The sequence below is a fragment of the Varanus komodoensis genome, unplaced genomic scaffold, assembly GCF_004798865.1.
Source record: "Varanus komodoensis strain SLA01 unplaced genomic scaffold, ASM479886v1 scaffold2, whole genome shotgun sequence".
Taxonomy (NCBI): Eukaryota; Metazoa; Chordata; class Lepidosauria; order Squamata; family Varanidae; genus Varanus; species Varanus komodoensis.
The window spans coordinates 32,626,118-32,770,296 of record NW_025335568.1 but is presented as its reverse complement, the minus strand read 5'-3'; the positions used below and the strand labels follow the sequence as shown (position 1 = coordinate 32,770,296).

General features: G+C 40.8%; 1 protein-coding gene across 2 annotated transcripts; it reads right to left on the bottom strand.

The window, feature by feature from the left end:
- Positions 1–27,364: 27,364 nt before the first annotated feature.
- On the bottom strand, positions 27,365–108,410 carry NCK2 (NCK adaptor protein 2). 2 transcript variants are annotated; one of them, XM_044428658.1, is made up of 6 exons: positions 108,029–108,410; positions 94,687–94,787; positions 76,195–76,264; positions 56,909–57,150; positions 43,063–43,784; positions 27,365–30,810 (listed from the first exon to the last, which is right to left on the bottom strand). In XM_044428658.1, the coding sequence occupies exons 4-6, from the start codon at positions 57,132–57,134 to the stop codon at positions 30,616–30,618; spliced, it is 1,143 nt and encodes a 380-aa protein (XP_044284593.1). In that variant the 5' UTR covers positions 57,135–57,150; positions 76,195–76,264; positions 94,687–94,787; positions 108,029–108,410; the 3' UTR covers positions 27,365–30,615. The 2 variants fall into 2 exon arrangements, with proteins under 2 accessions (XP_044284593.1, XP_044284592.1); XM_044428657.1 differs by lacking the exon at positions 94,687–94,787.
- Positions 108,411–144,179: the final 35,769 nt, after the last annotated feature.

Genomic DNA, 144,179 nt, shown 5'->3' with positions numbered 1-144,179 from the left:
TTGTGTCGCATAGTGAGCGACACTGGCTTGTGCTCGTGGCCCCTGGACACCTTCTGGCCCAGGAGAAGTCTACTTCTGCACATGTGGCTCTGCAGGCCTTTGCAAATCAAATGGGCTTTGTGTCCACTGTGGGTGGCAGTGGGGACTGCGCATGCCCACCTATGGGTGCTGCCTGTGGGCTGTGCATGTTCTGCTTGGCATGTGGGGACGGCGTGCTTAGCAGGAGAATAACTCGATGCAAAGAAGGGGCTTACTAATTTCCTCAGCACTTGCAGATCTGATATCAGCTTGGCTCATGTCCTAGGCCAGGGCTGAGCATGGGAAAGAACTCCAGCAAGAGCAAAATTCCAGGTGGATCTTTGCATCACAAGTTTAGGGTGGGTTTTGAGCTTTTCCTGAGTAGGGCTGGGGGGGAAGAAAGAGCCATATATAGTAAAAATGTATGAAGTGAGTTCCATGAGGAAGACCTGAACTACAGGGGGGTCCTCGAACAGAAATAGTTGGACATAAAAAGGTATGTATACTTTAGGGCCTATGGAACAAGTCCTATGATTTTTTTTAAACCCTCTTTCTATTAGTATACCCCCAAAATCCTGGTTCTTGTCCTGGAGATCACAATGTTCTATCACTTACATTCCCTCATTCCACCTCTACTTCAGGCCTCGTGTCCCAAAACAGGCACCTTGTCCTGTGCACTGGGGAGCTTTTGTCAACAACTGTCAATTCTTCTTAACCTGCTCACCACCAGAATAGAGGTCCCATTCCAGTGGTGGACAGGACCAAAAGCGAATGGGAAGGGCTAAAACTTCAAGCAACTTAAAGAACCACCGTATTTCCCCTCACTCCGTACTGCTCCGATGACTCTAGAAGCTCCAGTCACCTGAAGGTAACTTCCTTGCTCAGCCTTATTTCTTCCATGCTGATAACTTCAAACACAGCATAACCTGTACATTTCCTGTCCATCATTTGCCTATCTAATCCATTGTCCCACAGGAAGTGGGAAAAGCCAAGGATGATGCTTCAATGGCAAAATACTCATCACATTCTCAGTGATGTATAATTTGGCTACATCAGAGGTGTTGATCTTCTTTTGGCACATGGGCCAAACTCAGATTTGGAGGTCACATTCCAATGGTAGACAGAGCCAAAGACAAACCCTGAAGCCCCAGTCACTCCCTCAAAACGAATTCCAAAGTCCCAGCATATTTTAAGAGCGTAAGGCTCTTGTGGTCAGTACCTAAGCTTTAGGAGAACCTTTTAGAATCGAAGAGGAAGGAAGCTGCGCAAAAGCCAAAAAACCACCAAAGGACTGGCAGTTGCAGGAAAGGGGCGCTCCGGGGAAGAGGGCATGGCTGCACCAATATGCGACAACTCCTGGATTTGGTGTGGACAGGATGTGATTCCTAGGAGTAACCATGAGATCCTTGCGAGCAGCATCCACTACTTCTGGCCTGAGGAGAGACACACAGAGCGAGAGCACAGCCTGAGGGAGCTCAGTGAAGACTTTAAAGAAAATGTGCTAGTCTCTTTAGAAGGCAAAGTCTGTGGAGTGCAATATACCAGCTTTGATGGCTGCAGTGACTGAATCACAGAGAGAAGAATAACGAAGTGTGTGTGGGGGGGGGGAGAGAGAGAGAGAGAGAGAGAAAGAGAGAAGCAAGTCCATTAAACCTGTAACCTCAGAACTTTCCCCAGCATGGAATACTTGGCAAGAAGAGTTTAAGCTCTGTGTGGACGCCGAAATGTCAGAAAAAGAGGAGTCTGCAACTGTTTCTATATTATGTGGAGAAAAAGGGTGGGAAATAAGTGAGGTATTCTCCAAGCACCATGTACTTGTGGTACAAGAATAGATTGTTTTGATGCCCACTGAAACCCCAGAAAGAATGAAATAGTAGAAAGCTCAACCAAGGAATAGGAGAAGCCGTGGAGGAGCATTGCACTCGTTCAAATCGGTGAGCAGCCAGATGCAATTTGGGAGGTATCAAAGGCTCCTTAATAAAGGACTGAATAGTGAGCAGAATACAGGACACACAGGTATGAGAGAGATCGTTGAGGGAAGCAGGCATAACCTTAAAAAACAGCTGGAAGATTTTCTGGACAGCTCAATTGTCCAAAGACAGCATTGAAGCTTTGGAAGGACAGACAGCAGAATCTGCCCATACAGTGTGAAAGAAAGAGAGGGGGAATTTGGATGAAAGGACACTAGTGAACACTGCAGCGCAATGCTAGTACTGAGCATACGAACACGCAAGGCAAAAAGAAAGTTTCCAACTTGGTGGGAAGAAATGCCACACCACGACAAATGTAACCAGTGTGCCCCCAACTGTTTGTCAAAGTAAAAAAGCCTGAAGTTAGATTGTGCATTGTGATTATGGAAAGCATCCGTAAATCTGAAGATATTCTATGGGTAACAGAGCAATCTGTAAGTGTGCTGCAGAAAAAGTAAAAAAATCAAATAGAGTTATATTGCAACCATGTGGTTCGGAAATCAAGTGGTCAGCCCAGCATTTCACAAATTGGCACACTCCAGATGTTTTGAACTACAGCTCCCAGGACCCCTGACTATCATCCAGTCTGGCTAAGAATGCTGGGGGTGGAAGCCTAAAGGAGACCACACTGGGGATGGCTGCATTAGTGTGCGGCTGCAACATCATCCCCATTTACCGGGTGAACCCCAATGTTCCATTGCAAGAGACCAGTTTTAAGGATGTACCATCAGCCCATATCAAGACCAGTGTGAAAATGCAAGCTTAAAATTTCTAGCCCGCGAGAATATGAAATACAGGCAAGGGTCTATGGCTGTAGATGAGCACAGAGCAGCACCATCCAGGGGCTGAAGCTGATAAAGGTAAATTCCAGAACGAACAAAAGAGGGTGGGAAAGTGCCAAAGCGGAAAAAGGGGGTTCAAATGGTTTTGAGCGATCTGGACAGCTAGATGTCATTTATTGACTAGCGAGTCATACCAACGTGAAGCCAGTTAGGTTACCCAAGGTGAAAATGCTAGTAACTTTCCTACAGCCTCTGAAAGAAGAGCTGTGAAGCCTATAATAGCAGCAAACCATTCAACCAGTAGAGAAAAGTACAGACTGGACAAGCAATCTGGTGGTGATCTGAAAATTGCCAGGCAAACTCAAAATAGGCATTGATACAAAGTCCTTAAAGGAATTAGTCTCCATTGCACACTCTTGAAAATACTTGGCTAGATCTGTCAAAAGCTAGACTCTTCTCTTTCTGTGATGCCAAAAATTAATGCAGGCACATTGAGCTAGATTTTTATTTATTATTTTATTTATTAAGACATTTTTATGCCGCCCCATTTACCGAAGCCATTAAGTTAAAATACAAATACATAGATGAATAGATGAAGAACCCAGGTATTTGACAGCATGCACCTTACCCTTTGAGAGTTATTGCTAGGGAAGAATGCCATTGGGCACCAGCCCCGCCCTGGAAGTATTTCGAAACAGGTTGACACAAGCTTTGTAGGGTCTGGAAGGAATTCAGGCAACAGCTGCTGATAGTGGGAGATGATCTTCAGCAAAAACAGCAAGGCTATCATCAGAAACTTGTGGTTTTTCTGAAAATGATGCAGAGACCAGAACGTCATATTGAACAGGGATAAACTCAAAGAAAGGGTCTCACACACACACACACACTATATATATATTGGTATTTACTAATATCAAGGGTCCTGGTGGTAGATACATAAAAAGTAAGAGCTATTTTGGACATGCTACAAAACAAAGTATCAAGGGAGTCCAGAGATTTCTGGGAATGATTATTTACTAAGTTTTTCAAATTTCTCTAAGAAAATGGAGAGATCCTGAGGCAGTTAGTACACCAATAGGCACACCGGGAGTGGGCAGAGCAACACAAAGATGCTTCCCAAGCAATAAAGCTGCCACCTTGAAGTAATAAGAGAGAACACCATAGGACATACAATGACTTTTGTGTACAGAATGGCATCATCTTCCAGGAGAAAAGAGCAGTTGAAGCTGAATCCCTTCAAATAGAAATGACATGCATCTGGGAATTTAGCAATGCCTCTGATGGGCCAGCAAAGCAGCCCGCTGGCCAGGAATGAATGAGCAACTAGGGAGCACCTACGTGGAGGAAAGTGAAGTCTGTAGATCTGGGGAAAACTGCCAACCAGAAGGAACACTATTATAGCATGACGTTTCCAAAAGACTTGGACAAAAGTAGGTATGGATCTATTTAACTTGACAGATGAGAAATATATAATAATAGTAGATTATTTTTCCAATATGAGGGACGGAGAGTACTTATTTCTGCCAGAACATATGACAAAAGCAAACTTTGCGTGGTGCCAGGCCCTCTGTGTTCAGATAATGAGACACAGTTTGTTGCAACAGAATTCCAGAAATTCAGCGTGGATTTTGACCGTTTCACTCCCTCACTTTGGTATTTCCAAAATAACGGCAAGGTAGAACTTGTAGTAAGAACAGCTAAGTATATTTTGAGAAAAGCAAACATGGCAGAACAAGTTTCCTATCTAATGCTTCAAGATATTGTATTACAAGTCCTAAAAGCAAGTCCAGCACAAAGGTTAATGAGCTGAGGAAGAAGGACATATTTTCCAACAAGTGGGAGGATACTGAGCCAGAAGTCACGGAGGAGAGAACATCCCGAGATATGGGCCTTGTATTATGAACAATCAAAAAGATATCTTCCAGGCCTAGAGACAGAGAACCCAGTGAAAGCCCAGTGAAAACTCAAATGCTAATAGAACAGGATAGAGTCCAGCATAATTCAACATGGTAGCTCATGATCATATAAGGAACAGATGGGTAGAAAAGAAATACTGAGCTAAAACTGAAGACATCTAAGGAAAATAATAGGCTGTGCATTTGAATGAGGGATGAGCATGCAACCAAGCAGTGGGGACTTTAGGATGACACAAGGAAAGAACCTGCTCATGCCCTGAGCAGACTGAAGACACACAAGCATATAAGCCAAGAAGATGAATGCACCAGCTAGAGGGCTTCTAGCTTTTGAGGACTTCCTCTTGTACTCAGCCAAGTCTTAGCAAGCCAAGTGGAGAAGAAGTGGAGAGGAAGTCTGGCAACTTCACCTGTGTCAGGTGCATGTGATGTGGAAAAGAGGTGTTGCTTGCTCAGTGTGTGGGGCTCAACCCCTGGTGAGCCCCACACAAACGATGGGCACACAAGGAACTGAGAATCAGGGCCTTGACAAAGAGGACCAGAACCTGGGGACCCAAGTCCAGGGAATCCATCAGATTCAAACTCCTCAAAGTGGATTTCTCACACATGCCTTCACCCTCAAGCTTTCAGTGAAGCAGAAGAAAGGGTGGAATCACTGGACTCAAACATACTCAAAGAAGGCAAGTTGTTAATTGGCCTGCACACTTGAAAGACTATGTGTAAAGTTTATTTGTCTAATTTAGCTTTCTTCTTTCAAAACCAAGTGATGTAATGATGTAAAAGTAGTACTAAATTAGGTCTGGATGGGCTGTGCTTTCTGGGAGGACTCAAGAAGTGGTTGAGGGCAGCATCCACAGCTTCTAAATAGTCAGACCTCATCTGGAATACTGTGTCCAATTCTGGGCACCAAGATTTAAGAAAGATGTAGAAAAAATAGAAAAGGCCCAGGGAAAGGCAACGAAAATGATCCAGGGTTGGGAAACTCTGCCCTATGAGGAGAGACTGAGAGAACTGGGCATGTTCAGCCTCGAGAAGAGAAGACTGAGGGGGAACATGCTATCCCTCTATAAGTACCTCAAAGGTTTTCACAAAGAGGAAGGTCAAGATCTCTTCTCACTGATGCCAGAGCATAGGAATGTAGATATCAGGAAAAGTTTCTCATATATTCCTCAGAGCAATATGGCAGTGGAACCAGTTGCCTAGAGAGCTCATGGTCTCTCCTACACTAGAAACACTCGGAAAGAAACTGAAGCATCATCTGGGTGGGATGGTGTGAATTGGTGTCCTGCAACAGCAGGGGGTTGGACCCAATGGCCTTCTTGGCCCCCTCCAACTCTACCATTCTGTGATTCTGGGCCTGCAATAATAAATCATAGGCTGAGAGTGCTGTGGGGTGCAACACACCAACTGAAAAACAATGAACCTTGGAGCAATCCCTGAGAGCTAACCTAGGCCCCCAGGCCTCATGTTTAAAACCCCAGACTGACCTTGTAGGACAGTAGAGGCAATCAGTCGATCAGACAATACGGGCCTGGATTCAAGGAGAGACATCTAAGCACACCAGCCGTGGACATTCATCGTTCCAACGGCAACTCCCCTTTTCTGAACCCCTCTTGAAACAAGAGAAGGTGAGAAACAAAATCCCCCAAACAACAGCTGGTGATACTGCATGAGGGTCTGATACCGAAGGTCTGAGAAGCTACTGGACTTGCTCAGAATCTTGGGCATGGTTTGGATCCTGGCCACAGAGCAGATGATAATTCCCAGGTTGCCTACAGAAACGTGCGCAAGATGCACATTTCCTCAAATGGCAAGAGTATAAAAGGAAGCACGTCAGGAACTTTGCTACGTCCCAGTTGTCTTCAAAGATTAGTACTATATGCAGGACTTTTCGTTTTTTTCCAGTGAGGAGAATCACCTTTTGGTTTAGCTTAAATTCTTGGCAAGCTAAAACTGCAATATATCAGTGCATGCGTTTCTTCTGGCTTATTTTCTTCCTTACAATAGCCCAGGCTGAACTCCTTGTATAATAGATCGCTTTACAGAAAATCTGACATTTACGAGTGTCTCTTCCTGTCTCATCAGCGCACACTCATTATTTTCAGCATCGCTTCCAAGAAAATTTGCAGCCTCTCGCACACCCAATAGAACAAAAGGTCTTACCAGTTATAAAGCAATAGGCAAGTGCTGTTATACAATGCTGTTTTATTCAATGCCTGGTGGTCTTGTGATATCCTGGCCCGTTGGCTGCTATTCATGGAAGAGATGCCATGTCCGTAATGGTGCCAGTGCCTGAAGCAGCTCCTTGGACCCCCCCTTGGCCCCCGAGGTACCTCTCCCCATTTCCTGACACTCCTCTGTCAGCAAAAAACATTTACTGCTGCTCTGGCTGATTTTTCCCTTCCATTTGGCTTGGTGCTCTTGCCAACAAACCGTTTGCATGCAGCAAAGAACACTTTTCCCTGTGTGCTTGGAACTGTAAACCGTCGTTCAAACCCCAGTTTCAAATCTCACTTAAACTATGAACTTAGAGTCAAAGCAGATGATACGTTAAATGTCTGGCTGCATTTCAGTGCCTTCAAATTAAAAAATGGGGGGGGGGAGCTACTGGGGTGTACTGAGAACAGCACTGGGGAAGGGGCTGACACTTCCCCAAAACACCAGGCGACAACCAACCCTCAGCAAAGCTATTTGCTTGCAAGCAGAGCTTTATTTGTTGTTTTATGTTGTTGCCCTGCTCTCCTTGTACTGTGGTTCTGATCTCGATCGGAGGGCTCCACAAGACGCAATAAAAGCCAAATATTAAAGATGGAACTCTGAACCATGGATGAATCTTTCTAATTCAAGGGTGCAGAGATTTGGGACTGGAGGTTCCCTGGACCCAGCCCCTTCACTTCCCACCATTCTCACCAGCTGCTCTTGCTCCTAATTCTTCTTTCTCATCATCGCTCCCACTTGCTTTCTTGACAGGCAGAAAGGCGGGGAGCAAGAAGGCAGCGGCGCCTCCTTGTTAGGGCTACCTCTGACTGGGCCAGAGTGAGATGCAGGGGAACCGGCAGCCTTGTCGTTGGGCCCCCTTGGGGTGGGGTCTTCAGCTAGTGACCAGCCATGATGCAGCCCCTGCATAAGATTTCCAGAAAGAAGTGGGCTTGTGTGTCGCCTCACAAGGCTAGGCTGACGGCCGCATCCTGCACCCCGGCTGTGCCAAGGATCCAACTTTGCAAGACAAATAGGATGATGAAATAGTTTGTTTCAAGGAATGTCACTAGTTAGCGAAATCAAAATTTTATTTCACATTGTTTATTGTAGTTTGCATTGTTTATTTTCATGAAACACTACACATGTCAGCACCAACCCTGTACTATTTAACATCCCTGGCTTTTCCTCAAAAAGACTTTCTAACACGAGCTCTTGGCAGTTTCTCTGACAACTCTTGCAGTCCCACAGTTCCCAAGGAAACATAGAAACAGAGTGAGTCAGAAGGGGTCCTGGGCCATCTAGTCTGACCCCCTGCTCCTGCCAGCTCCATTCATGACATGCCTACTATGTGCATGTCCAGCCTATCCTTAAATACCCTCACTGTTAGTGCTCCCTGAAAGCCCATTCCATACCCTTGGGGTCCTAACCATCAGGACGTACTTCCTGGCATCCACCCAAAATCTTGGCTCCCTGAGCTTTGCTCCATTGGAACACATCCTGCCCTCCACTGAAGGGGAAAAAAGGTCATGATCCCCCTCTGCATGGCACCCCTTCACGTACCTGTATGTCATACCTGTATATCGCTAACAAGTCCTCCTCTCAATATTGAAAAGACTCAGCTCCCTCAGTCTCTCCTCATATGGCTTCCCCTGCAAACCAGCCACCATCCTACTGGAGTAGAAGAAATAGCAGTTACAGTAGATTAAACAAGAGGAGTAGTGATTCTTCTCAAACTGGCTTCCAAAGTAAAAATCTTTAAAACATTCAGTTATAGCAAAAATACTGTCAATAGCTCCAAATACAAAACTCCAAGGGAATAGAATGAGTTAAAATAAAATCAGCAATAGGGGATAATTCTGGCAGCCACCCTCTGGAAAAGACAGGCACCAGATAGGAAGCATGTGCAACACTTACAATTTCAGGGCCTACCCAACTTTTTGTTTATCTCAGCATTTGGCAGCTTCATCTGCTGGTTGTTGTGGTTTTATGTTGCTTTTAGGTGATAAATACTTTGGAGAACGTTATATGCTGTTATTTTTGCACATCGCATTTGAAATGTTTATATTCTTACGCTTGTTTTTGTACACAGCCTGAAAAAGATAACATGACAGGCAGTGGGTATATACTGTGAATAAGTAAATGGTTTAAAAGAGTGCAAACCACAGAGCGGAAGGGAGAGAAAATGCAGCGCCGTCTTCGCCAGCTTTCTAACGTTCGGAAGAGATGGGATTAGTGCAACTTCCCAAGGGATGCAGTTCCATAACTGGGTGCTGCGAATGGAAACATCCCAGCTTGTGGAGGGTGGCGACCCACCCTCAACTGAGACAGACCTGGTTCCAAGCCAGCTGGAGCCTTTTAGGTAATCCCTGGTGCTTTCAAGTGGGCCCAGAGGTCAACTGGAAGCCACTTCAGAAGTTTTAGGTTTCTTCCATGGATAGTAGCGGCTCTCCTCTTCTGACATTTGTCCTTAACAGGGGAAAGACAACAAGAATTTAGATGGTGGTGAAGGCATGGCTTGCATGCTCATTCTTGCATAGGCTTACAAGAGAAAAAGCTATTATCTTGCTCCAGCCCAGTACTTTGGCGCAGAAAGTCTAGCAAATGCTGCTTATGATTCCTGATCTCTTACATTTGCAGGATCCAAAATCACACCATAGCTTTAGTAGAGGGGGTATTCAAATGCAAAACAAAAATTTTAGATTTAGAAGCCATCTCTTGCAAATGCCACTTTTATCCTAGCTTTTGTATAGCCCTGCCCAACCTCTTGCCCTCCAGTTGATGACTGCACCCCCAGCCAGCATGTTGGGAATGGTAGTCCAGCACTCTGGACTACAATTGCTGGGAAACTCTGCTTTAGTATTATATATTTCAGGATATAATTCAGCTGTAGCTCCACAAATGGCTCCAATAGCTCATACTGGAGTTGCTCTAGTCCCAGGAAAATATATTTTGACCTTTGTAAACATATCTAAGCTTCCACTGCCCTACCCCTTCCTGTTCTTTCAAATGACCATGGAGTTCAGTGCAGCCAAATTAGGGCATTGGAACAGTTTCTCTTTGTACAGTAAGTGAGCATGAATTCTAGCAGCCCTCCCAGCTTTGCTCAGTACAGTGGAAATACGCATTCAGGGGGCATTTCACAACAACAACAAACTTGTTCCATGCACCTTTGTAAAAAGATACAGTCATTTGTATAAGGCAGCCTTGGAGGGGGGATGTTTTCAGTAGGAATCAGAAATGCATCTCTGCTTACAGAGTGTAGATCATTTTAGCAGAAAAATATTTTGGGATAGCTGCCTGCAGTTTTTCCTGGATATGACTGTCAAGGAAAAAAACACACAGCTTGATCTCTGATGTTGCATAATGATTCACACCAGCTGATCACAGGCCTGTATTTAATCCAAGTGTGACCAGTGAGAGTTAAGTATTAGGATCCAATTTCAGTAATCAAGAATATGAACCAGCAAAACCACTGGGGGACCTTACAAATATCTATATTGCAGAACAAACTAGACCTTTTCAGTGGCAAGTTATCTTTCTTTAGCGATAGCATTGTGGACAGGAAAAACACTGGTTTTTTAAAGAAAGAAACACACAAGATGACTAGCTAAAAAGACACATTTTTAAGATAGGAGCCAAGGGTTATTTTGATTCTGTTAGATCTCCCTTCTTACATATTAAACTAAATTTCAGTGAAGACTAAAGGATATATGGGCTACCTGTAAAAATGGTGACATTATTTCTATTTTTTCCCACTTTTCCTGCAGTAAGCTCATGTGGTACTCATGATCCTTTCCCCACATCCCTGACTTTCACCTCAGTGAGTTATGCTACTCAGAAAAGAATAACTGGGTTCAGACAACAATGTAGCCCTCATTTGAAGAACATGATTCAACAACAACCCACATACAAGCGTTGACTATTGTGTGAACCCAGCCAGTGACTGGCCCAATGTCTCCAGGTGCGTTTTATGTCTAAGTAGGATGTGAACCCAAGTCCTCCCTCTTCCTGCTCTAAGCACTCTAACAACGGCACCCTGCTAGCTGTAGTACATGAATTGTAGGATTAATTCCTGATCTCAGGACTCTGCATAATAAAGTCTGTTACAAATAGTCTGATAGCATTAGAAATACACCAGCTAGCTCAATTACTGAGTCAAATATATAGAAATGATTATTACATGCATCCAAAACGATGTGGGTACATATAAGACCTAGATCACTTTTGATGATGTGAAATTTTGGATTAGGAAAATGTGAATCACAGGGTTCTCCAATGTCTAGCAAAAGGCAAACAAAAAACAAATGGCCAAACACTATTTCTCAAACTTTGTAAGCATTAACCTGGATGACAAGGCAAGGAATGCTTTCCATCTACTGAAGCTGATCCATCGGCTGCATCCTCACCTGGAAAGACAAAGCCCGGCAATAGTGACCCACACACTAGCCACCTCCTGTTGGACCACTGCAACACACTTTACGCAGGGTTGCCCTTGAGCATGATCTGGATACTTCAACTGGTACAAAATAGAGCAGCCAGGCTATTGCCAGGGACCCGCAGATATGATCCTATCACACCAGTCCGATACCATCTGTACTGGCTACCGACAGAAGTGTGGGTCTTACTTAAGGTGTTGACAATGACCTATAAAGCCCTTAAATGGTTCAGGGCTTGGCTATCTCAAGGGCTGCCTCCTCCATAGCACCTGCCTGGTCCTTAAGATCTTCTATGGAAGCCCTTCTCACAACCCTCCTTGAAGGTAGCAAGGAGGGCCATGACAAGGAGAAGGGCCTTCTCAGTGGTGCCACCTTGGTTTTGGAATATACTCCCCAGAGAGGTTCATCTGGTGCTGACTCTTTATTCTTTTCGGCACCAGACCAAAAGGTTTTTATATAACCAGTGTGCTAATTGTTGATTTTAATATATATCGATTTAATCCTATTTCAGGCAAATTGTTTTTATGTGCTTAAAAGTCTAAACTGTCTTGAGTTTTTCTATGAAAATAATGCATAGTACAGAACATTTTTTTAACTCGATAAATAAATAAATATGGAGTCCCTTTGCGCCATAAAGATTACATAGCTTATTTCAATCTAGGGGCTACTTTTAGTAGATGTATCAACCAACTATTGTATTCTTGAACTGTACCTAAAGCTGGGGCAACCTTTTGTTATAACTCCCATCATCTCTTGCCATTGACCATATTAGCTGGGGCTGATAGGAGCTGGTGGCCAACAACATCTAGCATGCCACAGACCTGGCCCATCTATGATCTGACAAGTTTAAGATGCCTTAATCATTCTCAGCCACCTTTAAATATTGTAGAATATATTAACTAAGAGCCAGGGTGGTGTAGGGGTTGCAGTGCTGGACCAGGCCCACTCAGCCATGAAGCCCTCTGAGTGACTCGGGCCCAGTTGCTAATTTCCAACCTAACTTACCTCATGGGGTTGTTGGGAAGATAAAATGAGAGGAGGGGCACTGCTTCAGCTGCCTTGAGTTCCTTGTAAGGAGAAAAAACTGGCCGTAAGTGTAATAATAATAATAATAATAATAATAATAATAATAATAATAATAAATCCCTGAGCAGATTCAGCTCAATACTAACTACTGTGTTAAATCAATGGTGGTGGTGGTGGTGGTGGTGATGGGATGATGAGGGAAAGCAGCCTGATTCAGCTCCGATGAATTTGGAAGATACATTCATACTTCAGCCTAGATCTGAAATGGAACCTCAATCTGAAAATTCAAATCTTTATGCCTAACATTTGTTATCACTGGAAATCAACAAACAGCCTTAACTTCTCTCTCCCTCTCTCTGACAAAATTGGATTAATTTTGCAGGCACAGCACCTCCTCCAGCCAAATTTCAAACAAGTGGGTTTGCCAAATAGTTGCTTTTGCCCTTGGGATCTTGTCCAGCTCTCTTGCCTGCATTCTTGTGCATCAAGAACTGAAACTCGCCCAGTGCAGCTGGAAGAGATGGTGCTCTGGATACCTCTGTTAATGGAAGTGCACTAATATCGGAGTCCAAGTCATGAGTGATAGGAGCAATTTTAGCTTTAAGCCCAAGAGTCTAACTGCTGCTCCACACGCGCCCTCCTACCTGACCTAGGTTTTCAACATCAGATACAAACATTGGCTCTGAAGCAGGAAGGAAACCTGGAAATGGAATTCTAGCAGACTGCAGCGACTGCCCAACTCCACCATTGGATTTGTCTGATGCAGTACCAAGCGCCCGGGATGTCCAAGGGGATTTCGGCCTCCTCCTTCCAGCCTAGCATGCCAATGACAAGCTGCTTTTGACACAGTCCTCAGCTTCAAAAATGCAGACACTCAACGCCTACTTGTGCACCTTTCACGGGTGCTACATGCATGGATTCTCTAGCTGAAGGTAGACCTTATCATTTCACAAAGTGTTGTCCTTCTACCAACCCTGAGACAGGTAGAGTGGGGATGACGACGAGTTTGCTTCTTGCCTAGAAATCAAACTGTTGTGAGATGACAGAGCTTACCCAGACGTTCAGCTTGTTTACATCAGCTACCTCAATAATTGTAGGCGATTACGTGCTGTAGTCAACTCCTATCAAAACGATATTTTATCCTCTTGAGCAGGGTAGGCAAACATTTTGGGTTCCAAGCACATTCAGTACTTTGAGAAACTGCCCTGGATGCCATCACAAAATGGCTGCCATGGGAGGCATAGCAAAGGACAGATCACTGGCCCAAAAATGAGAGTACAAGCAGAGGTTGTGTCTGAGCTGCAACACACTGAAAACTGCTTTCTTGTTAACTGCCCAGAGAACTCCTGCAACAGGATGGTATAGGCATGAAATGACATTAATAATTGAACCTACAGTTTTTGGCACTGACAGAAACCTATTTCACAATAATTCCAACCTCCAAACAGAAAATATGCTGTTGCTTAAAAAATAAAGTGGAAGAACAAAGGTTCTTGGTGATCTCCATGATGCCAACCCCTTTGCCTTTTAAGAATCTTATTGATGGTTGTGTTTGCTTATCACAGAGTTGTTGATGCTTCTGTTTAATGGTCATGTGACTATGAGCACTGAAGCAAATAAAATCTATCCCGTTGAATGCAAACAAGGCTGTGTAACTCACATATCTCTGCAGAAGTACAAACATGGAACAGTGTGTATTTATGCACACACATCCCTTGGCATTCAAGGGCTTGCATATGTTAGATGCACAGTAATGGAGGTGGTCAAGGGGAAGCCTGCTTCCCTCGCATTAGGCAAGAGAGCAAGAGTGCATGTTGACTAAAGAGGCATCTGCGTTTTCCCCCTCTTTGCATGGAACTCACTACCAAATCGCCTGGGGATCTAAGCTGAATGACATCCAAGGACAGAAATAATCACTGTCAGAGTTAATGGCTGTGAATCTCCCATTAAAAATGAGCTTTCTGCAGTGAACGCCCCTAGAAGGTTACTAAAAAGGTCTGTTGTTCAAAAGTATTTATTTGTGCCTTAGTGATGCCCTGTGTCTAATCCAATTAGTAAATGAAGACAGCATTGTGTCATTAAAGATGAGCTCATAAAAAGGACGCTCATGGGAAGCTTAGTTGCATATAAAGCGGCTGTAAATCTAAGCTCCGGTAGAGCCTCACTTTTGCTGCTGTTTGCTCAGCACATTTCAGGAGGTTTTGATAAAAAGCCAGCGTTCCCAAGGTCCAAATGAATAAAGCAGATGAAGTCATGCATTCCAGATACTGCGTGAAAGTGGCGGTGGTGGTGGTGGTCAGGGGACTCAGAAAGTTTCAGTATTCTAATAAAATTATACAAGTCTCCATCATCAACACTTTAGTACATGAAACATACTATGCATGGGGTACCTTGGAGAATGGTCCATATAGTTCCAGCAGTTCAGCCATGGAAAGTGCCGTTGATTAATTCATAGCCTTTAATTAAGGGCCATGGAAGGTGCAGCCAAATTAATTCATACTCCTTAGAGAAGAGGTGTGGAACCTGGGACCCTTTGCAGAACTGCAGTGCCCATCACTGGACTACAGTCCCCATCATTCCTGTCCATCGACTGTGTTGGCTGGGGCTGTTGGGAGTTGAAGCCCAAGTCCAGGGCCATGGGTTCACCACTCCGCACTGATGCCTTTTAAAGAAGCTGCTTAAAGAGGCTTTTTCCAGATGGTAAGAAAGCAGCTTTTATGTTTAGTGCCTCTAATAACATCACCTAAGGAATAGCTTTGTTGTTTTGTGGAAGAGCAATATGGACTATTCGCTCATTTAAACAAAAGAAGGCAAAATCTGTACTTCAGTGCTGGAGAGGAGAGCTTAAGGAGAAAAGCTGAAAGGGGCTGTACCTTTAGTCCATCAAATGGCAGTGAGTGTGTGCACAGCCTTTTTCTTGAGTGTTCCATAAACCTCCAACTGCGTGATCTCAGCAACTGCTACAGCGGATTTATAAAGTAGGCTAGTACTGTCATAAGAGAAGAGCCCAGGAAGGCTCCGGACAAGACAGTATTCCTATCGGAATGCATTCATACCCCACCCTTCTTCCCCTTGCAAGGAACCGAAGGTGGCAGGTGGGTTAGTGGGCAGGTGAAGAAGGAGGCCTGCGACAGGACTATTTCCCAAACTGTCGGAGCAGGATCTGTGCCAGTCATGTGGTCAGTGTAGCCTTCTTCTTCCTACATCTTAGGTCAATCTGCATATAAGCTATACTACCATATTCCCCCCAAAATCAGACCTAACTGGAAAATAAACCCTACATGATTTCTCAGGATGCTCGTAATATAAGCCCTACCCCAAAGATAAGCCCCTGTTAAGATTGTCAGCCAGACGGACACATTTAGTATGTCTGTTGCAACACATGACAGATGTATTGAATTATAAAATATAATACGGATATGTATACTTAAAATAAATGATAATAAAATTATAATTAAGTATTTGTAAATATCCAAGTGGGCTCCTTTGGATGAGAGGTAAACACCTATGTAAACAGATGAACGCGAGACTTATTCCTGAATGACCAATCGGAGTACAGACACAGCACACAAATAACATGCGCACTTGATAATGAATGGACATGTTTCATAATTCAATACATTGTGTGTTGTAGCGGATGTACTTAATGGACTCATCTGTTGCCACTCCTGTCTCATAAGTCTTCATTTAATGGTAGATTTAAAGGGCATAATATTTTGACCCCCAGACAAGATGAGTGCAAAAAGAAAGAACTATTCCGTCAAGTACAAGAAAGAAATCATGCAGGATTCTCGGGGCAAGAATCTTATGGCTTTCATAAGAAAAAAATAAGATATCATCTGAAAATAAGCCCGAATGCGTCTTTTGGAGCAAAAATTAATATAAGACCAGGTCTGATTTTTGGGGAAGCACGGTACCTTTATTCTTTCCAAGTATCACTTTGGTACAGGTTTAACTGCAGTCAACTGCTACAGCAAAGCTGTAAGTTCTAGCCAAATGTCTCCCACAAATTCCAGGTTTAACCAAAAAGCTAACTTCCCTTTTCCCTTGCACAGGCAGTTAATCCACTGGGCTCCTCACATTTTTGAGTTTTGCCGGAGATGCTCAGATGCCTTGTCACTACAATTCTAGCAATCTGCTTCTGTCCACCTCTCAGCCTTGACTAAGGCAACACCAATGTTTTCAAGCTTTTATTCCCTTCTATAAAAAAAAGCACATTTCTTTTTGCTGTAATTCACATGACTGATGTCTGTCATTCCCATCCAATCATTTCTAAAGCACTTCTTGGATAATGTGTCCTTACTGCTCCCGTTTCTCAGCTGATAAAATTTAACAGCTGCACTTCTATAGCACAGCATCTCCATTGCTGCGCTTGACCCATCTCAGTTGGTTATATACAAGTCAGCTAACATTAAAGCAGGAGTAACTTGCAGCCCTTCAGGTTTTTGACCTAGAACACCCATCCTTCCTGCCTAGCAGATGTAATGGTGAGGGATGATAAGAGCTATAGGCCAAAATATCTGGGAACCAGAAATCACCCACCTATGTATTAATGGGTTGGAGAGATTCTTAGCCATTTTTGGGTGCTACCAGTCAGAGGAAATCAAGCTATTCTGTATTCTAAATAGAAAACATGCAAGAAGTCATGAGAAAAGAGGGGAGAGTTGCAATACAAAAATGCCTGTATCTCCTATAAAATCCATGAGTGACGCAGGATAATTTCATGATGAAACCACCCTTTTATCTGGAAGCACCTTTAGTTTTCTGTTATCCATAACTGCTTTCTTACTATATCTTTAAAGCAAGGGTGCTTAACCTTCAGGTCTGTGGTCCCAATCCAGCCTACCAGAGGATCCCCAGACGGGCAAAACCCTTTTTCTCTGGCTCCACCATTCTCTTATGACCGTGCATTGCTTTGTAGTTTCCCAGCTTTTGCAATTTGTCCCCATTGTGAAGATTAAAATACATCTCCTAAGGCTTAGCAACTGGTAATAAATCTGCTGTGTTCAGTATTTTTGGTTCTGCTTCTTTTGTCTTGGTTCCACCCGCTACTGGAATGCAGTCCTTAAGAGAGTCTCCAAAATAAAATTCAGTCCTTAGGCTGAAAGAAGCTCAACAGCCTATCTTAAAACAATCTAAACAGTTGTAACCCTTGGGAGTTCTTTTAATTCATTTATTTATTATTCTTTATCAGGTTCTTTTTGCCTTTTGGTACTGTACATGGGGTTGGGATTAAGATTGCTGGGAGAAATATCAACAACCTCAGATATGCAGATGATACCACTCTAATGGCAGAAAGTGAAGAGGAACTAAAGAGCCTCTTGATGCAAGTGAAGGAGGAGAGTGCAAAAGTTGGCTTGAAACTCAACATTAAGAAAACGAAGATCATGGCATCCGGTCCTCTCACTTCCTGGCAAATAAAAGAGGGAAGAAATGGAGGTAGTGACAGATTTTATTTTCCTGGGCTCCAAGATCACCACAGATGGGGACTGCAGCCAAGAAATTTAAAGACGCTTGCTCCTGGGGAGGAAAGCTATGGCAAATCTAGACAGCATACTAAAAAGCAGAGACATCACCCTGCCAACAAAAGTGCATATAGTCAAGGTTATGGTTTTCCCAGTTGCAATGTATGGCTGTGAAAGCTGGACCATAAGGAAGGCTGAGCGCCGAAGAACTGAGGCCTTTGAATTGTGGTGCTGGAGGAGTCTCCTGCGAGTCCCTTGGACTACAAGGCGATCAAACCGGTCAGTCCTAGAGGAGATCAACCCTGACTGCTCTTTAGAAGGCCAGATGCTGAAGATGAAACTGAAATACTTTGGCCACCTAATGAAAAGGAAGGAGTCCCTGGAGAAGAGCCTAATGTTGGGAACAATAGATGGCAAAAGAAGAAGGGGACAGCAGAGAATGATGTGGCTGGATGGAGTCACCGAGGCAGTTGGTGTGAGCTTAAGTGGACTCCGGGGGATGGTGGAGGACAGGAAGCCCTGGAGGAATGTTGTCCATGGGGTCGCGATGGGTCAGACACGACTTCGCGACTAACAGCAACAACAACTTCAGGTTCTTTTGTCTGTAGAATAGGCCTCCATATCATGCACAAAATATCATATAAAATTCTGCCAGGGAGGGCAGTAATGGCTAGACCAATTCTATGAGATGGACCAATTCCATCAAGAAAGGCCCAGCCTGGGGTTTACCAGTGCTGAGCAGGACTGTCATGGAGAGGACCATGTGGAAAGCAGTCTTTCATCAAATCGCCATAACTTGGAGATGACTTGATGGCACGTAACAATAACGGCAAACACAATTCCACCCAAATATGTTATTCCAAGTCATGGAAGCAAAGGGACAGATAAAGAGTAGAGTGTCTTGTTTCCAGAACCATCTACTTCTGTATGCAGAGATTACTCTCTGACTAATGTGTTCAAATGAAAATGAATTATCACCAGTTTAACAAAAGTCATTAATCCCCTTTAAGTGCATTCCTGCATGAATCTATTACTTTGCATTTCACAAGCTTCAGAACTAAAAGAAATGTTTGATGTAACGTGTGCTACCTCCTCTGTTTTAATTAAACCACCTCAACTGCCTTAGTTGGAGAGGTATGTCATCAGTCAATAATGCATTCATCTTCAATGAGAAAGCTTTGAGCGCTGCCTGAGAGATGCAGCACTTTTGAAACAGTAGGAGCTATTAGTTAAGCCTTCCAAATACTAAAACCCTTTAATGTAACATAAAATGCTACCCACCCATCCAACCTCACCTTAGCGATGTCCTCTTCCCTTGAATCCAAAAAGGAAATTCTCTCTTGAGGTTCCTACAGGCTTGGGGTGGCGTCTAAATGAACGGTGGCCACTTCAGCGGGTCCTGAATAGCCACTCAGATACGACAGTGGCCTGTGATTCCTGAATCACAGCTAACCGGCAACACATAAGCAACATCTTGACTGCATCAGAAATCAGGAGAATAGCGACCTACACTTTCCAAGCTGGGGTTTCCTGTGAGGAGCCCATGGGTCCTCTCTTGGCACCTCCCTGGTTCTCTGCTCTCCCTAATTTTCATTTTAAATATTTCTTCACAGAATTATTCTCTTTAACTGGAGGGCTGTCATGCTATCAGCTGGTATGCTTCCATCTTTATCTGGAGTCAAGATAGTGGCTTTGTATTTTAAAGTTCAGAACCAGATTTGTCTTGAAGTTCTTGTGCAAAATACTTTCCTTTCAGCTTCCTCAGTTTGCCTTCATTGGAAATGGCTATTTTTTGAGCTGCCATGCCTGCTGTTGCAGCCATTTTATGAGAGTGCCCACAACTCTCAAATTGCCAAACATGATCTCCTGGTCTCAAAATTGTGCAACATGCAGTTTTACAGAGTCACTTGTATTTAACAGAAATGCAAGCAGTTGTACAAGTCCACCATGTACAAAGAATGCAGCTTTTCTCAGCTACAACTTGCTATTCTCCTGACTCCCACCCCCCCCAAAAAAAAATCCCAGCAGCTTCATTTGTCCACATGATGCCAAGATGTTTGTAAATGCTGTTACTAAAGTCTTGATCAGTGAGATTTGAGGAACTAAGCTGAACTGGGGGAATACCCAAAATACGTGGCTGCATTTCAGTTAATTTTGTAAATAGCAGAAGAAGTGGCAAAAGGGGGAAAATTGTGTCACACATGAAGTTGATCTTCCTCCTCTTGCTGGCTAAATTTCAGAATTTAGGACTGGGCAAGATTGCATGCATCTACATTATCATTATTTCGATACCACCCATTGCAGAAGTTCTCTGGGGAGTTTACCGCAAAGAATAAAAGCAATAGCCTATAAACTTTCGTTTAGCAGGGTCATGAATATCAGCATGTTGCTATGTGGATTTTAGGCTCTTCTCTGACTTTGCCCTACTGCTCTTTTTGGTTAGTTTTACATTTCTAACAATCTTGAAACCTTAGCAGCAGAACAGATCAAACCATGTAACAAAATTCAGAATACATGGGGCAATTATTGCAGGTCTGGGGACTAATTACTTCCCTGTGGAACCCGGGGGGTTCTGCACTTTCCTTGCTGCCATTCATTGGTAGGGCATCAGCAAAAAAGGGTGATTTTCTTTTAAAACAAGATCGGGAAGCCTAATTATACTCAGGAGGCTTCCAAGAGTTCAGTTCTGCTTCTCTAAGGGGGTGTGCTGCCTCCATGCTTCATTTTAAAGGAAAATCAGAGAAAGTTTGGGCATGGCTACAGCAAATTCAGCTGCAGTAGTGTGCCTAAAGTCTGAAAATTTAGCTCGACGGGGGATGGAGTGGAGAAATACAGCCTTGGACTACATTTTACCCACAAACTGAAGCTTATTTCAAGGGAATGCTTATTAAGTCATAATTCATTCTTTCCTCGATTCTGGCAAACCCCAAATTCCAGCAATAATCTCCCTTTCAACCTATAGATCTTATTTGTGGAGATAAAATATGAAAAGCTGACAGATAATTCTGTTTCTGAAGTCGAGGAGCTGAATGTAGTTCCTTGCATTGTACAGTCAAAACAGCGCACTCTGTGCAGAAGAAGAATTATGAGCAGACTTGAGGGAAGCTAAACATTTGTGGAAGGAGAAAGAATCTTTGGAAAGACTTCTGTGGGAAAAGGCTCCCTGGAAAACAGTCCAGTGGGAACAGAGCATTTGCATCGACTGTGGAATGCTGACCATTGGAAGAAAAAAAAAAAAAAGGAATGGAATGGAGTAGATAGAGAAGGACCTGGCTGGCTGCAATTCTGTACTGCAGGTCCCACCTCTATGCACCATAACCACACATTTTAAATACGATGAAATGAGAAGAAAATGATCAGGTAGACCTCACACTGTCCAAAACATTCAGGTTTCAATTGAGCACTTCACAAATTAAATGGGCCAAACAGCCAGAAAATGCCAACTTGAGCTCTTTCAACAGGTTCACAATGTAGTACCGTGTCTCTGTAGAATAGCAGCAGCAGAACCTGTGGATTGCAATGGTCATTACCAGGCTTTGTAAAGTGGGCATTCATCAAGGTTGATCTTCAAGTAATTCCTGAAGCTTCCATACCGAGCAGTTCAGCAGTTCCTGCGAAAACTGATGCATATAAAACAAGGGGCCAGCAATGCAGCTTGTCTCCCAAAGTCTTCTACAATATTCTGGAGGGAAGTTTATGGCATCTCTAATCTAACTTTGTAACAATGAAAAAAATGCATATTTGCAAATATTCTGAGAGATCACATCTCCACCTAAGTTTGATTCAGGCTTTGTGTCCACCCCGCTCAGCATTCCAAGTAGTTTCTGATTAAACCCTTTTTCTGTAAGGTACAGAAATAATTGAAACCCTTTCACAGTCACTCAGTGCTTAAGCTTTTTGTACAAAATTACAACGAAATTGCCCATGTTCAGAACAGGTTTACCAAAGCACTGCAATTACAGTAATTTATAGGATTACACGTATGGAATTTTATAGAAATGCTGCTGTTTTGAGCCAGTATAACTAGCAAAATATCCATTTGGGAAAGTGGGGGACCAGGTACACTTTTCACCCATTAGGTAAAATAAAGGCAGGATATTGTTTAGAAATTTGGCACCCTTCATTCATCCGAAGAACCAGTCTACAAATGTCTATACCACAATAATATTGGAGGAGAACTACATTTTTTGGTGAGACCTACAAGTCTGGAGCTTGCCAGTGGCTTTTTATTGCCTGCCCTGAATTTCTTTGAATGTGTTTACATTATGAATTTGTTCACATGATCAAAACCAGCCACAGATGCTTACTGACACTCTGGTGTGGACTGGATATCATTTCACTATTTCCCCACCCAAGTGTGGTAATTGTGACATCTGAGCTTCGGCAGCATGGCTTCTTTGAGGGGAAACAACTCTTAAACCACCCCTGGTTTGTTACTGGGTACATGCCAGTCAAAAAGCAAGCCATGATCACTTCAGCCACTTTGGCTTGTTTGAAGATGCAAACTGGCCTTTTGTCCTATTCTGTCATTTGTGAGCCATTCAGACTTGGGCTATTAGGTGGTACTGAAATTTAGGGTTTAGAAATTTAGTAAATAATGCACATTCTAAAAGTTGCCTCTCTGGTTTTGGCTGGATTTTTGTTCAGAGGAATGTTATATATTAAGATGCACCTACCGGCAACATCTTCGCCTGACAACGGGAGGGGATTCCATGATAGGAATGTAAGGTTTGGGGTTTCAAGGCTGTGGTTGGGAGAAACCCAGGAGGAGACCAGGAGGCAAGGCTCTGCGGATTGCATGCTCTGTTGGGACACAGCCAAGCCTTTGGGTTCCAGGACACTGCTAGGACTTTATCAAGATGCTTAACAAGTAAGGAGGACTTGAAAATTATGATTGATCCAGAGGAAGTAAATAGGCTTTACTTGTAAAGCAGCCTTTCCACTTGATGTCTTTTTCCCACTAGGAATTAACCTCCATTTCGGCAACATTGATTTTTATCAACTTAAAAAGAAAAAAACGCCAAAAAACAAATTAGTTCAGCAACACATCTATGTCTGCCCTCTGCTGATGTTCGAAGACTAGCAGTTGCCTAGCCACAGATTTCTCAATGTATGCAACTCCTGGTTCTTTCCAATTGCTGCATTGTATTGATACTGTTATGAGATGGGAGGATACAATAAAAATAGTGCAATTGCATACATACCCGCTCAGCTGTTCATGTCCGAGTGGCCAAAGGATACTGGGGAGTCTCCCCTCTGAGGTCCGGCATGGCCTTCCAGCCCAGGAGTCAATCATCTGATCCCCTTCCCGATCGAGCTGGTCCAGAAAGACCTACACCAGCTGCCCTCCAGACATGGAGTGTTGTCCTCCAAGAGGGGGCAAAGGGGGCACTCTGGTGGGTCAGGAGGAAAGTGGGGACCTCCCACTCTGAAGTGACACCACTAGACAGGCCAACATCCTGAATTGCAGGCTGTGGGACAGAAAGGTGAAGAGTGCCTGTGCCACTTCTCCTGCCTTCACTGGTTGGTTTGAAGCCTCAGTTCAGGGATTTCCAATCATCCAGGGTGGAATCATCAAGGCCCTCCATCCTGGCATTCAGTGGATTACTCCTAAATAAGCAGAAATAAGATTGGGGCTTGAATCACTATGCTAGGACACACACGGACCTTGCAAGAATATCCGATCAGTTGCCACTAGGAAACAGAACTGCAGTGTCTGATTAAAATTTCCATATTAGAACAGGACCACCCATCAGCTGTCATCTGAAAAGGCAACAATACTTTCGTGTTCCTTAGTAATTCTAAATACTTCCAATAATGTCAAGAACAAAAACCTCCCTTAAAAAAAAAACACCTTTTTTATTCTCCCGTCATTTTAATAGATGGTTTAATTTAAAATTGGTTTTTATTCAGATTATGACTGGTCACAGTAGATCAGTATTTTGTATTGTGTGCTATTTCCTTGTTAATTGTGGTTATTATCTTGGAAATTGTTATGATTACTATGGATGTTATTATTACTGTGTTTTATGCTGTAAACCATTCTGAGAGCATTTGCTGTAAAATGGTCTATAAAAGCTTTAAATAAACAAAATTTCATTTTTTTATTTACAAAATCAGCATAAGAGGGACATTAGGCAAGTAATGTGAAGAGAACATAAGGTATTACACTTCAGAATAAAATCCATAGTTGGGTAATATTTTTACTAGGACCAAGCAGAATGTTGCAAAAGATTGCACAAGTTTTAAATTTGTCCAGAACTTTTCATTAGACTAGCTATAAAAAGCAGGGCACAGGGTATTACCAGAAATATCTAGAAGTATGCTTACCACCAGAGCAGATGAGTTTCTATGAAGGACTTTGTACTCTTGAGAATTTTGTTCACACAAAGCACTAAGCACTTTTGCCTTGATTGAACCTTTTTTAACCTAATATACAACCTAAAATTAATCTCTTTGCTAATGCAAAGGCTGTCATCTCTCCCACTGCTTCTGCAATTTTCTGCCTTGCAAACTGTGTGCTTTGCACTGAGCAAGAGATGGACCGCTGCTTGCAGAAATGAGTCAAATACCGCTCCTCTTCTGTCTGTAATCTCCATTTGATGCTGACTCTAATTGGGCAGTATAGAAATGAAATGAGTATTTGGCCTATCTTTGGACTTTTCTTCCTCTAGTTCAGGGGTGGGGAATATCTGGTGTGCCCTTCCAGATGTTGACCGATGTAATATCTGGTGTGCCCTTCCAGATGTTGACCGATGTAATATCTGGTGTGCCCTTCCAGATGTTGACCGATGTAATTCCCATCAGTTCCAGTTCCCATCAGCATAATGAATGGAGAGGAATGATGGGAGTTGTCACTCAACAAAATCTGGAGGAGTACATGAGCCCAGTCTCTGCCCTATCCCCAGTTTTCTTGCCACCTAGCCTCATGAAGAATTCTGGAGAACTCAAAAGCTTGGAAAACATTTTGGTTCGTCTTAATAAAGGTATTGCCCAAAGGATTTTTTAAAAAAATCCTAAGGATCGAAACCATTGTTATAGCCACTTCAATTGATGGGGGCCAAATCCATACTTACATTTCAAGACATTCCATGGCTTCTATTAAAACAAACAAACAAACAAACAAACCCAAGAGCTTTAAAGTACTCTTGGGGTGACTGTTTGAAATACATCCAAAGTACAGTTCCATCATTATCAAAATGTCACTACAAATTCTAATTTCTCCTTAAACATTCCTTTTTACTGTTTTCCTCAATATTAAGTTCCAAGTCAAATTCCACATGTGTGAATCAATCCCTCCATCCTCCAAAAAGAAACAAAGGCAGGCATAAATGAAGAGTTTGGAAGTAATCCATCTCAGTCTTGTTGCCACAACATGCATAGCAAAAAAACAGAAGTGACTAGAGTTACACCAGCCATGACAATCTAGCAAATATCCTTGGTTAAAAACAGCTTCCATGTTCCTGAAATACTGTGTCAAGCCCAGCTTTCATACAACATTACCACCCTAACACATTAAAGATATTACTCTTTCATTACAGCAGGATACAAAACACAGGCACCAGAATCCATGGATGAGTCCTTAGCCCAAGTTCAACCAAACTCAGATAACTGGAATAGGAACCGGAGTAAAAGTTTTATAATCCAGTAATATAATCCTGTCAAGGCTCCTCAAAGAAGGGAATTCAAGGCCTGGAGATTCAGGGTACAAGAGTCTCAGTAAAACAATTAGTGATGCTCTTATTGCAGCCTTCTTTTGCCTGTGCATGAAGTTTAGGTGGGACGGAAGTGACTGCCAATCTCCACTGGTCAGTTTAGCCCTCTTGGAAAGCAGTGTCTGGAGTAACGACTGGATTTTTCTCTTCTTGCCGGAGAGGGCATAACCTTCCTTCTCAAGTTCACCTGTTGACTGCTTATCAAAGTACATTACAGCTGCTTGGTCACTTTTCCCGGCTAGCTTTGGTTAAATTTGAGAAATACCCGACTCCCTGTGATTGCAGACTTCTTAGAAACCAAGGAGACCAATTTCCAGCACTCTTTGACTAAACCCTAAGTGAGATGCTTTTATCTCTGAATCAGATTCTTCCTCTGAAGGCTGGTAGGCCAGGTCTTCTTGCAGACATGATCTTTATGCCCATTCTGACGGAGAGTCTTAAACCTCCCCACCAAACTAGTCATAGTGCTTTCTATCCTTCTAAAACTGTGGTTCAGGGGGATATCAGAAAAAAGATACAGAGGGGGTGTCCCTCCAGCCCTCCAGGAATCTAGTGCATCAGGTAATAAGTGGCTTGCAGTAGGCACAACACAAACCACAGCCCTAAGGACCCTCTTAATGAACATAGCTCTAAGGGAGCAAACGTATAATGTAAGTTATTTCGCTTCCTAAATTAGAATATTGTAATCACATTTTACCTGTTTCCTGCTTGGAAACATTTTACTTGTTTCCTGCAAATAATGATTCTGAAGTACACCAAAGTGTTAGAAACTATATTTACAAGACATGATCAGAAGGCATCAATGGTAATTTACTATATAATGTACCGGCAGGGGTTCATTGAGAATACTGAAATCATTGAAGTTAAATACATGAGCAAATAGTGGTGGTTCAATGTTAGTGTGGCAAAATGAATAGCTTTCCCTGTTCCAGTGCTCTCCAGTTGTCCTTGGCTACAACTGGTAGCCATGAAAGAGAATACAAGGAAGGAACAGGTCTCCTCACCACCAAAACAGGGGAGGTTCAGGATCGGTCACCAAAACATCACAGAAATCAATCTGCTTCTTCCCACCAGTCTATCTCCAGTGACCGAGATCTATTTCATCAGAAGAGCAGCCATATCTTTGTTACAGCAATCATCACTTCATTACCAAAAAAGGGGGAAGAAACTGAGAGGATAAATGTGTGAACGATGGGGAACCTGCTACTCTCCAGATGTTTCAGAATATAACTCCCATAATCCCAGGCCACTGACCATGCTGTCTGAAGGTGATGAGTATTCTAGTCCACGGCGCTTGGAGGACACAACTTGCTTATTCTGGTATAGGGCAACTGCTGCAGCATCTTTGACCACTTTCTTGTCTTCAAGATCAAGGCAGCTTACAAATTCAGCCTTGCTTCACCAACCAGTTTAGAAACCTTGCAGGAGAGTCCAAATAACCAGTTCTCAAAATAACCACCAGCCAGTGTAATACTATCATCATGGACTACTACTGCATTTCATACTGTGTATGTGCCTGGGGCAACGAAACAAATGGCAAGCTAAGGGAAAACAGCCAAAAGGGGCAAAACAACAACCACCCCAAAACCAAACCCCAGAATTAAAAGAGCCGATTCAAAATTTAGTAGGTGAAGTGGTACAGTCTTCTTCCTCGGAGGATAATCCCCTTCTTCTTGCGCAAAGCTTGTTGATAACCCCATTTGAAAAGTATGTCTCAGTTAAAATATATTGCAGTGAGTCGCACAGAGCTTATCATCTCAGCATCTGACAACTGTGGTAATCCAGGTGAATGAAGACTGTGACTTAACTTTTGAAGAAACACTAGATCATTATCATAGAAAATGATGAAATAAAATAAAAATAAAATATATTTTATTGTAAAATAAAATGTCTTAATAACTTCTAAACAATTTGGAATTTGTTAAATATAGAAAACAAGATCAAAATGTTAAAAATCACCTTACAAACCTATAAAAGGACATGTTTTTGAGACCAAACCCCTAAAAAGTAGCAAAGAGGTTCAAATGGACTGAAATGAAGTTTGGGGACTGTGCAACTCAGTTACCAAATTCACTGTTGACAAAGTCAAGCTGCTACCCACTGGAAGGAATAATCTGAGCTATTTATTTTTGCATTTGAGGTGTAATAAAGTAAGCTATCAGTCAAGAAAAAATGCACATCTCACTGTCAAGAGCTCCATCATCACATTTATAAGTAATGGCAAACATATTTTTGTTGTATTGAAATAGAAAGCGACATGTAGAATATAGATCCATCATACAAAACTTATTGCAACCTTTTTGACCCAAGCTATTTGCTGGATTTGATATTCCAACCTCTAAAGAGCTTTTTGTTTGCTTGCTTAAGTGTGTAGAATTCATCAGGATCTGCACAAGCAAACTGAAATAGATTTCAACAAGATTTGGCCATGAAAAAGTGTAGGTGATTTCAATCCAATCTGTGAACATTCCCAACTAGAATTCCTACTTGAACCATTCAATATAGAGAAGCTTAAAATCACAATTCCAAAAAAAGCATTGGGCTCATCTATTTATGTCCAAGAAAATAAATACAATAAAATGCAAAAAACTTAAAAGCAACACAATTTAAAACTGGGGACAGGATTTTTTGTTTTTATATCCACAGTGAATGATTTTCTGAGGATCTGCCACCATGCTAAGGCCAGCCGTGAACATACTAAGATTCAAAATATATTAGACACATTCATAGATGAAATCATCCACAGTTACATCAGAGGAGTTGAGGTCATTTTAAATAAAGTGTTTATGCACATAGAGCTTAAGCCAGTCTTTAAGTGGTGGAGGTGGAGAAGACACCTTCCTGTGGACATGCAGATCCCTTGCCAACTGATTCGCAAGCGCCTGCTGCCAGCTTCTGTTAGACAAGATGTCAGGATAAAGGGAGAACTTCCTGCTTTGGCTTCAAAATGTCTTTGTTCCTGGCTGATGGCGACTGAATGTATTTACAGCTGTGGCACACAAGCTAAAGAGTGTACCTACTTGGAAGTAAGCCTGTTTAGTACCACTAAAGCCTACCACTGCATGCCACAATCTTTTTACTACAGAATAGTTCTGTTAATATCAATGCAAGTGATTCGGAAGGTATTCTTGTGGCCTATATATGTCTAAATAGACATAAACTGAGGCAGACTCTATGATGATTTTGAGACTGAACTGGAACATATGGAAAATCTGTAATAGTGTAAGAGCAGTCCTGCAGAATCATTCTAACATATTATCTGCCATCGTAGCCAATCTGACACTCCAGGAAACTCACAAGACAAAGGAAACCTCCTCGCTCGCTCCATGCAAGCAACTGGTATTAAGAGACACACCAACTCTGAATATGGGGTTAATTTCATGATCATGGCTAAAATCCACTGATAAACCCATCTTCCATGATTTTTGTTTAATCCCCTTTTAAAGTCTTCCGATACTATATTAAAGCCAGTCCAAAGAATTTTAATAATCTTGAGGAGATATCTCGCCCATTGTCTTGACTCTGTAATACAGACCACTGAGTATAATGGCTATTGCTGACAGGAGTTAAGAACTGTAAAGCCTACTATAATGACAGGCCCTTTAATACAGGCAGCAATGCAACTATAAAGGAGTGCTGAAACCTAGCACGAAATTGCATAAGATTTTAAAAGAATGCAATCAAGCAACCAGTCATACATGTAAAATTCAAGATTACAAAAAATAACGATATCAGCTTTTTGTTTTGCCCAAACTGTTCAAGTTACTTAAATCCTACACAATATATAAATGGGGAATTTTTTTAAAATACATTTCATCATGCTATACCAATCTCAAGGCCATTACCAAAGGATAAAGTAAATACTCCATCTTCACATGATACCTTTTTTATTACAATAGCTAAAAAAATTGGGTATGCAAGTTCTGGGGATAAGGGTTCTTTTCTTTTCTTTTTTCTTCAGTTTTCAGGAATGTGCCATCAAGACTATATTTAAAACCATAAGAAGGTTAAAAGTTGAGAAAAAGAAAATGCACTTTCTTCATATAACATTCTGTGTGTCTTACTACCAATCGCACCACCTTTTGTAAACCCTGATTTTTTTTCTGTAATGCAAATATATATATTATATATTATATGTATGCATGTATGTGTTGGAAGCCCCGCCCACCCATAATTAATTATGCTTATTAAACTTCTGTATTAGTGTCAATCAGCTACAGATACATATTACTTTAAGAATTAAATACATAATTGTTTAATTCAAACAAGCAGAAGGGCAAGAAGAGAAAGCATTATGCGGATGGCACATTTGGCTGTAGATTACCAAAACATTCAACCATTATGATTCAATGATTCTCTACGTAATCAACTTTCAATGAAACATCTCTGTTGCAATTACATGTCAAAGTAAGCTAGATAGTTGTCTTGTACTACAATCTTACCATAGTAGTTTAAGAAATTCTATTACAAAATGCTTAGTTAGTGTACTCTTCACAAAGAGTCAAAGGAGGCAATGGAATAGTTGAGTAGAGAGTGTAAAGAGTGCTTCTAGAAACTAGGAATTTCTGGAATATACTACTTGGTAAGCAAAATAGCTACAGAACTCACAGCCACAACTGTTATGTCTACTATATTTAACTTAGCCAGCTGCAGGTTCAGTGCATTCAAACTGTGCCCAGTCTCTCTAATGATAAGCTTTGCTAGCGCCGTGCCAGCGTGAGCTATTTGAACAATTTAACACTGCTGTAAATTGAGAACACCCCTCATTTATGTGAACTAACTATGTAAACGTACACAGAATGGAGGAGTTTAGAAACCAGGGAAGAAAATGAGTGCTCGCAATGGCCACTTCAGTGAAAATTTTCAACCTGAGGGGAATGTGAAGCAACTGAGTTTTTAAAAGGACAAAGTAGAAAACCAAACAAAAAAAGGAGGAGGTGGGGCAGAGAGAATATAACCCAACAGAGCGAAGAGGAGATTCTCTGACAACTGTCTCAGACTGGTGTAGACTGCTCTGCTTTAGAAAAGCAAATGTAGGACCTAAGGCTTGTAAGTTATAAGGGGCCCCGCAGGCCGAGTCCATCTTCAACGTCACTGAAGTGCTTTGACGAGATATAACTTTTCCCCATGTTCACTTGTGAAGATAGGAGCCTTTTTGTAGTGTTCCACCAATTCATCCATAGTATTAAATCGACGCTGCCCAATGCAATAGACATTGTCCGCAAGCTGCACCTTGAAATGTTTGTTCTTCCCTGATGCCTTTAGAGATACGGAAAAGTCACTGGGCTGTGAAGAGAAAGGAAAGAGACGTATTTAAAGATGGTATACAAGTGTGTGATCTTAACAAAGTGAATTAACTATGCCATTCTAAAGCTGTAGTAATGAATTACTGTCATCAGTATGTGCATTTAACGTTTCAACAGCAGAGTGACCTATAACCATTTTTGGTTCAAACCAAAGTCCAAAAGGAGTCAACAGGAAAACCTATACAAGAATCCAAACAATACTGCATGCTTATATGTAGAAGGAACATAAGTAAGCCAGCATGATGCTGAAATCCATGGCCACAAGAGGGCCTTTCTTACTTTGTGCTGAAAAAAGGACTGCTCTCACCTATTATAAACATGGCAAGGTTTATCAGTTCATAGGATTTAAAATTTAACAACATGGCACAGAGCAAATACATGCAGTATCAAGTGAGCATTATTAACGTCTGCAAAAAGGTCAACTATCTATAATTGTTGAAATCCTTTTCTCTTATTTCAGTATGAACAGAGATACTAAATGCTTCATGAATTAGTGTATCAAACGCTTGATTTATTTTTGGTAGGTGTAACCCTGTAAATTGGAAAAAAATCACTCAGAAAATAGTACTGTGCAGATAGAATTTACCTCCCACTATTTTTTCCATTACTGTAGGATGTGTAATGTTTTGATCAAAACTAATGAATCCTTTCCTTGCCTTTAAAAGGGGTCTATTACATATATCCCTTTTGTGCCCAATTTATTTTGTGCAGCACAATTAAATATTACCCTTGCCTATTCATTAAGATCAATGCATGAGCTCAGGCTGTTTGAGTAAACACTGGAAACAGTTAAATATTATCAAAGTAAATGCTATAGTTAAATTTCTAAGTTGGGTATATGTTGCACACAGTTCTTTTGGCTTTTTTAAAAACCCTGTACAACGAACACCAAAGATGTATTACTCACAGTGCCTGCTGTGGGAAGCACCTCCCACTGCTCATCTCTGTGCTGATAGTTCCAGAACTCTACTGCAGTAGTGTTAATGTACAGTTCCATATGAATTATTTAATTTCTTCATCTCCCCCTTCACAATGAGGCAGAGAGCTATATACAGCTCTTAGCTAAAAAGCAGTGACACCAAATTTACCAGCAATTTAATGGGAAAACACTAGTTTCACAGATGGGGCTTTCCATCACCCTGTCTAGGTAATCTGGTAATCCCAGTGATCTAGATCCTTCTGCTGTAGTTCTCTATCTCAGGCACTTTGTCTACCTTTTCCCAAATTGCCTGGTAGCCTACATGCTTCTGTCTCAATCTCATTTCATGTGCAAACAAGTATTCCTTAGACCAGGGCAGTCCAACTTTTGGCAGCTCAGGGGCCGCACAAGGTTTTGACATGGAACCTGGAGACTGTGCAATGGATTACATTTCCATACCATGAATTCATAATACAGTCATTTAATTTAATATACACAATTAATATATTTAATTAACCATTAAAGGGAGAATTAATTTTAAGATGATTTTAGGACTACTTGAATAAAAAGAACACTTTGTGGGCCTGTGTTCTCTGCAGAGATCCCAGGCAGCTCTTCTCCAACAGCAGCCCAAGCACAATGACTGCTCCTCTGGGGTGCCCCTTTCCTTCCTGTTTCTCCCACCCAGAAGCTCCCCCGCCACCCATGTGTCAAGAAAAATTCTAGGCTCATGTAAATGTTAACATTTATATGCTATTATTTTCTGGGAACAAATACTTTTGTTAGAAAAATCACTAAAATTGCAAATGATTAACTGCGGAACTAAAAAGTGCTATTTGTTAAGTTGGATCTGAGAACCAAATATAATGGCAAAAATCAAATAACCAGGTATTTCCAGAGCTCACTAGATGCATCATCACATCTCTTTCTTATACTGTAGCACTGCCAAATCCTTAGAACAGCGATCCCAAATTTAAGTATGATTCTTTATAGGAAGATAAATTGGCCTTAGAAATCTGAGCAACAAAAAAGCTAGTGGAGGTGACAGTACTCCAGCTGAGCTATTCAAAATCTTAAAAGACAATGCAGTAAAAGTGCTACACTCAATATGCCAGCAAATTTGGAAAACTCAACATTGGCCACAGGATTGGAAAAGGTCAGTTTACATTCCCATCCCAAAGAAGGGCAATGCCAAAGAATGTTCAAACTACCGCACCATTGCACTTATTTCACATGCTAGCCAAGTGATGCTCAAAATCCTACAAGCTAGGCTCCAGCAGTATGTGGACCAAGAACTACCAGAAGTACAGGCAGGGTTTCGAAGAGGGAGAGGAACTAGAGATCAAATTGCCAACATACTCTGGATCATGGAGAAAGCTAGGGAGTTCCAGAAAAACATCTGCTTCATTGACTATGCTAAAGCCTTTGATTGTGCAGATCACAACAAATTGTGGCAAGTTCTTAAAGAGATGGGAGTACCAGATCATCTTATTTGTTTCTTCAGAAACCTATATGCGGGTCAAGAAGCAACAGTGAGAACTGGACATGGAACCACTGATTGGTTCAAAATTGAGAAAGGAGTTTGGCAAGGCTGTATACTGTGTCCCTGCCTATTTACCACTCTAATGGCAGAAAGTGAAGAGGAACTAAAGAGCCTCTTGATGCAGGTGAAGGAGAAAAGCGCAAAAGTTGGCTTGAAACTCAACATTAAGAAAACGAAGATCATGGCATCCGGTCCTCTCACTTCCTGGCAAATAAAAGAGGGAAGAAATGGAGGTAGTGACAGATTTTATTTTCCTGGGCTCCAAGGTCACCACAGACGGGGACTGCAGCCGAGAAATTAAAAGACACTTGCTCCTGGGGAGGAAAGCTATGGCAAATCTAGACAGCATACTTAAAAGCAGAGACATCACCCTGCCAACAAAAGTGCGTACAGTCAAGGCTATGGTTTTCCCAGTTGCAACGTATGGCTGTGAAAGCTGGACCATAAGGAAGGCTGAGCGCTGAAGGATTGAGGCCTTTGAATTGTGATGCTGGAGGAGACTCCTGCGAGTCCCTTGGACAGCAAGGTGATCAAACTGGTCAGTCCTAGAGGAGATCAACCCTAACTGCTCTTTAGAAGGCCAGATACTGAAGATGAATACTTTGGCCACCTAATGAGAAGGAAGGACAAGGCCTGGAGGAGTTTTGTCCATGGGGTCACGATGGGTTGGGCACAACTTCGCTACTAACAACAACAACAAGGAAGACAAGATAAACAAAGCTAGAAATCAATCAAACTGCAAGAGGAGCTGCATGGGTACTGCACTGTGTTTTCACAAAACAGTGTTATGCCAGCCACATCAGCAAAGTGCCACAGGAAACAAAGTACAATGCCATGGCTGCTTTTCTATGCCAGCACCTGCTAGCTGATCGAAGGGGATGAATCAAGGAAGAGCTGGGAAGGGGATATGCAACTGCCCAGATCAATTACTTGCACGGCCGACACAGAAAACGCAAAGAAGTTTTTTCATCACTTGGAATAAGTTCCTAGTAAAAGAGTGAATTTCTGAAAGTAAAACTGTGACTGTTTTTCTAGATCTACAATTTACTTTTTAAATTTATATATAAAATGCAAAGATCTATCACTTTTCCTTCTACTACATTACAAACTGGATGTTCTTTTCTTATACTTTGTGGGTGGAACAAAAAGAAGCCCTTTTTAGTTCTCCTGAGGCATCATCAAATATAAGCTTCAGAAAACATAACCTTCCCAACTTCTGCCCCACCATGCAAACATAAGTAACACAAGATACAGATGAAATGTGCACGTAACTGAGAACCTTAACTGTTGCTCCCTCGAAAAGATACCAGGTTAAAGCCTCCAAACGGTGCCACTCTATACACTATGCAGAGGTTAAATGCAAACCAAAACTATTCCCTGCTGTATTCCTTGAACATGTTCCAAAAGTATTTATTTTTATATTTTGTTTCTGTTTGCCTTTTCTTATTTCAGCTCTTGGCAGATAGTTCTGTTCCTTTTCCCACTGGACATAGCTGCTTCAGTTAGCTGGCTTACATGCACATTTCCCATGCTTAGACCTCTGGAACTGCACACAGTGTTCACAAGCACTTTAAAGCACATTGGAACTAGTTATTTGCTATGGGTCCATGTCCATAAATGGCACCTTGAATCGCTGCAGTGTAATGCAGAGCTGATCTGCAGTGGTACATCTGAGAAAATCTCTGTGAAGGCATTGTACAATTTTGAAAAACTTTAAAAACCCTTCTATTCATTTCTAAATATGTTTTTCTTGCTTTATATAAATAGTGCGCTGATACAATCTTGTTAATAAACCATCTTCATGCACTCCTACTTTATTCAAAGTGTGATGTATCTGGAACTTCCCTCTTTTTCATTATTGTACAATTTCAGCCTTACTATACCAGATAGTAATAAAAGTCAGTATAAGAAAAAGGATGACAACAGCTGCAACAGCATTATGGGAACTCATGAACATTCAGAGATTTCCAGGAAATGGGGGCAGCAGGGTTGATGTCTTTTCTTAATAAAAAGTAAATAATGGGACCAGGACAATCATATAAATTAAACTGGGCATTTCAAAACAGTATACAGGTAGTCCCTGGGTTACGAGCATCTGGGTCACGGACATCCCATACTTACAAACCTGGAAGTCCCACCCTGTCCTCAAGCAGCAAGCGCTGCTTGCCACTGGGTGAGCTGCGAAGCCAGAACTCATGCCAGGGGGTACAGAGAGGAAGGAAGCAGTGAATGGGAAAGCAGGGAGGGAGGGAAGGCAGGAGGAGGAGGGCAGAACTGTGAACTGTGAGGGCAGAACTAGAAAGCAATTCAAGTGGTACCCGCCTGCCCAGCAGCGCACTCAAACTCGGACTCTCCAGCACCAGCTCCATCCTCTCCAGCACCAGTCCCATTCTCCATCATCATCCAGTTAATGTTAGGCTTAATGTTAGCTCAAGAAGTGTTAACCTTTCATCATCTTTTTTTACTGTTTTTTCTATCTTTTTCATATATCAAAACTGTTTTAAGAACTGTACTATACACTACACATATACATAGATCTCTCTCCCGCAACCCCCTCTACCTGCTCCCCTTTTAGTATTTGGAGTTACTGTATTATTATCATTATTAAAATCCTATATTGTGGTTAGAATGTTTTAGTGTATATGGAAGCATACACTTCCATATACTTTATATGCTTTTTATATATGTGATCTGACTTACATATGAATTCAACCTTTCCTCGTTTGCAACCTGGGGACTACCTGTACATTTCTAATAAAGAAGCAGTAGAGGTAGCAAGGATACATATGTCTGCAAGAAGTCAAGCCAATACAAAAAGAGCAGTCAAGTCAATAAAGCAATGCTATAACCCCCTTTCCTACAAACGAGCATGCACTCTTTATAAGGCTGGCTGTTCTACGGCAGGTTCTTTTACTAGCATCTTTATTTTCAGCTTCTTCTCAAGCCTGTGCTCTGCTCAAATTACAACAAATTTTCATCTATCACTGCTTTTTTCATTCAGAGTCTTTGCGTTATGTATGTGAGCTTAAATCAACAGTCAATCCTCCCTCCCATTTAATCAGTTCTGCTAATCTAGCACAGCCCTTCACGTTTCAAACTTGCTTCCACTTACAGTCTTTCAGGAGCCCCTCTGGATCAACAGTCCATGCTGTCTAGCATCATCTTGCCTTCTAAAGTGACAAAGGGGACAGTAACAGCACAAGAGTACTGAAAGAGTAATTCACCTTCCTACTTCCAATATCTAACATTTCCCAAATACCAGTTGCAAAAATCAGACACGCAAAGGCTCATCTCTGAGAGCCAATTTTTGTTCACGTACAAGTCTCCTCAGATCCAAAGTAACCAGCAAAAATCCTAGTAAAAAGCAACGAAGAATAAAAATAGCAAAATATTAACTTAAAAGAAATACATCAGTATAAAAATTAACTGTCACAAAATGAAACTGCAGTCTGAAAGTATTTGGATATTATAGATCAGATGCAACAAAATTTCACTTTCACTCTCATATACATGTGGCTTTATATTTGCACATTTGGTCATGCTTGAGAGCTGTTCCGAGATGCTATGCATAAGGGACGGTATATACATTTTAAATAAATGCTATCCAATCATCTCTCACTATAGGCTATAATGGTCAGAGCAGACAGTTTCTGTAGATCAAAATATCTGCAATACCATTAGTAGGCCATTCTTTCTCTAATCAAGAAAAGCTCCAATTATTTCCTTCTTTTGTGGGCACATGGCGTATGCAAGCACTGCCTTCTGCAACTTGGTTGTGTGTTGACTAGCTTTTGAGGACACCGCTTACTAGGAGTGATGGAAGATACAGCACAACATATATGAAAAGCACCACGTTGGGAAACAAAGCTCTCATCCTTTCTACTAAAGTTATAAAGAAAATGTCTATAAATTGCTCAATTTTCCTCAGCAATGACAACTTGAGATATTCCTCTCAATCCGAGGCTGTACTAAGAAGAGTATGTGCAGGGAACCAGTAAGCCTTTTGCTGTTGCTTGAACTCTAATTCCCATCAACCCTAGTTAGCATGACCAAAAGCAAGGATTATGGATGTTGGAGTACAACATCTGGAGGGTCAGAAATTCTCCACTCCAATGTAAAACCAAGCCTAAGTCTTCCATATTCTTTGATAAAGGAAACAGCTATAGCTTTATGTTCTATTTTGTAGATGTAAGAGATTCTTGGCCACCAAATTATACATCTTGAGTGCCTATAATTAAGCAACTAAATAATATTGCATTTCTTTTGATACAGTAATGCAAACTATGCCCCACATAGCAAGGCACCTTTTAAAAGACATCTCAGTCTTGGACAGTAGTCAATGTTTTCAAAATGATCACACAGCAAAACATACTTTGGTTGCTCCTTCATGGAACATGGAAGGGACATCATGAGTCAGCAAAGAAAACGGAGAATTCAGAGTTACTTTGAATGCAGTTCCCAAAATCCTGAAGTTGCCTGAAAAGCAGATTTGGTGACTTGAAACCACAGCTGGCTGCCTGTCAGCCTTTTGTGTCCAAAATTTCATGGGAAGGCTAAGTTGCCTCATAACTAAGTATCTGCTTCAAATACTGCCAGGGATGGGTGGAAAAGGAGGAAGTAAGGTGCTGAGTTAACAAAAGGCAACATTTTAATTGTGGCAAAGCACCAGGCATGAGCAACAGACAGTGACCCAAATTTCAATCATGAGCTCACCAGATGGCTTTAAGCAAGCTACTGTTTTCCTTCCTACCACCCCATCTGTAAAAGAGATTCTGCTAATTGTCTGCTATACAGGGTTAGTATAACTGAGATGAGGAAGCATTCTGACTTGTTTTTATCTTATCAAGTATCCCCAAAAAGTAGTATTTTAGAATTATTGAGCAGCCCAATCTTACTATTACTTTATTGATAAGCATTACCACTAGGCCGCATAAACTTTGCAGAAAAGAGTTAGGCTAATATTGGCCTTAAAGAATCTACTTGTGTTTTGTTTGTTTTAAACACCAGAAAAGCAAGGTCCACTAACTCAGCAGACAGAATCAATTTCTATGAAAAATACTGGCTCTGTAGGCGGACTCAATTAATTACTGCACCCATTAGTATATAGTTTGTGATAATATGTATATAAATGTCTCGATTTACATCTGATGACACAAAACTCTAAAACTAGCAGGGTGGTAAAATCAAAATCACTCTTATCTGGGAGTGAATGAGCAATAAAATAATGGATTTCACACCCACACTATAAAATCTGAGCTAGTGGCAGCTGACTGGGAAAGGGATCTTGGGATTGTGGTGGAAAAGCAATAAAAATCATGTTGCAAAGTGCAGCAGCACAAAGGAGGGCAAATTCCATGTCAGGGATCATTAGAAAAAGGGCTGAAAATAAAGCAGTCAGTATTGTAGTATCTAGATCATGGTGTCATCATAAGTGGAGTACTGTGTACACCTTTTTCTTTTTTAAAGAATTTAAAGAAGCTTACATTATTCTCTTCTTCCTGCTCTCAATCATATCCCAACCACAATCAGGACTGAGAGCCAGTGTGGAGGGGTGGTTAAGAGACTGGGACTCAGACGATCAGGGTTCCAGTCCCTGCTCAGCCATGGAGCCAACAGGGTGACTTTGGGCCAGGCACAGACTCTCAGCCCAACCTTCCTCACAGGGTTGTTGTTGTGGGGAAAAGATGGAGGAGGAGAATGATGTAAGCTGCCTTGAGCTCTTTGTAGGAAAAAGGCAGGATATAAATTGAAAAATAAATAAATAAAAATAAAAAAATCCTGTGAGGTTGTTAAGGCTGAGAATCTATGACTGGCACAAAGTCACTCAGTTGGCTCCACTAGAAACAGTCTCAGTACCACACTCTTAACCGCTACACCACACCGGCTCTCAGTCCTGATCACTTCACCTCAAAAAGGATTATTGTAGCGCTGGAAAGGGTACAGAAAAGGGCAGCCAAATGATCAGAAGATTGGACCAATTCTGCTACGAAGAAAAATCACAACGTTTTTACTATTTAGATTAGGAAAAGTGAGTAAAGGAAAATATGATAGATACCTTCAAAATGGACTTAAATTCATGGTGAATATATCGGGGGCTCTTTATTGTAAAGGCTATACACTGGGTTCCAGGATTAGAAGGCATCTGCCCCTGAATACCATTTGCTAAAGAAATGTAGTACCAAAAGATTATTACTTGTGGGCTTTCCTTAGACATCAGGTTGGCCGTAGCAGGAAACAGGATGCTGGACTAAATAGGCCTTTGGTCTAATCCATATATTATTCTGTTATATGAAGAAAGCTAAAACAGAGTGAGGAATGGTTAGAGACACTAGTAGCCATGGTAAAGTGTTTTGTTTTGAGTTTGCTTGTAATTTTACTTGTTGCTACTCTAACTTCATAAAAAAGGATTGAAAAATCGGCCTGGAAAACCTTGTTCTACTGCAAATCACCCAGAGATCCCAGTCTTCCTGTGGTCCTCCTTTCTATAACAGCCTGAAACAAGAGAACTTCAGATAGCTCTGCAGAAACTTTATTTACATGATGGAACTCTAAATCCTCACACATGACCATCACCATTTTCTTGAAATTGATCTTGTGAACTATTTCTATCACTCCAGATGGTTTAAAACAAACAAACTACCCTATTTTTCGCTCTATAAGACACACTTTTTCCCCCCTCAAAAGGGGAAATGTCTGTGCGTCTTATAGAGCGAATGTGTGTGTGCCTGAGCCCGGGACGCTGCCGGCCGCCTGCACCACGTGGCACCACCTGGCTGGCATGCGCTCGGCGCGCCCTGCTCTGCCCCCCCCCCCCGTGCAGGTGAGAGCTGTGCCGCTCAGGGGGAGAGGTGCGGAGGAGGAGGAGGAGCCGCGGGCTTTAACCTGCCGGCCGCACGGAGAGACGGACTGCTCACCCCCACCGCCTGGGAAGACCTGCCGCCACGCCACCCGGAAGACCACCGCCGGCACGCTGCCGGCCCGGCTGCACCACGTGGCACCACCTGACTGGCACGTGCTCGGCGAGCCGTGCTCCTCTCCCTCCTCCGGCACAGGTGAGAGCTGTTAATCACAGGTCGGTGTGTGTTTTCAAATGGCAACCTGTCTTTTAATGAAGCCCATGGGGAAGTGATGGGGAATGTGCCTGTGATTATCAGGAAGCTTTCCATGGATCAGTTATCTGTTAGTTGATCAGACACTTTTTTTTAGGATCAGTGGATATTTGAACAGCATTACCCTCGTGTATGAAGTTTATTCTTCAAAGGCTACTTAGTCCGCTGTGTGTTTGATTTACCGTACAATATCTCATTTTTTGTCAGAAGTTCTTTTTCTATTATTTACTAGTAGGGCAGCGTGGACATTACTGGCTTTTTTAGATTTGTTATTGAATTGTCTGCAGCAGCTCTTGTATAACTGGTGGATTGTGGATTCCTTCAATAATTCCACTACTGACTAAGAAAGTGATGTCAGCGATTGTGAGCAACAGAGCTTCATAAATTCTGACTCTAGTGATGATGAGTTCTATGGATTCAATGAACACTAGAAGAGTATTCGAACTTTAAAGTCTCTCTTTTGTTAATGACAGTGATGATGGTTCTTAATGCCACTGTTGACTGCTGTTCACTTTACAAGGTTGAAATACAGTATTACTGTATTCTGTTATAGTTTATTAAATAGTTTAGCAAACCATTTGATTCAGAATATTTTTTTCTTGTTTTCTTCCTCCAAAAACTAGGTGCAACTTATGGTCAGGTGCGTCTTATAGAGCGAAAAATATGGTAAAAAACAAACCAAGTAAAGAATAATTGTTAATCCTGGTGGCAGCTGTTAATCCTTATGGATTGGCAGGGACAGCAAGTTGCATGAAGTGAGAGTATTTTGTCCCACTGTCCAGGATATACAGAGCACAGCAAGTGTTCCCTGCAAGCCAAAAGGGTCAACATGGTATCTTATGCACCACTCTGAGGTGGTGTGAAAGCCTGGCAAATGTTTTCACAAGCCCCTTCTAATTTCAACTGGTTTGAATTTCAAATCCTGTAAACAAACACTGGACCATTCAAACATACTGAGATGCACAGAGCTGACTTAAAGCTGACTTCAAAAAATAAGCAAACCACAAATCACACAAAAAAACCCCAAGAATACACAAATACTAATGGTGGAAAGGCAAGAATTGACTGTTTTAATAAATTTGGTAGAAAAACAAAATAAAAATAAACCATGTGCAGAGAGTAACAATCAGATCATGCTGTTAGGTGCACAACTATAAAAAGAGTATAATTGAAAGTATCATAAGTATGTTTGTGTGATGCATCAAGTACTTCTTGACAGAAACTGTTAGATGATTTGGGTATGTAACAAAAATGTATGTTGCTACAAAAAGACAGTTAAAACCACAAACTATAATAAGCATCAACATGTATACCTTGTCTTCTTTACCACTCTCAGCACACTATTTTACAGATTTATTCAAAAGTTAGTCCTACTATATTTAAGGAGGCATATCCATAGGTAAGTATGCATAGGTTACAAATGTGTGATTCAGTTCTGAGACTGGTGAAAAAGACACCAAACTCTAATAGGCAGATTTTCTTTCTTTGTAAGTTACAGGCTGCTAAACCCAGCATACCAAAGATAAACATTTGATACAGGAAACCCAATGACTCTGTTCTGCACATGGCTGACTATCTTTTGTTTATAACATTCTACCCAAACAGCAGTCTGTAAGAAGGTGTCTAGCATAAATTAGATTCAATATTGAAGCAATTAATGGAATAAGCAGAAATGTTTACAGATTTATATCTGACTAAAAGTATTTTGATTTTTCACACAGTGTTATTTAAGAGCAGTCCATCTTGTAGTGGAAGCTGAGGAGAGCCCTAGCGTGAAACCCACAGGAAGCGGCAAGAGAGAAAGTCCATCAAAGAAAAGCTGAAAATTATTCAGCTGTAACCAATGACAGCTGCAGTTGCAATACATTAGTTAGTCTATAAGGTACCACAGGACTCTGCCTGCAATCCTATGTGCAGTTTTCATGGGGATTATTGCCAAGAATACTTATGACCGGAGTTCTGACTTGCTCACTTGAAGGAACTAACTTGATTGTTCCCTTGGAAGCTATTCAAAATTTCTTATATGACAAAACCTGAAGCACAGGAAGAATTAAATGACATGAAAATAAATGCAAGAAGAAAAGAGAATAAGGGAAATGTAATATTTTGCTTGACAGATCCTGATCACAATTTGAACGTATATCATAAAAATGAAATTTCATCTGTGTCAGACTAATCATAAGCAAATGCAAATAATAAAAATAACCCTAACATTCCAACTAAAAAATCATTTTTTCCTAGAATACTTTGTCCCAAAGAGATACGCTTCAGAATACGTGGAATCTATTTTGTGCAATACTTTACAGACTCCAGGCTTCACTTAAATTTTATTCTAAAACTTAAGATAAATCCCACCCCTCTCAAATAAGATCAGCGATGTAAAATGGAAGTGATCTAAAATTATAGGACAGTTCCTCTTTGAAAAGTACATTACACATTAGGTTCTGTTAGCTGCTCTGTTTCTCTCTAAAGAGAACTGCTTTTTCAGTACTGGATGATGTATGGGATCCCTACTCCTAACATGCCCACTAATATATTACTTTTATTTTCATTCCTGTAAGAGAAATGGTTGCTCTCTGTCATTTCACACCAATGGCATTGTACATTTTTAAAAAGCAAGCACTGTATAACATTTCACATTCCATAATAAGGAGCACTTACCGAAGATTCACTGTCTCTGACAAGGAAGTCCCCTTCCACTCCCCTTTCATTCAGAGCACATTCTGCCTGATGCCGAGTAACATTCCCATAATACCATTCTCTTCCTGCAAACCGTCCTGTAGAAGAGGGTCCTGTGTAGCTTATTGGAGGTGGATGGGAAGTGTTAATATTAGGCCCGTCACTTAAGATTACTACATAGTTTTTGGGAACAAGACCAATTTGCCCTCGAGAATTTTTACATTTCCACCATTCTGGGTCATTTTCAGGTTTCTCTATGACTTCCATGGTTTCTCCTTTCTCAAAGTTGAGCTCTTCTTCTGTGACAGAACTGAATGGATACAAGGTCTGAACAATGTGAAGTACTTTCATGGCCTGACCATTACTCATGGATGCTCCCTTCCTCAAACTTAGAAAACTCGGTGAATCAGCAGTTGCCTCTTCAACTTCCTCCACTACATAGTTTGAAGGAAACCAGCCAATTTGTCCATTGTAGCTCCCTCTCCACCAGCCATCACTGCATTTTTCCATAACAATGACTCGAGATCCTTTTACAAGAGACAGTTCATCTTCCCTCTCTGCCACATAGGCAAATTTAACATATGCTGGGATGTTCAAATCATAAATCCGATCAGCACTGCTACCATTGGATGGGTACTCTGCATCAGTGCTAGGGGTTGGTGAGGCATCTCTGGCACTTGTCTTCCGCTTCGTTTTACCCAAACCTGTAAGATGAAAATAATAATAGGACTTTCAAATAAGCTTTCAATAAATTTAGTTTGCTAAATTAACACAGAACAGAAAAAATTCCCAACTTTTCCTTAGATCTGACAACAGAAAATATCGGATACAGAAGACTGGAGTTATAGCTCTAGAAAAAGTGTCAGAGGGAGAAAAAATGCTAACATTTTAATGTTTTGAAAAGTGTCCTTTTATCTCAAAAGGACAGCTACCAAATGAAGCTCTGATGTGCCCTATCAGTACATTTCTTTCCTTTCAATGTATTTCTTTACTAAGCCACTAGAGACTTAACAGAACTATAGAAAGGATGGAAAAAGGAACACTATTTTTATAACCAGCCATGCCTTAGGCTGCAGTGTGAGAATGACATCTCTTAAAATGTAACCAGCCAGTTTTCCTTTAATTTTAGCTACAACAAATAAGTCAAGAAATAAAACAAGTTAGAGAATGTACAGTTAGTGTTTTACGAATCTGGCTTCCTTTTGCCATTCATTTTGGTTCCATGGCAATATAAAGTAATAAAAATAATTTCCAATAGAAACTGTTGTAAACACAAGCTCTTTTTGTGCATTTTACTAGGATAATTTGACACTAAAGATGTACCCATAAGGACATAGATTCACAGAAACTTAGAGATGTGATAGTTTATAACTAAGCTGCATGCTGTATGCTATAAGTATTACTTAGGGTCATACCTTTGAATAAAAATGACCAAGGTTAAAAGACTGATTTTTTCCAGTAGTGCTGGAAGAATATCCATCCTGAAACCCCAGAGAGTCATAGCCAGTGCTGACAATACTAAGTTAGGGTGAACAGAGACTGGTCCTGGATTGGGAGTAGGGAGAATCAGGTTCTACTGCCTACTTGGCCATGCAGCTTACTGGGTGACTTTGGTCTAATCCCTGACTCTCAACCTAACCTACCCCACAGAGTTGCTGTGACAATGAAAACAAAGGAGACAAATAAGCTGCTTTTTGGTCTTTGGAGAAAAGTGAGATATAAAGGTAACAAACAAAGCTAGGTCAACCAGTGATCCTGCTTGAAATAAGGAAGGAATCCTACATTTGTACAGTTCTGCACAGGGACAGCTGGAACCTTTCATACCTGAGAACCTTTCACTTCGTTCCTGGGAGTGCTGCAATATTCTGTAAAAGTCTACTTTAAAAACCAACAACAGAACCCCAAATGTATACCAAATATCAACCATTTCACAGAACATTATTCATTCCAAATATTACTAAAGATCCAAGATATGAACAATGTGTTAGCTCCCTGTCACAAATATGCTATATTTCTTAGTTCTGTACCACTGAAAGTTGTACCTAATGATACTTCAGTTATATTCCAGGCTCAAACCTGCAGGGCATAAAGCAAAGCCTAAGTGTATTTTGCTGTTTCAAGTGTAGAAAATATGCTCCAAAAAACAAAACAAATCAAAAGCATTCACCCCTTATTTTAAATGGAATAGCAAACAACTGAAGTTTTGCTCAACGTTGTAATAGAGAATTGATGGTATTTTGGCTAACGTAAGAGAAAACCATTCTGATGTGGACAGACAGTAAACAGTAAATAATCATAAAAAACCACTGAACCAAAAATAAAGTAAAATGCAGCAGCATTAAAAAAACACATCCTCTTCTAAACAGTGCTCTCTCACACATACCAATTTAGTATGATTACATCAGGGTTTAATTACACACCAAACAGTTCAACTTAAATGCTTGTCTAGAGCTGCTCCACGTACCTGTTGCATTCTGGCAGAAAATTCACCTAAATGACATAAATACCTATCCGCTAAACAAAACGGAAGTTGAAACAGCAGCAGCAAAAGGGAAGGGGCATATGGTTGTGCTGGTTAAACCAATCCAGGCAGGTCCAAGTGCCTTTATTTGCCTTTTTCTCATATCTGTGTACTTCTCTAAATAATTGGAACTCCAGGTTTTCCTAGCCTAGATGTCACTGGCAGCGCACAATGGCAAAGTGACAGAAAAGAAAGTTACTGTGCACAGAGAAACAGCCCTTATAGTCTATGTAAAACTGAAGGCTCCAGCAGACACTGATGATGGTTGGATCACTGATGCAAAATGCCTGTCCCGCACGGAACAATGTTTGTGGCCAAGCATATTGTGCACCGCCCCAGGAACAGACACGTTAACTGATGCAATATTATTAGCAAAGACTGTATAGAAACTGGACAGGAACAGAGATTGGAGGTTCATGACTTATTACTTCCTCAATCAACTGTGATGACTAAGTCAGTTCCCATTTGGGCAGACACCTCTGTGGAACTTAAGATTTCGAAACAATTAAAGCAAGGCTTTCTTTCTCCTTTCTCCTTACAGGACTCTATTAAAAAGTGTAATCAGTCATCCTAAAGAACAAATGCCATGAACAAGGCTACAAACACCCACACTTGTGCGCGCACACAAAGGATGGGAGAAAGTGATAGGTTAGTCAATGAGTGGGCCAATATTAATTCAAGAATATATTCTTAAAAATTGTTCTGTGGTATTAGAGGGTTACTTAGAAGCAATCATCATGGCAAGTCAAGTGTCAACAACAAGCAGGCATTTGGGCTACAACGACCTCAGTATGATTCTTACCAGCTACGTACTGTCATGGTAAGTGCTGAATACCATACCATGTAGATTTCAAGATTATTTATTTAATCACTGTGGGAATAAGAATATTTAATAAGAATGAACAGAAAGGATGATATCTAAGGAGTGAATCTTCTCAAGATTAAGATTAGACTACAATAAGATAGCAATTCAATTCAAGTATCTGGCAACCATAGCAATGGGATAGCATACAGCCAAATGATGTCTCAAATTGGTCATTAACCAAGGGTTAAGTCCTCCTGCTAAAAAATTATAAACTTCAAACACCCTCCTAGCAGCACATACAGGCTGGCAATATGAATGCAACCCAGGCAAAGCACTGTGGACAAAATCTGTACTTTTTATTTCTTAAATTCTGGCAACAGATAAGCGATAACTGATTCTGTAGACTTATATGCTATTTGCTAATTACAGTCTGCAAAGCTGTGAAAGCATGTTTATACATAGGCAGCCTGACATCACCAATCCTTCATGTTTGTAGGTTCTACTGATAAGTTACCTCAGCATTTTAAACTCTCTGTATTCTCCGGGTGGACCAACAGAAATACTGAGAGTGGTAGTTCTCACGATATTGTGCACATCCCACAAAAAATTAATTGTGCACTCTATTCCACACTATATACCACTACACACATGAGAATAACTAAGTGGAACTTGTGTAACTTAGCCAAAGCAAGCACTTATATAGCCATAATCAGTAGTGCCATTTTTATTTTGAAACCAATTCAAAAGCATATATGGAAGAGCCCAACTTCACTAAATGTAATTTATTACTTTATATTTAAAAAAATGAAACTGATGAAAGGAAGCCATGGAAGTCACAGAAGACACATAGCCATCTAACATAAAAGTTGGATTATGAAGAACCCTAAAGTGCAAACACCTTGCATCAGGATGAATGCAACCCCTTCCAGAATAAGTAGGACATAAGTTCCGAGAATCTGGAGATCATCTGCAGAACTTCCATTTTATTGAAATAGAGAGTTGGTTTACTGGCAATTTATTACCAAGCTCTGGCACTGGTTTTGCACTTCTACTACCTCATCTAATTCAGATGCAAAGGCAACTCTGTGTTAAAATTACTATAGTAGGTTGTATGGGGACTGCTTTGAAAATGGAGTGGAAACTGCAGCTCTTGTTGCAGGACTGAAAGCAGGAGCCAAGACACATGATCATTCCAGTCATTTTTTTTAGCTGCACCAGTTCCCAATCTGTTTCTGAGCGCAAGTCAAAATACTCAACTTTCCTCCCAATCTGGGGCCAGGTGATCCCCCACATATATCAACCTAAAGACTCAGATCCTCTTCAAGCAAATCCCAAATAGCCTCCAGGGAGAGGCAGTTCAGCTTCTGAGTAAACATGCATAAGATTGCACTCACCACACTTTTCCAGTAGTTGAAGTGCAGAAAAGCATTTCTATGCCCTACAGAACAAGAGATGTTCATGATATTTAAAAGAGAGCAGCCAGTGGGGGAGAACAGTTGGAAACCCTGAGTATTTGAGACCAGTGTTACCCTACACTCCTCCCCAGCCTTATCTGCATCAGTGAGACTTATCAGATGTGCCCTGAACTCTTGCAAGCAACACTCCCTCCACCTCCGGATTGTCCCACAGAGCAAACGCTTGTGGGAATTGAATATGTGCCACAGGAGTAGGGCTGGTGCATATTCCCAGTTGCCACCCATCACACTTGCTAGAAAGCAGCACCATGCTTGCTAAAGTGAACAGGTTTTCTGAAGCCTATTTATTAAATTCCATAGGAAAAAAGGTAAAATTGGGCTACAATACAGCAAGCTGGAAGGCGGTTGGGAGAGAGATGCTAAAGAACTGGAATTACCATTTTATTTTTCATACCCTAAATGTTCACACCTCAAAACTTAAGCCTACTGCAAGTGGTAGCAAAACATCAAGATGCAGCACAGATCTCACAAACCAGGGGTGGGGAATTTGAATGGCACTTTGGTTGCTGCAGTCATTACTGCACTTATTAGCTGACAGAATTTCAACAGATACTTTATGCAGAGTTTGGAGGCTTATTGAATATTCACCCACAGGCCAAATATCTTGGTAAGAACAACAAAGCAATGGGTAAAAAACAAATCCAAAGGCTTACAAAAGCATACTTGCTTTAAGGTACAATTTCACTGAAGTTCTTGGGGCTACATTCCACTGGAGAACACAGGCAAAATTAAAATAGAGTCAAAACAACCATTTTCAAAACTACAAGTGTCCTGTTGCTTAAAGCTCTTCTTGACCGTAACTAAGCATTAGCAGACACAGCATTTCCACCTTTTAGAATGGGGGGAAAACTGAACAAAAACCAGGAAAACTACCGAATGATCAAGTGGTAGAATGAAGTTTAGAGAATCCTGAAAGGCCATATTAGGAACCTAATCCTGTGACACACAGGGAAGACATAAGGCCCAACATACCACTGCGTCAAGGGCCCATGGTGTTCCTGCACCCAGCCCCCACAACACCAGTGACTCTTAGACAGTCAGTTTTTCCCTCCACCGTTTCCATACCTTCTCCTTAAACGTAGGGATTTTGCTAGATTTGTTAACAGTTCAGAACCATTGCCTTAGGCCTGCTTGTACTGTTGGGCTGAATTCATTATATTACTTAAAACAAGTTAAGCAAAACAGGATTTAAACTGCTGAATGAGGAACCGTAACTTCCAGAAATGTTTGCACTGTCTGCATTGTCTCTATGTATGATGTGCTTAATCATCATACTCTTTTCTCTGCAGAAGTATCACTCGATCATTCTGTTGCTAGATGGAGAAGGAAGGTGACAAAACAAACAGTCCACTAAACTGAGGAAAAAAAGCGGACACCGCAACTGAATGACATTTTTATAAATCAGGCAGGCTTTTGGTCAGATCACAAAGCAAATATACTTTTATGATTATTTTTATTATTTATTTTTATGAAGGAGATTATCATTTTATGTCGATCTATATTATTTACAGAATGCCTATCAAACTTCATGCTGGCTCTCGCTCAGTGATGTCTGCCAAGGTATCTATAAATAAATACCATTTGAGAGCCATATCAAAAGATTCCAAATATTATAATGTGGCAGGCTTTATTAAATTCCTGCATACCATTTGACAGATTTCTGGGCAAATAAGGTAGTTTTTAATAAATAAATGGCAGTCATAGGTTTGCAAATATTTTATTAGTGAATTTAATGCAACATCACCTGTGTAGGATAGGGACCCCAGCTCCTTGGAACAGATACTAGCAACTTAAGCTTCACTGAAACTTAATATGGATTAGTTCTGTCTAAATACGCACAGAATTTATTTCAAAGATTTATATCCCAGCTTTCCATCAAGATAATGATCCAGAACAAGTAGTAGTAATACATTATATCAAAGCAGAGCCAATAAAACACACAAACAAAACCAGATCTAGCAACCAAAACACCAAGTAAGTGAAACACAGAAACTAGCACCAATCAGACGTTACCAAAGAGCTGGACAAATTAAAGAAGTGTTCCAATAGCACGTAAAATACAAGTGAAGGCAACTGATGAATATTCTAGGGAAACACTCTACAGCGTGGGTACTGTCACAGAAGAGTCCCTATACCCACCACAGTGCTTACTTTCAAAGGCTACCTACATTTCTAATTAGGAAAGGTCATTTCTCCATAGATCAATACATTCTCACCAGAACCAGAACAGTGAACCAAACTGAGGAGGTGAAAAATGGCAGCAGTGCTGGTGGGGTAATACAGGCTCAGATCCTTTTCTAAGTTGCATGAACTGAAGCTTTCAATATACATAAGTAGAAAGGCATAATTAGGACAGGGAATCTCAGAAGCAAAAAAAAAATGCAAGAATATGAATAACAAAATAAAGTGAGACAAGAAAAAAGGATGGCAGCATAAAATGAGAAAGAGCCCAATTATCAGCCTGATGGATAGGCACTGTGGTAGGAGTCCTCTTCAACAAACACGTCAGTCAGGGACATCAAAGATCTCTCTCTCTCTCTGTAGAGTCCTCTTCACCAAACATGTCAGTCAGGGACATCAAAGATCTCTCTCTCTCTCTCTCTCTCTCTCTCTCTCTCTCTCTCTCTCTCTCTCTCTCTCCCCCCCCCCCCCCCCCTCTCTCTCTCTCACGCGCGTGCATGCGCGCGCGAACGAAAGAAACTAGTAGCAAATTTGTGGCACTTCAAACAAGAAATCAAAGAAGACAGAAACCCAGAAAATGAAATCTGATGATTCCTGACTAATTAACACATCACTGGCTACTTGTCCATATGGCTCAAAGCTAATCTTGATGTGAAATTTATCACCCAGGTTGGTCTTTTGTTGCCTTTTTCTAAAGCAACAATCTAAAATGGGGGAAGGGAACATAACCGCGCAGGCACACAGCAGATGTAGGAAAAGCTGGTTGTTGTCAACAGCACAGAGGGGCCAAAGGATGACAGGCCCCGATTTGGCATGCCACTTCTCTATTCTCCACTTCTCAAGAGCCTCTTTTGGCTCTTAGCGGAGCCGCAGAGGCTGGGAGAGAGGGCTGAGTGGCCAGGGGACTGGCGAAGGCAAGGGAGGAGCTGGGCAGGGGAGCAGGGGGGCAGGAGCAGTGGAGAGGAAGGGGGCGGGGCCAGAGAGGCCCAGGAGGAAGCAGAGGGGCGGAGCCAGCGGCCTGTGAGGCTTATAAGGCTGCCCACACTCAGCCTTTGGTGGCGCCAACAGCGACACGACAAGGGCGTCGTTCCTTGTCTGCTTCCCTTAGCTGAGGCCCGGGCTGGCCAGGGACACCCTTCCTTGGGGGCAGTTTTTGATTAATTTTTTTTAAAAATTTTGTACATGTGTGTTTGTGTGCGTTTGTCTGGGAGAACTGGGTGAGTGAAGAGTACTGTAGGACAGACAGGGCGGGGGAAGGAGGTAGGGCCTCTGAGGGGTTCCCAATGTCAAGCCAAGAGATGGCCTTGGTAGGAATCACAGGTGTTGCTGTCCTCTATGACAGCTGTGACATGTTCTCCCTTCTCCCTCAGGAGAGGCAGGGATACACTTGCCCTCCTAGAGGAGGTGGTGAGGTGTCTGAGGGCCGAGAGAGCTCTCCAGACCCCCCAGGAACAGTCCTCCTCAGACAGAGGGTTGAGGGAGGGGCCACGGGAGGAACAGCTGGGGAGACATGGAGGCATGTCACCTGCAGGAGGAGGAGGAGGCCAGCACGGCCTCCTTCTTCTCCTGGCACCAATCTGGAGCTGGGAAACAGGCTGTCTCCGCTTGGGGAGGCTGGGGCTGATGAGGACTTGGGGGACTGACAGTAACCCCAGCCTGGGGCTGCTGCAGGAGAGGCTAGGGCCAGGCCATGGCCGCCAACCACCACCAGAAAGAGACAGCAGCTGGTGATCATCATAGGAGACTCCCTGCTGAGGGGCACAGAGATGGCGGTGTGCTTCCCTGACCTTGAGGCAAGAGAGGTCTGGCATGTGAAGGATAGAGTGCCTTGTTCACTCTGGGGTCACCAGCCACTGGATCTGGTGATCCATGTGAGGACGAATGACAGAACCAGGCAGGGTGTGGGCGGGATCACCAGGGACTTCAAGGCCTTGGGAAAGAAACTCAGAGACCTAAAGGTCCAAGTTGCCTTTTCTTCTATCTTACCAGCTAGTGGGACCGCTTAATAAGAAGGAAGGGGATCCAGTGACTGATGAGAGGGAACAGGCAGATGCTAAATGACTATTTTGCTTCTGTGTTCTTTCCAAAGCAGGATGGGGAAGATACGCATGGGAGATTAGATGAGGCTGGGAACTTAGGGGCACAGATTAGAGTCGTCCCCCCAGAAGTGGAGGAGCTCCTCAGGGCACTGGACATTACAAAGGAGCCAAGCCCTGATGGGTTACACCCGAGAGTACTTGGAAAGTTGGCAGGGGTTCTCTCACGCCCACTGGCCTCCATTTTTGAGGCCTCATGGAGAACGGGTGAAGTTCCAGAGGACTGGAGGGTGGCGTCAGTGGTTCCAATTTTCAAAAAGGGTAGTAGAAGGGACCTGGGGAATTACAGACCTGTTAGCCTTATGTTCATTGTAGGAAAAACAATGGAAAGGCTAATAATAGCAAGACATCTAGTGATGCTAGATAGGGAAGGGAGTCTGAAGGCCACACAACATAGCTTCTGCAAAAACAGGTCCTGCAAGACAATCCTTGTGGAATTTTATGACAAGGTTTCAAGGTGGCTAGATGGAGGGGATGCAGTGGATGTGGTTTACCTGAATTTCAGCAAGGCCTTTGACAAAGGGCCTCATGATATCCCGGTTGAGAAATTAAAGCGTTTTGAGATAGACCAATGCACTGTCTGATGGATTAGGGTATGGCTGACTCACTGAAAGCAGAGGGTAACCATTAGTGGGGAATGATCAGGATGGCAGCCAGTGACAAGCGGAGTCCCCCAGGCGAGATGGAGGGAACTGGGTCTTTTCAGCCTTTTCAGAAGAGGAGTCTCCAAAGGGATCTGTTGGTGACATACAGTCATGTGAGGGGGTGTCACACAGAGTTGGGTAGAGACCTGTTCTCCCCTGCAGAGGAGGGCAGGATGTGCTCCAACAGAGCAAATCTCAGGGAAGCAAGGTTCAATTTGGATGCCAGGAAGTACTTCCTGACAGTTAGGAGCCCGAGGGTATGGAATGGGCTTTCACGGGAGGTAGTTGAGGCCCCATTGGTGAGGGTGTTCAAGGATAGGCTAGGCATGCATGTGGTAGGCATGCTGTGAGAGTTGCTGGCTAGAGCTGGGGGTCAGATGGCCCAGGAGACCTCTTCTGACTCGCTCTGTTTCTATATCAATTATTTTAAAACTATCATTTAAAATCCAGGCATGAAGACCATTTAGAACTAGAAAATCCAGACATGAAGAACCATTTAGAACTATTTAAAATCCAGACATGAAGACCAGTTAGAACTAAGCCTAAAAAGTGCCCAGTGGGTGAACAGTTATGGCAAAACAGAAACCCTTATACAAAAGGTTTATGTGAAGAAACAGAGTAAAGTCCCTCCAGAAAACCCAGCCAGCATTTAAATAAATGCTTCATTTCCTTTGGTGGCAAAATGGGGAGGACTGACATCTAAAGCATCCTGATTGCTAACCAACCATGTAGCTTTGAAAAAGGAAATTGCTGGCAGTTTCTCACAAACTTTCAAAATAAACAGGAAGTTAAGTGAAAAAAAAGCATCAAGCAATAGTGCGCAAACATGCAATGCATTTCACTTCAAACAAATGGAAATCAGAACAAGCAGTCTGAATATTTTTGCTACTAACTCCTGCAAGATTTGGACTAGAAATACTGCATTAGCGCAATGATGCATAAAGAATTGTAGAAAAGCAGGCAAGGCTGCTATGAATGAAGCCCTCAAAGCAACAATCAGAAGCAAATTCTGAATAATATTTGTTTTGAACCTATTTCCTAAGTATTTCAGATCCTGTTAATTCTTGTGTGTCTTACTGCCATGTCATTTGGCAAAACCCACTGTCAGTATGATTGCAGATTGCTGAAGGCATCACTATTCAAGAAAAATGGTTGTGGCCTTTTTCTTTCAAATTCACACCTAACCATAGCTATTCAAGGCTAGAAATGCAGTCTGAGATAGGCTGCCATTGACTGAAGTCTGAAGCTAGTGACCTTCAAACTGGCCTCCCAACAGGGATTTTCTAACTGGGTAGATAGCTGTAGACACATAATACTGGCACTCTAAAGTGTACCCTGGCCTCCTCTAACCTTCCAGGCACAATTTACTTTGCCCAGTAAAACCTTTTGATCTACATGGCAAATGTACGTAAGACAGAAATTTTCTCCTTAATTCCTAAAAGGGAATTCTCTCCTCTGGTAGTGAAAACAATCTTCTGAATGTTCATTTTAAGACTGTTTTTCAGTTGTGGTGGGATTTTAAGTGTGTTAAAAAGGGACCTAGCATTCTTCCCTTTTCTCCAGCAGCCACCATTTTTATTATTATTTTTTTTAAAATCACTAGTCCTAATTATGTATCTCCCAGATCACCTACCATTTGGCCCTAAGTGACACAAACGTTACAGTTTTTGATGTATGATTAAAAGGTAATTTTTTGGGTTAAAAATTCAACTTATAGGAAGAGGCATGTTTGATAATTCGTTTAAAACAACAAAGCTGCTAGACTACCAGGGCTAGATGATGTATATACTCTCCCATTGTTATCCAGCAAAATTAAACCAATTTGCTGAAATTACTACTAGAAGGAAGGGGGAGAGAATGTTACCTGAGCTGGCATAAATCTTGTGCTATGTGCCATGAGTAATGGATATATGCCTCTTTCCATACATTTTTCTTTATCAATAATCTTAGGGCAAAATCAACTGTGACAAGAAACTTGGAATAACATCTTAGTTCTTATTTTGCAGAATCTGAAAAGAAGAACTTATGTCCATATATCATTATCCTGTTTTCTCACTCTGCCAATGACAACCAATTAGATAAAGTGGAAGTGAAGAAAAGACAGCAAGATGAAGCCATATATATATAGGCAGAACCTGATACAACCCCCAAGCTAGCAAGACCTAATACTAGAACACTGGGAAGCCAGCAGTTCCCCAAAGAAATCTGGAAAGGAGTTAACATGTCCCATTCCCGAATGAGTGTTTCTACTCATTTCTAGGATTTCCTAAGGCAGTGCTAATTCTTGATGTGCTGGCATGAATGCAATTGCAGTATTGGATTCTACTACACTAGAAAAATGTTTGAGTGTTGTTTCTGTGTTTCTTGTAACAATTTTTCTGTCCTGATTTTCCACAAGATTATTAATAGCAGGATATGCCTTTGAGGAATGTTGTCCATGGGTTTGCAATGGGTTAGACACAACTTCACGACTAGCAACAACAATAACAAGTGCCTTTTTTTAGGGATGTGGCGGTGCAGTGGGTTAAACCCCTGAGACACTGGGCTGGTTGATCGAAAAGTCAACAGTTTGAATCTACAGATGGGTGAGCTCCTGTGCTTTGTTCCCAGCTCCTGACAACCTTGCAGTTCGAAAGCATACAAATGCAAGTAGATAAAAAGGTACCACTTTGGTGGGAACGTAACAGCATTCCACATACTTGTGTTTAGTCATGCTGGCCACATGACCAAGGAAACTTTCTGTGGACAAACGCTGGCTCCCTCGGCTAGGAAACCGAGATGAGCATCGTCCCCAAGACTCAGACTTGATTGGAGTTTAATGTCATGGGGAAACCTTTATCTTTACACCATTTTTACCTTCAAAAGACTGAGTTGCTTTAAAAAGCTAGTTTAAGAACACAGACCAAATTGCTAATTTTAAAACAGTCGACAGATCACATCATGTATGCGATGATTTGCTCTCACATACAGATTCTGCTGATGTGAACTCCCATAAAATGTTCCCTAACATGCAAGCAAACATGTCAATATACATGCCACTTCTCTTAGGTTCACAGTTTTGTAAATCCACTCACTCATTTAAAGACAAAAAATAGACCTTTGGTAGGTAGTAAAAGTACTGAGCAATAATAAAACAAAGATTAAAATAGAGGTATAAACAGAGAAAGATGGAAACAGGGTGGGACACACAAACAAAAGTGCAAAAACATTTTTAGAAAGTGAAGAGGAGGAAAAAGTCATTACTGAGGCCGCAATTTTCCTCCTCAAAGAATAATGACACAGACAAAATGGCGATGTTGAGGATAATTAAGTAAGCTGTCTCGGGTTCCTTGTCAGGCAAAAGGAGGAACAAGCATCTAATAAATATTACAGTAATAATTCTTCTCCCAGCTGTAGGAATTGCTCAACTTCTTGACTATCAATTAAGCAGATCAGTTACAGTCAAAATAAGGCAAACACCTTAGGATAGGAAGTGCTAATAATAAAAGAATTCCTAGCAAATCAGACAGATAAATGAAATATATTTTATCTCTATCACCATAGTACATCACGTAATAAATCCAGCATGTCAGAAACAATAATTAGAAGCCAAAAGTTTGCAGAACGCACACTTTGGATCATACAGATCACTCTAGAAAAACATAGATGTTATACTGAAAAGGAAAAAAAAACAAGACAAAAGAGAACAAGAAACAACTTTTTAAAATTTTTGGGCCACTTAATGCCCCTGGAAATTATGGAAGTGGAAAGGATTCTTGCAAATCTTTATGAATACAAAACGAGGCACAAGCATTCCTATAGTGAACACAATTCAAAGTGCTGCTACTACCAATATGTATCAGAACTATTTAAAAAGTTTTGTAAGAAAAAATGGGGAGTATGCTCTGAACATCCTTATGAAAAACTGACAAGCAGGATAAAAAACAAAAAAAAACTTTTATTTCTATTTCCTATAAGGGGAAAAACAGTTCTTACAAATTTAAACACTCTTGTACTTAAATTATGCTTACCAAATTAACAGAAACAATGCCCACACTCCTTCCCATAGGCATTTATGACATACTTTATTTACAAAATTTAACACCAGATTCCAAATAAGTACTTACCCAATGTATCTTTCAGATTTTTAACCAAGGACCCCTTCTTCAAGCTGTTCTTTCTCTCAACATAATTCGACGGCACGTATCCTGTTTTGTTGGCTGCATTTCTTACCCTCCACCATGTTTTGGAATCATCCAGCAGCCAGAGGCGTTCATTCTTCTTTATGTCAAGTTCTTGGTCCTGTTGTGCAGTGTAATCCCACTTTGCTATAACAATAACTTCTTCTGTCATCTTTCATGGAGTCCCTCTGTCATAAAACAAATACATTCATTGAAAAACTGCACATGTTCCTTCATCATTCTTTAAACAGTAAGCCAGAAAATATAAAATGAGATTTAAACAGTAAGGACATAATGGCCAAATAGAGCAAATTTCATTTCACTTTTGATTCAGTATTAAACCACACTGGCTCCTAGAATGCATCCAGAGCGGTGTGATCTGCTGCCACTAATTCTGCGGCATAGTCTATGAGAGTCATGATCTTTTAACCTATTGTTCCTCTTCAAGAGGAGCTGTGTGTGTATCCAAAATCTTGTCACACATGAAAGAGGGAGCATTGCCACAAAGGCTCAGGACAAGCATTTTCGCATCTTCTGAACTTTTTTCACAGTTCTATCTCAGCTATTGGAGTTCTTGAATTAGCCCCCAAATACTTAACTGGCACAAGAAACAAAGTACAATGACTATTAGGTTCTATGTGCTTCTATTAATAATCTTTTCTTTTCTTTTAGCACAAGCACAATCCCTGCAATTATACATTCTAAAAACCTGGCTACTTCCTGATCCTTTCTCAAGGTTTATCATTACATCTCATGAAATTTACTGGACAAAGTGCATGGGTGTAGATGCTTAATGCTAAAATCATTTTGGAACGCAAGATGTGGGGGGCGGAAGAGAGACGGCCATTTTTATGAGGATGTGAAGATTTGAACTAAGACAATGAAGCACATAATAAAGGAAATCCAACAAAAACACAAAAATAGTTATAGTAGAGGCTCACGTGTTTTACTGGAATAAGCTTTAATTCAGTACATATACATGAATCAAATATTTTTCTGAAAGTCTGCTTAAATTAACATCTTATGCATGATTTAGTAAATTTGACTTATATCATGTGTATAGCTACTTATATCATGACAAACAAACAAAGCCACAACCCAGAAGTGCTCCAGCACTGTATCCTGACTCAGAATCATGGGGCGTAACTTTTGTTTATGATCATTTTTCATCTGAGAAAAAATGCATGATTGTACCAATGGAGAAGGTGATATTGTGCATCAGGAAATCCCCATACTATTAAAGTTACAACTGTTTTTCCCTCTTTAACACTTAACACATGAACACAAGATAAGAACCCTGCTACAATTTCTTTACTGACAAGCTAGAGTCCACCAGTAGAGGCTGAATTGAAAGACTTCTGCACTTTTCTTTTTGAAAGGGGGAGAAGCACTGAATAGAAAGTTTCCAGAACAGTGGAGCTGCATGCACAGCACTACAACCATTATGGGTTATAGAACCCATGGTGAGGTCGTGACATAAGTCATGGCCACTATGTAATTCCGCTCTCAGCAATGTGGTCCTAACCAAGCAAGAATGGAATGTGCAAAAGATAAATGACAAATAATGTATGAAAAACCACACTGAGATGTCTAAACCTAGTCAGGATTACCAGAAGAGTAGAGGAAGAGGACTCAAAAGTTCACAAAAGTGATAAAATGCTTTAGATTAGTCTGTGGCATACCCTCCTGGGCTCCGAAATGCTATAGCAGAAAGCAAAGAAGCAGACAGCCATGTTAGTTTGTTAGGGGAAAAAATCCCAAAATCCAGTCAAGTATGCCTTTCTTAGAGCTAACCAAATCATTCTTGAAGCGAAGAGAAAGAGTTTAACATCAGAAAATAATGTTCTAATCCCAACGATTGTACTTTGACTATGGGAAAAATTAACATGTTCTCTAACGGCTGGATTTATACTCTACAATGCAGTTTTGACAGACTCCAGCTGCAGCATCACCTAAAATTAATACCCAAGTTCTGTGAAGATTACCATACTGTGATCAACTTAGAAGCTTTGAGTGTAGCAATGAACTTTTGCTTTTGGGTAAGTGCATCGAGTTTGCTCTTCTATATACAACCAACAAAACTGCCTTCTCAATGAAAAACTAAATTGTGCAACCGTTAATAAACAGCTGTACTATGTCTGAATCAACTGTTCCAATATTCAGAACATTCTCTCTGTGAGTTATGGAAGGGCAAAGCACAATTTCTGGACACAGCCGACATACTGTAATTTCAAAATAGACAAAATACAGGTCAATAATACAATCTAGCCATGAGAAAATTACAACTGAGCCTGCTCTTGAGCCTTTTACTGTCAATACACATTTAGATTAATTCAACTTATTTCAAGCAGGGGAAGCTCAAATTCTCCATTATCAATAACTAGGGTGTGTGTATGAAAAGTTACCAGATCATCATTATCATTAGTCAAGTGCGCAGCCATCACAATGACTCTCACTCAACCAAAACATTCTCAGCAACAAAACAAGTTAAACTGCAAGCCATGAATCTAGAAGGAAAAAAATCTTAAAATGTAAATAAATGAGCTACACTCTACCTGGTTAGCAGGGACCTACAAATGTTAACCCAAGTAGCTGGCCACATTACCAGAACAGGAGGTCTTCTTTTCTGTATAAAGCCAACTTTTGGAAGTAATGACAAAATCAGTATGCAGTCTCCCTATGTGTGATGAGACCAGACAAAAGATCTGCAACCATGCTTGGAGCCAAACATACCTGAAGATAAACAAACATCAGATACAATACAGTGTAACAAGGCCCACTCATTTCAATTACTCTGCTTAACTAGGGTTAGCACTGATCCGACCCATTCTCTTCTACCTGTTTTTTAGCGGTCTTGATCCTTGCAAATGAGAGAAGCATAGAAACCAATGAGCTGCTCATGGTAATGTTGCAAGTAACAACACACTAAGTCTACAACAACTGACCAGGGAAGTTACAAGAATCAAGCTGAATGTTTCCAAATATTGCAAGTGGAATGTTCAGTTTTTGAAAAGTTAATCAAGTTATACCCTCTTAATACAAAAACCTCTATTTAAATTAACAGCACAGCTATTAGTTTATCAAACTACACCTTAGTTTCTACCATGGCCTAGTTCAGCAATACCACTAGCCCCTTAATAAAACTAGCCTTAGAAGCAGATGTTTCCATGGCAAAAATATGACCCTGCCTGGAATAAATTTCCCCTCTATTCTTCATCATTTTTATCCAGGTTGTCAGCTCCTCATATTGGCTAGGGTAAAGCTCAAAGGGGTTTCTCTAAAATCACTCTGTGCTAGAAGAGGCTGTAGCATGGAAGTAGCTCAGAGGTCCATTTGCTGACTTGTACAAGGCTAAATCAACATCAATTAAATCCCATGTGGCAAAGATATGTTCCCTCTTTTCAAAGCTACCCCTAAAATTCTCTCCTTTGGTACATGCATCATTGTGAAATATAATCCCTTGATCTCAAAGCATTTAACTTCTCAGTGGAGAGAAGAGAAAGGAAAAACACCTATATACTTTGCATTTGCACAGTGAACCTGAAATACATTGCAAATATTTAGTATATAGTTATTCACTACAGTTAACATGAAATAGCTTTTATATTTGCAATAACTCATGCCAGTTTATTTCTCTAAAGTATTCTCTCTAAAATAAATTACGTATTTCTTGTAAATATGTAAGGAAAGGTCCTTTTTTCTAATTACAACAGATAAAAGTTGATTGGGATTCTGTCTTTCCCCATCTTCATTTACCATAATTTATCACTGCTGGATATCTTTCTGTTTTTCAAAAATATGCTAGGCATTTTACTGCAATGTAATCAGAAGAGTCATTTAATATCCTACCTTGTTGTTTGCACCGTTTCTCAGAAATGCACGTGTTGGGTACTTGTTTTTAACAATGTTCTTAATGAAAACTTTAAGTAACACCTGCTTTTCTATCCAAGTGTGCAATGTATCTGATAAAAGTCAATATCTAGCCACTCCAAAGAACTTATATATCCTTTGTTTAACAGATCCGCTTACAGGAAACCTCAAGTTGGTTTACTCTTGTGGCAAAAATGCAAGCGTTTCCCTCACACAAGCAAAGACTGTTGCATGCACCACTAATGGCACAGAAGCTGTACATACACATTTCCTTTTTTTAAAAAAGGCATTACTAATGTATTCAATATGTCATTCTACAGAACTGGATGCAATAATTATTTCTAGCTTTTTCTGCTACAAAGTGCAACAATAATGACATCTGAAAGCAGTGTTTTGTTAGTGTTTTGTCCTATTTCAATCAGGAAGAAAACCATCCTTGAAATGTTTAACATACCTCACACATGCTTAAATTAGCAGCTCTTTCCTTGGCCCGAAAATGTGGTTTCAGTCCATAAATTACAAAACAGCGGTGAGTAATTCAAACTAATCAGTATACTGAAAAATGTATGTGCTAGAGGCTAAAGAAAAAAATTACATGTATGTCACTGAGATTTCAGAACTAAATATTTTAGAACAGGTGACATCTTCCCTGAAAAAGAAAGAAAGAAAGAAACAAACAAACACACGTAGAGTCCTATTAAGATCCAGAACAGTGATGCACTTTTTAGCATCAAGTTCATCTGCAAAAGCAACTCACTGCCCCAATACATCATTCGATTGCTTGTTCTGAACACTGACTGAATACCAGTCAAGTTTAAACTGCAATCCAAGCTATGAGTTTAGTCTAAAAACTAAATAGTTTTTAAGTTTAATCGCTGTTTGTTTTGTGATTTATTGTTTTGTTCTGTTTTATTTATTGCAATTGTTGTTTTAATTGTCTTTTTAAATATTGTAAGCAGACTTGAGATCTTGTACAATAGGATGGCATACAAAAGTTTTTAATAAATAAATAAGTGCCCCTCGATGATGTAATAATTTTAATACATTATAATAAAATACCCCAACTTTTGAGTACAGTGTTCTCTAAAAGTCCTGTAGAATAATTTATTTTTCTACTGCCTTTGGGGGGAAATTTTAAAAAGTGATTTGTAATTTCCAGTGCCTATTCACTACTTTTTGCATCAGTGCCTACCTTTTGAGCCTTTTCTCCTCTTGCCCTTCAACTCCTTATCTTATGCCACTACTCATCATCTTCTCTATCTCAGGAATTTTCTCCAACACAACATGAAACAGGCTTCCTGAAGCTGATGTCCTCCAGTTGCTTTGGACTGCAGTTCCCAATGTTCCTAACCATTAGCCATGCTGGCTAGAACTGATGGGAAATAAAGTCCAAAATATCTGGAAGGCAACAGGTTGAGAAAGGCTGTGATGAACCATGTTCAAATTTAACAGAATAAAAGCTACACAGCTACACAGAATAAAAGCTGCACAGACCAATTTCCATATTCGTTCAGGTTCTAACACTGAACAATTAGTAGTTACAATAATACAGATTTCATGGTGACAAAGTGTTCCAAAGTTGCACACAGTTGCATTCCCTGCTGCAAAAAAATGTGTCAGTATTTCACAAATGGAGATACTGCACTAAAACTGCTTGCAAGTGACTAGTGAAGTTCTAAACCAGCCTGTTTCCCTGAAAAGAAGACCTAACCAGAAAATAAGCCCAAGCATGATTTTTCAGGATGCTTGTAATATAAGCCCTACCCCAAAAATAAGCCCCAGTTAAGACTGTCAGACAGACGGACAGTGAAACACAGTAGTACGTCTGTTGTAACACACGATAAACATATTGAATTCTAAAATAATAATGTTAATATATAAACAAATATAAATAAATATTGACATTAATACTTAAAATAAATGATAATATACATTATAATTAAGTATTTGGACGAGAGGTAAACGTCTATGTAAACAGATGAATGCCAGACTTCTTGCCAAATGACCAGAGCAGACATAACACACGAATATGTCGATACATTGTGTGTTGTAATGGACGTACTTAATGCATGGATGCGAAACACAAGATGGGTGCAAAAAGAAAGAGCTATTCCGTCAAGTACAAGAAAGGACTCGTGGAGGACTCTAGGGGCAAGAATCTTATGGCTTTTGTAAGAAAAAATAAGACATCATCTGAAAATAAGCCCTAATGCATCTTTTGGAGGAAAAATTAATATAAGACCAGGTCTTATTTTCAGGGAAACACAGTTGTCTGTGGCTGCTATGCCTCTCTGAATAGAAGAATGCATTACCATCTGACAATTAACAACAGCATTCTCAAATTATCACAACTGAAGAAGAAATCACTGAAAAATATCAATTGCTACAACAAATGTCACTGCAAGCCCCTAATGCCCAGTTATGTTCCCAGGTAGAGTTTTATACAGCCAATCTCTATCTCAGGGGTCCCCAAACATTTCCAAAAGGGGACCAGTTGAAAGGTGGCAGTGGGCACGGGCCGGTGAGGCAGCGCTGGTGGCAGACAAGCGTGTGCAGCGAGACAGCAAGGTGCGTGTGTGGCGAGGTGGCAGGCGAGACAGTGGCAGTGGGCACACGTGCGGCAAGGCAGCAGCTTTCTCGCTTGGGGATCGTTTTCTCCGAGCGAGTCCAAAACCTCTGTGGCGGGCTGGATAAACGGGCATGATGGGCTGGATCTGGCCCACGGGCTGTAGTTTGAGGACCCATGCTCTATCTCTTCAAGGCAAACAATGAAGCACAATTTCCTTAACATTACATGAAGAAAACAGTGGGTTGTCTGAATTAGAAAAGATATGCTTATGTTAGAAATCTGTCACAGAAGTTAGACTCTTATGAAGATATCATAATATTAATTCCACTAGCACTAACATTTCACTCAAACTGGAACAAACAACAATGGAAACAAAACACGTTTATTATTTCTCTGCATTGATAAGAACTACAATTCTTTTTGATGATATTTATTGTAGAGAGGGGAAAGGAACTTTCACTAAATGACTCCTATTACCAAACCCAGAAAACTAGAACCAGGAAGTTCATTGTTGAAGCACTTGGTAGATGATTTCCACTGCAGCATGCAACCTTCTTTCAACAATTCCCCTTTCAATTGGTGTCCACTGTAGTTAAAGTACATATTTTAACATCTGTACTACTGCTTTTGTTTTATTTGGGGAGAGTGTGTTAGTTGGATGAAAATTATTTTTAAAGCCTTGTTAATTTTCTTGGATCATCTGATACCTCACATTCCCAAGAGTTCACTTGTGTATATGGATGCACAGAGAGGGAGGGGGAGAGAGAGAGAGATTTGGATTATGATGCAGTTAAGAGTTTATTGCTATATTTTTGCTCCCAGGGAATCTAGCCAAACTAGGCACTCGTTTTTGCATGGATACATTCCACCTACTTTTTACTGCAATCACCCTACAACAGCTAACATACTCAGTCCAACCTGGAATTCATATGTACATGGACTTTCTGATGAACTGGCTAATCTAATTCTGCAGCTGGGATCTGCAGAGGGGAAGCTTGGATTCACTGGAGGCCAGCACTGGATAAAGTATTGTACTAGACATCAGAACAGAACATGAACATTACATGTTGGCCTAGCAACTTACAAATTCCTCCTCTTCTACTTTAATTACACATCATAGCAGGAGAGAGGTAATAGTACATCAGGAGCCAAAAAGATAAAAATATGAGCTTTAATCCCAATTCTTACCAAAGCTTGTAAGTGTCAATGGAAAGAGAGCACATTGATCAGTATAGCTACGTTCCTGTATCATTAAAGCTTTTCTGATCATCTACTGAAAGATACTAGAATCAGTGGGAAAACATTGTTCAAATAACAGTCTTATCAGTGACACTAACAAAAGTTTTGGTGGAAGTGCAGAAGAAAGAATCAGTAAATCCTAGATATAACTAAAGAAAATTGGAATTTAAATGTCAAGAAGCTTTTTGGCACTTTCAAGGGAAAATGAACAACTGCTAGAATTATGTTGTACCTTCTCACAAGCATCACAAAAACCTGTTAAGACTTTGTTTCTGCATAAAAATAACCCACTCCTTCATGGATCACTGCCTTGTCATGGCGAAGGGGCTTGCGCAGCTCAATGAAGCTATGAGCTATGCCATGCAGGGCCACCCAAGACAGACAGGTCATAGCAGAGAGCTCTGACAAAACGTGATCCACTGGAGAAGGAAATGGCAACCCACTCCAGTATCTTTGCCATGAAAACCCCATGGACAGTACCAAAAGGCAAAAAGATATGACGCTGGAAGATGAGTCCCTCAGGTCGGAAGGTGTCCAATATGCTACTGGGGAAGAGCAGAGGGCTAGTACTAGTAGCGCCAGAAAGAATGAAGCAACTGGGTCAAAGCCAAAAGGACACTCAGTTGCAGATGTATCTGGTGGTGAAAGAAGAGTCCGATGTTGTAAAGATCTATACTCCATAGAAACCTGCAATGTAAGATCCATGAATCAAGGCAAGCTGGATGTGGTCAAACAAGAGATTACAAGACTGAACATCGACATCTTAGGAATCAGTGAACTAAAATGGACAGGAATGGGTGAATTTAATTCAGATGCCTACTGCAGGCAAGAATCCCTCAGAAGAAATGGAGTAGCCTTCATAGTCAATAAAAGGGTAGGAAAAGCAGTACTGGGATACAATCTCCAAAATGACAGAATGATCTCAGTTTGAATCTAAGGCAAGCCATTCAACATCACAGTAGTCCAAGTCTATGCCCCAACCACTGGTGCTGAAGAGGCTGAAGTTGACCGGTTCTATGAAAGCCTACAACAACTTCCAGAATTAACACCAAAAAATGATGTTTTTATCATCATGGGGGATTGGAATGCTAAAGAAGGAAGCCAAAAGATAACCAGAATAACAGGCAGGTTTGGCCTTGGAATACAAAATGAAGCAGAACGCAGGCTGGTAGAATTTTTTCAAGAGAATACGATGGTCATAGCAAACACTCTTTTCCAACAACCCAAGAGACAACTCTACACATGGACATCACCAGACAGTCAACACAGAAATCAGATGACTATGTGTTCTGCAGCCAAAGATGGAGAAGCTCTATACAGTCAGCAAAAACTAGACCAGGAGCTGACTGTGGCTCAGATCATGAGCTTCTTGTTGTAAAATTTAGGCTTAAATTGAAGAAAGTAGGGAAAAGCACTAGGCCACTCAAGTATGACCTAAATCATATCCCTGATGAATATACAGTAGAGGTGACAAATAAACAATTAGATCTGATAGACAGAGTGCCTGAATTACTTCAGATGGAGGTTTGCAACATTGTACAAGAGGTAGCAACTAAAACCATCCCAAAGCAAAAGAAATGCAAGAAAGCAAAATGGCTGTCTGAGGAAGCTTTACAAATAGCTGAGGAGAGAAGGAAAGCAAAAGGCAAGGGAGGAAGAGAGAGATACACCCAGTTGAATGCAGAATTCCAGAGAATAGCTAGAAGAGATAAGAATGCCTTCTTAAATGAACAATGCAAAGAAATAGAAGAAAACAATAGAACAGGGAGCACCAGAGATCTCTTCAAGAAAATTGGAGATATGAAGGGAAAGTTTCATGCAAAGATGGGCATGATAAAGGACCAAAATGGCAGGGACCTAACAGAGGCAGAAGAGATTAAGAAGAGGTGGCAAGATTACACAGAGGAACTATACAAGAAAGACCTTGATGTCCCTGATAAGCACGACGGGGTGGTCACTGACCTTGAGCCAGACATCCTGGAATGTAAGTCAAATGGGCATTAGGAAGTCTGAGCAACAACAAAGCTAGTGGAGGTGACAGTATTCCAGCTGAGCTATTCAAAATCTTAAAAGACAATGCAGTAAAAGTGCTACACTCAATATGCCAGCAAACTTGGAAAACTCAACAGTGGCCACAGGATTGGAAAAGGTCAGTTTACATTCCCATCCCAAAGAAGGGCAATGCCAAAGAATGTTCAAACTAGCACACCATTGCACTCATTTCACATGCTAGCAAAGTGATGCTCAAAATCCTACAAGCTAGGCTCCAGCAGTATGTGGACCGAGAATTACCAGAAGTACAGCCAGGATTTCGAAGAGGGAGAGGAACTAGAGGTCAAATTGCCAACATACGCTGGATCATGGAGAAAGCTAGGGAGTTCCAGAAAAACATCTACTTCTGCTTCATTGACTATGCTAAAGCCTTTGATTGTGTGGATCACAACAAATCGTGGCAAGTTCTTAAAGAGATGGGAGTACCTGACCATCTTATTTGTCTCTTGAGAAAACTATATGCGGGTCAAGAAACAACAGTGAGAACTGGACACGGAACCACTGATTGGTTCAAAATTGAGAAAGGAGTTTGGCAAGGCTTTATACCATGTCCCTGCCTATTTAACTTATATGCAGAGCACATTATGAGAAAGGAGGGGCTAGATGAATCACCAGTTGGAATTAAGATTCCTGGGAGAAATATCAACAACCTCAGATATGCAGATGATACCACTCTAATGGCAGAAAGTGAGGAGGAACTAAAGAGCCTCTTGATGCAGGTGAAGGAGGAGAGTGCAAAAGTTGGCTTGAAACTCAACATTAAGAAAACTAAGATCATGGCATCCGGTCCTCTCACTTCCTGGCAAATAGATGGGGAAGAAATGGAGGTAGTGACAGATTTTATTTTCCTGGGCTCCAAGATCACCGCAGATGGGGACTCCAGCCAAGAAATTAAAAGACGCTTGCTCCTGGGGAGGAAAGCTATGGGACATCTAGACAGCATACTAAAAAGCAGAGACATCACCCTGCCTATAGTGCGTATAGTCAAGGATATGGTTTTCCCAGTTGCAATGTACAGCTGTGCAAACTGGACCATAAGGAAGGCTGAGTGCCGAAGAATTGATGCCTTTGAATTGTGGTGCTGGAGGAGACTCCTGCGAGTCCCTTGGACCACAAGGCAATCAAACCGGTCAGTCCTAGAAGAGATCAGGCCTGACTGCTCTTTAGAAGGCCAGATACTGAAGATGAAACTCAAATACTTTGGCCACCTAATGAGAAGGAAAGACTCCCTGGAGAAGAGCCTAATGCCGGAAACAATAGATGGCAAAAGAAGAAGGGGACGGCAGAGAATGAGGTGGTTAGATGGAGTCACTGAAGCAGCTGGTGTGAGCTTAGGTGGACTCCGGGGGATGGTGGAGGACAGGAAGGCCTGGAGGAAGGTTGTCCATGGGGTCGCGATTGGTTGGACACGACTTTGTGACTAACAACAACAAAAAATAACCCAACCTGTTCTGACCTTTAAGAATGAGAAAGGCTGCTGTTTAATATGAAAGGGGATGGCAATATGCTCAACAAGCCTGTGAATGCCTTCTGGAAAAAGGCCATAGTTGGAAAATTAAGGATTAGGAACAAGAGTGTTCATGTAACCTTTCTGAAATAAATATGAGGAACAGGAATGGGAAATGATATGGACAGAAACACCAGTCTTCTTTCCATATTTGTAAAAAAGATAAAACCGCATCATTCCAATAATTTGGAAAACATCCATTTGGTACCATATTTCCTTGCAGCCAGTTTCCTAGCCACATCAAGGAGAGCCTGACGCACTGAGGTAAAAGTCAGCTGAAGGGGTACAGATGAATTCTCCCCTTGGAACCAAGCGTCAACCATAAGATGCTAGTCAGGAAAAACAACATCAGTGCTGATGTCAAAGACAGACATTACACTGAGTGATGGATTCAACCTCAGTTCCAAGGAGGCCCAGCCTGAAAAGAACTCTGAGCTAAGTTCTAAATGAGAGATACAGTAACAGAACAGACCACAGCTTCCTGACCACCAAGGACTTATTCGTCTTGCACTGGTATTGTTGCTCTGTAACCTCACAAAGACCTTTGTTAGCAGAGAAAATAGAGGGAACAGGTAGCTGAACAATCCTGTCCATTTGTGAAGAAAAGCTTTCCCTAGAGAGCCTGGCCCTATTCCAGCTCGGGCACAACAATCCGTACATGCCTTGCTCTTCACTGTGGCAAATAAATCAACTTACTGTTATTCCCATCTATCAATTAGCAGGATAAGGTGCAATTGCCCATTTGAGGACATGTGGAAGAAGTGGCTCAAGGTGTCTGCTAGAATATTGTCTACTTCAGTGACGTGGAGAGCAGTTAGTCAAATATGCCTGGGAATGTGCTAGTGGAACGTTGGCATAATAATCACTGACAGGAATGTTAACGGTGTCTTCTTGCTTTTTTATATACCAGATAACCTTAGTCTTCCCCAATGTTACCTGAATGCCTTTGGTGCCTTCCATAGTGCAAAAAACTCCAAATAACAGATGTGCTGGGGGGCCTGTACCACATGCCTTGGTTCATTAAAGGACCACAGTGGGCTTCCTGTCCCTTGAGAAATGCATCTGTCATAAGAGTTCCAGAAGGAAGGACCAACAGAAACAATACATGATCTAGAAGACTGGGCTGAGGAGTTCACTGTACTGGACCTGTGCTGCAAAATCCAGGCCTGGGTTTCTTTGCATCTGAAAGTATAGGTCATCTTAGCATGAGTAAAAGTGCTGCCCTGTAGATACTGTTTTTCCAATGTCCTGAAAAAGATGGCCAAAGGACTGGACATGCAGTAATCCTCTGTTTTGCTAAAATGTACCTTATCAGAAGTTACTAATGAGCCTGCACCTGGCTATATACTTAGATAATTAGCTTATGCAGTTCTCTGTTATGAGAATCTTGGCTGACACTGATGCAAAGTCTTAGAGGTTATGGCTTGTGGCTGGCTAACAAGGATGGGAAACTGCATGGGCTATAGAGTAAAATGATGGAAAACTGCATATAGTATACATCTGGGCTTGGTAACAATGTAAACAAGCAGTTCACACCACTCAGTCACTGCCCCCGTGCAATGGCCAGCCCCTTTCCCATGAGCAACCTATATAAGCTGGCCATTTTCCTTTGGGCAGGTTTCAGACACCAACATCCTTGAGGCGGCTTTGCTGACTGTCTTTTCCAGCTCACTGGAGCCTCTTAGCAGGCCATCCACATTGAGTGTTCTAAATGCCTTGCTTGCAAAACCCTTTGAAAAGCTAGCTAGTACTTTGCTTGGCACAATTAAGAACTTTCCTCCTCCTAAGTCATGGGTCCTCAAACTATGGCCCGTGGGCCGCAGCCAGCTTGCTATGCCCATTTATCTGGCCCGCCATAGAGCTTCTGGTTTCTCCACACGTGTGGCGAGGCACCAGCTTGCTCGCAAGATCATTTTGGACTCGCTCAGAGAGAAGGATCTCTGCGCGCGCGCGCGCCTCGCCATGCACACACACACACACCCTGCCCTGGCCCGTGCCCCCCCCCCCCGCCCGCACCACCTTGCTGGCTCATGCCCATTTCCAGCACCATTCAACTGGCCCCCTGTTCAAAAAGTGTGAGGACCCCTGTTCTAAGTAAACCTGTATCTTGCCTATCATGTCCTTAGAATCTCAAAGAACTCCCTTGGCCCACTGCAGGGAGCTAACGAGGGACAATACAAATGTCCACCACTGAAGGAAAGCAGCAATTGAGCTCTGGCTCTTTAGTCTCATACAGAGAGCATTGAGTACAGTGTCAAAATGTCACAAGAGCCAATTCTGCACTGGACACGTGGATACAATCAAATTCCACTACTGATACAGAAACTGCTACCATGCCTAGAAGATATGGTGCCGAGAAAGCTGGAACTCAGCACGACCTAATGTGGTGCTCCACTAAGGCAATCAAGATCAATGCGATCCTGTGGAAGGAAGGGACAGCCCATGACAGTCCCAATATACTCGATGGGGAATAGGGTGGACTTGTTGCAGTTCACATAGATGCAAAAGAATGAGGGTTTCATTGATGGAATTGAGAAGTTTCTCTCTTGGGGTACAGCAAGGAGTCTAGGTATGGGTAGATGTATATGCCCTATTGCCATATATTTGGTGAACACCTCCTGTAGAGAGATCAAATGAGAGAACACAACACTGATAGGAGGTGTTGCCAGTCAAAAAGAAAAAAAATCATCACTGGTGTAATCAATTACTATATGAAAGTAGGAATCTTTCAGATCCATCATTGTAAGCCAGTCCCTTTTTTAAAAAGAGAGATTAAAAAAAAGTCAATGAAGTTATTTAAACTTTTTTGGCTTGGTAATTGTTCATTTTGCAGCTCAATACAATGAAGAATATATGTCACTCCATGAGAACCAACTGACAGCCTTCTCTGTTGAATGATGAACCCCACCAGATCTTGACTGGAAAGACTCTACCATGATGTTGGGCAATGTTGGGAAAAGAAAAATGATACATCCTTTCTTTGGACTGGGTACCTATTCTAGAGACTTTTCATGGCAGGCACCATCAATGAAACTGCTTTTCACAACTGTTTCATTATTACACTGCATATACTGTTTTGCAACAACATCAGCAGAAATCAAACGATAGTCGGTGTCAACGTTTCTAAGTACATCAAGCTGAATACCAGTTCATCAATCCTAGCTGTTGTTATGCTGGCAGTCTGAGCAACTGAACCATCTAGAGCAGGGGTCTCAAACTCAACTTACCTGGGGGCCGCTGGAAGTAGAGTCTAGGTGAGGCTGAGCTGCATCAAGTATTCCACCACCGTGGTGGTGGTGGGCTGCTCATACTGCGGCCAGCCTGGGTGCCGCCGACACTTTGAAGGCCGCAGGGCCCCTTCCCTGTGCCCTGCCCGGCCCAGCAATTGGCCCGCAGGCTGCGAGTTTGAGACCCCTGATCTAGAGGATCTGATCTGATCTAAGAAACAGGCCTCTAGATGGAGAGGTTGGATTTTAAATACCTACTAAAGTATCTGGCAAATAACACAGATGGTGCAGTTGACATTCCTTATCTGACCTTTTGGAACTGGTTTGGAAGGCAGAAAAGTACACCAAACAGGCTTTGGCTGGAGCTCAAAGATTTGCACTGGTGGCTTCCATGGTGCCAGAAAACTGGATGGCACCCTGTGCCAAAAAGACATTGTTCTGGCAAGAGTCAGTTGTGGTACCTGAAACACATCATCTGAAGGGGCCCCTTGACTGTGTGGCAGGGGGTGGGCTATCACTGAGTAGCTGTATATCCAAAGTGGTCTTAAATCAGGGGATATGATTACCAGTTATCCCAGTAGTAATGATGAAGCAAGATAGGGCCCATTTCAATCTGACACTCCAACCTGAGATAGAAGAACAGGAGTGTTGATATTGTTCCCTGTAGTTCCCTGACATCTCTAGGTCAGGGAAGGATTAAAGAATAAAAAGGGAGGGTAAAAATAAGATAACCAGAAAAAAAAACCAGGACAATGGATGTTAAAAACATCAGCAAATCACAGTCCTATGGAGAAGAACTTCCCTGAGCCTACTACAGTGGTGGTCAAAGATGAACTGAGAGAATGAACAGGAGCTCATGCAGAAGATGCATTAGCAGGTGGGCGAGGTTCCTGCCAAAAATTCCTCCGCTATTGAAGTTTCCCAATAGAGACTCCACACAGGTGCAGAACGGCTGTGCGATTTACAGAGACCACAAAGACCACCTATGCTGCCAGCTAGCTATAGTCCCTTTGCATGCAGGTGAGAAGAATAGAATTGAGGAGTGAAGAGAGTTCTTAGCTAAACATTAAGAAAGAAAATGACAATTAAGGTTATTAGGAAAGGAAAATTTACTTTCTAATTCTCCAGCTCCAAAGTCAGTGCAGATTTATCTACTTTCCATAAGGAGCATTCAAGATAGAAAGTACTTATTTTAATGACTGTAAATGCCTCAAAAGATTTCCCAAAACAAACAAAAGGCCACCTCAAAATGCCAGGTTTCATAATCACAAGTTTAAAGAGTCCTGGGCTGACAAGCATATAATGGAATATAGTAGTCCCAAGTCAAAATGACTGTACTACTTTCCTATCCAGTTCATGTGCTAACACTCCCTTTTGTCTGCCACACTGAACATTCTAGGGTGACAGCTTTTACAGTGTGTTGTATCTACTACAAGCAATACTACAAGTTCTACACTAATGTCCCATTGAGTTCAATGGGACTTAGTCCATTTGTATATACATAATCCTAGTCAGTCTTAATTGGTTTTGGAAACTTCTCTCATTATATCCAATGTTAAAGACAACTGTAGAAAAGTCTGAATAACTTGCACCAACTTCAGATCAGAAATTCAATTTCAGAGAACTGTTAACTTCTAACAGCTTATACTGGATTTATCATCAATGCACAACATGGTTTAAAACAGTAAAGTAACCTCAGAGAAATGGGTGGGTAGTCCAGAAACACAATGGCCAAATCTATGAAGGTCCTTTGCTTATTCACAAGCATTAGTTTGGTAGCATGGGAAAAGTTCTCATTCCCGTCCCCTCAGGTCAAGTGCTGTTCTGCCTCTGAGCTGCCAAACAACTGGCTGAGGAACGAATGGCTGTATTGCAGAAAGGCCAAATCAACCACTGCTGGCAGGCTGGCTGACATGCAGCATTCCTTAGCCCCACCACACTAACAGTTTCCTCCTCAGGAATTGTTATTTTAAAAGTGGCAGGGAACTGCAGTAACCACATGGTAAGTGTTCCATAAAGGGGCAGGAGTTGTTAATATCTCCCTTTTCTGGAGCAGCTGGACACTCAAAGAAATGTTGAAAAGCTGGTGGGCACTGAGAAGTGCCAGAGCAACTTTAAAACTGTGCGGAATACATTGGGGCATCTGCTTTTTTTACCGCCCCCCGCAACTGTGCACAAATTATTCTGTATGCCGTCTCCTCTTGCCAAGCCTACTCCACTTTGCTGCTTCCTTCCACAGCTGACACAGACAGGTTGATCAGGTAAATCTTCGTGCATCAGACAGTTAGAAATATACACTTGTGAAAGACTGACAACACTAGTTTTTTTTTTTTTTAATGAGTCCAATTTAACATTTTTGAGGAACAACAACAGCAACAAACTTTAAAAGCCAAGGCACAAGTAGCGTTCCTTCCAAAGTTCTATTTCATTATCTGTGGAAAGGCAGTCACTAATGAGATCATAAAAGCAAGTAGGACAGCTCTATAGTTATTCCCATCAACCCATAATGAAGTTGCCCTGCTGGCTTCAGATAACAACAAATCACCATGCGCAGGAACGACCCTAAACCAAAGTTCTCAGGCTGGCTCCTTTGTTAGGAAAAATAAAGCCACCCTGAAGAAACTACATGGGATCCAGACAACAACAACGCATCATGGCTGGTTACTCATGGTGGGTTTTCCTAGTATATGAATCAGGTTTTTATATCCTTCTCGCTGGTGTGGATTCTACAAGGTAATAATTCAAGTATCAGCCTTTAAATGATCACAGAAGTCCTTATAATCCCAAACGCTGATTACCATTAACCATGGCAGAATAAAGTATACAAACACCAACTCCCTTCAGGAAAGCACAGGTAAAGTAAGAGTACAGTTAACAAAGACTCTGCTATTGTGAATGCTAGCTGCAGCTGTGTAAAGAACATCAACAAAGGTCAACTGACATTTAAACAGATTCTGTCAAATTAAGTCAAATTCAAGGAAGCTTCACGTTATACATTATTTTATAAATATACATTATGTGCCTATACTTACAATGGAAACTGATTACTGAAAGTTACATTACAATCACTGCTTCATCTCTTAATAATGCCAATGTCATAAATTATAGCAGAAACATGAAGATAAATTGATCACACTATACAGACACTTACAGCTATTCTCATTAGCAAATTTGAAAGTACAAATGCAGCCCAACCCTGCTACTCAGAAAGAAAGCAGAGTCAACGATATGATGCACTCAGTACATTTACAGATGACACAGATAAAAAAACTTATGAGGTGGCAACTGAAAGAGAATCGAGAGGGAAAGAGTGTTCCCTCCCCTCTAGCCATGCACATCACAATACAGGGTTTCCCCTTGTGAAGGGACAGCTAAATCCTTCAACACAGTTTCTAAATTCTAGTCATTTCAAAAATGCTAGTCTGAATAGGCACAGAGACTATGAAGATGAACAGAACTGTTCTCAGGATCTCCCCAAGGAACAGAATTCTTTCCTTAAGCATCTTAGCTGCTGACATTAGCTCTTCTCTTTGCTTGCTAGCAAGGGTTAACAGTTGAGGTGCTTTAAAAGAGAACTAGTGCAGTCTCTGCTGCTGGTCTCTCACCAATACAGGACATTAAAGGCCTCCTGGATTATCTCTCAGAATCAGCATTTGAGAACAAGTGAAGGGTTCCTGCTGGAGTTTTGCTTTTCCTCCATTTCAGGGGCACAACAAGTGGGAGAATGTCTTGGGATCAGAAACTATGTCTGAAATTAAACAGGCCTCCATTGCCCATCATTATGTTAAACTGTCAAAGCAATACACTCTGGGTTTTGGCAAATGTACATGCAATACTCTCAGCAATTGTAGTTTTCTAAAATTAGCAGCATGCTATAGTTTTCTGTGGAGCTACACTGAAAAAATAATCACATTCACAGGCACCAATGGATTGGGAAGGTGAAGCAGACACCAAACTATTTTCCCATTGTACAAGTGAATCAACGGATGCCTTTGTAAAGAGAGGACATTCTTCTTGCTGAGAAATATCTGGGACAAGTGAGATAAATTGTACTCTCCACCAAGGGGCAGCAATGCCCTTGGTACTGGTCGCTGTTCCACCTTGGGGGCAACAGAATCCTTCTTGGTGGTCAGGGATTTCACCATCACCCTCCAGCCAATGTTCAGGAGAGGGGCTTTTTTCTCACCCCATGCAAATGAATTGCTCCAGTTGGATCAAGAAGGAGGGGGAAAGGAATAAAGAGATAAAGAGAAGTCAGAGAGAGAAAGAGAGACAGATAGACAGTAAAGTGAAACCAGAGACAGACAGACATATTATGGGGGGAAAGAGGGCAGGAGGCAGTGGGCCAGTTACAGTGACAGAAGGAGAAAGCACCAGAGGCTTGGGATAGGAAAAGACAAGCCAGAGAGAAAAAGAAGGGCAGCCAAAGAAACAAAGAAAAAACAGAGAACAAAAAACCACAGAGAAGCTAGAAAGAGCAGCACACACGGTGCACATGTAACACTTATGAGGAAGGCCTAGCATTTTTAAGACTGAGCCCCAGAACCTTACAGGGCAGTTCTTCAAAATGTCAAATGGGCCCCAAAAGGTTAGAGACCCTTGCTAAACCATACAAACCACTCATATGTACATTTAAAACTGGACATGAGAAACATGAAAGACTACTGCCATCCTTTTGGAACTGTCTCAAATACACCAAATTTAGCTCAATAATAATCACTAGCAAAGAGTGATCATTCAATTTAAAATGAAATCTAAATAAATTTACCTTTGACACAATTCAGAGTCTAGATGCTGAAAGTGAGGACCTTGGAGCAAAGTTAGGCTTTCAGATGTTTCTGAAACAAAGATAGATAATTTCATTAAAATTCTAAATGTGACAAACATTAGTTTAACATTTTAATTGCATTCATTTACTCAGTGTAAGTTTTAGTCTTAAATTAATATAAATCAGAATGTAGATACAAGTCCCATAAAAAATATTATATATAAAAAGGTATACATAGAAGTGATTAGAACTCTAGTCACCTGAACAGAGGCAAACATTGTTTCATTATTAGCCTTTGAATCTGTTTAAAACAGAAATAAACTTAAAAGGCTAACAAAATAAGCCAACTCAAACTAAAGCTCCACAGAATAGAATTATGCTTACCTAGCCTAAATAAGGAAAATGACAGGTTTTGCCCTATTGTTTTTGTTTCAAATTGTAATTTTCAGCCACATTTGCAAATGTATTTCATTCGTTAGATCTAAAAAATTTCATTACAAATATAGGGCTATTGATAGTAACATAATAAAGTACAGTCAGCTCTCCACATCCATGGAGGTTAGCAGCAAAGGACTTCCATGAAAGTGGAAAAACCACAAACCACCTCCAGCACCCACACCTAAACCTATGCTGTTGACCATACACATATTGTATTGCCACCCCCCCACCCCATTCTTCACACACGCTGGTGTAGCTGCAGCAATGGCTTCATGAATTTCTCTTCCTTTTTTCTTGATATACCATATATACCAACATATAAGACATCCTCCTCCATTTTTGCTTTGCTATTTTTGGTTTCAAGGTCATCTTATATCCTGATATATATGGTAGTAGCATGTGGAACAAACAACCACAAAGTATGCTTCAGAAAAATACCCATACAATTGTGCGTTGTCTGCAATTTTACACAGTAGGTCACAAAACTCCAGAGAAAATTTTGATTTAATTACTGATGGCAAACTTGCAAATAAACAAATGCACAAAAGCTGAGATTTGATTGTGCAAGATACTAATCATTCCTTTCTGTGTGCTTCAGAGCCTTATGTGAAGAAATCTGAATTTCCTCTAGAAACATGATTGCCTGAATGGGGGAAAGAATGTGCCTTTTCCCTATCCTTCAAGCCAGATATGGAACTTAAAGAGACAAAACACAAACATTTCTTTACATGCTTTACACTTATGAAACAGTCAAAATAACTCTTAGTCAGGATGTTCTAACAGTTCATGTTTGTTAATTAGTCTTAAGCAACTATGTAAAACCAAACTCCTATACAACTATCTAACACAGTTATAATGGAAAGAAGTCCAAAGCAAGGGGAGGGGGTGGAAACAAGCCTGTGTTTCTTTAGAGGTTTAACACAAGCCTCATTTTAAAACCAACAGCTCCTTTTTCAGAATTTGCCAGCTTAAGGAGTTTTAAAATATTGTTTATTTCAGTCTCCCAAGGAAAAGGGTTTTTTTTTAATGGTGTGCTACTTGTTCAATAATATGATACAATATTCTGAATGAAGCTTTGCTGCAAACATACAGATAATCATTACTGTGGAGATCAAAGATAAACGGCTAATAGCAAAAGCACCAGCTGCCTATTCTTTGCAGTACCTATCCAAGCCCAAGTACCAGAAAAGTTTAGCACGTGACAACTTTAGAAATTGATCAAAGTTAAAAATAAAATGCTGAAACTTTCAAAACTGCTACTCTGAAACTAAAGTGGGTTAAATTATGGTCACTTGAAAAAGATCATTTGCATTTGAAACTTTCAGGTTATCCATCCAACTCCCAATCCAAAACTAGAATGAAGTCTGAATATGTGCAAGTATATTTGCTCACATTCATTCCTTGTTACCCTCTCCCTCCCTCCTGTTCACTACAGCTGGGAACATGAGATACTGCCTAGATCAACACACAAGCTAAATAGCTTCACAAACAAACACCACAAAACCCATCAGGACCATAGACCTATTGGGCTAATTCACACATCACTCTAAGCCACCCTGTCAATCCAGCTGTGGATTGTTTATACACAAAAACCCACAGTGCTCCTAACAGACCCTTGGACTCACCATGTGTTGCCCCCTCTTCCCCCTTGGTCCTCTAGCTGGTACCCCACAGAATCTAGCAGCTAAAATCACTTTAGCTTCTCTCCCTGTTGCGATCATGAGCAATTTTTATCATTCACCACATTTCCTTTCTTTTTATCCTATCACCCTCCCCCATACTGCATTTTGCAATTTTCAAGTTGACAGCCAGTTCCAGTCCAATCAAAGCACTCAAGCAGCAGACTGGAGGTACTGTCATAGCCAGCACCCGTTTTATGCTTCCTTTAAGTGCAAGAAATTTACACACATTTTCATTAATTTTTAAAAATATTCTATGTTGCACTTGCACACATTTGCAAAAAGCAATCTCTGGAAAAAAAGGAGGGAAGGGGAATATGCAGAAAAGCTATGCCACTTGAGCATCGGTGGAGATTGTCACTGGGCAAGCTGGCAGAAGTAGCAAGGATTGCCTGCCGATTTTCCAATGCAATTAGAAGACTACTTTCTTTCCCCAAACCTATCACAGCAACAACTATTAAGCAAATTGTTCAAGAAAGCAACCCCCCTTTTTTTGCAACTTTCATTTGTTAGTTTTGCAAATTAAAGTTTTAGTTGAAAAACCCCTTTCATCAGCAACATTTATAAACTGGTTTCCATTATAAACTATTCCTAAATGGTGAACAATAATACCAAATGCTGAAATAGAATAAAAATATTTAAAATTATCTCTACAAAACTGTGGCCCAGCATTTACTTAGGCTTGCTTAAATACAAATTGATTTAGAAGATGCTAGAAACAGAGAAAGATTAGCTCCGGCCTGACATCAATTGTCAGGGAATTTCACAGAAAAGCACATTAAAAGCTCTAGTGTGAGTGAACTCTAAATAAATCAGAGGATCATGAGGAACTACCAGGAGGGCTTCATCCAACAACTTCTGTGATCAGGCATGCTGGAGAATAGCCAATAATCTGCTATTGCTTGTAGCATGACTACTTTTCTTAAAACACCAAAATATCAGAGCAAGTTTCCATTGCTCTCATGCCAATCTTCAGCACACAAGAAGTGTAAATGAGAAACAGCTAACACTGCGGTATGAAAGAAAAGCTACAATGACACCAGGGTGATTTAATGGCTGCTCAGTGTTTTACTCTTAAATTCCAACCAGTCTATACAGACCTGTGCAGATCCCAGAGTGTGCTGAATGAGCATGCCAGACATATGAGGGGTTCAGAAAGAACCTGTAGCCTAATATACAAAGACACACTGGCCTCAGAACATTTGCTCAGTCCACTTTGCTTTCCCCTCCTCCTTCCCTGACTGGGAAAAGGAGAATATATTTGAGTTAATGTGAGTGCGGGACAAATGCATTAGGGCATACACCAGCACTGGCTGCATACCCCACTTTTTGCTGGAATGTAGCCCTGGACATAATTGTCTAGTGCTAATTTGGTCCTCAAAATGAAGAATTTTCCCTAGAATTCCATTCCTTTGGAATCTGTTTCCACAACAGATTAACTTCCATCTAATATTTTTGATATTTAACATAGTCTCTTTTATAGTACACTATTCATTATACCATCAAATCAAAAAAACAATTACACCTATATTCCTTAAGCAGGTAATTATTTGTAGTAAAAATAACTAACATGCTAACGATCTACAGTAACAGGCTCCACAGCAACCAATCGCTTCATGTTGGTAGGATGGTAACTATCTCCTCCCTATTTCTATCCACCAGAGATCCCCCACCACAAGTCACTTGCTGTTAAATTACCAAATACCTGCTCTCCACACTGCTACAATGTTCCCTTACCCCAACTTCAGTTCATAGCTTCTGAGCTAGCTTGCTGCTTACAGCCATACATGCTTTCCTCCAGACCTTTGCTGGCAATGCATCTGCAAGACCAGGCAGTGTCTGGGGATGGCATAGGGATGCTTGGTCTGACTCCCAAATATATAATCCTGATCCAGCTCTCCCAAATCAGTGAGCTTCCAGCTGTTCATCTGGAAAAAGGCTATCCATGGAGGGTGCCCAGAGTCTGTGATCAGACTCCATCTCTTTTCTGCTTTTATAAAGCAATAGAAGTATCTACACACACTGGAGCCTAGTATAACAGATCAGTCCTTACTAACTTTGCCTCCAAAACCCATGGCCACCTGAAAGGTAAAAGTCTGTGTTCTAAACATCTGGTAGCTCTTTTTCAAGAGGAGTTATCACTTGAGTAACATGGGTCCAAAGGAAAAGATTTGTGCTGCTGTGTGGATCTTTCTTCTTTTTCTTTCTTCCTACCCCCAAACTTGGCACTCATGATTTTATAGTGGTTTCAAATTTCCTTTCCTTTATAAATGTGGGTTGCTGCTGGAATAGAGAAATTTGGTTCCAAAGGAAAGTTGCTTTGTGCTGGATGAAGCACACACATACATGTAACACTCTGATATGGATCACTCGCCCTCTCTGCGTTGTAGATGTAACCTCAGAGTCAATTTGCCTCCATTTTTCCTTTTTTGTGCAATTGGCTGCTGCTGTGGATTAGCCCCTTGTCCCTGCTTACTGCAACCCCATCAGGCTCCAACCATATGAGAACATTAACACAACAAAAACACAGACTGTCACATGAGGTTGTATATCATTATCCACATGCTGACAATTTCAAGAATCTACAGTAAGATTTGCTTTTTTAAAAGATATACTTAACTCCTAAGAGGCAACACATACTAAATTACTCACACAATCATATCTATATCTATCTAAACAGAACAAGTTCCACTGAATTTCAAAGGACAAACTTAATTCATTTCAGGAGGCCATATTTGCTGTTTAAGTTTATCGAAATGGCTATTGTTTAAGCGTCTAGGAATGGATTAATTAACTTTCCATTATTTCTAATGGGGAAAATTTATTCAGAATTGGAATGATTCAGAGTTCAAAAGGCCTCCTGAAATTAATTTTGATGTATGAGGCACCACTGTACTACCACTAATCCAATCTCTTCGTGTACATGCGTGCACACACACACACACACACACACACCAGCGCATCTCCTTTTCTCAGTCGGAGGTCAATTTTCTGATCTTAGAAAAGCAGCCAGAAAGGTTCTTTCTATGCTAGTTGCAAAGGAGAAGACTGCCAACTCCCCCTTCTAAGGACACTGTGCTGTATTTTGCCTCAGAGGGGGAAATTTGAGCCATTCTGTGTTCCTTTGGACACTCACCTATCCACTCATTCCTGCAAAACAGGGAAAAAAAGATGCTGATCAATTTGTCTAACACTGAACGAACACACTGATTCTTGTGGTTGATATAAAATAAAGATTGACATAGTCGTTTCCAATATTTAGTTGGAGGTGAATTAGAATATTCTATTTCTTTGACCACTGACAAAAACCACAGTAACTTGATAGAACTTTGGATGACTTCCAGTGCTTAGCTATAACAATCTTAGTCAGAAATGATACATTTTCTGTAAGTGCTTGATCAGCTATTTTCAACAATGTGTTTCAAATAGTTTATGAAAATGGCCTAATCATAAGTATCTCATGATTCTATCTATATCATTCAAGTCTTTTAGCCAAAACCTAGCCATTCCCAAGGGAAGCAGAAACCTAAATCCAATTTTCATAAAGTATCATTGTTAACATTCTATTCATTCTGCCATTCTGAGACACTGCCACTTAAACAAATAGCTCTGATAATTGACTTCAAAGCTAAACTAGGCAACTTCAACAACTCATTACTTTCAGAAATCCCCAGCAATAGACAAAAACAATTTGCTATATGATCAATTTTGTTGATTGGGTAAACTTCCTAATGGACTGTGGGAATGCTATGAACATAGTATATTTTGACTTCAGCACAGCTTTCAATGAAGTGCCCCATGAATGCACTTGCCACAGCTCAGCCGGGGGGGGGGGGGGCTCGCCTCAGAGGTGGAACTATGATCCCGTCCTTTCCGGAAAGAGTCTGTTGCTTACAAGGCTGTCTTCCAAAGCTGGCCTTCAGACAATTAGCCTGGTGTTTCTGGGTTTTTGTGAAAGCCTAGCAGTGTGCACAGGTCTCCACAATATGCCCCTTGCCCAGGCAAAGAAGGCGGGGGGGGGGGAATTGGATGGAGACAACTTTTATGAGAGAAGCAAAACCTCAATTGATGCCATGGAAAAGATGGGAGGGAGGCCAAAAGGAGAAAGACACAGAGAAAGCATGGGTAAACTTGGCTAACTGTGATCAGGAAAGTGGGTAGAAATTTTGTTTTGTTTTGTTTTGTGGGGGGAAGAAAGAGTGAAAATGGGTAGATTGCAGACAGGAGTAAAGTTTGTTCTGAGTAGAAGAGGGAAAAACCACAAGAAAGAAAAGCAGTTTACTTAGGCAAAGGAGAGCAAAGTGATACCAAGTTCTGCAAGTAGGAAAAGGAAACCGAATGCATTGTTACAAGACGGGGATGCTTGGCTGAACAGTACTGCAAGGGAAAAGGCTCTTGTTGCAGATCAGAAGCTGAATATGAGTCAACAATGATGTGGCTGCAACAAGGGCAAATGCTGTTTTAGGATTCATTAATAGAAGTATTACTTCCAAATGCTACAAAGTACTAGTTACCCTTTACTCCACACTGATTAGGCCTCATCCGGAGCACTGTGTCCAGTTCTAGGCACCACTGTTTAGAAAAGATGCAGGAAAACTGGAAAGGGTTCGGAGGGCAACAAGGATGATCCCAGGAATGAAAGCAAAGCCCTGTGGGGCCAGATTGCTAGGAATGGGCATGTTTAGCCTTGAGAGGACAATAATGAAGGGAGATATGATCACACTCTGTAAGTACCTGAGAGGCTGTCACAAAGAGGAAGGCCAGGATCGCATCTCAATCGTCCCAGAACACAGGACGTGGAATAAGGGGCTGAAGTTACAGGAAGCCAGGTTCCAGCTGAACATGAGGAAGAACTTCCTGACTATCAGAGCAGTATGACAACGGAACCAATTAGCTAGGGAGATGGGGTTCTCCAACACTGGAGGCATTCAAGGCACAGCTGGAGACATCTGAGAGGGATGGTTTAACTTTGCAGTCTTGCACTGAGCAGGGGGCTGGACCTGATGGCCTCTGGCCCCTTCCAACTCTACTATTCTATGAGTTATGAAATTTTAACCAACTTTAAGTTTTTTGAAGGGAGGAAATGGATATCAGTAATATGTGTTATGCTAACTGCACTGTTTTGCTTCTTAAAATGATGAAGTGTCACAGGCCTAAACGTGCTTCAATCTGCTCACCTGGGAGCAAAATGGGTTCACAATGTTGTGGAGTTTAAAGTTGGAAAGGCTTTGTGGTGCCTCTGAGAAATGGGGCCTGTGGGCTACCATATCTTGCAGTCTTCTCAGTGGTAGCGCCCAACTGTTCTCCATGCAGCAAAGGCAAGTGTGTTGATTTTTGTCGATTGAGCTGTGTGGATTATTTTATTGTATTTTAGAATATACTTTAATTTAAATTTCAGAATTATGATTTTAATGGTAAGTATGGTATTGAATTTTGTAGAGGCTGTTAGACACCTTGGGCTTTCTGCGTAAGGGCAACATAGAAATCAAATTAAATATATACAATTAGTGTGTATAGTTTTTCTCTTTACTTCCAAATATAAGAATCAGTGCAATGTTTTCTGGAAGTCAACAAGTGCACTAAATTTAAGTTAACTGAAAATTACCTTTTCTTTAATCTGTTTGGCAACTGTTCAACCATAGTACCTTACATAATAAGATGTACCACCAAATTCGGAGGAAAGGAGAAAGACAACGGTTTCATTCCATTGGGGGGAAAAAGTTTTTTGATTCAGTAGAGGCTTCTGACAACAGAACAGAAAAGGAAAGGATATTTGTAGTAAATTTCCTCCCACTTCTCTGAAATCTGCTGTATCACATCTTCTGTAGTCCCAGATGGGCCTTCAACCCTCTGAAGCAGATCTGGAGCTGAAGGAAGGGACAAGGAGTTGCCAAAAATGGTCTACACCTCTATTTTGCTAATGTCAACATCCAAGGGATCAGAGACCATTCCATGAGGAAAATGACATCAGCTGCATCAGCCCAATAGAATCAGTGCTAAGCCCTACTGCAAAAGAGAGAATCTATACTCAAAAATACAGCAGTTTTCCAAGGGAAAAAAACCCTGCATAGTCGTCTCCTAGATGGCAGGGAAAGCATACCAAAAAGGAATGTATGCTCTTCAGAACTTGAAAAACTTACAGAACAACTAGTTTGACATTACAGGCTCATAAAAAGACAAATCCCTTTTTTTCCTGTTTTCCACAGATATTTGGGCTGAAGCAAAGATCAGCCATGAAAAGGTTTAAGTTTGAATGAGTATAGCTTAGCAAACACAAGAATGATTAAAAACAGGAGCTTATCAAGAAGAGTGTTAAGCAGGTTTAATAGCATGGTTCATTATGCTACTTCAGTCAACAATAGCCTATCATCTTTATGCTTTATAAACAAACTAAGCATACTACTGTCAAAAATTCAGCAGTAACGTGGACTGCAGCATGATTTTAAAAGATGTTTTTCTTTCACTGGCAGGGATGTCCAGGACAATTTGCTATCCCTGACAAAGAGTAAGATATCAATCCCTGCAGCCACCCCTTCTATGTACAGAACAACTGGACAAGTTAAATATTATTCAACACTAGCAATGGAACAGGGTCTTCTACTGCCCTTTAGGACCACAGACTGGGTCCTTGGGGGTGTAAGGCAGGGCTTGTGCTGCACACAGCTTGTCATTCCATACCTGGACTATCTCTCCACCTATCCTGTAACCTGCCACTGAGACAGCTGGTCATTCTGCTTTATGGTAGGACTTGCCCTACTCACTGGGTTTCTGTCACGTTGGTATTTTGTATATTTTATTACATTTGTGTCAATGACTGATGACAGAACACTATAAATCCCCACACAATGTTCTGTTTCAGACTTGCTATGTCATCTGTCTTGTCTGTCAATCTAATGGCACCTACAAAGCTATTTATGTACATATTTGAGCACAAATCCAATCATCTCATTTTTGTTTTAAAACCCTCGAAGAGAGCCTTGGCAAAATTAGATGCAGAAATCATACAAAAATATGAATTAGCCTAATAAACAGTTCTGAAATCAGTTCGATGAATTATATCCTGGTTTTATCACAATGTAGAAGAAGCATTTAGAATTTAGAACAGTATTTTAGAAAGCATCTAACCAAAGCAAGTCCATCTAGTGCTTGGTTCTTTCTCTCATAGAAACACCACATAATTTTATAAAGTAAAAATCTAATTCCCTTAATTTTAAAATTAAAATTGCAAATTACAATATATTCAATAGACTGAATAATTTTGCACAATTACAAAAGTGGAAGTACTAAATACATATTTTTATCAATGATAAAGTTATTAACATTTATTTTCAGAACAGAAAAGCGCTTGTAAATACTGAGCTGGATTCACATTTATTTATACTCAGTACTTCCACAGAAATCAATAGGACAGGTATGTAATCAATAACTACCATCCTTAATCCATATATACTGTTGATTTCAGCATTTGAACAACTTTCCAAGTGGCCATTTGGGTGCCACAACTTTACACTATTTTCTAGGCACAACAGTATTTGCTGCTTGTTAAAAGTTCAAAATTAATCATAACGGTCTTGACCGATCCATCTATTCAAGAATATACATAGAATATTGTGTGGATCACAGAGGATGCCAAAGGAGTCAGACTGATGACATGTAAAACTTCAAATAAACCCTAGCCATTCATATCAAATATATAAAAGTCTACCTTTGATTGGATTCAATAAAGCTTTTCCTCTGCCTACTCTTACCTAGTTTGTTTGTGTGGAGCTATATACAATGGGATCCCCATATCTGTGGAGGATAGGTTACAAGCCCCCCAGTGGATACATGAAACTGAGGATAATAGCAAGCACGATATACAGTAGAACCTCAATTTTCATAGACTTAACTTTCACAGATTTGATTATTCACAAGTTATAACTAAATGGGAAGTTTGGGGAGTTTTGCAGGCTACTGTGCTGCAGGCACAGGGATGGGCCAGAGGAAGTATGCCTATGTGGGCAGCACTGTGTCTCTCCACAGGCAACTGTGTGGGGAATGCTTCCCTTCCCAGCCATCACTGTGGCCAGCCCAAAACTGTGCACCACCCCCTGGCAAGGTTGGGGCAGGAGCCAGACTCAGGACCAGGTGTGTGGCTGCGCAGAAGGAACATGACACGATGCAGACAAGCCGACCCAGAGCAAGTCTGGTTCCGGCCTGGTTTTCAGACAGCAAGCAACCATGGTTAAAAGAAATAAGGTAACAGACAAGGGATACAGTGGTTTTACAGGAGCAGCAGTATAGAATTGATTATTTTCTTTCCCAACTGTCAGGTGAATATTGCAGTTCTTTCTGTAAAGATCTTCTACCAACTTAATTTCTGTGAAGAATGTACCTTTCATTCTCATTTAAAGACCACATAACAGAAATGTGAAGTATAATTTAATAGAATGGTATGTCCAGACATTTAACGTGCTTGTACATTTAATTTTCACATTTCATATAGAACCTAAGTACTTTTGATGTTTGACAGAAGTCCAGCCTACAAAAATAATATTATAATCTTAACCTCCTCAACATGGAAACCCTTCTATTGACGGGCCACTGAAATAATGGTTATGGTCACCATGTGTAAATGTGAAAGCAGGACAGTGAAGAAAAATGACAAGAAGAAAACTGATACATTGGAAATATGGTGTTATATGAATTCTCTGGACTGAAGACAGGCAAGCTTCAAATCAAAGCAGAACTTGCCCTGCAGGAAAAAAATGGCAAAAGTGAAGCTGTCATACTGTGGGCAGTTCACTGGAGAAGACAAGAATGCTATGGGAAGTTGAAGGCAGAAGAACAGGAAGACCAAATATGAGAAGCATCAATTCCATAAAGGAAGCCACATTCTAGAGCTTACAAGAGCTGAGCACAGCTGTCAAGGATACAACATTTTTGCCATAGATCAGAGATGACTTAAAACATAACAACAAAGCTAGTTATGGACACACCTTTTCTTCACCTCTTTACAAAAATCTCATTTCTGTTTCCTTGTGAACTCTTTCATCAATTCCAACATCTAACCATTAAGTCTTAAATTAAGACATGATTCACAAAATCTCCAAGCACTTCAATGTCACAGGTTTTTAATGTATTTATTTCAGAAACATAGTACCTAGTAAATTAAGACTCAGCAGGGAGACTTCTGAAGACACCATCTTCAGTTGACAAGGATCTAGGGGCTACACTTAAATGAACAGCATTTAAGAAGCCAGATAAATTAAAATCATGGACAAGAATTCCAGAATACAAAAAGAAAGAAAGAAAGAAAGAAAGAAAGAAAGAAAGAAAGAAAGAAACTGATACCAATCTGGACAAGAATCAACAATAACTTCCTTCAGTATCTTGCTTGTACTTCACATAATGATACCAACAGTAACTACCAATAGAAATTATTAACTGAAATGGAAATCCATTCTTATATATATCCTATGCTAGCTTAAATGTCAAAATGGAATGACTAAATCGTCAAATCTTACCGTATTTTTCCATGTATAAGACGCAACTTTTTCTTAAAAACATTTACTTAAAAATGGAGGTGCATCTTATACCGGGGGGGGGGGGGAGAGACTGGTGCGATCGTGCACGCGGGGGTGGCACGGAGGCGGCGCACGCGGGCGGGAAGGTGGCGCACGGGGTGGGGGGCAGCTTGGCGACGTGGGGGGCAGCGAAGTGGCGCGAACAAGTGGGGGGATGGCAAGGCGGTGCGCACGGATGGCGAGGCGGTGCGCACAGGCGGCGACAACTTGCTCGCTGACGATGAGTAGGAAAAGTGGGGAACGTCCTATACATGGGGAAAAATTCGGTAGTTAGGAAAGAGGGATACAGTTTTAGCACTGATTCTTACATTGCACTGGTATATGGTGTCCCTGATGATGGACCACCAACTGCAGAAGGATACCAAGCTCATTGTCTAGTCCAAACTTTGATCTAGTAGCTGTTTATAATTACGTAATAAAAAGTGATCCACAAACCGATCTGGTTCACACAGCATGACAACTCATGGTTGGTAACTAGTCATGGTGGTTTGTCGAGTCATGTAACATTGGACTGTTTCCCACACAGTAACTTAATTTCAGTACTAAGCTATTCTAACAACCCATGACTTGTTTTAGGGGCTGTCTGATCCACACTGGGCTGTTGTGCATCCACACTCAAAAGAAAAATTTCATTGTGGGTTTTGAGGATCAGCTATTGGGCTTCTTGGCAAGAGCAGGTAAAACCCCATAACTGCCCATGCTCCACCCAGCAACCACTCCTCCATTAATGCCCCAGCAGCACTTTGGAGCAATTGACATTGGTTCCCCACCTTTAAAAAAAACTCATTCCCAAAATATCATGGACCTTTGTTTGTATTTTTATTAATGTTTTCATGTTCATCACAAGCATGCTTTTGCGCTTTTCCGTATGTGCAAGCTTGCCTTGTCGATGGCACTGCATGTTTAGCTGTCAGAGAAAGCAGAGATTTAGAGTAGAGTAGGTGTAAACTGAACAGTCAAGACAGCATATAGACTAAAACACAGAAAATCGGCTCTCCTTGACCATGAATGGAACTAGGCAGCTTTCAATGAGCTACTGTTTGCATGCCCTACCTTACAGAACTGTTGTGATAGAAGGACAATACGAAAAGCTCAGACCAGGCAGCCCACTCCATGAGCTTCTGAGGGATGGCCAAGAGTCATTCCACAACTTTCCCTAGAGCTACCTTAGAGCCCTAGGGCAGAATCTCAGGCTCAGGAACTCATGCCATCAGTTCCTGAAGAGACCTTTTCCCAGCCTGAACAGATCTTCTATTAGGCTAACCCAGCGATGGCAAACCTTTAGAGACCGAGTGCCCAAACAGCAACCCAAACCCACTTATTTATCGCAAAGTGCCAACACTGCAGTAAAACCTGAAAACTGCAGTTTTAGTTTAGAAAAAACAACTCACAGCCAGCCCAAGCAAATGTATATACATCCTTAGCAGTGCACTGACTGGCCATGCAAAAGCTTGGATGAGTCATAGCTAATGAGTCACGGCACGTGACATCATCACCTGGCACCACTACTCCTTTCCGAGCATGCGCATGGCACCAATGTGTGCTGTTATCCGATGCCTGGCTGCTGGGGTGACGCTGGGGCGACTTGGCCTGCATGCCGACAGGGAGGGTTCTGCGTGCCCACTGAGCCACGTGTGCCACAGGTCCTAACCCTAGCCTGGTACACTCCCCAACCCTAATACAGGGGTAAAATACCATTGAAAGGGGCAATTTTGAAAGAGCCCTCCTTGAGTAGCTTTTTCTGCACAGCTCATCATCTCTGCCCATTCTAAACACATTCCAGCCATCAAAATCATGCCAGGACACCTCGTTGTTCTAACCCTAACCCAGTGATGGTGAACCTTTTAGAGACCGAGTGCCCAAACCTCTACCCAAAACCCACTTATGTATTGCAAAGTGCCAACACTGCAATAACACCTGAAAACAGCCAGTCCAAATATATATATATATATATATCCTTGGCAGCACACTGACCAGCCATGCGAAAGCTCAGATGAGTCACGGCTAATGTGTCGCGGCTTGTGATGTCATCGCCTGGCACCACTACTCCCTTCTGAGCATGCGCATGGCCCCTGTGTGCGCTGTTATCCAATGCTTGGTGCTGGAGCAATGCTGGGGCAACTTGGCTCACATGTCAACAGAGAGGGCTCTGCATGCCCGCTGTGGCAGGCGTGCCATAGGTTCTCTACCACTGGCCTATACCATGGGAAGATGGGGGGGGGGTTTGGTTATTATTTGTTTCTGTATTTTTTCAAACCTCCTTGGATGCCGTGGAGGGAGAGAGGTACACACTTGCATTTATTTAGTAAATAAAAATGAGGGCAAGTCCTAACTACATCATTAGAGAAAAGGCAGAATAAAAAGTTCTAAATCAAATATAATACAGTAAGGGAAATGGGCAATATGGAGCTAACAGCTTTAAATTAGCTTTTTCTGAAAGAAGCACCTAAAAATATTTGTCTAAAGATTTGCTCAAAGTTGCTGGATCCAGGTTTAGTCCTTAATGATTTCAAGGGTCTTTCATTCAATGCCTGAAACCATTAAGATTGTTTGGATCAAAACAACCATATGCGTAGTGGGGTTTCCTGCCTGTGCTCTCATCATAGCCTCTGCACTTCTGAAAGGTCATTTTTGGGCCCCAAGGGAATTGAATGAAAGGACTATTTTGTATTAAACTGAAGCAGGGCAGGGGATGAAAAAATTCGTGAGCTTTTTTTTCACACACACTTTGGATCCAACCATGGTGTATACACCAATGTACAACACCATAACGCTGATCTTTTAGGGCCTTACACACATTCAGGGATATTTGAAAGCTTCTTAGTTACAGGATAATGAAGATGAAAATGAAAACATTACAGGAGAAATTTTGTTTCGAACATTTTTCAAAGTATTAAACAAAGGATTTATTGTAGCATTGTAAACTATTATATAGATATATTCAAAACAATTTCACAGTTATAGCAATTACAGTAGATGAAATGATGAGAGTTCGTCTCAATATAAAATGGAAGTTTTTGAGTTTGCATGGTCAAGAGAAGAAATGCTCAGTTTTGAACCAAGTGAGCAGTGTATATTCAAAATAAGGACTTCATTTGAAAAAGGGGGTTTTGATGGGGGGAAACAAAGAAATTGGAAAAAATGTACTGCTCTTATTAGCTTAATAACTAATCCTTCCCTAGAAAAAATATATTCAAATACAGATGTCCTACATAATCTGAATGTACAGTGCTTCTTCAAAACCAAGTATGAAATACAGATAAAGCCAATAGGAAAAATAGATTGGTGCTAAGGTTTTAAGGGATAATCTCTTCTTTCACCAGTTCCATTTCTGGAAGGATAAGTCAATAAGAAAGCCTTCATCTACTACTATTGTGCATTATTCTGCAGCACTTCTGAACTGCACAAGATGGTCACTCAAGCAGTACTCCTGAAACTCAATCTACCCCTCCCTCTCACAGAAAAAGGAGGAACAGATTATTAAAACCTTCAAGAAAAGGTAATTGTTTTTTAATAAAAAGCAGTCATCACCAGGATCCAAAACGACAGCAACTTCTGAAATTACTTTTCCATCTAATAATTTAAAACATTGTGAAATGGTATCTGAGTCTAGAGTAGCCAGAAATACTAGGTATGTTATCTTTTCAGCCTTCCTCTACATTTTCTCACCCCTACTTAACACACAGGGTTGCTGAAAGGCTAGAACAGAAAGGACCAAGTAGGCTGCCTTGAGTTACTAGCAAGCAGGGGAAAGCAGCATATAAATGTGATTTATGTATTATGCATACTAGAATGTACCACATTTCACAATTTTACTTTATAAAGCAAGGACAGGACATTGGGAGATGTGCTGGAAGTTGAAATATCTAAATTAAAGCTGATGCAAATATTCAAGACTTCATTCCATATTTTAGTAGTGACCTAAGAAAGAGATTTAATGGGGCTGTGCTGCAGAGCTCTATGAAAATATTGACCAGTCCACAGTTGTTGTAAAAAAAGGACAGCTATGAGGGCTTCTACAGCAGTGCCACACACACAACAATTCTTTCAGAGATCTCAGGAATTCAGAAGGACCATTAGCCTTGGAGGGTGAGCCATATGAATCAGTCCCCACCTTCAAAGAGAGGCATGGTCACTTCTGACCATGGCAAGGGGCTAGATGTAATTCCCCCCTCCACACATTCAGATCACGAGTTTCCTGCCTGTCAGAGAAAACAAGATATAGGTATGATCTATCACATGGGTTAGGCTGATGACAAACTGGGTCAGCCCCATAGTTATCATGGTAGCCATGAAGTCATGCACTTCACCCAGTTTCCTAGTATCTATTTTGAAACAGATATATCAGTTTCTTAGTGATAACTTTTCACTATCAGAGAAAACTGTATGTTGTGGACCAAAAACAGATGAAGGTAAAATACGAAAGATAATGACCTGCTGAAGGCTTCAAAGCAAGCTGACTTCACAAATATTTAGTGCTATGCTATCCTCACAACTCCTAAACAGAACTTGCATCACTGCAGTCCTAGACCAGTACTCTAAATCTAGCAGTTCCAAAACTTTTTCAGTCATGGAATCTTTATGAAGACTTTTCTCCCCCATAGAACTTTAACTTTATCCCTGATTTTTACTAAGCCTTAAGAATCCACAATGTTCTTCCTTCTTTCATCTGCTCCTATTGCCTGAGTGCTTTGCATAACATAGTAAGTTTGGAAATAAAAGGAAAACATTTTAAATATAATGATCAAATAAAGCAATTATATGGTAATTTCCCAAATTAATTCTTTTGATTATTCCCAACACTAGGCAATACTGTCCTAGGAACCAAACGACATGATGCATTCCCTTGTTTGCTGCTTGGATGCCAACTGACAATCAAATAGCTGGCCTCATGTGGTTTCATGTTAAAATCTGTTTTAATTTTGATTTCTGAGGCGCTCCCACAAGGCTTTTGCAGAACCCTAGGGTTCCACAGAACACAGCTTGGGAACCAGTGCTCTAATCAACATATTGTGCTGGCTTCTTATGTTGATCTGTGCTTGCAATATATGTATGTTGGTGTATGCCTGCACATTACGCAGAAACATAAGCACTTAATCTTATTTTATGCCTGCTTGATGATTGTTTAATATAGTTGCTTAGATATATGCAACAATGATTCTGTGTAACTGCTACATCATTGGTCTTCTATTACTGTTTAATGCATATATAACAAAAGATGCTAGAGGAAAGCTGGAGCTAATTTTTCAACATTCAGGTCTGCTTCTGCACTGCAGGTTCTGTACTGACTCCCAAAAATTATCCTGAAAATTATCCCCAAACCCAGGGGAAGCCAGGATATTAATCTCAAAATCAGCAGGGAAGTGAGAAAGATAGATACTGCTGTTCTAACAGTTGATAGAGTAGTCTGGTGGGCTTAATTTTTGTCTCCATGCTATGATGTATAAGCATTAACAAATTTTTTATCCACATCATCTAATTCACAAATAGTTTCCCTGTGCTTCCCTCTTTCTCCCATTCCCTTATATAATGACACAGGAGTAGTCCCATTATTCTATTAGTAGTAAGCCACTGGGTGACTTTGGACCAGTCACTGGTTCTTAGCCTAAGCTACCTTACATGGCTGCTACGAAGATAAAAATTAAGAGAAGAATTATGTATACCATCTTAGACTCCTTGAAAGAAAACACAGAATATCACTGTAACAAACAGGTGTCAGACAAAGTTCAATAGAGAACTTCAATGGGAGACGAAATTCCCAAACAGGTGAATATAAAGATAAGGTTCCAAGAAAAGTTAACATATAATGCAAATACCATACATGTTTAAATGTCAGAAAGGGGGGCACTTTTCAGTGCCTGAGGTACATCTCTGTTTCTGTTGCTACTTAAACAAAGGCCTGCTAGCAAAGAGAGACCTCTTTATACTCACAGTAATTTGTATTTTTAATTTTAAGGCAAATAGTGATTCATGATGAAGTAGAACAATCCTTGATCTAGTTAATATTTTCCACAACACAAAAATCAATAAGTGGCAATCAAATTACATACCATTAGGAGTTAGGGCTTCAAAATGGAAATTATTTCTAGAGGCAGAAAATTCACAAAGAGAACACTCATCACAAAGTACATACATAACATCTAAGTGACAGGCATCATGGAATCCTAAGAGATCTATTCAGAAACGTTCTTCAGATTTGACACTTGATTGCTCGCATTACTCTGATCAGCAAAGTAATCTAATGTAACAAGGTTGGGAGTTATTTAAAAGATTCACTTACAATTACTAGCTGCATTCTCAGTTTCATCATCCAGATTAATTAACCCTCAAATGTTAGGGCTGATGCACATGTTACAGCTGACATAGGTACACCATCAGAAATGGCACTGCTGTGGTACATTGTTCCCGTGTCTGCCAAAATGTATAGAATTGCTAATTGCAAAAATATCCATCAGGTTTGCCATTTCTGCTTGTGAACATCTGCTGCTAAAAAGTTATATGGTTCTCATACATTTAAGAGCACTAACAATAAAGAATACTACCAGAACTATACAGTTGGAGTTGTAGGGGGCCAAAAACACAAGATAAGCAAGGCATTCTGGCCTGACACTTCTAATCACAAGAAGCAACCATTGTACATTTCCCTGTGGAAATTTCCCTTGTTGCAAAAATTGCCACTATGTTATATATTTCAGCTGCCACCCACAACCCCAAAACATTTCTATTTGATCAAATGTCTTAATGCTCTTAAGTTATGTGACATCACTCTTACAAATATGGTATTAGTCGTAAGTTAGAATTTCAAATACCTCTGCACACTTTAAAGATGATCGTTCCCTAACTGGAAGGCTACGGTTGTTTTCTTTTGCTGCTTATACTAGGACTTTTGCCAGATTTCTTCCAACTGTAGCTAGGAAAAATGATAGATTACTAAATTTCAACACATGAGAAATGCCACTTTTTGGTATAATAAACTCATTGCTGTTAGCCACCCATGAATATGCTTTGCTTCACAAAATGTCCATTGTTATAATTTGGTCATTTCACACACCAATGATTAATCTCAACAGAATACATTCTAAAGGACTACATCAGATTATTTAAAAAAAGAATAGAAATGGTCGGGGATCAAAACATGAATATGGAAGTTAAGAAAAATTCACACTGTCTGTTGTGAGGGGTGACACATTACATGCTGCCTTTCCAAACATACAGTCCCAAGCATCTGTAGGGCACCAGTTCCTACATTTCTGTCCACACTGGCTGAAACTGGTGAGCTGTGGCCAAACCTACCTGGAGGACACCACAATGGGAAAGACTGTACATGTTTGCAGGCATATGCTCCTGGAAAGAGACTATGTCTTACATCCCAACTCATCATAATGTACATTTATATCTCTTCAATATACCTAAGGGTATGTGCTGATAGAACAGTTTTAGGATCAGATTAGCTAGTACTAAATGTGCCACTGGGAGCTACATCTGGGTGTTTAAAAGAAAAAATAATACTAGTCATGGGGATTGCAGTATGCAGCAAAGGAGCGTTTAACCAATGAAAGCAAATTGCAGAATTGGAGGATTTGTGTTGGAGCAGAGTTCATAGGGAGCAAGAGATGAACTTTCTCTCCTCATTTTTAAAACTGAAGGAAGACGTACACACTAGTATTGCTTAAAAGACTTATTTCTGAGTGTTATTTTTGCATTGTGTTGTTTGATCTTGAGCCCTCTTCACACAAAACCACATCAGTATGGGAGCTGATGGCTATGTAAAAGTTCTGCAACTATATGGGGAAGGGGATCATTCAGACCTCTCAGCATTATTTCTCCTAGCATTGCTACCAGTTTAGAAAGGCTTAAAACTTCGCAGACCTGAGATGAATTTAACCCCTAAATTGCAACAATGCTCCCCCAACTTAGTTTTTAAGTATGTATCTTTATTCTTTTCTCTTAAATCTTTTATCCAATTTCTCTTAAAATGTGTTTTTAATGGTGGTGGTGCTGCTGCTCCTGAGCCACCAAATGTTAGGACATAACTGAGTGAGCTTATCTTTCCAGTGAGCTATACACACAAATAATATAGACCAAAAGGGCCATTATTTTGATCAGCTGTGTGGAAAATACATGAACCTTACTACTTTCTCCTTTTTATTTTACATATGAACAGAAGTCACCAAACATCACTGATTTTGCTGTTAGACAAAGTTTTCAACAGGTTTTATATAGTCTACCCTAGTCTTAGAAGACACTGCCCCAAAAGCACCCATAAACAGAAATAAGCTCTAACAGCAGTAAGAAATTATAGGATCCATCCTATTCATGTTTAGACAGGTAAAAGTACAATTCTCAGTTTGACCCAGTCAGCATGGGGCATAGATTGTGCCCTAAATTATCTCTCAGAAGCAGATCATGATTTGGATGCTGAAAATCCACGTTTCATTTCTGTGCAAGAATAAGGGCAGTTCCTAAAATAAGCATGCCTTGAGAATGCACTGGTACAAAACAGAGTAAAAAAAATCATGGAAACTTCTAAACAAAAACAAAACAGTTCTGCTTTTGTTGAAAATGAAGACAACAACATCCAAAAGGTTTTGCTTATAAACTTCTCTGTAAATTAATTTCACTTTACAGATCTTAATCCATTCATTTATTTTGCATTTATCTAGTGCGCTGGACTAGATGCCACCAAAAAACCTGTTTTTACATATCTTAATGGGAGAGTGACTTCATATTAGTTTTGAGGACTGACACGTGCTTTAAATGATAAAAAATTATTTTGTGCATCAAAATTAAAAATTCAAACAGGCTCAAACATTTGCCTATTTTGTTAAAACAATAAGAAAGTATTTCCATCAGCCTCAGCTTTATCATTAGCTCATGTCTCCAAACTCCACCTGAAAATCATTCCCATTCTTCCAATTAGCTTCTATCTCCAATACTTGCCAGTGGCTGAGCAAGATATCCAATATAGGTTTTTCTGCATACCATTCTGAGAGCTTGCCTAATTGAACAGCACAGAAATACTTAAATAAAAAAGTTACAAGTACACTAAATTAATTCCATCAGTATCAATGAAAGTTAAAAAAATATTGAGACAGTTTCTTAAGCAATCAATATCTATGAAGAATGTACACCATCAACTCTTCATATTTTCTTTAACCAAGGCAGGCAGCATGTAAGCTAAAAGGTGGATGAGCTACTGAAACACCAAGTTTGTTCAAAAAATGAATACATTTGACTCCATCTCTCAAAAGACATGCCTGCTAGGCTGCAATGTTATTTATTCCTACAATATCTCATCAGCCAAACTGATAATCAGATGTGGATCATTCCACTAAAACCACTATGAACACATTCATGCTCCAACACCTAAATAAAGTGTATGTATAAAAATGAAAACAAGCCTTAAGCATCAAATGTTAGGTCTAATATTTAGCTAACTACCTCATAACAGATTTTTAAGGGGTTAAAAAAGGCAGGAAGGAGAGCGAAGCACACATTAAAACTGACTCAAACATTACTGATGGAAAAAAAACAGGAAATGCATACATGGGGACAAAAGCCCACTATCATCTCTAGGTTTTATGGGAAACTGCAGCTTTTCTTTTAAAAAACAAAACTAATACAAACCACACAATTCTGTACGTCTGATAAACAGCTCTCAAATGGCACAGAGCATTTAGATTTATAACCACATAAGCAAAAATAAACAAAATGTATTTCTAAGCTATATAAGCAAAATCAAAAGTCACACATGCACACAGGCTTCTGCTTGCCCTATTAAGCATTCTCAGCAGCCCCTCCTTGAGACTCTGCTACAGATGGTACCCCAAGGCTCTAGAGCAGATGCTGAGCAGTGCAGAAGGTTGCAGTGGTGAGAGAAGGGGAATGACACCTGCCTGTTACACAGAAGGAAGCCATTATAAGGACAGGGTCTGCGCCTCCCAGATTCTAAGGCAACTACCCCAGGTTCTGAATCTGTACTCAAAAGAAAGGAAGAGTTGGAATTCTTAGCTGAAATGCCAAAACCAACATGCTGTGAAACAAGCCAAGCGGCTGGTAAGACCCAGATCACCTGTGGTTCAGGGCGGGGGGGGGGGAGCAGTGGGAGAAACTGCTGGGCAGGCAGAGCTAGAAGGCTGGTCAGCTCTCATAAGCTAAGCCACTGAGTGGCATCCAGTGTCCCAGACATCTGGCACACCTGCAGCAGGAATATCCCTGAGGATGCAACAGAATCTAGTTGGTTGGGAAGGAAGATTCAGTTTGGAATAAACATGTTGACCTGAGTGGTACTTTCTCTCTCTCTCATTACCTGGTTTATTTACTAGGATTGTATTTTGCTTAGGACTTCTGAAATAGGTCCTTAGCAAAGGACCTATAGTACCACAAAGTCAGCCTGGTGGCCACTGAACCATAATAAACCCTGGTCTTGATCAGCTTGGAAGAACAAATGAGATGGGGGGGAGGGGGTAGATCAGTTATTGACAGCTATTCTGTTGATGGGAATGATTAACCAGCATACACCTAATCTGCTACACTTATCTGCTATACCACAGAAAAGACTACTACTTCGTATGTTCAGGGTTAAAGAAGAAAACTCTAATTCAATCCACATATGACAAGTGTTATTTTCCAAGTATAAACTCAGAAAAGCTGCCTCTCTTATATAATATTAATTCCAACACAAACAGCAGTAATATGAAGGCATGGCTGGAATTTAAACAAACATTATCTGAATACCATACCAAGGTCTTCTGCCTGACCCAGTTTCATCAACCAGTTGCTATCTCATTATACGTTTCAGCATCAAGGCTAATTACATAGGTCGAATGTTCAGAATGTTTTGATTATTTCCTATAAGGATAATTAAAAGATCACTATTGTTAATGTTAAGAAACAAAGAAACTCCCTTTTAAGAGGAGATTGTTTCCAGCACCAAAGAATTAACAACCTCAACCTCCCCTTGAACCTAAGCTTTTCCTACAAGGTTATGCCTTTTTGACTACCTTCAAAGCACTGGATCTTACATGGCTGACTAATTCATTTCCATCTGAATCCACAGAAAAAGAAACATCCTTTACTAGCTCATATTTTGCAACAACCCATAGCAATGAACTAAAACATTGTTATTAACACTTTAAAAAGAGAGGACAAAACATTAAGAGCCTACTAAACTGAACAGAAAATTAAGTTGGGACATTATGGGACAATATCCATGATCTGGCCATGTAGGTCATTTATCTGAGGCAGATACTTTGCATTAACTTTCCAAGGTGCCAGTTTCCTATATTTTTAAGGCATAACTATGATTTAAAGGACTGATGCAGAAATAACAATTTGTGCAGCACAATTAGATGCATGTTTACTCAGCAAATTCAACTGGTCTTATTGCCTAATAATTGTGCCTAGAAACTACTGGGACTACAGAAAGAGACTGCAGAAATCCACTTTCCTTACCACCTAATTTTGGTGGGTCCAACCATAGTTAATCATGACAGTTACATGGTAACCACAATTACAAATGTTGCAACTATAGCTCTGGTTTACCAGGAGTCTCACTTAGCTGGATCTAAAACTAACTTAAAACTTTTATTTCAGATCTCATGACAGAAACCCTGATTGGTTCTAAACCTGGTTAGCATCACCACATTAACGATTAATGCAACGTAATGCAATCAGTAATTATAGTTAAAAGAAAAATTCATCCTTCCAAAGAACTGGGGAAGGCAATTCTATGCATGTTCCAACTGTTTTAACCTTGACCATGCAATTGTAAAAGCTGTATTTGCTTCAATACACAGCAGCAAGTGCATTTAAAAATATAACATGAAAAGTGAGCTTTCATTGTCCTTTCCCTCTACAGTCAAGTATCTTTTCCATAGCTTTTGTGTTGTCAAAGCACCGTATCTTTAAAAAAACAACAACAGTAAATCATGTGTTCAGCAAATAAAACACATAAAAATATTGTGGTGTTTCCAATGGTGGCTTTTGTGCTACCAGAAAGTACTTTTGTATACACAAGGCAGGGCATTCAATCTCTACCAATGCCTCAATCTACTGGCACCTTGTGCAATGTTTGAATACTATTCCGGATGGTTCTTCTAACCACCAGGAAATGCTTTTTAGAGGGTTTAGTAGAATGAGTGAAAACTGCGTGCATTTCTGCATAAAACCACTACTGGATACAACTGATTATATTCTTACCTTCTAATAAAACCAGGATTGGACAGACAACCTTTATATATTCCAATCCATTTCAAACATGTGATTGTGTTTTTCTTGGTTTATTTAGAATAGAATATGGATTGGTTACACAGGAACTGAAATCAAATGCACAGTGATTTATTTCAGTGCTCCTCCAAAATGGATTAAGTGTAGGTGGTAAAGAGAACAAAATGTATTGCCATGCACAGCTGCCTGCTAGAACACTGAATGCTCTAGTTTCTAATTCGGGATCATTTCCTGTCTATGAACTTACCATTAATCAGATTCCTCACCAATTTAGTGCAAAATATCAAATGTTAACATTATCAAAGTTTAATTTTAAACGTTCGAAAAATTTTAACCATCTTACACACAAACCCTTTATAAGGGCACAGCCATATTAAATAATCATAAATTTTAATAGTGACAATCAAATGACGAACCAAAAAGTAAATACCTGAATTTGTATTTCCAAATATATTATAAAAACTTAGAGAGTTCTTTTGACATTGTGCTGGAATGTTACCAGGATGCTCAGTACCACCAATTAATGAGTTAATTTCTCTATAGGCTTGAGCGGAGAGTTGCTTGTAGTGGGATCCAATTTTTTTTTTTTAACTTTCACAATTTATTGTAAAAGAAAATTTCCTTTTTCTGATGCATATATTTTGCTTCTGCAAGTTCTCTAATAGTTCTGATGCTTTATTGGCTAGGACCAATCCTAACTCTTACTAAATTCTGTGTAGTAAATGTTTTCTTGTTCTTGTGAGGATATAATTGAAAGGGGGGGAAGATCCTATGGACTTCCTAAGGTTCTTGTAAGAAAGGTGTGGCGCGATGTGATATAAATAAATAAATAAATAAATAAATAGTCCAAAGAAAGTAGTCATTTGAACACTTTGAATGGAGAACATATCCAAATAAATTAAGGTCCCTACAAGATTATCATGTCCTTGCCCAGGGACAGTGCGCACACATTTCAAGGAAATAAGCAAGTTAACATGCAGCAGATCTCATGCTCACCACTTCCTTATTTTATAGCTTTCTAAAAAAGTATTCATATGCCACTCCTATTTTTAAAATCCTGAAACAGTTTGCAGCAAATAATAAAACAATACCTCGATATAATAGCACAGCAGCATTCAGTCAGGACAGCCAGCAGAAATAAACACATTTTTAATCATAGTCAAAAGCATGGGATGGTTAAAGTATCAAAGGAAGAAGCCCCTGAAGAGCAAGCTCATTGCTATGTTGCTGCTGGAATGGACCATGCAGGGTGCGGCACAGACAGCAAGGCCTATAATAGACCTGTTAGATTGGTCTAATGGGTCTATATAGCTGACTATCTTTCAGGTAACCTGGTCCTAAGTTGTTTATGACCTTGTACATCAGAAGCCATACCTTAAAAATGCCTTGGTAGCAAACTGGCAGCCATTGTGGCTCTTTCAGCACTAGTTACACTGGCACAACAAGGCTTTCCATTTAGCTACATCTTCAAAACCATTCTCTAGCAAGGCTTCACACACAGATCCCTGCATGAGCTCAGCCTGGAGGTTACCAATGGTTGGACTGCAACATACAAGCTCTCCCGGTCCAGCAACAGATGCAATTGATTTACCAGTGGGAACAGCTAAAAGGTTCGTAGAAAAACATTTTATTTTTATTTATTTATTGGGGGGGGGGGGGAATTCCAGAGAATTGAATGATAATAAAGCGTGTCAAAATACAGAAGAATAAAAACAGTTAAAATGCAATTCTACTACTAAAACCATGCCTGGAGTTTCACTTAGAAAAGTGTTGTTTAAATAACAATGTTTTTAGCAGATGCTGCCTGCCTGACATCAACTGGAAGGGAACTCCATAAAGGGAAGCCAATGCACTCAAAGCTCTACTCTTCTGCCTCACTGGATTTTTTCATTTCATTTCTATACACCCAAAGGATGATCTCAGTGATTGGTCAAGTTAATAAAGGAAAATGTAGTCACCTAATCAGGTTGTTCAAAGCTTTAAACACCAACAACAGAACCGGAAACAAGGCCCAGTAGTAGCAGGTAGCTAGGGCAGTTCCCTTGGCAAAGGTGCTATTTGCTGAAAGGGAGTATCCACTGACAACTAGTGAGCTTTGCACTAGCTGTGCCTTCTGAACCTGACCTTAGGGGTAGCCCCACACAGCACATGATGCAGTACTCAGTCTGGAGAATATTTCCTTACGTCTACGCCTTCCTATGTATAACCGAGATGAGATGGACTGAAACCATACTCAGTAGATTGGAAGATCAGAGGCACCGCCTCCAACTGAAGGCCTGGTAACCTTAAGTGTGTATTACACTAACTGTGCTGCTTAAAACAAAATAACATCAATGAATTGGAGGGAACTCATTCACAGAACTGATCAGCTTAAACTGCACATTTCACTGGGGAAACTTTCTAGCCCCTGGAATTCAAAATATGTATACACTTTTTAAATTCTGTGTATGTTAAGGGAGATGATTAAAAAAAAAACAGCATTGTGATATGTGTTGAAAACCACAAACTGAGCACAAATCACCTGAGCACTTAATGTGTTAACATCAACAAATCTGTTATCCAAAACCCCTATTCCTTCCTAAACATGATTGTCTCCTAAACTCTAAGATTGGCAGTTATAATTTGAAATATTTTCTAGTCCTGCTTTTAATGTTTTGTTCATAATGTAACATATAATATTTGGTATGGTTCATAAAAGTAAAGGATTATATCAATACAATACATAAACAATGGACTTCACCAAAGAATAAAACATTATCTGTTCAAGTATACAGTGACACACTAGAGAATAATGCATGACAAGATGATTAAATGTAGCTAATTAAAGCTGCAAGAGAAACTTGGATCAGTAAAATGGTGCTACACAAAATGGAGGCTAGTTGCTTGGTTCATGTTTCTTGAACTGTAAAGTATTCTAACTTCTTTTATCATTACAAGTTATTAGGAAATCTTTTAAGAAGCTCTGCATACCACGTTGGAAAGCTGGAGTAATTCATAAATTACACTGACACTTTTAATCAGCACAATCACTTTCCATAGAATCTAAAGTATTCATTAGGTGTTTATTGAAAAAAGGGCACATTTACTTAACGCATGGAGATTTGACAGGAAAATCTGATTAAGATTTTGTAATACTTTTTGCATACTTTTGTTAGATTATGATACGGGTATGTAAAGCCACAAAGCATTTTGAATCATATTCAGAGCTGCACCTCCTTCATATGGTTGAGATATTTTGATTAAAAAAACACAATACTATGATCAGACATCAAGGGCTTGAATTCTTAGTATCTACGTAAATGGGACTACCATCATGCTTGCCTCTGGCTTGCTCCATCACACATGAATGACAGTAGGGATTCTTGGTAGTCCTATATTGGCCCTTAAACTACTGCTGAAGATATCATGCAGAAGCTTCCATATAGTCTGAAGTGCCTGATCCTGCCTAATCTTGGAAGCTAAGCTGGTCCTGACCTGATTGAAACCTTGATGGGTGACTTAAATATTGTGAATTGCCCAGAGAGCTTTGGCTACAGGTGGTACAGAAATGTAATAATTAGTCTCAGCAAAAAATGCTGAAAAATAGTTCCAGCAACAGATTCTAACGTAATATAAGTAATGTGTGTATTCAATATACATGCCAAAAAATCATAGAAATTATAGCCAAAAATATCACCTTTCTAGCAATGTATGTTTTCACTAACACAGAAACCATTTTTCCAAGTAATTTAAAATGTTTTTTCACCATATGACAAAGATTTTCTATTAAAAAGTGTCTTTCTAATGAAATGTTTTAAAATATAAAATATTTTTCACATCTTTTTTCTTGTACTCTGATATCAAACAGATTTTCTGTTGTTGTTTGGTAGTTTTGAACAACAGCCACAAATTTAAATCAATTCACTAATGCTACTTTTCAATTTCAAATGAGAGTAGTTTGAAAAGCCATCCTTTTCAAACCCATCCATAATTCTATGGGCATTAAAAAGAAATATTGAACAGCTATAATATTCTATTAGTATGAAGCAAGCAATAAGATATACTAAGGTGAAACAACAGAATTGTACATGAGGCACTACAGAAGCAAAATAGTTGAGACTGAACCTTCTAACACTCACAGTCAAGTCAAGGGACACTTTCCAAAAAGGAAACAATCTTGAATTAGGGAAACACATGCATGCCTTTTAACTGTATTTTTATTAGAACAGGATCCTTCCATACACACATCAGCTTTTCAACTCACATATTCAAGGCAAAACACACAGCATGGTTCAGAGATAGGCCATGTTTGGATGTTGCATTAAGCCATGATTTAGAGCAACAAGAATGAACTCATGTACTCCCTCTTCCCCTCCCAAACTACTGTGCATTTGAGCCAAGTTCTGAAGCTTTTTCTTTTAATTAAGCATGGCTTGCCATGTCATTTGGACCAGGCAAATAGTTAGAACTATAATTAGTTTAAAATAAGCCAGTGTCAAACCATGATTTTTAAGCTAGGTTTGTAAACTGACTGCAGTTATGGTTTAAACACAGGAAGACATAGTTGATTAGAAACACAAATTTTAGAACTCTTCTTCTCAGTCACACAGGAAGAGGTGCGGAGTGTGCAAGCCTATGAGGAGCTCATGTGATGCAGAGCCATTGTTTGCCACAGCTTTCCCAAAGTTGCTACCTTCCAGATGTGTTGAAATAAAATTCCCATCATCTTCAAGTCATTATTTCCAGTTTAGTGTGAAGCATGAACATGGCTATTATCTACAGCAGGAAAAATGTCAGATGTGAAACAATTTTAAAGCTTAAATATTTCAACAGCAAGAATTCTTATTGTTTTATTTCCCTTAGTATATGTTAGTACGGAATACATTACCTAGCACTTTTCAGTATTCATTATTAACACTATTTCCATGAAGTCAAGTTTTAAACTGGTATCTACCAACACCTGCTCCAATGAGATGCCTTCCAACCTTCTATACCATACCAGAAGAATAGCCAAAAGGTAGATCAGGATCTACTCATGTATTGCTGGGTGATATGAAGCCTCTCATATTCACATGTTTAACATGAACAATAACAAAATTAATCTACCCTTCCCTGATGAAAATTTAAGAATACTTTGGGTAACCAGGAATGATTTGCATGTCCAACAACTATGAATTCTGGTCATGTTTTGTACTAAAAATGGATTCCTAGGCTCAGAATTATTTGATTCTAAGGTATGACTTTTGAACCAGGTTCTTACTGAAAGTTAACAAAGCAAGTGGTTTTTTTTAAAAGAAAGAAAGAAAGAAAGAAAGAAAGAAAACTGTAACCACGATCAGCCTTGAAAAAATTATGTTCTAAAGCAACTCTCAGCAGTTGCTCTATAGGCCTTATCTATATGCATTTAGCATCCATACATTAAGTAGTAGGAATTAAATATGTCCCTCTGAAATCAATGTAACTATTCCAGAGTATGTGTATTAGCATCCACCATTCACTGGTAGAAGCTTTAACCCTAATCCTGAACATTGGCAGTGTTTTAATAGATGCATAACAGAGGTTTTAATTATGGTGCAAGCTGATGACAGTCTACTGCAGCTACCAATACATTCTAGCCTAAATAAGAATATATTTAAATATATTTAAATAAAACACGTATCTTAAAATATCAAATGAACTGAGTAGTAGGATTTTATATTCTCCAAACAAAGCCTGCAGTCTTTGACCCTCTTGCATAGGGAATCCAGAACAGACATTTAAAAGCATTAATGAAATGGTAAAATGAGTAAATAAGACAAGTAGTCTGCTTAAACACAGTCCCAGGGCAATCAGGAGTAACAGAACATGGACCTCCAGTTCATAGTTTGTTTAGTGTTGGAGATTAAACAAGCCAGAGGTCCAGGTTCACACATGATGCAGGATAAGTCATGGGTCAAACGTTCATTCAGTTGCTCCCATTGTAAAAGGAAGTAACCAGGTAACACTCACAAACACACTACTCATAAAGAATAAGCCTGATTTATTTCCAAGTTGCATTCAGAAAGTATAAGAGGGATGGTTTAAGTTGGTGTCCTACAGTGAGTACAGGGTGGACCCGATGGCCTTCTGGCTCCTTCCAACTCTACTGTTCTATGATCTGCACTAAGGTTGTTTTTGATTTAACCTGCAATGTGTTTCAATGTTAGAGCAACTAGCAGTCATGTTAGTACTAGGTGTCCTCCCAATTTCAATCCCTATCAGCCCCAGCTAGCACGGTCAATGGTCATGAATGCTGAGAACTGCAGACCAAAACATTTGGAGAACAACAGTATGGAGAAAGCTGCATTACTGTAATATCCTCCTCCTGAAAGCTGGTATTTCCTCCATCATTGATTCCATGCAAGAAACTCCCAAGAAGAATTGCTGCCTCCCAGGCCAATATGAGGACTCTGAGTGTAGCAAACCCATAGATCACACAAGTGTACTTGTGCAGCTGCAGCTTCCTGCAAAGTGTACCTGAGTTTCCTCTGCTTAAAATCTGAAATGTCCCAAAGTCAAGGCCAACAAATAAAAAAAAAAAGATTTCAGTATTTTAAGAAGCCACGCCGACATACCTTAAATGGACAACTTACACAAGAAAATGGATAGTATGTCACCAAAATATGCTGATTTAAATCCCTGTAAGTTTACAACCCTATGCACACTTGAGCAAATATCTAAATGGGACTTACTGCACACAAAAGACATACATGGTTGTGGGCTATAAAATCAGTCAGTGATTATCTAGATAAAACAATAACATTTCTACTAAATGTTGCAGCTCTCAATACAACTACCCTGTTAGGTAGGTCAATATTATTAATCGCATGGATGGGGGGAAATGATGGGAAAAGCCATAGTGTTTCCTAGTCACCACTAAGAAGCCTCCATTCCCCACCCTGATACAAAGCAGCAGCTGTCTGACAAAAACCCAAGGAGGGAAGGCTGCTGCTGCTCCATCTTTATTTCAACCCCGAAATGCCAGGGATATTAATACACAAGCACGCACACTCTTCCCAGCCCTCATTTCAGCTTGTCCGCCATCCTGTTTCTACTTCTGTCCTTTTCACTTCACCACACAACTCTTTCCAGGGCCACCCCTTGCTTCCCATTTTTCAGCCCTTTCCTACCCCAGCCCGTCGTCCTGGCTTCTTCCACTCCTCCAACGGAGCCAAGAAGCCGAGCTTGCATGTTCGCCGCCCCCAAAACACAAAGTCCCCGCGGCTGAGATGCGAAGGAGAGGGAGGAAGTGGGCTCCCCCCTTTAACCTGCCTCCCCCTCCAGGCACACCGCGCTCCCCCGCGCGGGACCGTGCAGCGCTCAGCCAGCTACTGCGCGCTCCTGTCTGGACCATGCCCGTCGGCTCCCCCCGTCCCTCCCCCTCGCACTTTCTGGAAAGGCAAACCTGGCCCTTCTCTCTTTCTTGAACCCTGCTGAACTCCTAGCCTAGGGAACACAGGCAGGCATTCATGCACAATCGCACCCCCCCTCCATTTCCCAGGCCAGCACGCGACAGTAGTTCTCCCCACAGTTCCATGAAAAAAGAAAAGCCCCCTCCCATCCACTGCAAAACCGAGCCCTGAATTTCGGGAATCCCCCCAACACACACTTACGCGTTCGCCCTTCTGCTATTTCCTTCTCCACCCCCTCAACATCCCCCTTTTTCTCCTTGTCTCAAAGCCCCGAAGGAAAGGAAGGGCGGAGACGCGGATCCAAGGCTCCCCCTCCTCCCTTCCTTGCTTCCTTCCCTCCACACGGGCGCGATCGCTAGGCCCGGCGGCGATGGGACGGCGAGGAGGGTCGAGAAGGGCTTTGCCTTGCCGAAAGCCCGAAATCCGCCTCTCCAACTCCTCGCACGACCCCAGCGGCGGCCGCTACAAGTTTATGGCGGCTCGTTATGCTCCCTTTCTTCCTCCGCTTTCCTACCTGACCGCGAGACGAAGGGGGCGGTCTGCGTGTCGCGGGCTTCTCTGGGGGTTTCGGAACTCTCCGGCCCAGGAGGAGGGAAGCGGGAGCGGATTAATAATGGCAGGAGGAAGAGGAGGAGGCGGGCAGGAGAGGGGCGAGGAGAGGGTTTCTTGCCCCGGCGGCCTCAGTTCTTTGTCTTGGCGGCGGCGGCGGCGAGCTTCTCCCCCACCGCCCGACTGCTCTGCTCGTTGCTTTCCTCCTCCTCTCCTCCGGCGGCGGCTGCTTCCTTCCTTCCTTCGCCCAGCAGCCCGACGCAACTGGGCCGCGTCCTCCTGAAGGGCCACCGGCCTCACCCTGTTTCCTTTCTAGGGTTCCCCCCTCCCGGCTCGACGTGTCCAAGGCCCGGCGCTCCGACTGCCGCTCAGCTCAGCCTCAGAGCCCGGCGGCGGCGGCAGCTCCGGGCCCCTCCCCCTTCCACACAGGCAAGCGGTTCCCTCCCTCTTCTTCGCCTTCCTCCCCTGCCGCCGGGATCGCGTAGGGGGAGAGGCGGGGATGAGACCCATGAACAACCCCCCTTCTCCTCCTCCGCCTTCCTTTTCCTTTCCCCGGGCAGGATCTCTTCCTGCAACGAATCTTTTATTCCTGCTTTCCTCCCAGCGTCCCGGTCGGGTAGGCAAAGAAAGGCCAAGGAGGGAGGGGGAGAAACACCGAACAATTTTTTGAGAAGACGCTGCGAACGCCGCAGAGTCCTTCTTCCTATCCTGGCCTTCCCTCCCCCGCGCCCCGCCGTTGCAAGCGGCACCGTAGAAGTTTAGGAGGGACGCTTCGAGCTCTTGGCCTGCAACTCTTATGCACACTCCCTTCCGCCACAATAAGCCCCTCTGCGCTCTGTGGGACTTATTTCTGCATCAGGGATCGGATGAGAAGCAAGCAAATTAAGCGGCAGGTGCGAAGCAAATAAATGCTGCGCCGAATCCGTGGGGCTGAGTCGCGCTTAACTCCGCGAAAGCGCAGGCATCGAATCCGCGTCGGTGCGTGAGCGCGCGTGTATCTGCCGTAAATCACGTTGTGTTCTCCCCGGATCTTTGGTGCACTTCTGCGCCGCCTGTTAGCCTCACTTAACTCTCAGGCATTTCAATGGGGCTACTCTAAGTAAGAACTCGGTTAGGTGCAATCCGGGTTTGTTGATTTGCTTTTTTAAAGGCTGGAAGCCAAGGGCGTGCAGCAGCTCATCCGTCGGAGCGGGGTTGTCATCCTATTGCAAATTGCAGCCTAAATATGGACTCGATAAGAGGGATCAGATTTGAAAGTTTAAATGGCCGGTAGCCTGTGCGACGCTTTTCTTTGAGATCAAACGCACATCCACGCCTTTGGCACTATTGTGCCAAAGTTGCCAGTGACTCCCCTCCACCCACGCCCCCACTCTCCGTTCCTACTTAAGTCACTCGCCATCAAAACGATACTCAATCGGAAAAGAGACGGGGAGAAAAGTGCTTGGCGTCTTTTTTGTTTCTCCGGACAAGTTTTTCACGTCTCCCCAAGGAAATGGAAGAGACCGGACACAGCACCACATTCGACAGCTAAATATAGAAAGCTGCCAGTGTTACCATTCCCAAAAGTGCCACCTTAGAGAAGGGAACTTTCAGGAATAGCGTCATCGCATCCGAGAAGGCTGATTGGCCAGGATCGTGACGTCACTCTGGAAGCAAATGTTTTCGCGCGGCAGTACGGGCAGGAAAGAATGGATTTCTGCCGGTGTCGAGTGTGCGATGGGTGTGTTACCTTGCAACAGTGCCCGTGCCTTTAGTGCACAGAGTTACTAATGCTACGAATTGCACAAAAGTGACCTAGTAGGTCAGTTTAAGGTTTGGGAAATTTATTTTAGTTGGATCCGGGTTCACCATTCCTTGAGTAAGCCCACTGAAATCAGTGGCGCCACTGACTTAATTTCTATTGTTTTCAATTAGTTTACTTTTAAGGCTGCCTCTGTGTGTATCAAGCCTTTTATTTCCAGTTAAATTAATGATTAAATTAAATCATGGCTACTGAGGCATAAGATTCATTGAGTTGAATGGGGATGACTTTTGGATCAGTGGATATAGAATTGCAACCTTAATAGTCGGGCGTGGGTGCAGACTGTCGGGCAAAGGCTATCAAAACAGCGAAAAAAAGTCAAAGGTACAAATGCCAAACTAGTAACAGTGCAATCATAAACAGCCGTCCTGAGTTCCTTGCAAGAAGGAAGGCAGGGTACAAGTCTAATGTAACACTAATAATCAACAATAAACACTTCCGTAAACAAAGTCAACGCAGTGATGAATACCACAAATTATGCTTTACTCAGAAATAAGGCCTGCATTGTTTAATGGGGCATACTCCTAGCTAAGTATAGCTAAGACTGCAACAGAAAAGAGTAAGATAACACAAACCCACAAAATAGTATAAACCATTGAAAGTGTGGAGGGTGGAGGAATCTTTGCCTAGTATCAACACTATAGCAATATACCTAGGCAATATGCCTATAACCCAGGAAGTCTGCTGAGTAGGTATGTACTGAGCTAATGGTCTGACTTGATACAATGTAGCCTTCTCTTTTTTCCTAATTAGTAGAAAATAAACATTTTAACTTTACCTGGATCATTGCCACACACCAGCAAATTACAAGAAGTATAATTTTAATTGCTTAACAGTGCAATTTTATACACATTTACTCAGAGATAAGCCCATTTAGTTTGATGGGATATATTCCCAGGAAACCTTGTCCAGGATTGCAGCCTAATTTATATATAAAGGATAATAGTATGTACCAGCACTTAAACTGGAATTTCCTGATCTTTTTAGCAATTAAGACTTGTCTTCCTTTTCTCCTGCAGTGTTAAAATATTTGTTACATTTACTATATTTTCCTCCAATATAGTAAATGTATAGCCTGAGGTGGGGTATATGATCCGCTTCCTCGCCATTTAATCCCCCAACAACCCTGAGAGTGAGGGACTGGCTCAGAGCTGCACAGTGTTAAGTCAGTTTCCCCTGTTCCAGCCCTACATTGCAAGCATCATACCTACATGCTGGGGCTCAGTAGCAGCCCTGTACTGAGCATGATTCTAGAGGTTGCAGTTCTATGCATGTTTAGACAAAAAAAAAAATCTTCTGTTGAAAGATGCATAGCATTGCATGATAATAAGCATTTACTAAGAAATAGTGGGACATATCCCCTAAGGTTTCTAGTCTTAGGGGGTATATAAAATATTTTAAATCTCCCTGATTTCAATGGGAGACTTATGCAAAACTTGGTCCTAGGTAGAACTGGGCTAACATTAGCTTGGGCCTGCCTAACTTTGCATACATTCAAGTTATAGATGTCTTCCATTGAAATAAATGGGATTTAAGGATTATTATTATTATTATTATTATTATTATTATTATTATAGCATTTCTATGCCGCCCCTTGCCGAAACCTCGGGGCGGCTTACAACATGATAAAATACATTGAAATACAATAGGATACAATTCCATGCTTATTTGTATGGGAAAAAAGTCCTGCATCGTGGCAGTTGTAGAATTTTTTTCTGTCTAATCGTATATAGGATTGTCTCTTAAAAGGCTTTTGGCCTGTGTATTGAATACAAGCATATAATCTACTTTATCAGTACTAAATGCAATGAGCAGAACATATTCAAAATCCTTAATTAGTTATCAGCAAATCACTTATGAATCCCTGGCACGGTGATTCTAATTCAGGAGGACAGTAACATAGCTTCTTTTCTCACATAACTGCATGACTGTTGAATTGTCAATGACATTTACTAAAAATAGGTTGAGACAAGATTTGAGAACTGAAAATACTTGCACATTCCTGTTCTCAGTGTAAGAAATTATCAAAGGATGGGTCTTCTTTAACACTGTAATGGACATTAAGTGTCAAATTTAGATGCTGTTACCATCCATTACTTTTATTATTCTAAACGGCATCTTCTGTTTCTCCTGAGAGATCTTAGGGGAAAAGTGGAGACAATAAAATAGTAAATACCAATTTAACTGAGGGCCAATTTGCATAAAATCACACCAGATAAGAACCGTTACTATATAGGAAGCTATTAGTGTAGCACCTTGCTGTACTGGTCACCCAGTTTTTACCTCAGAACACACATTTCTCCCCAGCTGCTTTGGTTTTGTTTGAAATCTCTAGCATGGTGAGCTTTGTGACATCCATTCAGCCGCCCTCTGCACAGGAATACTTTGCCACATGGTAAGAGCTACCATGCAAGTGGAGTGCAAAGCAGCCTACCCTTGAAAACAGGTGGCAATTTCAAATGCACTCACTCGGGCGATTATCCATTGAATTTAACGGGGCTTGCTCCCAGGATGATATGATCATGCTGCACGCACACACAGACCAACCCCAAGAGGTTTCTGAATTTGGGATGCTGCATTTTGTTTTGTTTTTGCCACCTTCCATTACCAAAATTATTTCAGACACATTCAGAAAAATACCCTCTTTGGCTTGGGATATGCAAACCACTTTTTTAGCCTATCCTAAATACTGCAGAACATGTTTAAGTATTTTCCTGGAGTGTACAATCTTCTTTCTTGCAGAAATATTCAATATGATGTAGCTTATCTTTTTCCTTTAGATCTCAAAAAGAGAACTGTAGCAGCCAGAGAACTCAAGCAGGTGAGTTGCTGGCCTGCAGCTTCCATCATTCCCAGCCCGCATGGCCAGTGCAGGATACTATGGGAAATGCAAGTGGAAGGCACCGGGTGAGGAAGGGCTCAACTAGTCTAGGCAGATACCCTGCACTTAAATAGCATTAAACAGTAACTTGAAATTGTTTAATTCCCTAAATAAGTTTTAAGAATGAATTGTTTTGTACAGGCTCTTTTAAAAAATGAAAATTTCTAGCATAGGTGGCAGATAGACTGGTGATGTCTGACAACTGAATTAATAATCTCCTCTTTTTTGCACAAGGTTTCTTGGTTGTTATTTCATTGTGAGTGAAGGTCCATGAAAAACCAGGAGCGGAATGGTTGCATAGTTTAAAAAATGGTATATAACGGGTTGACTCCAGATTTATGCATGTCTAGAGTAGACTCGCTGAAATGAATGGGACTTAGGTTAGTTATGACTATTGTAGCATAATTAAAAATACAATCCTATGCAAGTTTAGAGAAAAAAATTCCTACAAGTCCCAACATTGCCCAACTAGTTGTGGGACTCATTTCTCTCTAAACATGCCTAGGAGTCCAACCCACTGTTTCCTGTATGCCCCTGAAAGGAATGAAGAAAGCCACTGAGAAGGTGGGATTCGACAATAAATTTAGAGTCTGGTCTACAGGATAGAGATGTACTATGATTCTGTAAATAAACCACTTGAAGTAGCTGCAAATTCTGTTCCAGATGATAGGGAACACTATTTAAAAAGCATAAATATTTAAAATGTATAATATTGAACTGATTCTGTAATGGGCTTTGTTCATAGCTGGCTGTGGTGCTAAACTTAAAGGCATCTTATCCATTAAAAAAGGAAAAACTGGTCATGGAAATGATTCTTTCCCTTTTCTTTCAGGTGATAGGTATGATATTTTAATTTTCCATGTTCATTCAAAATACAATGAAAAATGTGGCTGTCTCATTTTAATGGAATAATTCGCATTTCAGATTAGCATCTTCTGGTAGAATGGCTCCTTTCATATAGCATCTTATGGTTCCATTTTGTTTGACTCAGAAAATAGAAAGGTTCATTCTAGGCTTCCTTCATTGCACAGAGCCCATGTTGAGACCTCTGCAAGAGCATGACTCTTCGCCGTTGCATGGAGCACGGCCTCCATCTTCCCATCTGCAGTAAGAATTGGTGTGGAAAACATCCACGCCTCCTTCTGTGTTATAGTAGGGGATATACGAAAGATCCCATGCATATACTTATGGAAAAGGCATTGGGCAGTATGCATGTCCAGATGATTGCTAGTGCAAATTACATTGCACTACCATCAGTGACCTAGAGCACAATGTCTATACTGTTAACTATTACACCAGTTTTCTGGGAATACCTACAGCACACACTGTATTTCACAGCTTTACATTACTGCAACATAATTTTAGTTAATTCTTGAATCAACTTGGATACTGCCTGTTGGGTAATAACCATCATTTTTCCTCTGTAGAGCAGACAAATGAAACCAAATGAAGCCAAGGTCAGATTAGCACTGCATATTAGCCAGTGTTAGTTCTCCTTAGAGCAGAACCCTTAAAATGAAATCATCTTAAACTAGACTAACATTGGATTCAACTTACTGGATACAAGTCACTCACAGGCTTTCATTCTCTAAACTTCACTTGGGAGCCTTTTCTCTTACGTGTCCTGCGCTAGGAAATTTCATGTTTCAGATGAACACAAGTTCTTTGACATTAGCATAAATCCCTCCCACCCAGGCACAAACAAATGTTAAAAATAAAGTTCTGGAGCATGACCAAAGTCTAAATAAGAAGTGGAGTGAGGGACAGCAGGCTCCTTTCTTCTGTCATCTGGCAATGTGAGAGGCAGCACTGAGAAATCACCAGAATTAGATCTGCCATAGAATCATCACAAATAATTAGGTTAAGGTCTTAATTAGTTTGCTCCTCTCCATTTTTCTAAACAGTTGGAAATTTCAGGGGCAGACTTTTCCATATTGGCTTCCTTATGAGGAGAGGGTACTGAAGATTCACAGTGATGGTTACATAATGATTTGTTTATTTGCACATATACGCACTGAGGGAAGGGCAGGGAGGAGACAGCCAGCCAGACTGTTCTAGTGTTTAAGGAAACATCCGTTTACCTAAGTAACCCTCATGCTTTTGGAACCCCTCATTGCTCTCTGTCAGACAGCCACAAATTCCAGACTGGTCTTTTCTTTGCTGACGACAGTCAACTTGTAGTTTATTTTTCTCCACTTCCTCAGAGCTGGTAGCCACCAGCCATTAAAAATGATCAGTGTATACTTAGGGTAGAACCCCATGATTATTTATTTATTTATTTATTTATTTGTGGGGGAAGGGGAATCCTACAATTCTCAGTATGCCCTCACTATCATAACTGGGTGGAAGCATGCTGTGGGTTGGTAGGACTTCTATAACACGCATACAATTGTGGCTTTAAGCAAGCATTTTCCAGCTATCAGTAGGATATTTGGTCTGTAGTCACACACAGTCTTAATAGTATCTAGGCCTCATTGACTTAAATTATGTGTAGGAATGTAATATTGTAAAGTTACCATTCCTGTTTTTTTTTAATGCTAACAGAACTGCAAGATTCACCAACTTTCTATAAAGTGAGCCCCATGCCTTTAGCAGAAGCAAAGAAATGTGGAATATATTTCAAATTAGGGCAAATTAGAATTTAACATTAGGATAGTTCCCAAAAGGTAGCCAGGAAAGTAAGAAATAGATCAATACAAGGTTTCTTTGAATATCCTGTCTTCCAGGAAACACAGAATCATGTAGAATTGTAGATCAAAGGACTACTTATGAAAGCTTTAGCTGTGAAAAAAAAATAGCTTTGGGTGCTAGAAAAACCTGATGCCAGTCTCTGAAAAAATAGGAGGGGTTAAAGGAAATGCCAATATTACAGAAGTAATTCCACTTGTTCCACATACGTACAATGTGAAAAAATAGGAGTCTCTTCCAAGGTGAGGCATTTGCAACACTTGCCGAGAGGTCTGCTAGATCTCATTGTGATCATTGGCAGATTGTCTTTTATGGCAAGGTTGAAAGAAGGGGGAACTCAAGTCGCCTAGGTCAAATCCTGACATTTCACACGTCTGTTCATTGCACAGATTTTTTTTAAAAGAAGGTACAATCCATTTAAAACTCAAAGGTCAAAATGGCAACTCGGACATATCATTTGGGTTGTAAAGCCATTGAAGATAAATAGGAATAATGCCATTAATAGTTTGAGACTAGAGGCAAATCCACACAATTGCAGCTGTTGCTGCTAACCAGCATTCACATCAGATGCACTCACAATGTGGTCCACACATAGAAACTGAATGGCTGGAGCAGCTCCTGCAGTTGCCACTCTTTCCAGAGAACTCCATGGTAGTTGCATGCCAGGATCATAGAAACTATGATCCTGGATTCAGATGACACGACAAGCCATAGTAGTACCAAGAAACCATAGAACAAACTGTTGTTTCTCATCATGGTTCTAAGGACCCAACTTACCATGGTGAAATACTACAATTTGGTTCAGACAATTTGGTTTTTTTTAAAAAAACATGGTTTGTCTTATTGTCTGAACCCAGTCACTTTCTTCCTTTTCCAATTACTCTTGTGCAGCACCAGCCAGCAAAATGGCCACTCAATGCTGCCACTGCTGAGGAGGAAACAAACGATGGTGGTGGCGGTGGTGGTAGAAGAGGAGGAGGAGGAAGAGGAGGAGGAGGAGGAAGGGATTGAGAGCAAAAGCAATTGTTTTGCAGGTAATACCACTGACTGCGAGTAATGAGGGAGTGAATGGGGATCCCTCATCAGTTGGTATAATAAGGCAAGAAAAGAATATGAAGACTATGCTCCTCACCCATCCTCCTCCTTTTTTGAGAGGTGTGGGGGGAGATGCTACATTTGACTGGGAGCCTGCGGAGCAGGACTCTGAATTACCATGTAAAGTACTCTGGGCCTTTCTTGCAGTGTGCCATCAAAGGGACACTTGTGGTCAGCTGAGTCAACCAAAAACCTAACATCAAAAAGGTAGTCCTCCTGCTTTCCCTGTCATTACATTGATGCTTGCTTGCATTAGAAGCACCATGAACACTTACTGTCTTTCTTCTACATATACCTGAAGGTCCACTTCAGGTGTCTCGCTTCATGGGCCCTTGTCAAGAGAAATGAGATGGGTAGTTCCTAGAGAGACAGCCTTCTCTAGGTGTTACCTCAGAAAGTCATTATGGCTTGCCTTGTTTCTTCTTAATGGTCTTCCCTGCACAGCAAGAAGACCTTTTACTGACCATTTTAATGCACATTTTAAAAGGCAGCAAAACTAAAAAAAGACAATAAAAGATGGGTTCTTAATGTTTAAATTGTGATATGCTATAATTTGAGCTAATTTGGTGTCTTTATCATCTTGTCGTTGCTTTTAATTATTCTCTTTTAGATTTTAATATTGCATTTTATTCTTTGTTCTGTGAACTGCTCAGAGAATATATGTTGATAGGCATCTATACATGGGCACTAATATATCATTACTAAAAGAAGGGATCTTATGCTATTTTTTTTCCAGTGACATACTCAGTGAATAGTCTCGGTCACATATACAGATGCAACTGAGCAGTGCATCAGTGCAATCAATTCCTGTTGTAATTAATTGGCTATGGAATTAACTGAAAAACATATTCTAAAGAATTAATAGTACAGGGTTGAAATGGATATTGCCTCCTAATGCCATTGATTTCAATTTAAATTGCTAATCTAATCTATGGAAAGTAGAAATATATCATACTAATAGGAGAATTATAGAAAACTATTGGGTTAAACTGAAAGATTTTCAAAGGTAGCTAAAGTGCTCACACAACAAAGGGTTTTGTGGCACAAGGTGATCACATGTATTATTGTACAAGCTTCAAGGGAACTGCCTATTTCACCACCTACAGGGAATGAGGGGAATATAAACTGTGTTGTCAGTGGGAACTGAAATGCAAAAATGCAGACAATGATGCCTATCTTAACAGTTTCCATTTACACAATGTTGTGGGATGACACAGACATCATTCCAACCATTCCACACAATAAGTGCAGAGTGACACCTTGGTTGTTATTCAAAACACAGGAAACAGAGTTGTCTCTTGATGAAGTGTGATTAGGCAACTTCACACTGGTATCGGGTCAGGTCCTGAAATACCTTTGATCATGCATGGCTACTTCAAGGTCATTCTCAGAGGCTTGGTTTTCATGATCAGCCCAGCCATGGTGGCTTGTGTAAGGCAAGGCCCATGATGTCACATGCTGGGCACAGCTTGTCATGAAGCTAAGCAACATGGCTCGTCAGAAGAAAACAATCCTCAGATGATACAACGGCAGGCCATGATTTATTAGAGAGTTATTTCATTCTCCGTAAAGGCATGTCGCCTGGGTGTGGACAACACAACAAGCCACACCTGTGTGGCTAATGAGGCAAATGGCACACACACTGCAGCTTGTTGAAGCTGTGGCAGACCTGCAAACCAGATAACTTGGGAGGCTGGGAGGTCCCCCCAGTGCTTTCCTAGCATCGCCATTCCTTACTTGTGGTCCGTATATTATTTTGTGCTGAGATTGCCTTGTCTTATGAAAAATGTGGTAGGAGATTTCTGGCAAATGACGGCATCCCTCATACTGGAAGATGAGCAGGTCTATGAAGCCTTAATATTATGGAGAGGAGTATGAGGACTCAAAATAGGGTTGGGGTGGATATAGGGCTGGCTAAGCACCTGGATCTGCCCCCAAATCTGACTCATTTGTTTATATCTCCGTTGCAAGGTCTGTTGGCGATGGCGAGAATCCTTTTAGGTTTAGTACTCCTGCCTGCTGCCACTACCATCGCTACCAGTGAACGCTTTTGGGGCTTGATATGGAGGAGGTAGCTGAGGCTGCTATAGCTGTTCATGAGCTGGAAATTTCAACTGCCAGAACAGAACAGAACAGAACAGGAGATAGTTTCAGACAGTTGGCCATCCAGGGAATAAACCTCATTCTTCCCATAGTTATTCTTGGGTATGTGTGTGGCGGTGGCAAGGATCCACACTGGGCTTATGTCACTGTGTGGATTGTCCATTAGTGCAAACCCAGTTATTATCTCCAGATAATGAGACATTACATTATCTTGTAATATATTATACAAGACCTTATATTACATCTTGCTGTGCTCCAAATACTAGTTGCCGTAAAAGGAGCAGAAGGGTGCCACTGTGGCCACATTTGCTTGTGGGCTTCCCATAGGCATCTGGCTGGCCACTGTGGGGACACAGCTTTGGACTAGACAGGTCCTTTGTCTGTGATCCAGCACAGCACTTCTTGCATTTCGGATGCTTTAAATCCATCTGGTAGGAAACTGGTTTGGCACACACATGAATTCAGCCTTTGCCATTTCTACTGACCTCAAACTAAACTATTTGGGTGTGAATCATGACAGCAATTACTGAATTTTTTCACAACAACACCAGCCTCAAAACTAACTTAATCCTCCTAGTAGTTATTGTTTAATGTGACCCTCCTGAATTGGGTGACCTCCAGATTTGACACTTGGCCCGGGGTGATAGGAGTTGTGGCCCAACACATCTGAAACATCAGGTGCGGTGAGGCTGGTTTAACAGAACAAACATCTTCTGAGCACTTATTAGCTGCCTGATCACTTTATGTGTTCATGACTTCACAATATGCCTCTAAACCTCAGATATGAAAATGAAGGCAACCTAAACCTACCCAGTCAAACCCACTGAGGATAGACATAACAAGTAGTGCATTGAGTCTGTGATGGTCACATTTAACTATCTCATATCTGGAGACACAGTGGGGGAAACGAAGCATGTAAGGGAGAAGAATGCAATGCACCAGGGACTGACCGTTTGCATGCCGCAGCAACTTGTTCTCACAGTATTATGCACATGGAGTCGGCTTTGGCAGGGATGCCTCAGTACACAGCAGCCATGTTCCCAGCACCTTCCATACCAAAGAGTGGCAGGTTATGAAAGCAGGCCTTGACGCAGTCCTACCTGAACGGATCGATGTGTGAAAAACACCACTATGTGACACTGCTTTTTCTGTTTAAAGGAGGGTGGCTAGGCATGATGGGTTAGGCATTGTTTCCCAACCCAGCCCAATCTACTCCTGCCAGCACTAAGTGGACAGATATATAATTACAGAATGCTAGTGATTGGGTTTTCCCCACCACCCGAGAATTGTTACCTTTCCTCTCTGTAAACAAGACAGACTTGCCAATTTTCCATGGAATGGAAACTTTCTGTATGCATTTGCAAACATGCACTAGATAGAGTGCATAATGGAAATGCTATTTTTGTGCCAGCAAAAGAAGAAAGAGAGAGTTAACTCTTCATAGGAGAGTTTGAACATCACTGACTGGAAAATGAAAAGGAATGAACACTACATTCTTAACAGCATGTTATGCAGAATGAATCTGGGCACTGTGCCTCTGGCTTGCTTGCTGATTGCTATAGATCTAGCTGATAATAACAGCTCAATCTTTAGCAATTAGCAGATAGGAACATAGGGAGTGACCTTACACAGAGTCAAGCAAGCAGGGGATCTCTAAGTCTGCCTCAGCCTTCCTTGGAAACACCAGGAATGCAATACAAACACCAGACCTACTGCAATACAAAGTGCATCCTTTAAAACCAAGCAACAGTCCTTCAAAGGAAGCTTCCCACTGCCATGCCTTAAACTTACAGCCTTCAGCTGAATAGGAACATGTCACTTTCCACCTTGCTCTGTCAATCCACCTGGTAATAACTAACTTGGAAAGGCTTTAGCTGCTAATTTCTGTATATAAAATCTCTGATGAAGAACAGGCTCTTTTTTTCCTCTGGAAAGCTGGCAATCCTATTTTGAGTTTAAACAACATGCTGGGCTTGACATGGGTAGGAGAACCCACAACACGCTGCAGTGTCTGAGGATAGCAGGTTGAACATGCAACCCATGTTCTGGGTTGTCATGTTGTGCAAACCCAGCAAGCATAGGCTATGACAGGGTGAAAAAGCCCTTACATAATCCTAACACACTTGTGCAACCATTATTTAATTCTCACCAAGTTTACAATGCACAAAAATTTCCTGGGAGAGTCACCCTTGGTGGACTGCCATGTGGTGGCAACCGTCTTGCAGAATTTCAAGAAAGTGTGTGTTTATTAATTATTGATCCAGGGCTGAAAGGGGCTTCATTTGAGACATGGGGTAGAGCTTGTAATTATGATTTAAATCTGGACTGAGAATTCCTTTCAGATCTTGCATTTGACTACATATACTAGAATGCACATTATATGACATTTCAAGCAGTTCAGAATTAAAGCCCATTTTCATGATAAATGTCTGAATTTTTTTAAAGCTCTGATTTGTATATTCCCTTACACAAGCACATCTTCAAGTAGTGTAGTCAATGGTCCCAGGATCCTAATCTCTCAAGTAAGCACTGCTTTCATAGCCTAGAGTTCACCTAAAGTACAGTATTTTTATTCACATTTGTATCCTTCTTTCAAGAAAGAAGAGAATGGATAAGAAAACTATCTTGGCCCCAAAGTTTTTGAATTCTCTTCACAGAGATTAAAAATCTGACATGATTTCTTTGGAGCACATCTCGGCAGCAGTGTCATTTGTTCCTTAGAAAGGCATAAGTGATATTGGGCTTTATGAACTTTAATGTATTTGGAAAAAATCTTCTTCAGGAGGTAATGGAAGGAATGCCAGAAGAAAAGAAAGATGTTCTTAAGTTAATCAAAGGAAAATCCACAAAGTGACTAGACGTGTTTCCAGGCAAGACTTTTATTCTGCAATCACCATGAACAATTCTGCAATCTCCTTAACCAAAAAGGAGGAGAAGATGGAATAGCTACATAATGGCTGGGTTCACGTGCTGCATTGCTTTCATGCTGCATTGTTTTCATGATACACCTTTTTTTACCTGGATGTGCATGAGATGGTGGTTTCTATGCTTATGTGGTTCCTACCCTCCTTGCTCAGTCATCCCACTGTTAGCATGTATCCCATCAACCACTACTCCTGAAATTCAACCCCACACTGGATGGCTAGAGCAGCTCCTGCAGCTGCAGTTCTTTCCAGAGTACTCTATGGTAGGAAACCATAGCGCAAGGAAACCATGGTAAAGCATGGAAATCACAGAGCAGACCATTATTTTATTTATTTATTTATTTATTTTTCGATTTATATCCTGCCTTTTTCCTACAAAGGGCTCAAGGCAGCTTACATCATTCTCCTCCTCCATCTTATCCCCACAACAACAACAACCCTGTGAGGTAGGTTGGGCTGAGAGTCTGTGACTGGCCCAAAGTCACCTAGTTGGCTCCATGGCTGAGCGGGGACACGAACCCAGATCGTCTGAGTCCCAGTCCCATGCTCTTCACCACTGCACCACACATTATTTCGTATTGTAGTTTCTAAAAACCATGCATACCACGACGGGGCAGATAGCACAACAGAGCATTCTGCATAAGAAGCTCCCTTGGCTAGTTCTGTCATGTGAACCCAGTGTCTTTTGACTGGCAGTGCTACAAGCTACCAATCTGGAAGCACTCAGAGCTTTATTCTAGCCAGTCTAAGGTATGTTGGACTCCCAATTGGCCTTTCATCCATGCAGCTTCTTGGTTTCAGGAGAAGTCCTGAGTTACCACTGTATCTTGTCTAGGGAGATGAAAGCCAGAACTCCCAGGCTGAACTAATGCTAGTCACGCAAGGTATGAAGAATTCCTGATCCGTTTAGCTGCCTACACTGGCAGGAGAACAATTGAAGCAAGCCACTAATGCCTTGATTCACCATTTTGGTCTCGAAGTCAGTGATATTTCTGATCTTTTCCAGCTGCTGTTTAACACAAGGCTAGTGCTAAATAGGGCATGAAACATCCATGATGAAATTCAGGTAGGACACAGCCAGTGTTGCACGCATTGCAAAGGTACTCTTGCTCTGCTGCTTCAGAATTTGGAATATATCTGGTTTGGTAGTCAAAAGCATACTTTTAGAGTTTTACAGTCATTTTACATGCATCTGTGTTGCACTGCAAATTCCCCTGGCCCTCCCATGGAAAACATATAGAGCTGTCAGAATATGTATTTGTTTATGATCCTATAGGTGGTAAATAGAAGAAAAATTAAATGAACAACATATACTTTTTCATCCAAGGCTATGTTATGTTTATAATGGATAAACATTCCATTAGGGAAGTATTTCCCAAGCCAGTGATAAAGGCAATGGAACTATTAAATATAGGGTGTGTTTTCCCCCCTCTGACTTCTAAAGAATAGAATAGATTAGATGTCAGCACAGCAAATGAGATGTAAAAAGTACCAAAATTGAATGTCTCCATAACTTCATAATTCACCCACAAGCTATATAAATGTCCATTCATTAAACAAAAAAAATGAAGGCAGAGGGGTTTTTTCCTTTCTGTTTTCATGTTGAGTTATGCTGTAATTTTCTAAGAACCTCTGCAAATAACCTGCATATATTGACATGTCGTGCAATATCTTAAACTGAACTAGAATTTGCAGTCACAGAAATGTCACACAATGGTTTGTTTAAAAAAATAATTTCGCATGTTACAGGCAAATAAAAATGTGGGGAAAATACCGGCATCTTATTTGACACGGTAAGCCTTCACAAGATAGCATCTTTGCATGTGTGCCTGCTTATTTCTGTATATCATTTTAAGAGATTATCTGTACATGGAAGGAGTTTTGAATGATAATGAGTGTGACAAATTCTGGAGAACCTATAAACACACTTCAGAGTTTAACAATTGAATCATAGGCATTTCTTCGCTGAAGGAATTTCTGTGTGACTTGGGATCCTAGCCTGCTTTAATTTACCTTCAAAGAGCTACAGTGTGTGCCAACCTCGACCATGGAAAATAGAACAGTCCATGGGCTATGCAAGGCTGTGTTAACCCTCAAAATAATACTCAGCAGTGCACAGATCGACAGCCCTGACAACTCCAAGGCTGCATATTCATAGGATCATCTGGCATGCACCAAAGTTCCCCAAGGCCAGCAGGGAACCCCTGCACCAAGGAAGGCATCTGCAGGGAAGTGGATGGCCATGGGCTGCGTATTAGAGAGCCCATATTTAAAGGGACCACTGTGCGCTTCCTTGCTTTCGTTCCTCGCTTGCTGTGAAGGGCAACATTCCCCAGCCACCCAGCACATTAGATAGCTCCCATTATAGTCAGGTCCCCCTGCAAGCCAAATGATAGTTTGGGGGAAAACTAGTATTTGAAACAGTATTTACACTGTTCATATCTTCTGGACAAAACTTGAAGTGAGCACAACCTGTTGTTAAAGTTTGTACATTTCACTGACTGCCGCCCCCAAATGCATGCAAGAGCATGTGTACATTTGAAAAATGCACAGGAAAAGAACGCTACATTTTTAAAATATAATCAATAGTCGTAGGAAGTGCACTGAATAGACCACTGAAGTGCACAACTAGAAAATATTCAAAGATTTTCTTGCAGAAAGAAAAAAGCTTTCAATCAGATATGGACTTGAGTCAGAACAATGTTCAAGAAGATATTTGGAGAACTTTTATAAGCCTGAGTTTTGCTAATTTGCAAGTACCTAAATGATTTCTAGTGATACTGCATCCTTTTAATTTAATTTTGAGGGGTACACTTTACAGACTTGTATACTCAGAAAAATGATAATATTTGGAAAATACACTCATCATTTCAATTTGCATGTACATCATGGAAATGCATATGAGGCACCTAGATATAATTGTGAATTTATATGGTGTACATGAAAAAAGAAGGCATATATAGCTTCAGGCATTACAGATGTACTAGGTACATAATTGGATTTTATAGCTGTGCTGCCCAATTTATTGCTTGTTAATTTTCTCATCTTAAATGGTTAAATTGAGAATGTTTTTGTTTGAAAGAAAAGTTTTGTATTGTCTTTTTAAATGTTTTAACTGGAGACATTTTTTACTTTAAACATTTATGTTGTGCTATTTTTAGATGCAGTCAAGTGGTCTATTATTTGATGAAATAAATTATATATATATATATAATGAGAATATATATATATATATATATATATATATATATTTCATTCATTCATTCATTCATTCATTCATTCATTCCTCAAGGCTAAGGTAACCAGTCATTGGCTGTGAACAGGCTCAGTTTCAGTGGACTTACTCTCAAGTCAGTATGCATAGGATTGAAACCATGGCTTTAATTTAAAAGATCAGCAACATGGTTGTTACTTTACGAGGCAGGTTGATCAACTATGAACAATGTCTGATGCAGCCTCAGGGCTATGGAGTATATTAAGTTCAACTCTGAACTCAGAGTGCTACCTCTGAATGTTCTAGACAGCCCTTATGGTTACCAAAAAGCAGAATTCAGTCTATCCTGGAAATTTGGTCAATTTACATAGCATTCCACTCTATGCCAGACATTTGCCAGCAGAACCAAAACTGTAGGCAGAATTGTCTCCCTTGCCTCTTATAGCACCCCATTAATGCCCCAAATTTACTTCAGAGGGTTAGGCAGCTCTGTGGCAGATTTGGAGGTTCTGCCAGCAAGGGAAAGTTCAATTCTGGTTACTGAATCTGAGTTTCTTGGTAAAGAATTTCATCATCATCATCATCATCATCATCATCATCAAATATAAGCAACTATAATCAGTCTTAAGAATCATTCTATGAATTTTTCTGTTCCAGAATTTTCTGCACTGACTTGGTTTGAATGAATTCTGCATAAGATTTTCTTTTAATGAGCTACTACTTCAAAATACAATCTTCAGAAAGTGTAGCATGAATAAAAAGAGAACCCCACAGGACATGCATATGTATAAAACCTGTAGAGAAGGAAAGAAAAGCCTTCTACATTTACAATTGTGCTATTCTAAAATGCAGAGGGTTTGCTGTGTATTTAGAATATGATACCAGCTTTAAAATAGCTCACATCCCTAGGGATCTCTGGTCTGCTTTTTGTAAGCATAAGGATATACATTTAGCAACTGACTGTAAAGGTCTATATCTGAGATTAACACAAATTCTGACATTAGGCCTTTTGGTTTAGTGTTGAAAGCTTAACTTTAAAGGAAAAAAACCTTGGTTGCTATGCAAACTGGGTTAGAAGAGAATAAGGTATTTTGTTTTTTGGAAATGTAGAGACTGTAGTTATTGAAGAAGTGGATGTCTGTCTAGTGCAAAAACATGTTGCAAAGACTGAATCACCTATGTGGTTGAAATCTTAAAGTAATCTTTGTAATTTCATTATCTGCTGTATAACAGCCCATGACTCACAGCTTATTATTTTGCAGTGGGAAAGTCATGTTTTCCATCTTGTTCCCTTGAGACTGGTTACTGGAAGAACTGCTCTGTACTTGAGATCTGCCTCTCAAAAGGAGAACTCCTCTTTTGCCATTTGAACTCGTGCAAGTAGTGAGGAGAGTCAGTTGGCAGAGAACAACCCAAATCAGATGTTCATTTCCACAAGAGCAGAGGTTTTCTTACATAGGACCTTTTCCATTTCAACAGATTTGCCAAGCAACCACTGCAAATCGGCTAGGGAATACCTTTGTGTTGCAGAGAATTCTGGGAAATACTCTACAGTACACACTCAGGTCACAAAGGGCACTTGCCAGGCTTGCAAGGCTGAACTGTTTCTCCGAGAGAAATGTGGGTTGCATCCACTCGTGCCCATTGACCAGTGGAGTAGCAACTGCTAGCACAGGGGTGAGAAACCTCAAGCCCATAAACCAAATACAGCCTGCCTTGGATCCCAGTCTAACCCTTCAAGGATTGCCAGATGGCCATGCCTCTTCATTCAGGAAAGTAGAAATGTACAAGCTACTCCCCTTAAAGATGTATGGACGTTTGTCAATTACCTGACTCCAGTTCCTTTTAAAAGAATCCCCCCACCCCCCAGGAGTATTGAGAGTTTTTATGACAGGGAATATGCATTCATGTCTACTTATTTTCCTTTCAAAAACCAAGTCCTGTCAAAAATAACTTCTAAAAGGAACAGGTGCTTGACAGTTAGTTGTCAAAACTAGCTGTCAAAACTTCATGCTTATATAAAAGTGGTATCTCAGACTCTTCCACTTTTCCAACCAAGCAGAATCTCAGGAAAGGATAGAAAAGTGTGAGGAAACTGACAAAGGTCAGGTCAAAAAAAAACTCTAGAAGGTCTCACTGCAAACTGGATGATCTACTTAGTCACTATCTGTTGCAAGCAAAATTTTGTGCAGTTTTGGTTTCTTTTGACAGATTGTCTGTTGACATCTGTCAAGAGAAACGTAGTAAAAAATGCGCCTCTTTGCAGCCTCTCTGGATCAATGCCCATGGTAGGCAGCTGCTGCACTTTGACAGCAGAACCCTCCCAGGACATTGCCCAGCAGAAGGCTGCCATTTCAGACCCAAGCAAGTGCACAGATGTGCAATTGTACACGTCCAACTTAAAACAATATCCAGAAACATTTTCAGATTTTTGTGCCGCTTGTACACTGTGCAAGGGACTTTCCCTAGCTGTCAAACTAGAAATGTGAAAAATGAATCCTGTGTGGAGGAGAGAAGAAAAAAGGCTGTGGCAAGCACAAAACGGTTTACAGTCATGGCAAGAGGTAGTGAGCCTCTGCCATGCTTCTTGGGTATCAGTTGGCACTTGGCTAATTTGGCAAAACTGGTGAAGGGTTTTTGCTACTCTTGCCACATCACCTGTAACCCATGTGGGGTCAGCTGCCCATGTTCAGACAATGCAACAACCCATTGTGTGTCCAGCAACTTGTGTAACAAACCATGGGTTGTTGAAGTAGCTTGTTGCTTATGAACAAGCCAACTTGCAGGAATCAGTCTGGGTCTGCATGACACAACAATCCACCATGGCTTATCACTCATAATGGCCTGTTAATGTTTTATGTAGTTTTGAGATTGTATCATGGTCAGAACTTCATCTTCCCAAGGTAAGTAGCAGATACTCAGTAGACTAGAGGTCTCATGCATGCAATGGTGCTACAGAACCATCTGGATCTGTATGCGGCACACCATCCCTTGTTGTTTCTGAGAATTGGCATCTCAAAGAATTATCTCCTGAACATTGTCTATTGGCTTCTATGTAGCAAGGATCCAAAACCAAGGAAATGTGACTTTCTGTAGAACATTCTAAACATCACCCAAATCTCGCACAAATGCTTAACAGTAAGCAAGTTTAGGTATGCTGTCTATCACTAGAATACCTTATTCTTATTGCATTTAAGACCTGGCCTCTTTCCTGGAGTGACCATTAAACAATACAGGAATGTGCCTGACAATTCATTCAAAATGAACAAGCCAGTAAAATTCATATCAAAGTTACTCAAAGCTACGTAGTACTATATCTCATGCATGTTCTTGGCCATCTCCCCACAGAAAGGTGATCAGCTTTCCCTTATCAAAGGTTGAAGGTGTGGGTTCTTTCTATCGTCTTCTTTTAGGAGTTCCTTCCCGTGTAAACTGAAACTGCTAGAAACTACTATACTGCATATTTGGTCATCTAATGAATGAAAACACTGTGACACAGTTATACATTATACAATAGTAAATTTCTGTGTTAAAATAACAATGACCTTTACCACTCACTGTGTAATTCATGGAAATTAATAATTTGCTAAGTGGCTTACATTTGAATACTTTGACTGTTTCCGGAATAGTTTAAAGGCAAATATATAATGCTTTGGGTAGAACATTGTGGATAAAAACATCAAGAATTCACCAGCTTTATTTTGAGTTGCCTTTCAGTCTATTGGGAACACATTCTTTGCTGGAAAAGAATTTAGAAGAAATCAACAATTTCATTGGAAAGAACAATTTTAAAAACCCTGCGGCTATTGTTTGTCTTGTAAAATGTTTATGCATATACTGACACACATGGTTGGTCCTAGATTAGAAGAAGCTATATGGGACTGCCTAAGTTCTGTTTACTGATTATTTGACTAAAACAAGCATAATTTATGGCCTGCACGTTAAATTACAGAAAAACAAAATCTAGCTTTCCTTTCAGCTAGCAATAATTATACAGGTGTCCACAGCAGACAGGGCTACTAACTAATTAAGAACTTTTGGTTGATTAACTGTCTTGCTTCAGTCAATTTAATTGATGAATTAACTGGCTTAAGCAAACATCAAATTATCTCAAAATAGGTGACATTTTGATATTATTGAGACTAGTCTTGTCTCTTGTCAATTATCAGAGCAATATCATTTAATGCCTATAACATAAGACATCCATAATCTGTTTTATAGGATTGCACTTTACTAAAATATTGATTATTTTATCACACAGCAGCACACTAACAGCCTAAAATAATATATGCATTCTACGAATTAACCAGCTACTATCCCTCTAAGTATTGCTTTTGCTTCTAATTGCAGTTTTGTAAAACCTATTTTAAAAATTCAAATTTTGAAGTATGTATATGGAAGACAATATATATGACCCAAATCCAGATAATATTAGTCTTGAACAGCATGTTCTTCCTGAGATCAGTGAGACTTGGTTCCAAGTAAAATTAGGTGTATCTTGCAATTCTCAGGTGATTTAACAATGATTTCAGCTAAATGGAAATAAAACAAGATATCAAAAACATAGCAAAATTAATTCAGGAGTAGTGTCTTAGATATATTATTTCTTTTTGTGCTTTTTAAATAGTAATTTTCTTTCTTTCTAAATCTCATTTTCTCATGAAATTCAAATATTAATTGAAGGTGTAATTATTAAAATAAGAATTGACCAAAAATCCCTCTCCCCGCCTTTATTGTGGCTTTTGGAACTAGTTAGGGGCGAGTTGTCTCAGAGCATACCTACCCACATTCAATTAAAAATACAAAAATGGAGGGAACATCCATGCATAATTCTTCAATTTATTATCTGGGCCAGTTTGTAAAGCCAAACAATCCACAGAAGCTTCTGTTAATGCCCAGAGCATGCTGAGTACCATTTCCTTAACTATCCGTCTGGGTGCTGTTTGTCAGGTCATCCAAACTCAGGTGCCATGATGCATTTGAAAGGGAAACTTGCCTTTAATAACCCTACAACAGTCTCTCAGTTATTCAAGGGCTGCTTCCTCCTCAGACAAGTCATGCAGCCCAGGTTGGGACAACCTGAAACGTGCGCCCATCCAGGCAGGAAATTAGGAAGCTGTCTCCTGGCACATGCCAGGGTAGAATGGTTTTGATTATCTGAACCACGCCTCTCAGTAGCCTCATAGCGGTCTTCCAATCTCATTCTGCTGTCATTTCTAAATATTTAAAATAGATATATTCATCTTTCTCTACCTCACAAAGGCGTAAAATTGAGCACAGTATAATTAAGCGTGTGGAAGCTATCAGAAGCTTTTATTTGTTTGCTATAAGCCGCTGCCACAGCATATAAAAGTTTTAAATAAATAAATATATATATTTCACTCACCCAAATGAAAATGTTCTCCAGGCAGATTATAAATCACTGAAAGAATAAAATGCAATACAGAAGGTTAAAGGAATACAATACAATACAAAAAAAAAAAGAAACAGTGCAGGCTAAATAAGGACAACCATGAACTCTAATAACTGTCATTATGAAGGCTTTGGTGATCTGTTTTACTGGCCATCTTTGGAGGGAGACTGCTAAATCAGATTGAATACTTGACTCAGACAGCGTAACAATTAAATGGTGCACCAAGATTAAGGGTGGGGAAGGTGTCCCTGGCCAGCTGTTGTTGGGCTGCAATCTCATTGGGCTGGTGGGAGTTAGAGCCCATCCGTGTGTGGAACCCCACATGTTCTGCATCCCTGGCCCAATGGTTTCCCCTTTGGCACCATAATGGTTACGTTCTGTTTTCTGAATAGCCCTTTTAGTCCTTTAGATTTGCACAGGCTATACAACATGGAAAGAAGGGGTGATGGTCACAATGATTAACTAGAATTTATGACAAAATATCCTGACTGAGGTATTTTGGCTTGTTTTCAATGTGTCTTTTCTAAAATCAGGCTAAATGTATGACAAAGCACATGAAAAATGCACTAAACACTCTATCATAATGGGCCAGAACAGACTTAAATTTTAAATCTCCACTATATTAGACTGAACCAGAAGAGTCTATCCCCAAACAGTTTTTGTATTTTGCTTTTATTTTCCTGTTTCAGCTTCTGATTTGAGTGGATTCTTCCTAGTGAGAAAGCTAATAATTTCCAAGATAGACAAGAGAAAGGAAGCCCACGTATAGCAAAGATCTCCAGATTTGGGGCTAGTTCACATAAGTACCCTATTTCTCATAGGAGGAAACCTTGACTTGACATGGTCAGTTCACCCAAAAGCAGAAATGATTGTGGTGCAGTCCTGAAATACAATTTAAGTTTCCAATGATTTCTTTCTGACTGAGGAAATCCAAACTCAAATTTCTGCTCAGCTGTCAATCTTACTGGGTGACCAAGGCCCCAGTCCACAGTGTTGTTGCAAGCATAACAGCAGGGAAAAGAAGGGGACAATTGTGGACATGAACTTGGGATCCATGGAGAAAAGCAGGATGTGACTGTAATAAATGTATAAACGGACATGCCCAATATAATGTGGACAGACTGAGATTGGTTGTGTGATTCTGTTCTTCTCACCATAGCTGATGTGGGCTGGTTTTCCAGTGGTTTCACAGAAAATACAAATCTCTTTGGTGGAGAGATTAATTTTGTTCTATGGCCAGAAGAGAGTCTTCAAGCATTGCAAATGGCATTCTACAGAAAGGTACAATTTGCTTTCTTTGATATTGCTGATTTGCTCTTTTTGCTCTCTGCAGCATATAAACTTCAAGTACTATTCTTCCTTTAAAACAGAATTTAGGGTAGCTTTCCTAGACCATAATTGTCGCAACTGCTACTGTTCCTGTTAAACTAATTAGCAAAAGATTTACGTTCCCCCTCTGACAGTGAGTATTTCCTTCTTCCTTAAGGTTTCTAAGGAATAAACACTGCTAATTGCTAGATAATTCTGCTGACATCGTGGGATGTATTCAACCAGAGGTCAAGTCCGCTGATTAACATGCATCCAATTTTTCCTCCTTAGCCTTTCTCCATAGCTACAATTGCACTATTTCCTAATTGAACACATCTGTTTCCCTTGTTTTTCTTCCTAATGTACAGGTCAAACTTGTGTACTATCTCAGCAATACTTCAACATATTTCTCTTAATTATATATGCACTAGTCTGCCTTTTTGCTTAACATTTATTAAACTGCATTTCATGAATTATTTTCTCTCCTTCTAAAGACATATATTGCAAAATCTAAAATGAAGCCTCAATGCCACTACCTAAACTGGTTTTCAGCAGGGTGAACAAGCAGCCAAAGTTATTATTTTGGGCTCAATTCAAGGTGCTGGATATTACCCATAAAGCCCTAAACGGCTTGGGACCAGGATACCTAAAGGAATGCCTTTTTCCCTGTATGCCCTCCCACCCTCCTGCCCCCTAAGATTGGCAGCAGAAGCCCTCCTCTGGGAACCCTCTTTGAAAGAGATTAGGAGACAGAGTATGCGGAGGAGGGCTTTCTCTGCAGTGGCACCCCGACTATGGAATGAGCTCCCTAGAGAAGTCCACCTGGTGCCGTCATTATATACTTTAAGGCACCAGGTCAAGACCTTTTTATTGAACCAATATTTTAAAGTTAATTAATTTGAATGGTACATTTATTTATTTAATTCATTTTAACCATGTTATTTTATACTCAGTCGTGGTGTAGCCAATTTATTTATTTGTTTAGGATTGGTGGGGTTTTAATGTTTGTAAACCACCCAGAGAGCCCTCTGGGCTATTGGGGTGGTATATAAATGCAATGAATGAATGAACGAATGAATGAATATTTTGGTCAGATTTTGTTTCGATTATAATAATCTTCCATAGATTGTAGTAAACAATTGACAAACGTTTCTGTGTCACCCATGCATTCACACATGCAGGTAACAAAATGGTTCGGATTTGTTGTTTGGAGGTACCACTGGCAACCTGACCTAAGGAACAACTCTTTTCCATACAGCTGCAGAGATGTCAAACAACAATTTATACAATAATTTAGCAAGTAGCAACTTACCATGAGTATATGTAAGTTCATAGTAAGCTAGTTTGCAGTGATTGTAGGGTGGGTAGAACATAGTCTGAGGAGCTACTCACAGACATTCAGATGATTTGCAATAGATCAGCAACCATTTCTGACTCCCAGTGGATGAATAATAATAGAAGCAGAAAGCTTTGTTTTCCTCCAAAATTAGACCATTGAAATCAAGAAAACTTGGGATGAAAGCAGAAGTAGATGGATGAGTATGTGAAGAGTTTAATGTGAGAGCTGTGGTTTTGGCACCGTGAATAGAATAAAGCTGAGCATGTACTCAGAGGGACCTTGTTCTGCAGTTCTGGGCCTGCCCTTCTGAATTCCGAATGTACTAGGAAAACTGCCATGTGGGCATAAATCATGGATATTTTGCATGGCCAAAAGAGGGCCTTTGGGCAACCCTCCCTTCCTTGCAATCATGCCCTCCTTACCCAGTCAATACCTTTGCTGGATTGCCTTTCCTAGGCAGAGAGCAGCTTCAGTCATATTCTGTCCATTTTGTATAATGGATTGAACAGTGCCTTGGGAGATTAGGGCATTCTTTGTGGCTCGGTTGTTCTACTAACCCAACCCTGCTTGGTGTTTCTGCACAACTTTATCCTGGCATTATTTTGCTAGCTCCTCGCTCTTCATGATGTTTGGATATGCAGTCCAACAATCTCAGGTGTGTTCAGAAATTTAATCTGAGATCATGTTGCACTGGATTTGCACACAGATGGGTTCCACTCTACTACCCAAAATATGTGACTTCTGGAGGCAGTGAGTGGCACCAGAGCTTATATAAGCAAACTCAAGGGGGTAAATACCTTTGCATCCAACAAATGCCAACTTTTGTTGGTATACTTAATTTTTGTGTCACAGTAAAAATATTTTACACCTTCCCAGTGCTGACTTCTGTACATTAAGTGGTAACAATGCCAATTAAATCCATTTCAAATCCAGGTTGTAACAAAACACAATGTGGAAAAGTCAAAAGGGGGACTCAGTACTACAAGACACTATAGTTTACCATTGTTGTTGTTGTTGGTCGCGAAGTCGTGTCCGACCCATCGCGACCCCATGGACAACACTCCTCCAGGCCTTCCTGTCCTCCACCATCTCCCAGAGTCCACCCAAGCTCACACCAACTGCCTCAGTGACTCCATCTAGCCACCTCATCCTCTGCCGTCCCCTTCTTCTTTTGACATCTATTGTTCCCAGCATTAGGCTCTTCTCTAGGGAGTCCTTCCTTCTCATTAGGTGGCCAAAGTATTTGAGTTTCATCTTCAAGATCTGGCCTTCTAAAGAGCAGTCAGGCTTGATCTCCTCTAGGACTGACCGGTTTGATCACCTTGCAGTCCAAGGGACTCGCAGGAGTCTCCTCCAGCATCACAATTCAAAGGCCTCAATCCTTTTGCACTCAGCCTTCTTTATGGTCCAGCTTTCACAGCCATACATTGCAACTGGGAAAACCATAGCCTTGACTATATGCACTTTTGTTGGCAGGGTGATGTCTCTGCTTTTTAGTATGCTGTCTAGATTTGCCATAGCTTTCCTCCCCAGGAGCAAGCGTCTTTTAATTTCTTGGCTGCAGTCCCCGTCTGCGGTGATCTTGGAGCCCAGGAAAATAAAATCTGTCACTACCTCCATTTCTTCCCCATCTATTTGCCAGGAAGTGAGAGGACCGGATGCCATGATCTTTGTTTTCTTAATGTTGAGTTTCAAGCCAACTTTTGCACTCTCCTCCTTCATCCGCATCAAGAGGCTCTTTAGTTCCTCTTCACTTTCTGCCATGAGAGTTTACCATGTGATGTGCCAAGGAACATTTCCCCGGTTTCTTAGCCAAGACCTGCCTTGTTTATTTTAAATTTAAGACAAAAGAGAATTAACTAAGAGCCATTTTTGTGGCTCTCTTTCCTCATTCAAACTTTCCAATCTGTGTCTGTAAAGCTAGTTATGGCTAAGGATTTTCTTTTCATTACCTCTCTTCAGCTAAGCTGCCTTTTCTTCAAGACGTCTTGATAACAACAGAATATCAGTTGTGCAAGTTTGTTTTTTTAAATGTGGCCTCAGACATAAGAAGAAGGTTGTACAGGAAGCAAGGTTAAGCATATGGGAGTCTTTTCAGACAGTGAAACTTCAGAAGAATAAGCAGAGCCCATTACATAGTATGCTTACTTCAGAGGTGTCAAACCACTTTCAACACAAGAGTTGACTGCAGAGAGGGTCTCAGAGGCTGCATTCTGGTGACGGATGGATCTAAAGCAAAGGCAGCACGGCCAAAATATAGAAACAGCCTAGTGCATTTTAGTTTGAAGTGCTTGCTACCAGTAACTAGTTTTTAGAAGAAGCAATTCAACCTATCAGAATAGGTGCAAATGTGCAAAAGTCAGAAAACCACCAAACATTTGGCAGGAAGTTATTGTAGCCACCGGAACTGGGCTGGCTACAATAACTTGCAGCCAGCCCAGGACCCTCAACCAGGTCAAATTTGAGGGATCTCCTGTTCATTTTGTTGAAAAGAGCTTTGGACTCCTGCCCCAAAGTCCTGCCCCTGTAACACATGGTGGTAAGTAATTATTGGACCATGGCACTGTTTCACTTCCCTGTTATCTAAGTCACACAGAAAACCTGAAAGTACTTATATGGAACATCTTTAATGATTCATATTTAGTTGTAGCTGTCATTTCACAGATGCTTTGTCAAATCCCCTATGAGTCCAGTGGTTGCAAACTCTTTGATAACTCATCCAAGTTTTTCCCCACTGCTCCAGGTTCTGCTATTTACCAGTCCTTTGAGGCCACAGCAGCTGCCCACTACAACTCTTTTTTGTGCATTTAAAAAAATACTCAGCCTAATGAAGCTTGTTCAACCCCTTCTTAAAATAAAAAGGGTCTTATTATAGCCAACATATTTTTCAAGGACTGTAGGGCCAATTCATGCAGGTAATTGCTGAGCAGGAACAGAAAAATAAATATTCTGTAAGTTAATGGTCGGCCCACCTGGAGCAGTTTCAAAGGTAATAAATGATGGCGTACATGGCACTCCAGCTAAGGTGCAATTCACAGGAATGTGTTTTCCTAGTCAGTGCTGTGCAACTAGGGTGGCATTGGTCATCAGAGAGATTTGCCACAAATGGTTGAATGTTTACTACAACCCTACACACCTTCCTAATTAAGTTTGGAAAGAGGAGTACAAAAGCAAGCAAGTTGTTTTTACCTTTTTTAACCATCTACACAGCACAACTTATACTGAAAAACAGAATACTCTGGCTATTGGCCTCAGTTTGGGAGAACTCTCTGTGTTAGCCACACAACACTTGCTTCTTTAGGAATAATTCTGGACAGGAATGGCATGAAACTCCTATTACACTCAGTAATTAAACATACTAAACTAACCATTACAGAGTTAAATGAGAAGCTCTATTATTATGGATAGGAGCCAAACTCCACACCTGGATTTCCTTTTCTCATTAATTTTAGGTTCTGTTCAGTGTTCTTTCCAGCAATAAAGTGGCATTCTGAAACTTACAAAAACGGTGCTCTTTTGCATAAGCATTTATATGTAGCCCTCCTAAGTCAGCACCACTATAATTTGGCCAATGTGATTCGGGATCAACCTGTTGAAACAGTATGTCCATGATTATCCACGTGCCATGCTCCACTGCCTTCTTCCTGTTGAAAAGGATTCTGGGAACCAAGGAAGTTCGATAGCACTTTCTCAACTGAAAGTCACAAGTGGATGCCAAGCTGCAATTTCAGGGGACTGGGAAGCTCTCTCTAAGTGTTGGCATGTCTGCCTGTCTGTAGCCAGTAACTGTGATGCCCTACTCATTGTGTCAAGTTAATCATTTATTATAAATGATTATTCATAATTTTAATTTGAATGAAAATAGCTAATATTATATTAGCTATATGGACCTGATAGGAGTTGTAGTCAGAAATACCTGGCGGGCACCAGGCTGGGAAAACCTGAAGTATAGAATAAATGGATAGGATTTTGTCTTAGTCGTGTTTGCAATGAATGTTATAGATTGTATCATTGCACAAGATATTGGGCAATATAATACTGTCAATTATAATAGATTGTTATTCAGTTCTAATCCCATTCCATGCTAAAATTGTAGCTCTGAGTGATTGTTGATAGTCTTTGGTGCAGCAATAAAGATTTGATCTGAGTTGAAAGTCCATCAAGAAAGAACAGATGGGTTTCCAGATAAATGCTAGCCTTATTCACCTCCTCAAACTGCATTTACTGAAGTATGAAGAGAGAGGATTGTATCTGCTGACCCTGCTGTGTACCTTTCTGCATTTGGCAGAAAGTGTGAGTGGAGCTCTATGCATGTACAATTCTATGGATGCAGGTTCTGTACACATGACTGAAACCACCAATCAAGCTTAGGTGAGCTTTGGTGTATACAGTTGTACACATACAGAACACATAGTTAGATGAATGTGCAGAAGATGAGTATGGATATGATTCCCCTCTGCTTCCATACATGTAGAAAATGTGATATGATGAAAGTGAGCTAAGAAGGACAGGGCAGACCAACAGCATCTTGTAAGAGTATGGAATAAGTTTGCTTCATTTAATTTAAAACAAATTTTAGTCCTTTAAAGGTGGAAGCCTTCCAAGTTTCTTACAATCAAGGGAGAACTGCAGTAGACCTTTTCCAGAGGTGACATGCCTGCATGCACCAGTTGCTGAGGAGCCTGGGCAGGAGGAGGTCTTGCACCCGTCCTGCTCGAAGGATCCTGTGGGCAGCTGGTTTGCCATCTGTACGGAATGCTGGACTACGAGGACATTTGGTCCAATCCAGCATGGCTTTCCTTATGTTCTTATGAAAATCACAGGAAGTTTATAGAGATCAGTTGCAATAAATTATTCACCTATGGCCATCAAATTGGAGAGTATCAAAGTCCTTAGGCACTGTCCCCGGCATAATAGCTTATTTGCCTCATTCATTTGGTACCTTTTCTGTCTGTAGTTCTTCACAAGAGAAAAATACAGGAAGTGAAACTTGAGGATTCCAATGAGTGGAGACATCTGGAGCCAGGGTCAGACTACATGGCCCGGGAGACCCCTTCTTACTCACTTTGTTTCTGTGTTTTCTATGTATGTTTATACATTTATATGTTTTAATAGAATGGCTTTTGATAGTAGCACTTATTTTCTTGCAGAACTGTTTGGGCAATATCAGAGCTGAAACTGAACAATAAGTTGATGATCTTTACATAGTAGAGAATGTAATGAAAGAGAATATGAAAACCTGGCTATATTGCACTAAGACTGATGGAAGTCAAGAAATATAATAGCTTCCTTGGATTCACTTTGTACATGCAAGTAGTATTGATTGTGTGCCCATTACGTGCTAATAAACTGGAATGCTTATTCCCAGCTGCCTACAGATATAAGGAATGCACAATGAATCATGTTACATAATGAATAAACATTCATATAAGAGATGCACAATGATACCAGGGTTACAAATTGTGTGTACTTACTTCTAAATGGTGGAGCGGTCTGACATTAGAGTAGGCATCAAGAATGGATTAACTATTATGCTAAGTAAACTACAGCACATGGCTCTACACAAACTAGTAGTTTTCAACTACCAAGTGTATTTCTGTCCTGCTGTTAAAATGGGCTCCTTTGCAATTAATTTTATCTCAAAACATGGCTCTGTTCCCTTATTCCAAGACAACAGAGAGTAACTGCAACATCCAATGGAAAAAATTAAAATACAGTCTCTACAGCATAAGGAGATGAACCTGCTTGTTTTGGAGAAGTATTTCAGGACAGGATAAGAGATTAGTTTTGGCATCTGCCTTTACTGCTAGCTAGATTTACCCCTTCATGTGCATGCATTGCAGGGCCTATTACAGTTGCTCTTTTTTAACATAATTTGTATTTTTGAACAAGGTACACAAGGCCTTAGTCAGTGACATCTGGGGAAACAAGCCTTATCTTTCCTCTGCCATCATTTCACAGTAGCAGCCAAAAGGTTTGCATTGGTGTCTTTTAGCTCATCACTTAAAGCCATGTTGCAAGAACCACCTGGTGAAAACCTGATAATAGACCTCTTAAACAGATTTTAAAGATAGAACAGAACTTCCAAAATGTACACTTGGAAATCCTACTTGCTATGTAGGATAAGATACAATTTTTCTCACATAAGGGTACAATAACCATGTGCATAGTTTGGGTAATTGGAACAGAAACCATTTTGAGAATGTTCCACCTCAGGAAAAAAGCATTGCTATTGCTGCCCAGGTCCTGGAATCTTGGCTCATCCATGTTTCTGTAAACCATATGACTGTGTTTAGGGAACTGGCCTTCCAGAAAACACCTGTGGCAAGAATTTAATTCAAATAGATTTGCTCAAATGGGCTAAACTCACAAAAGGTAAGTGTGGTTCTGGGAGGTTCTTGATCCTGTTTTAACAAAAGGTAGGAGTCTAGGCCTTAAGTAAATTTTAAAACACATCTTGCAAAGGACACTCAAAATCCTGATGCTTTTCACAGGCAAGTGATAATCCATTCTTGATGCCTACTCTAATGTCAGACCGCTCCACCATTTAGAAGTACGCACAATATGTAACCCTGGTATCATTGTACAGCTCTTATATGAATGTTTATTCATTATGTAACATGATTCATTGTGCATTCCTTATATCTGTAGGCAGCTGGGAATAAGCATTCCAGTTTATTAGCACGTAATGGGCACACAATCAATACTACTTGCATGTACAAAGTGAATCCAAGGAAGCTATTATATTTCTTGACACTAGTCTTGTTCAGACAGTCACCTGAACATGAGAGGGGTAGTGGGTTCGGGACATTCATGCTGGGCCAGCCACCTACATCTTCCAGAATACTGGTGTCCCCCCGCCCAGTTCAGACTTGCCATGTTAGTTCAGCAAGCTCTGAATGGAAGTTCTGCTTGCGTTCACTTGAATGCCAGTAAAGGTCTCAGTGCCTTTGGGAACACCAGCAAGCCCTTCGATACAGGCAAATGCTTGAACTGTGTACAGGGAACACAGGCACCCTTTGTCCGTATTAATAGTGGCCAGGTCTTTGCAAACTCACCTCCCTCAACAAATGTAGGTGATCATAAGGGTTCACACAAAATGGCAGTGGAACAGTCTTTCTAGATACACTAGAAAGACAGGTCTATGCCTTCCCTAAAAGTAGATGTGTGTCTCAACTCTGTCTTTTAAGTTTTAGGCATGGCGGGGGTGGGGGGGGTTGATCCAGGATCTATTTCTGTTGATGAAAGGACTTACTCCTGAATTTTTGGAGTCCCTCAGTATGACTCATCCCACTTAGCAGAATCCCCCGTCCCTTTTGGGGCCCTTCTGGAAAGCTGAGAAGTTGCTATGAGCACCACCACATCATGGCTCCTACAGAGGACACTGCTCATCACATCATGGTTCTCATGGGGGCTACTCAAAAAGGGGCATGGGGGGCAAGGTAGGATGGGAAAACAGCAAGATAAAAAGCTGAGAAGAGAAATAGTTTAGAAGCTCAGATCGGAGAGAAACAGCAAGATGAATTGGGGAATGGAAGAGAAAGAGTAAAACTAGGAAGGCAGAGAAATAAAGAGGGAAAGGGTTGAGTGGTATGAAATAGTAAAGCTAGAGGCTGGCAAGGAAGGAAGGAAGGAAGGAAGGAAGGAGGGAAAAGAGGACTGTGGACCAAAGAAGTTTGAGTGAGGCTTGAAAAACATTTTCCTCCTCTTCCAGCCTGCTGAACAGGCATCAAGGAGTAGAGAGCTTTGCTGGCAGAACATATGGTGGACACTGCATCGAGGGCTGATGCACCCATTTCAGGGTGCTGGAGGGGCTGCTGCGGAGAGGAAAAGTCAACTTCCATCAGCTCAGTAAATTTATCACACAGAAATCTGTATTCTCCTGATTGCAGGACCCTGTAGCCACACAACTTCTCTGGTCCCACTTGGTCAGCATGACCCATGGGGCATAAGAACGGAAACAATGAGCTGTGAGAATTCTCTATTGACTTCCTCACATTTTTAATTCCTCTTCTGACTGCTGCATTCCGGGTGTCATTTTCTGACTGATTCCGTCTGTGTTTCAAAAATTTACCTTGGAGAAACAATCCATACTGTGGAGTCTCTGGCTCCAAGCACATGGCAAGTTGCTATGGTAACGGATTTGCAGGAAAGGGGGGCCGCCTAGCTGCTGGCCCCCTAGTTCTGAGACAGAACCTGATGAAAGAACAGGTCCAGTTAATAGGCTGTAACTCCTGGCCAGCCAGAGAGAGGGTGAATGCCATAGCAGTGAGGGCCTACCGCAGAGTGGCTGAATGGATTGGGTGGCTCAGCTGTGATTCCCCAAATTGGCCTTTGTTGAAGTGGAATATTGTAGGTGTGGCTGGCAGATCACTCTGGGAAGCGAGGAGAGGCTCCGGTCAAGTGAAGGACTTATTCATTAAAGTAGTTTGCTTGTGGCTTGTCAGATAAGGGGTATATCTATGGATGGGAGTAGCCTAGAGAAGTATGAAGGCTAGCATGATAAGTCTGAAAAGAAATCCGTTATGACTGATACTAATTCATTTAATTGCGGCAACAGTCATTGATGGAGAAACTGAGTCATCACAGCCTAGGTATGAGATTGGTATTCTTTCTGTTTATTTTATGTATTTCTTATCTGTCCTCCAAATAACTCAAGGTGACATTCTTCTAAACAACCCTGTGAGGTAAGTTCAGCTGAAAGAAAGGGTGAGAGATACAGCTTCTTCTGGTGAGCTTCATGGCTGAATCGCAATTAGCATCAGGGCCTTCCCTCTCACCGTTGGGCCCTTTAGTCAATGAGTCACACTGCCTCTCACTTAGAGGTGCATGCATTCTCTTTTATACTCAAAATACGTACATAAGGAAAGAAGAACATGTACACATATACATAGCTATATGGCCAATTGCATTTATGCCCATGATGCACAAAGTTCTCTTCCAAAGTGTGATTTCACAAGTTGAAATTAACAGTTTACTTCATATCCTCTGACATTTCTAGAGACAATTTCAGTTTACACATCTGTGTGGGGAAACCAGAACTCCGTGTAACCAGTGTGAATAAACCACACTGGCTACAAATCTTTGCTGGGAAAGGCTTATGAGCCTGGAAACAGACTAGTCCTATTTTGAAAAGATTGCCATCTGGCCAGTCATGTGTAGCAAATAAGAATGGTCTCCAGGCAGTAATATTTTCCCCCCTTTCAGGGAACAACTCAGAAAGAAAAAAGCTCTCTCTCTCTTTCTCTCTCTCTGTCTCTCTCTGTGTGTGAACAAATGTGTGTGACAGAGAGACAGAAAGAGAGAGAGCACCCACCATAAAAAGAGGCAAGCAACAGCTTTCAGAAATAAATGTTTTTTTATTATATATCTAGTCAGACTGACAGTATTTATTGGAGAGAACTCACAAACACCAAAAAATGAGACAGAGGATTGTTTTCTCCCTCTTACACAGTGTTGCACTGACATTTACAGGCAGTTTACCTTTGTTCAAGGTCAGCTTTGTAGTTCCTGAAGTTGCAAATTTGTGCTTTTGCAGCCCTGTCTGGAACAGGCTGCCTCCCTCAGGGGGCTGTCAAACACTCCTTCCCAGCTTAATTGATTAAGACCTATTCACACTTTTTCAGGAGCGATTGATGGATCTAGTCCTCTGAACTCCACAAGACAGATCAATTGACCAAAACTGATGTAATGACAAAGCTTCCAAATAGATGCCCACATTCATCACCACATGCTAACAGCAGCGACAAGCACTCAATTAAAGTAATGTCACTTGATGGTATGCTACACCAAATCCCTTGGCTGAAGCTACAGCCTCTCTGCACAGTGCCTCGAGTTCAAAGAGGAAAGGCATAGCAACCATGAGCAACTTGTAGATTTCAAGCAGTTTTGGCCCACAGTTCCCATCAGCTCTAGGCAGCATAGCCAATGGTCACTGGAACTGTGGTCCTCTAGCTATTTTGGTCTACAAATTGCTCCTTGGAGATATAATGCAACTGTGTTTCACCAAATAACATACTCAGGGATTCAGCATGGAAATAAAAGGTAGAGTTACATTTAATGCATTGTGAATAATGACCAGTAATATTATTAAAATATGTATGTGGTATTTAAGATTGGTTGTAAGTATCCTTTGAAGGCAATTGAAGCAATTCAGCTAGTTATCAAGGTGATACCAAGAGCTGCACTGCTTGAGTTTTTCAGTCAATTTATATGTAGGATTTGTGACTTTTTTTCCTTGAAAGAGGTTCTTTGTCTTTAATAGGGGTATGGCTGATAAAAATTCTAGTATTCCTGGCAGAGAGATACAGTATTGAGTGGAATACTAAATGATTGGGATTTTCATCAGGTTGTTTGTTTGTAAAGCTGTGATATGGTAAATGTCAGAAACCTGGAGAATATTGACACTTACTAACCCAAATGTAAACACCAGGGATCACCCTGTTTGCCTGTATTTGCACCACATATATCTATATCTGTAACTTTTGCTTCCTGATTCTGTGTATAGTTCTGTAAGCAAATTAAGCCCTTAATTTTTTCAGTGTTTGCAGTCTATCTTTGCTGTCTATCTACTCTTTCCTAAATGCAAGAAAGGTTTGCAAACTGAATACAGGATGGCTAAAGATCATCAGTCGATTCCAGCAAATAAGATTACAGAAATTCATTGCTAGGGTATTGTTAAGATAATGCATTTTTTCCTTCCCAGTGAAGGAAAGAAGAGAGGGGGACTTCTTAGCGGTAGCCCCACTACAAAAAATCATGGACTGTTCACTGACATCCATCCAGTTGCTATCCTTTCAGCACCAGATTCATTCTTTAGTCAACCCCCAAGCATGTTACAGCATATGATAAGGCTTTAACTGGTCCCGGGATTTTTATTGTCTTTTGTTTTAAATTGTTTTGCATGTAAACAATTGCTTCATTGTGTTTTATACTGTATTGCTCAGGTTTCAATCTTTCATCTTTGTAAGCTATCTAGAGAACTTTGGTTAGTGAGTGGTATGGACATGTGGAGGCAGAGAAGGAGAAGGAGGTTAATATTTCCAGAGAATTATATTTTAATTCATCATCTCTTCTTGGTTTTTAGTCCAAAAGATTTCCCTGGATTTTTATGTGCACTTCCAGGTGCTAATTTAATTTAGTACAAATTAACTTTCTGTCTTGGTATGTGGTTTTCTTAGGGTTTATTAATTGAAACCACACTGACTTAGGCTGTCATGGAGGAAAGTTCTTTGTTTCAAGGCCATTGATATTAAACAGTTGTGAATCAATGCCTGATAAAAATAGCTCTTAATTGCATGTGCACTCATGAGTACTGCTTTAGGAGATATTACATTGTGAGTAACGGCAA

Excerpts from the sequence above, each read along its gene's own strand:
- NCK2 (XM_044428658.1), bottom strand. The coding sequence starts at position 57,134 with ATGACAGAAGAAGTTATTGTTATAGCAAAGTGGGATTACACTGCACAA. Across the intron at positions 43,785-56,908 it reads AAATCTGAAAGATACATTGG|GTTTGGGTAAAACGAAGCGG; the intron begins GTAAGTACTTAT and ends TTCATCTTACAG. Across the intron at positions 30,811-43,062 it reads TCAGAGACAGTGAATCTTCG|CCCAGTGACTTTTCCGTATC; the intron begins GTAAGTGCTCCT and ends TTCTCTTCACAG.